Source organism: Ylistrum balloti, unplaced genomic scaffold, assembly GCF_031769215.1.
Source record: "Ylistrum balloti isolate Yb309-2 unplaced genomic scaffold, AGI_CSIRO_Ybal_v1 Utg369986, whole genome shotgun sequence".
NCBI classification, from domain to species: Eukaryota; Metazoa; Mollusca; class Bivalvia; order Pectinida; family Pectinidae; genus Ylistrum; species Ylistrum balloti.
This window is the reverse complement of record NW_026782071.1, coordinates 543,590-687,768: the sequence shown is the minus strand read 5'-3', so window position 1 is coordinate 687,768 and position 144,179 is coordinate 543,590. Positions and strand designations below refer to the sequence as shown.

Here is a 144,179-nt window from a genome sequence, read left to right as displayed (position 1 = left end):
TCAAAAACAAATCCAAATAACACATTAGTGGAAGACGGACGTATCCCTGAAGATCTCCTCTACGTTGAGGTTGCCACTGGTGCGAGACAGACGGGCCGTCCCCAGCTACGCATAAGAGACCTGAAGGTTTGCAACATTCAACCTAGGTCATAGAAAGACTCAGCCAGATCAAGAACCGTCTGGAATAAGCAAATAACCAAAGGCCTGAAGGAAGATGAACTAGCCCTTCGGCAACTGAACAGCCAGAAAAGTGCCAGGAGAAAAGCCAGGCAGTGCACTACTAGCAGTGACCAGGAGGCACAAATATTCCATTGCCAGGACTGCAGCGGAGCATGTAGATCGAGAATCTAACTCTACAGCTCCCGACGTAGATGTTCCTCATCAACCAATCAGAGCACTAATCCATAGTCGAGACGACTGAAGGATGTCAATCAACCAACTATACAGCTCAGTCCATGATCGTTATAATTATACCCTACTTTACAGTTTAGTCTAAGACAGTTATAATTATACCTTACTTTACAGTTCAGTCTATAACAGTTATAATTATACCTTACTTTACAGTTCAGTCTATAACAGTTATAATTATACCTTACTTCACAGTTCAGTCTATGATAGTTATAATTATACCTTACTTTACAACTCAGTCCACGATCGTTATGATTATGCCTTATTTTACAGTTCAGTCTAAGACAGTTATAATTATACCTTACTTCACAGTTCAGTCTAAGATAGGTATAATTATACCTTGCTGAACGGCTCAGTCTAAGATCGTTATAATTATACCTTACTTTACAGTTCAGTTGATGTCATTTACTTTATAGATGCTTATCATACATTAATAAGTTAGGACAATATCTCTAAATATCAAACACGCGTGTAAGTTCCAGGTGCATAATGGGTTGAGCTCGCTAGGTTTATCAAACATGGTATCTTTCTGGTATTACAGGCATAGGATGAGGGTGATACTAATTATCACAATCCTTGTTTTGGTCGTAGCATTCTCAGAGAGTATAAAAAGAAACACGTTGAATTCTCAGCTTGAATTTTCACAAGACTTCCTCAACAAGAACATCGATATTGGCCGTGAAAGGTTTGTAGAATTGGATTTCTTGCCACCAGGAACTCCTCGTCCAGGATCGTTCACGTGATAAGAAGAAACACATGGATGAAAAAATTAGATTGTTTTTAACAGATGAATAAACATAATTAATATCTATTTTGTTATTATATATACACATTATTAAGATCACAAAAACAAACGCTAAAAACATCAAATAATGAACAAACAGAACATACAACTTACATGATAGCATTTATTGTCATGCCAAGCTGGGATCAGATCTGAACACATATGTGCTTGAGCTATCACAACCCCATGTGAGAAATACTATTGATATAAACTGGTCTTAAGTTTTAACACATTAATAATTTTTCAGATTGATATATTTGATTTTACCTGAACAATTGTTTGTCATTTGAATAGTACGACTGTTAGATACAAGGACTACAGTTTTATTAATTGGTAAATGTGTTTATCAGATGACCCTCGCTATATGGCCCATATTAAATGTCCCATACCATAGTTCTTTCATGATCTATCATGCCGTGAGACGACAGACAAAGTCCAACAATCCACAATTTCTGTGTATTTATAAGCTAACTATTGTAACTTGGGTGAATATCTCTGTAGCACGATCGGTTGATCGTAAGACTAGTAATTAAAAGGTTCCAGGTTCGAATCCTACTGCAGCCTTTGAAATACCATCTGAACACAATCATCATACATAACAATGTAGATTTCAGAATACCACCAGATGTTTATATCTAAAACAATAATAATAATTGATAATATATATACATATTGATTTTATCAAAACTGGGTACAATTACGACAAGTAATTAATTCAAAACTGACACTTTTTTCACATAAAAAAGTTCGTTGTTACCGGTTGAGTTAGGATGGTTTAGGATACTAAATCACCGTATGCGAAATTCCGACATCGAAAAAAAATTCATCAGTTGTAAGTTCGTTGTCATCGGTTGAGTTGGGATGGTTTAGAATACTAAATCACCGTATGCGAAATTCCGACATCGTAATAAAAAGTGTTCGTTGGTCTCATCTTCTCGATTAAAAAAGCATAGTGAATTATTAACAATATTTCTATGAATCAGATAGAGTATAAGTGAACCGTACTCCATCCTACCGCTATAGAGGTAAGGTGGACTTTTCTATTGATGGTTACTTGTACTTTGTATTGCATCCGACAAAGAATTCCAGACACTAATTATTGACGGCTGAATAGATTTCATGTAAATGACGGATTTTCAATTCAACACGAGAACTGTGATAATGCAGAAACCAATAACAAATCATTCATAAAAATCCAATGTTTACATCTTTTCTTTAGGTGTTTCATCCTTCCACTCCGCTGATGTGTTGCCTCCAATTAGAGATATTTTGATATGTCAGAGTTTCGATAGGTTATCCTAGATAATGTCACCATATTCAACAACATGTCAAATAAGAGTAAAATACAAAGTTTGCTGTGACGTTCGACCTAGCGGGATTTAAATTTGGTGAAATAATATATTTGATCCGTTCATATGCGTGATCCAACCACCTTTTACGATAACAAATTCAAGAAAACACCAACATTGCAATATAATTATAACTCAAGCTCAAATTAAAAAAAAGAGGACAAAGTATGAATAAAAAGATTTACTCGGAGACTCATGACAAAATACAACGATAATAAAACCAGGTTCTCCGAAAGAGTAAGCGTCGTTTGCTTCATCGACGACACTCGTCATGCAAAGTTTTCTTTATGAACTCATGAAAGGGACCTCACAATTTTTCTCATAGAAAGCTTAATATTTTTAGTATACCCGATGTTGTCGTGATGCTATCTCAGTACTCGGGGACAATCTCGAAAGAATATTTTGACGACTCAAAATGTTTTCATCCAGAAATTATAATTGTCAATGTAGATTATCTCTTATTATTTTCATTCTCACAACACCACGTAATTACAGTTGGTATGTAGCTATCAGGAATATCGCATACAGGACATTTTTGCTCTGTGTATTTTTTATCAAAAATGTTTTTAATGTACCTTTTGCATTTTTTGCTTATTTCAAATATTTTTACAATTTTGTCTCCTCACAATTTTAAGGGCCTCTTTTGAAGACTTTGAATATTTCAGAATGAACATAACTTACATCAGTATACCAGTGTAGGTTCTGACATCAACTGAGCAGTCATACTGCATAAGACTTTTACATACCGATTAGTATTTATTAATAAAAGAACTATATAGAACTAGAAAGTATCCAGGTGCATGTAATTATATCAACTCAATAAATGTGTAAATCATGCTTTTACAATAAACAGAAGAAAACCTGCAAATTATGCCATTATGTTCAAATTTAATAACTTATTTAAAAGAGTTTCAAAATTCGTACAAACAATCATCTCAATGTACAGTAATAGATGTTACAATCACGGATCTTAAAGGGTATTTAAGTATATTAAATTATGCTCTATCTCCTGTCAATTGAGTCAGATCGACCAGCATACATCACAAGAGGAACACATGTTTATACTTAATCGTTTGTTGCTAGACAGATTGAAAGCCTCTAGTTGACTTAGCAAGGTGAAAACAAAATTGTTTGATAAACGATAACAATACAACTTGTGGAAAGGCGAATATTTACTAGTTAAGACACAAATTCAACTCTACTTCTTATGACTCAGATGTATTCTTACCCGTGAGACACGAATGTAACGGTGTTTGCACTCTATGATACATGAATCTATTCCACAACATCTTTTTGATAATGAGACTTATGTATATTTTGCTCTCTGAAGATGTTTTTCAGCTAGGCAGATGTCAGTGAATCTGTTAATCATTTTCTTATCTATATAATGCATATCTATAAGTATAGGATGAACATCACGTGACAGTGTGCCGTTTAATCATGATAAACTAGGTGAGAGTAGTATAAATACAAGGACAGCAAGTTAGTTCAGTACCAAGCTGCGATATAGTCAACAGCGCCAGTTTTCGTTTTCCGAAATCAGTAATCTAGCTCAACAACTCCAGTATCGAGGTATGTATTGTAATTTATCTGTAGATGAAAGTCTCTCCATGATCTAGTAGCTTTCATACAATTTAAGAACGTTATTTCTTATTCTTAATTTATACTGCAATATGCTATATACTTGTGTCTTTTTTACGGTCTTCGCGATTGCAGATTTTAGACAATGTTTGTGATATTTCTAGTCCCCAGGGTTTGCGTGTCACGATTTACTGCATTCGAACAGTGATACGGTTCAGAATATACATATTAACTTGACTACATCTGAAATTATCACATCACCAGTTAATGTTGGTTTCCTTGGTTTATTGTCCAATGAACAGCCAAGATCATTTTGAAATGGACGGTCTTTATTGTAGCGAGTGACAACATCAATTGACAAAACTCGTTTTGTAAAAAGTGATTGTGTAAATAGTCCTGTCAAAGAACTAAACTTTGCCAGTACATAACAGTTTCCAGAGAAACACAATCTCAAGTCATATGATCTACTGCTCGGGCAATCGCGACACAACGTGATTTTAGTCTCTATACGTGATACATAACGATGATAGTTCTTATTATCGAGAAAAATCTGCTATTAATGAAAACTTCTCCTGACCAGCTGAAGAATTTAGCGATACGATTAAAAAATGTGATTATACAATTCTCATTAAGCTATTACCATGACATAGAAACTAAATGTGACCAGTCATTTCGAAAACATCTTCCATAGCAAACAATTCAAAGGATGCTGAAAAGTGTATTTTATTTTCAAAATGAAACAATCATATTTCAGACACAAAATGAGAACAACGCTTGTTATCATCGTTCTTTGGCTCCTCGTCTCAACGCAAGCAAATTCAAGCATGCTTCGAGGAGAACGGAGAAAAGGTCAACATGAAGATAACTTGAACGCATTAGGCGGCAAAAGCAAAGGCTTTGGTAATAGAAATGTCAATCCCCAAATGGCTGGAAGAGTTAAACGAAGCGGTCTTAACTTACCGCCACCGGGATAAGATGAACATTGAAATATTTTATCCATTCTGATGGACCAGGATCAATAAGACATTGACAGATATCTAGAACACTGAATATTTACAACCAGCATTAAGAATAAAGTTGAATTTAGAATCACTTTCTATATCTTAAAAATAAAATTGAGATCCTCTGAAATTTTCCATGTTTATGTGATATGTTTCATTGTTGTTCCTTATATAACCATATCGTTATTAACTGTTGTCTCCCAGAAATTCTAATGCGATTATACAAGGAATTCAACATCTGGAAGTACATTTGTCACTAGAAAGGATTTTTATACTATACTTAAACCATAACGTTAGGCCGATTAATGTATGTAAAAACTGATCCAAATAACACATTAGTGGAAGACGGACGTATCCCTGAAGGTCTCCTCTACGATTAGCTTGCCACAGGTGCGAGACAGACGGGCCGTCCCCAGATCCGCTTCAAGCATGCTTGCATGAGAGACATGAAGTCTTGCAACATTCAGCCTAGGTCATGGGAAGACTCAGCTAGCTCAAGAACCGTCTGGAAACAGCAAGTAACCAAAAGGCCTGAAGGAAGGTGAACTAGCTCTTCGGCAACTGAACAGCCAGAAAAGTGCCAGGAGAAAAGCCAGTCATTGCACTACTAGCAGTGTCCAGGAGCCACATATGCCAGAACTGCAAGCAGAGCATGTAAATCGAGAATCGGTCTCTACAGCTACCGACGTAGATGCTCCTCATCAACCAATCAGAGCGCTAATCAATAGTCGAGACGACTGAAGGATGCCAACCAACCAACTTTACAGTTCGGTCTCTATCAGTTATGATTATACCTTACTTTACAGTTCAGTCCATGATCGTTATAATTATACCTTACTTTACAGTTCAATCTAAGACAGTTATAATCATACCTTACTTTACAGTTCAATCTAAGACAGTTATAATTATACCTTACTTTACAGTTCAATCTAAGACAGTTATAATCATACCTTACTTTACAGTTCAATCTAAGACAGTTATAATTATACCTTACTTTACAGTTCAATCTAAGACAGTTATAATTATACCTTACTTTACAGTTCAGTCTATGGTCGTTACCATTATACCTTACTTTACAGTTCAGTTTAGGACAGTTATAATTATACCGTGCTTAAAAGCTCAGTCTAAGCTCGTTACAATTATACCTTACTTTATAGTTCAGTCTATGTCATTTACTTTATGGATGCATCATGCATTAATAAGTTAGGACAATAAATCTAGATATCAAAAACACGTGTAGGTTCCAGGTTCCTAATGGGTTGAGCTCGCTACCTTTATCGTTCACTCGATAAGAAGAACAACATGGGTAATAAAATTAGATTTTGTTTAACACATGAATAAACAATTAAAATCTATTTTGTTATTAGATATACACATTATAAAAATCACAAAAACAAATGCTAAAAAGATCAAATAATGAACAGAACAGAAACCTTACATGATAACATTCTTAGTCATGTCGGGCTGGGATCAGATCTTCACACTAGTTCATATGTGCTTGAGCTCTCACAGCCCTATGTTAGAAATTCTATTGATATAAACTGGTTTGATGTTTTAACACATTAATAATTTTTCAGATTGATATATTTGATTTTATCTGAACAATTGTTTGTCATTTGAATAGAACGATTGTTCGATACAATGACGTACAGAAATATATAAACTCTGAATTTCCTTGTTTTTGATAATTTCATTATAACGTAGAAAAGACAATCCAAGTTGATAAGACTTTGATCTGGAGTTACAGTATAATACTCTAGCAGATTATTTCTCTTATTTCACAAATTTCCTCACGATATATAAACATTTGAAGTCAGTTTTATTAATTGGTAAATGTCTTTATCAGATGACCCTCGCTATATGGCCCATACTAAACGTCCCATACCATAGTTCTTTCATGATCTATCATGCTGAAAGACGACAGAAAAAGTCCAACAATCCACAATTTCTGTGTATTTATAAGCTTACTATTGTAACTTGGGTGAATATCTGTGTAGCACGATCGGTTGATCGTAAGACTAGTAATTAAAAGGTTCCAGGTTCGAATCCTGCTGCAACCTTTGGAATACCATCTGAACACAATCATGATAATCACAATGTAGATTTCCCAATACCATCAGATGTTTATATCCAAAACAATAATAATAACGATAATATATATATACATATTGATTTTATCAAGCCTGGGTACAATTACGACAAGTAATTAATTCAAAACTGACACTTTTTTCACATAAAAAAGTTCGTTGTCACCGGCTGAGTAAGGATGGTTTAGGATACTAAAACACCGTATGCGAAAATCCGACATCGATAAAAAATTCATCAGTTGTAAGTTCGTTGTCATCGGTTGAGTTGGGATGGTTTAGAATACTAAATCACTGTATGCGAAATTCCGACATCGTAATAAAAAGTGTTCGTTGGTCTCATATTCTAGACTACAAAAGCATAGTGAACTATTAACAATATTTCTATGAATCAGATAGAGTATAAGTGAACCGTACTCCATCCTACCGCTATAGAGGTAAGGTGGACTTTTCTATTGATGGTTACTTGTACTTTGTATTGCATCCGACAAAGAATTCCAGACACTAATTATTGACGGCTAAATAGATTTCATGTAAATGACGGATGTTCAATTCAACACGAGAACTGTGATAATGCAGAAACCAATAACAAATCATTCAAAAAATTCCAATGTTTACATCTTTTCTTTAGGTGTTTCATCCTTCCACTCCGCTTATGTGTTGCCTCCAATTAGAGATATTTTGATATGTCAGAGTTTCGATAGGTTATCCTAGATAATGTCACCATATTCAACAATGTGTCAAATAAGAGTATAATACAAACATTGCTGTGACGTTCGACCTAGCAAGAATTAAATTTGGTGAAATAATATATTTGATCCGTTCATATGCGTGATCCAACCACCTTTTACGATAACAAATTCAAGAAAACACAAATATTGCAATATAATTATAATTGAAACTCAAATTCAATTTAAGAGGACAAAGTATGGAAAAGATTGATACGGAGACTCCAGATAAAAGACAACGATAATAAGACAAGGTGTTCCGAGAGAGTAAGCGTCTTTTGCTTCATTGACGACACTCGTCATGCAAAGTTTTCTTTATAAACTCATGAAAGGGACATCACAATTTTTCTCATAGAAAACTTAATATCTTTAGTATCCCCGGTGTTGTCGTACAGGACATTTTTGCTCTATGTATTTTTTTTACCAAAAAGGCTTTGAATGTACCTTTTTTATTTTTTGCTTATTTCAATTGTTTTTTACAATTTTGTCGCCTCAAAATGTGAAGGGCCTCTTTTGAAGACTTTCAATATTTCAGAATGAACATAACTTACATCAGTATACCAGTGTAGGTTCTGACCTCAACTGAGCAGTCATACTGCATAAGACTTTTACATACCGACAAGTATTTTATTCATAAAAGAACTATATAGAACTAGACAGTATCCAGGTGCATGTAAGTATGTCAACTCTATAAATGTGTAAATCATGCTTTTACAATAAACAGATGAAAACCTGCAAATTATGCCATTTTGTTCAATTCTTTTTACTATTTTAAAAGGGGTTCAAAATTCGTACAAACAATCATCTCAATGTACAGTTATTGATGTTACAATCACGGATCTTAAAGGGTATTTAAGTATATTACATTACGCTGCATCTCCTGTCAACTGATTCAGATCGACCAGAAAACATCACAAGAGGAACACAAGTTTATACTTAATCGTTTGTTGCTAGACAGATTGAAAGCCTCTAGTTGACTTAGCAAGGTGAAAACAAAATTATTTGATAAACGATAACAATACAACTTGTGGAAAGACGAATATTTACTAGTTAAGACACAAATTCAACTCTACTTCTTGTGACTCAGATGTATTCTAACCCGTGAGAAACGAATGTAACGGTGTTTGCACTCTATGATACATGAATCTATTCCACAACATATTTTTGATAATGAGACTTATGTATATTTTGCTGTCTGAAGATGTTTTTCAGATAGTCAGCTGTCAGTAAATCTGGTAATCATTTTCGTATCTATATATTGCATATCTATAAGTATAGGATGAACATCACGTGACAGTGTTTATCATGATAAATTAGGGGAGAGTGGTATAAATACAAGGACAGCAAGTTAGTTCAGTACCAAGCTGCGATATAGTCAACAGCGCCAGTTTTCGTTTTCCGAAATCCGTAATTTAGCTCAACAACTCCAGTATCGAGGTAAGTATTGTAATTTCTCTCTAGATGAAAGTCTCTCAATGATCTGGTAGCTTTCATACAATTTAAGAAAGTCATTTCTGATTATTAACTTATATTGAAAGGTGCTATTTACTTGTGTCTTTTGTACAGTCTTTGCGATTGCAGATTTTAGACAATGTTTGTGATTTTTTAATCCCCAGTGCTTGCTTTGGTCCGTGTGACACGTTTGACTTCATTTGGACAGTGATACGGTTAAGAATATTCACATTAACTTGACTTCTTCTGAAATTATCAGATAACCAGCTGATGTTCGTTTCCTTGGTTTATGGTCCAATGAACAGCCATGATCATTTTGAAATGGACGTTCTTTGTCGTAGCACTAGTTTTGTAACAAGCAATTGTGTAAATAGTCCTGTCAAAGAACTAAACATTGACAGTACGGTATAGTTTCCAGAGAAACACACTTCCAAGTCATATGATATACTTATCGGGCTTTCGCGACACCACGTGGTTTTAGTCTCTATACGTGATACACAACGATGATGTTTCTTATGATCGAGGAAAACCTGCAATTAATACAAACTTCCTTCTACTTACAAGCTGAAGAATTTAGCAATACGATTCAAAAATGTGATTATACAAGTCTTATTAAACGATTACTATGACGTAAACACTAAATGTCGCCACTCATTTCGAAAAAATCTTCCATAGCAAACAATTCAAATGATGCTGAAAATCATAGTGTGTTTATTTTCAAAATGAAACAATTATATTTCAGACAAAATGAGAACAACGCTTGTTATCATTGTTCTTTGCCTCTTCATCTCAACGCAAGCAGATTCAAGCATGCTAAAAGGAAAAGGGAGAAAAGGTAAACTTGAAGATAACCTGAACACATTAGCCGGCAAATTCAAAGGCAGAAATATCAATCCCCAAATGGCTGGAAAAGTTAAACGAAGCGGTCTTAACAGCCCGCCACCGGGATAAGATGAACATTGAAATATTTTATCCATTCTGATGGACCAGGATCAATAAAAAAAATGACAGATATCTAGAACACTGAATATTTATAACCAGTATTTAGAATAAAGTTGAATTTTGAATCATTCTTAATATCTTGAAAATAAAATTGAGATTCTCTGAAATGTTTAATGTTTCTGTGATATGTTTCATTGTTGTTCCTTATATAACCATATCGTTATTAACTGTTGTCTCCCAGAAATTCTAATGCGATTATGCAAGGAATTCAACATCTGGTAGTACATTTGTCACTAGAAAGGATTTTTATACTATACTTAAACCATAACGTTAGGCCGATTAATGTATGTAAAAACTGATCCAAATAACACATTAGTGGAAGACGGACGTATCCCTGAAGATCTCCTCTACGGTGAGCTTGCCACTGGTGCGAGACAGACGGGCCGTCCCCAGCTCCGCTTCAAGCATGCTTGCATGAGAGACATGAAGTCTTGCAACATTCAGCCTAGGTCATGTGAAGACTCAGCCAGCTCAAGAACCGTCTGGAAGCAGCAAGTAGCCAAAGTCCTGATGGAAGGTGGACTAGCCCTTAGGCAACTGAACAGCCAGAAAAGTGCCAGGAGAAAAGCCAGTCATTGCACTATTAGCAGTGACCGGGAGCCACAAATGTTCACCTGCCAGGACTGCAAGCAGAGCATGTAAATCGAGAATCGGTCGCCACAGCTACCGACGTACTGCTCCTCATCAACCAATCAGAGCACTAATCCATAGTCGAGACGACTCCAACCAACCAACTATACAGTTCAGTTCATGATCGTTATAATTATACCTTACTTTACGGCTTAGTCTAAGCTCGTTATAATTATACCTTACTTTACAGCTTAGTCTATGGTCGTTATAATCATACCTTACTTAACAGATCAGTCTAAAACAGTTATAATTATACCTTACTTCACAGTTCAGTCTAAGACATTTATAATTATACCGTGCTTAACAGCTCAGTCTAAGCTCGTTATAATTATACCTTACTTTACAGTTCAGTATATGTCATTTACTTTATAGATGATCATCATGCATTAATAAGTTAGGACAATAAATCTAGATATCAAAACCACGTGTAGGTTCCAGGTTCATAATGGGTTTAGCTCGCTACCTTTATCAAACATGGTATCTTTCTGGTATTACAGGCATAGTATGAGGGTGATACTAATTATCACAATCCTTTTCTTGGTCGTCTCGACAGTAGCAAGCTCAGAGAGTATAAAAAGAAACACGCTGAATTCTCAGCTTGAGTTTTCACAAGAATTCCTTAACAAGAACATCAATATTGGTCCGAAAAGGTTTGCAGAATTGGATTTCTTGCTACCAGTAACTCCTCGTCCAGGATCGTTCACTCGATAAGAAGAAAAACATGGATAATAAAATTCGATTTTGTTTAACAGATAAATAAACATAATTAAAATCTATTTTGTTATTATATATACACATTATAAAAATCACAAAAACAAATGCTAAAAAGATCAAATAATGTACAGAACATAAAACTTACATAATAATTTTCATAGTCATGTCGGGCTGGAATCAGATCTTCACACTAGTTCGTATGTGCTGGAGCTATCACAGCCCCATGTGAGAAATACTATTGATATCAAATGGTCTGATGTTTTAACACCTTAATAATTTTTTCAGATTGATATATTTGATTTTATCTGAACAATTGTTTGTCATTTGAATAGTACGATTGTTCGATACAATGACGTACAGAAATATATAAACTGTGAATTTCCTTGTTTTTGATAATTTCATTATTAGGTAGAAAAGACAACTTGATAAGACTTTGATCTGGAGTTACAGTATAATACTCTAGCAGATTATTTCTCTTATTTCACAAATTTCCTCACGATATATAAACATTTGAAGTCAGTTTTATTAATTGGTAAATGTCTTTATCAGATGACCCTCGCTATATGGCCCATATTAAATGTCCCATACCATAGTTCTTTCATGATCTATCATGCAGAGAGACGACAGACAAAGTCCAACAATCCACAATTTCTGTGTATTTATAAGTTTACTATTGTAACTTGGGTGAATATCTCTGTAGCACGATCAGTTGATCGTAAGACTAGTAATTAAAAGGGTCCAGGTTCGAATCCTACTACAGCCTTTGCAATACCCTCTGAACACAATCATCATACATCACAATGTAGATTTCACAAAACCAACAGATGTTGATATCCATAACAATAATAATAATAATAATAATAACTGATAATATATATACAAATTGATTTTATCAAACTTGGGTACATTTACGACAAGAAATTAATTCCAAACTGACACTTTTGTTCACATAAAAAAAATTTTATCAGTTGTAAGTTCGTTGTCATCGGTTGAGTTGGGATGGTTTAGAACACTAAATCACCGTATGCGAAATTCCGACATCGCAATAAAAAGTGTTCCTTGGTCTCATCTTCTCGATTACATGAGCATAGTGGACTATTAACAATATTTCTATGAATCAGATAGAGTATAAGTGAACCGTACTCCATCCTACCGCTATAGAGGTAAGGTGGACTTTTCTATTGATGGTTACTTGTACTTTGTATTGCATCCGACAAAGGATTCTAGACACTAATTATTGACGGCGAAAATAATTTTTTGAAAAAAAAAATCCAATGTTTACGTCTTTGCTCTAGATGTTTCATCCTTTCACTCAGCTTATGTATTGCCTCCAATTAGAGATATTTTGATATGTCAGAGTTTCGGTAGGTTATCCCAGATAATGTCACCATATTTAACAATATGAACAATATGTCAAATAAGAGTAAAATACAAAGTTTGCTGTGACTTTCCACCTAGCTTGAATAAAATTTGATGAAATAACATATTTGATCCATTCATATGCGTGTTCCAACCACCTTTTACGATAACAAATTCAAGAAAATACCAACATTGCAATATGATTATAATTCAAACTCAAATTCCATAAAAAGAGGAGAAAGTATGAAAAAAAAAATTTAAAACGGAAACTCAAGACAAAAGACAACGATAATAAGACCAGAAGTTCCGATAGAATAAGCGTCTTTTGCTTCAACGACGACACCCGTCATGCAAAATTTTCTTTATGAACTCATAAAGGGATATCGCAATTTTTCTCTTCGACAACTTTATATTTTTAGTATCCCCGATGTTGCCGTGATGCTATCTCAGTACTCAGGGATAGTCTCGAAAGAATAATTTGACCATTCAAAATGTTTTCATATACTTGTGGAAAGACGAATGTTTACTAGTTAAGACAAATTCAACTCTACTTCTTGTAACTCACATGTATTCTAACACGTGAGACACGAATGTAACGGTTTATATTTTTGATAAGATCTATTTATATTTTGCTCTCTGTAGATGTTTTTCAGATAGTCAGCTGTCTGTGAATCTGCTAATCATTTTCTTATCTATATAATGCATATCTATAAGTATAGGATGAAACCACGTGACAGTGTGCCGTTTAATCGTGATAAACTAGGGAGAGTGGTATAAATACAAGGACGGCCAGTTAGTTCAGTACCCAGCTGCGATATAGTCAACAGCGCCAGTTTTCGTTTTCCGAAATCCGTAATTTAGCTCAACAACTCCAGTATTGAGGTAAGTATTGTAATTTCTCTCTAGATGAAAGTCTCTAAATGATCTAGTAGCTTTCATACAATTTCAAAAAGTTATTTTTTATTCTTAATTTATATTGCAATATGCTATTAACTTTTGTCTTTTGTACAGTCTTCCCGATTGCAGATTTTAGACAATGTTTGTGATTCTTTTAGTCCCAGAGTTTGATTTGGTTTGCGTGTAACGCTTTAATTCATTCGAACAGTGATATAGTTCGGAATATACACATTAACTTGACGTCTTCTGAAATTATCACATAACCAGTTGATGTTCGTTTCTTTGGTTTATGGTCCAATGAACAGCCAAGATCATTTTGTCGTAGCGAGTGACTACATCAATTGACAACACTCGTGTTGTAAAAAGCAATTGCGTAAATAGTCCTGTCAACGATCTAAGCTTTGACAATACAGTATAGTTTCCAGAGAAACACAATCCCAAGTCATATGATCTACTGATCGGGCTATCGCGACACCACGTGATTTTAGTCTCTATACGCGATATGTAACGATTATGGTTCTTATTATCGAGAAAACCTGCGATAAATACAAACTTCGTTCTATTTACAAGCTGAAGTATTACACTTTAAGATGAATTTAGCAATACGATTAAAAATGTGATTATTCAAGTCTCATTAAGCGATTACCATCACGTAGAAACTAAATGTGACCATTCATTTCGAAAAAATCTTCCATAGCAAACAATTCAAATGATGTTGAAAAGTGTATTTTATTTTCAAAATGAAACAGTTATATTTCAGACACAAAATGAGAATAACGCTTGTTACGATCGTTCTTTGCCTTCTCGTCTCAACGCAAGCAAATTCAAGCATGCTAGGAGGAAAAGGGAGAATAGCTCAACTTGAAGATCACCTACGCGCATTAGCCGGCAAAAGCAAAGGCTTTGGTAATAGAAATGTCAATCCCCAAATGGCTGGAAGAGTTAAACGAAGCGGTCTTAACAAACCGCCAACGGGTTAAGATGAACATTGAAATATTTTATCCATTCTGATGGACCAGGATCAATAAAAAACTGACAGATATCTAGGACACTGAATATCTATAACCAGCATTAAGAATAATGTTGAATTTTGAATCACTCTTAATATCTTGAAAATAAAAATGTTTAAAAATGTTCATGTGATATATTTCATTGTTGGTCCTTTTTATAACCATATCGTTGTTGACAGTGGACTGTTGGATTTTGTTACACTAGAATACTAAAACCATAAAGTTAGGCCGATTAATGTATGTAAAAACAAATCCAAATAACACATTAGTGGAAGACGGACGTATCCCTGAAGATCTCCTCTACGTTGAGGTTGCCACATGTGCTAGAAAGACGGGCCGTCCCCAGCTACGCATAAGAGACCTGAAGGTTTGCAACATTCAACCTAGGTCATAGGAAGACTCAGCCAGATCAAGAACCGTCTGGAATCAGCAAATACCCAAAGGCCTGAAGGAAGATGAACTAGCCCTTCGGCAACTGAACAGCCAGAAAAGTGCCAGGAGAAAAGCCAGTCATTGCACTACTAGCAGTGACCAGGAGGCACAAATATTCCATTGCCAGGACTGCAACGGAGCATGTAGATCGAGAATCTAACTCTACAGCTCCCGTCGTAGATGTTCCTCATCAACCAATCAGAGCGCTAATCCATAGTCGGGACGACTGAAGGATGTCAATCAACCAACTATACAGTTCAGTCCATGATCGTTATAATTATACCATACTTTACAGTTTAGTCTATGACAGTTATAATTATACCTTACTTTACAGTTCAGTCTTAGACAGTAATAATTATACCTTACTTTACAGTTCAGTCTAAAACAGTTATACCTTACTTTACAGTTCAGTCTATGTCATAATCATACCTTACTTTACAGTTCAGATGCTTATAAAACAGTTATAATTGAGTCTATACCATACTTTACAGTTCAGTCTATGGTCGTTATAATCATAAAACAGTTATAATCATACCATACTTTACAGTTGAGTCTAAGACAGTTATAATCATACCATACTTTACAGTTCAGTCTATGGTCGTTATAATCATACCTTACTTAACAGTTCAGTCTAAAACAGTTATAATCATACCATACTTTACAGTTGAGTCTAAGTTACAGTTTACTTTACAGCTGCATTAATATACCTTACTTTACAGTTCAGTATATGTCATTTACTTTATAGATGATCATCATGCATTAATAAGTTAGGACAATAAATCTAGATATCAAAACCACGTGTAGGTTCCAGGGTGATACTAATTATCACAATCCTTTTCTTGGTCGTCTCTAAAGTAGCAAGCTCAAAGAGTATAAAAAGAAACACGCTGAATTCTCAGCTTGAGTTTTCACAAGAATTCCTTAACAAGAACATCAATATTGGTCGGAAAAGGTTTGTAGAATTGGATTTCTTGCTACCAGTAACTCCTTTTCCAGGATCGTTCACTCGATAAGAAGAAAAACATGGATAATAAAATTAGATTTTGTTTAACAGATAAATAAACATAATTAAAATCTATTTTGTTATTATATATACACATTATTAAGATCACAAAAACAAATGCTAAAAACATCAAATAATGTACAGAACATAAAACTTACATAATAAATTTCATAGTCATGTCGGGCTGGAATCAGATCTTCACACTAGTTCATATGTGCTGGAGCTATCACAGCCCTATGTGAGAAATACTATTGATATCAAATGGTCTGATGTTTTAACACCTTAACAATTTTTCAGATTGATATATTTGATTTTATCTGAACAATTGTTTGTCATTTGAATAGTACGATTGTTCGATACAATGACGTACAGAAATATATAAACTCTGAATTTCCTTGTTTTTGATAATTTCATTATAACGTAGAAAAGACAACTTGATAAGACTTTGATCTGGAGTTACAGTATAATACTCTAGCAGATTATTTCTCTTATTTCACAAATTTCCTCACGATATATAAACATTTGAAGTCAGTTTTATTAATTGGTAAATGTGTTTATCAGATGACCCTCGCTATATGGCCCATATTAAATGTCCCATACCATAGTTCTTTCATGATCTATCATGCAGAGAGACGACAGACAAAGTCCAACAATCCACAATTTCTGTGTATGTATAAGCTTACTATTGTAACTTGGGTGAATATCTCTGTAGCACGATCGGTTGATCGTAAGACTAGTAATTAAAAGGGTCCAGGTTCGAATCCTACTACAGCCTTTGCAATACCCTCTGAACACAATCATCATACATCACAATATAGATTTCACAAAACCAACAGATGTTGATATCCAAAACAATAATAATAATAATTGATAATATATATACATATTGATTTATCAAAACTGGGTACAATTACGACAAGTAATTAATTCAAAACTGACACTTTTTTCACATAAAAAAGTTCGTTGTCACCGGTTGAGTTAGGATGGTTTAGGATACTAAATCACCGTATGCGAAATTCCGACATCGAAAAAAAATTTCATCAGTTGTAAGTTCGTTGTCATCGGTTAAGTTTGGATGGTTTAGAATACTAAATCACCGTATGCGAAATTCCGACATCGCAATAAAAATTGTTCGTTAGTCTCATCTTCTCAATTACAAGAGCTATTAACAATATTTCTATGAATCAGATAGAGTATAAGTGAACTGTACTCCATCCTACCGCTATAGAGGTAAGGTGGATTTTTCTATTGATGGTTACCTGTACTTTGTATTGCATCCAACAAAAAATACAAACACTAATTACTGACGGCTGAATTGATTTCATGTAAAAGACGGATGTTCTATTCAACACGAGAATTGTGAAAATGCAGAAACTGGTTAACATCTTTAGTCTAGATGTTTCATCCTTCCACTCCGCTTATGTGTTTTCTCCAATTAGAGATATTTTGATATGTCAGAGTTTCGGTAGGTTATCCTAGATAATGTCACCATATTCAACAACATGTCAAATAAAAGTAAAATACAGTTTGCTGTGACGTTCGACCTACCGGGAATTAAATTTGGTGAAATAAGATATGTGATCCTTTCATATGCGTGATCCAACCACCTTTTACGATAACAAATTCAAGAAAATACCAACATTCCAATATAATTATAGTTCAAACTGTAATTCCATAAAAAGAGGACAAAGTATGAAAAAAAAAGTTTATACGGAGACTCCAGACAAAAGACAACGATAATAAGACCAGGTGTTCCGAAAGAGTAAGCGTCTTTTGCTTCATCGACGACACTCGTCATGCAGGACATTTTGCTATGTTTATTTTTTTTATCAAAAATGCTTTAAATTTACCTTTTGGATTTTTTCCAACTGAGCAGTCATACTGCATAAGACTTTTACATACCGACTAATATACATGTATTCATAAAAGGACTATAGAACTATAAAGTATCCAGGTGCATGTCAATATGTCAACTCAATAAATGTGTAACTCATGCTTTTAAACAGAAGAAAATCTGCAAATTATGCCATTTTGTTCAAATTTAATGACTTTTGAAAGAGGTTCAAAATTCGTACAAACAATCATCTCAATGTACAGTAATAGATGTTACAATCACGGATCTTAAAGGGTATTAAAGTATATTACATTATGCTGTATCTCCTGTCAATTGAGTCAGATCGACCAGCAAACATCACAAGAGGAACACATGTTTATACTTAATCGTTTGTTGCTAGACAGATTGAAAGCCTCTAGTTGACTTAGCAAGGTGAAAACAAAATTATTTATACGATAGGAATACAAATTGTTGAAAGACGAATTTTTACTAGTTAAGACACAAATTCAACTCTACTTCTTGTGACTCAGATGTATTCTAACCCGTGAGACACGAATATAACGGTGTTTCCACTCTATGATACATGAATCTATTCCACAACATATTTTTGATAATGAGACTTATTTATATTTTGCAGTCTGAAGATGTTTTTCAGCTAGGAAGATGTCAGTGAATCTGTTAATCATTTACTTATCTATAAAATGCATATCTATAAGTATAGGATGAACTTCACGTGACAGTGTGCCGTTTAATCATGATAAACTAGGTGAGAGTGGTATAAATACAAGGACAGCAAGTTAGTTCAGTACCCAGCTGCGATATAGTCAACAGCGCCAGTTTTCGTTTTCCGAAATCTGTAATTTAGCTCAACAACTCCAATATTGAGGTAAGTGTTGTAATTTCTCTCTAGATGAAAGTCTCTCAATGATCTTGTAGCTTTCATACAATTTAAGAACGTTATTTGGTCCGCGTGTCACTATTTACTGCATTCGAACAGTGATACGGTTCAGAATATACACATTAACTTGACTTCATCTGAAATTATCACATAACCAGTTGATGTTCGTTTCCTTGGTTTATTGTCCAATGAACAGCCAAGATCATTTTGAAATGGACGCTCTTTATTGTAGCTAGTGACTACATCAATTGACAAAACTCGTTTTGTAAAAAGTGATTGTGTAAATAGTTCTGTCAAAGAACTAAACCTTGCCAGCACAGTATAGTTTCCAGAGAAACACAATCCCAAGTCATATGATCTACTGATCGGGCAATCGCGACACCACGTGATTTTAGTCTCTATACGCGATACATAACGATGATGGTTCTTATTATCGAGAAAAACCTGCTATTAATACAAACTTCGTTCTACTTATAAGCTGAAGAATTTAGCGATACGATTCAAAAATGTGATTATACAAGTCTCATTAAGCTATTACCATGACGTAGAAACTAAATGTGACCAGTCATTTCGAAAACATCTTTCATAGCAAACAATTCAGATGGTGCTGAAAAGTGTATTTTATTTTCAAAATGAAATAATTATATTTCAGACACAAAATGAGAATTACGCTTGTTATCATCGTTCTTTGCCTCCTCGTCTCAACGCAAGCAAATTCAAGCATGCTTCGAGGAAAATGGAGAAAAGGTCAACTTGAAGATAACCTGAGCGCATTAGGCGGCAAAAGCAAAGGCTTTGGTAATAGAAATATCAACCCCCAAATGGCTGGAAGAGTTAAACGAAGCGGTCTTAACAAACCGCCACGGGGATAAGATGAACATTGAAATATTTCATCCATTCTGATGGACCAGGATCAATAAGAAATTGACAGATATCTAGGACTCTGACTATTTATAACCAGCATTAAGAATAAAGTTGAATTTTGAATCATTCTTAATATCTTGAAAATAAAATTGAGATCCTCTGAAATTTCAATGTTTATGTTATATGTTTTCATTGTTTTTCCTTATATAACCATATCGTTGTTAACTGTTGTCTCCCAGAAAATCTAATGCGATTATACAAGGAATTCAACATTTGGTAGTACATTTGTCACTAGAAAGGATTTTTATACTCGAATAATTAAACTATAACGTTAGGCCGATTAATGTATGCAAAAACTAATTTAAATAACATATTAGTGAAACCAAGGAAGCATACGTTGTGAAAGTAATACGCTTTTTTAGTTGAAATTAAATGAAATTAAACAAAAGACATACAAGTAATGACTATATTCCGTTGTTACGTTGTACATGTAGTCAGAAACAAGAATTCTAAATACTGAAGATAGAAATTTGAACAAATATGATTTTTTCCTTTCCTTATTTATTTGAAAAAAGATTTTTTAATGAATCAAAACACTCAAAACTAAAGATATGTAATGCATGATGGGTTTTTAACATGGATAGTAATCTCACACAAACCAAGTTGATAAGAAATAACAAAATTAATACATAATATGCCATTGCATTAAGAAGTAGGAACGACGAATAAAGATCTTAGGAGCAATTTAACCAAAATTATTTATCGTAGATAAGAAGAATGATTAATTGTGTCATGTGGTGAAGAAATGATTATATTTCAATATCACATCGTCTGACTACTAATTTACTGGATGATACATAAACAATTTGATGCAAATATTGATTCATTGCTACAGGAACAGATAACTCCATCGTCATTCTTATAAATTTTTAATAATTGCTTGAACAGGAGTTTCCTCAGTGATCAGACAAACAGCAATAGACGGTCCATTAACCATTGTGGCACATATTTCGAGATTTTTATAGAATATGTTGGTATCGCATGTGCATAAAATCTCGATAGAGGTTTGATAAAATCATTAATAACTTATTTATCTTTTTAAAGATGGAATTCTTTTTATGAGCATTTATGTGTAATAAAAAGTCTTATATACACATTTTATTAGCAACTTGTGCCTCACGAATCCTGAAAGGAAGAAATAGCTGTATGATCCAACATCAATCACGAGTCCTATAAGAGCGAAACAGCAGTATGATGCAGTTATCTTCATCATTTTGATCTACTCTGAATATCAAACAGTTCATAAGGGTGACATTTGTACAATTTGGTTTTTCTGAAGTGTTTTGGCACACGACTGAGGCGATTATTATTTTAACTCCCTATTTCATTCTGACTTCATATAAAGCGTGTTGTACGATAACGACGGACATTGTACTACCACACATGGTATAAAAGGCTGTGATTATTCAATTCGATTATGAAAGGATGATATAGCCACCAGATGATACACAACTGCTTATATTGTTGTAATATAACGTACGTGTTGGAGAAAAATACTATATGATACATGAATGTATTTCACCACGTTTTTCAGCCAGTCAGCTGTCAGTGAATCTGTTAATCATTTTCTTCTTTATTTATTGCATACCTATAGGTAAAGCATGAACATCACGTGACAATGTATGTGCCGTTTAAGCATAATAAAATAGGGGATACTGGTATAAATACAAGGACAACGAGTTATTTCTGTACCAAGCTGCGATATAGTCAACAGCTCCAGACTCTTGTTCGTTTTCCAGAATACGAAGTTAGTTAAACAACTCCAGTATCGAGGTAAGTATTGTATTTTTTGTCCAAATGAAGATAATATTTGTAAAATGAAACATTGATAAGTAATGCGAAATTGTATTTTAATGTTTGTATTGGCATAGGAAACACCATTCACTTAATTATCTCAATGATCTAATAGTTTTCATACAATTTAAGAACATTATGTCTGATACTTAATTTATATTGAAAGGTGCTATTAACTTGTGTCTTTTGTACGGTCTTCGCGATTGCAGATTTTAGACAACGTTTGTGATTTTGTAGTCTTCAGGGTTTACATGGGTCCGCGTGTCACGATTTACTTCATTTGAACAGTGATACGGTTCAGAATTTACACATTAACTTGCCTTCTTCTGAAATTATCAGATGAGTCATTGATGTTCGTTTCTGGGTATTTGCTTCAATAAACAGCAACGGTCATTTTGAAATGGAAGTTCTTTGTTGTAGCGAGTGACTACATTAATTGACAACATTCGTGTTGTGAAAATCGATTGGGTAAATAGTCCTGTCAAGGAACTAAGCTTTGACAGTACAGTATAGTTTCCAGAGAAACACAATCCCAAGTCATATGGTCTACTGATCGGGCTATCGCGACACCACGTGATTTTAGTCTCTATACGCGATACACAACGATAATGGTTCTTATTATCGAGAAAACCTGCAATAAATACAAACTTCGTTCTATTTACAAGCCGAAGTATTATACTTTGAGAAGAATTTAGCAATACGATTAAAAAATGTGATTATACAAGTCTCATTAAGCGATACCATGACGTAGAAACTAAATGTGACCAGTCATTTCGAAATAATCTTCCATAGCAAACAATTAAAATGTTGTTGAAAATGATAGTATATTTTATTTTCAAAATGAAACAATTTTATTTCAGACAAAATGAGAATAACGCTTCTTATCATAGTTCTTTGCCTTCTCGTCTCAAAACAAGCAGATTCAAGGATGCTTCGAAGAAGAGGGAGAAAAGCTCAAGTTGAAGACATGAGCGCATTAACCGGCAAATTGAAATATTTTGGTAACATAAACGTCAGGCCCAAAAAGCCTGGAATACTTCAACAAAGCTCCATTAACCTGGTGGCAAGAGCACCAAGATGAACATTATATTTTATCCATTCTGGTGGACCAGGATCAATTAGAAATTGACAGATATCTAGATCACTGAATTTTTATAACCAGTATTTAAAATAAAGTTGAATTTTGAATCACTCTTAATATCTTGAAAATAAAATTGAGATGCTCTGAAATTTTCAATGTTTATGTGATATGTTTCATTGTTGTTCCTTATATAACCATATCGTTATTGACTGTTGTCTCCCAGAAAATCTAATGCGATTATGCAAGGAATTCAACATCGGGTAGTACATTTGTCACTAGAAAGGATTTTTCTACTATAATTAAACCATAACGTTAGGCCGATTAATGTATGTAAAATCTAATCCAAATAACAGATTAGTGGAAGACGGACGTATCCCTGAAGATCTCCTCTACGTTGTGGTTGCCACAAGTGCGAGACAGTCGGGCGGTCCCCAGCTCCGCTTCAAGCATGCCTGCATAAGAGACATGAATGCTTGAAACATTCAGCCTAGGTCATGGGAAGACTCAGCCAGCTGAAGAACAGTCTGGAAGCAGCAAGTAGCCAAAGGCTTGAAGGAAGGTGAACTAGCCCTTCGGCAACTGAACAGCCAGAAAAGTGCAAGGAGAAAAGCCAGGCAGTGCACTACTAGCAGTGACCAGGAGCCACAAATGTTCACCTGCCAGGACTGCAGCGGAGCATGTAAATCGAGAATCGGTCTCTACAGCTACCAACGTAGATGCTCCTCATCAACCAATCAGAGCGCTAATCCATAGTCGAGACGACTGAAGGATGCCAACCAACCTACTTTACAGCTCAGTCCATGACCGTTTTAATTATACCTTTCTTTACAGTTCAGGCTAAGACAGTTATAATTATACCGTGTTTAACAGTTCAGTCTATGACAGTTATAATTATACCTTACGTAACAGTTCAATCTATGACAGTTATAATTATACCTTACTTAACAGTGCAGTCTATAACAGTTATAATTATACTTTACTTTACAGCTCAGTCTATGAAATTTATAATTATACCTTACTTTACAGCTCAGTCTATGGCCTCTACTTTATAGACCATTATCATGCAATAATAAGTTAGGACAATAAATCTAGATATCAAAAAGGCGTTCAATTCTCAGCTTGAATTTCGAGATTTCCTCAACAAGAACATCAATATTGGCCGTGAAAGGTTTGCAGAATTGGATTTCTTGCCACCAGGAACTCCTTGTCAAGGATCGTTCACTCGATAAGAAGAACAACATGGATAATAAAATTAGATTTTGTTTAACACATGAATAAACATAATTAAAATCTATTTTGTTATTATATATACACATTATAAAAATCACAAAAACAAATGCTAAAAAGATCAAATAATGAACAGAACAGAAACCTTACATGATAACATTCATAGTCATGCCGAGCTGGCATCAGATCTTCACACTAGTTCATATGTCCTGGAGCTATCACAACCCCTTGTGAGAAACACTATTGATATAAAATGGTCTGATGTTTTAACACCTTAATAATTTTTGAGATTGATATATTTGATTTTATCTGAACAATTGTTTGTCATTGGAATAGTACGATTGTTCGATACAATGACGTACAAAAATATATAAACTCTGAATTCCTTGTTTTTGATAATTTCATTATAACGTAGAAAAGACAATCCAAGTTGATAAGACTTTCATCTGGAGTTACCGTATAATACTCTAGCAGATTATTTCTCTTATTTCACAAATTTCCTCACGATATATAAACATTTGAAGTCAGTTTTATTAATTGGTAAATGTCTTTATCAGATGACCCTCGCTATATGGCCCATACTAAACGTCCCATACCATAGTTCTTTCATGATCTATCATGCTGAAAGACGACAGAAAAAGTCCAACAATCCACAATTTCTGTGTATTTATAAGTTTACTATTGTAACTTGGGTGAATATCTCTGTAGCACGATCGGTTGATCGTAAGACTAGTAATTAAAAGGTTCCAGGTTCGAATCCTGCTGCAACCTTTGGAATACCATCTGAACACAATCATGATAATCACAATGTAGATTTCCCAATACCACCAGATGTTTATATCCAAAACAATAATAATAACGATAATATATATATACATATTGATTTTATCAAACCTGGGTACAATTACGACAAGTAATTAATTCAAAACTGACACTTTTTTCACATAAAAAAGTTCGTTGTCACCGGCTGAGTAAGGATGGTTTAGGATACTAAAACACCGTATGCGAAAATCCGACATCGATAAAAATTTCATCAGTTGTAAGTTCGTTGTCATCGGTTGAGTTGGGATGGTTTAGAATACTAAATCACCGTATGCGAAATTCCGACATCGCAATAAAAAGTGTTCGTTGGTCTCATCTTCTCGATTACATGAGCATAGTGAACTATTAACAATATTTCTATGAATCAGATAGAGTATAAGTGAACCGTACTCCATCCTACCGCTATAGAGGTAAGGTGGACTTTTCTATTGATGGTTACTTGTACTTTGTATTGCATCCGACAAAGAATTCTAGACACTAATTATTGACGGCGAAAATAATTTTTTGAAAAAAAAAATCCAATGTTTACGTCTTTGCTCTAGATGTTTCATCCTTTCACTCAGCTGATGTTTGCCTCCAATTAGAGATATTTTGATATGTCAGAGTTTTCGGTTGATGAAATAACATATTTGATCCATTCATATGCGTGTTCCAACCACCTTTTACGATAACAAATTCAAGAAAATACCAACATTGCAATATGATTATGATTCAAACTCAAATTCCATAAAAAGAGAAGAAAGTATGAAAAAAAATTTAAAACGGAGACTCAAGATAAAAGACAACGATAATAAGACCAGAAGTTCCGAAAGAATAAGCGTCTTTTGCTTCAACGACGACACCCGTCATGCAAAATTTTCTTTATGAACTCATAAAGGGACATCGCAATTTTTCTCTTAGAAAACTTTATATTTTTAGTATCCCCGATGTTGCCGTGATACTATCTCAGTACTCAGGGACAGTCTCGAAAGAATAATTTGACCATTCAAAATGTTTTCATATACTTGTGGAAAGACAAATATTTACTAGTTAAGACACAAATTCAACTCTACTTCTTGTGACTCAGATGTATTCTAACACGTGACACACGAATGTAACGGTTTATATTTTTGATAAGATCTATTTATATTTTGCTCTCTGAAGATGTTTTTCAGATAGTCAGCTGTCTGTGAATCTGCTAATCATTTTCTTATCTATATAATGCATATCTATAAGTATAGGATGAAAACCACGTGACAGTGTGCCGTTTAATCATAACAAATTAGGGGAGAGAGGTACAAATACAAGGACAGCATGTAAGTTCAGTACCAAGCTGCGATATAGTCAACAGCGCCAGTTTTCGTTTTCCGAAATCCGTAATTTAGCACAACAACTCCAGTATCGAGGTAAGTATTGTAAGATGAAAGTCTCTCAATGATCTAGTAGCTTTCATACAATTTAAGAAAGTCATTACTGATTAGTAACTTATATTGAAAGGTGCTATTTACTTGTGTCTTTTGTACAGTCTTTGCGATTGCAGATTTTAGACAATGTTTGTGATTTTTTAATCCCCAGTGCTTGCTTTGGTCCGTGTGTCACGATTTACTTCATTTGGACAGTGATACGGTTAAGAATATTCACATTACATTGACTTCTTCTGAAATTATCAGATAACCAGCTGATGTTCGTTTCCTTGGTTTATGGTCCAATGAACAGCCAAAATCATTTTGAAATGGACGTTCTTTGTCGTAGCGAGTGACAACACTAGTTTTGTAACAAGCAATTGTGTAAATAGTCCTGTCAAAGAACTAAACATTGACAGTACGGTATAGTTTCCAGAGAAACACACTCCCAAGTCATATGATCTACTTTCGCGACACCACGTGATTTTAGTCTCTATACGCGATACACAACGATGATGGTTCTTATTATCGAGGAAAACCTGCAATTAATACAAACTTCCTTCTACTTACAAGCTGAAGAATTTAGCAATACGATTCAAAAATATGATTATACAAGTCTTATTAAACGATTACTATGACGTAAACACTAAATGTCGCCACTCATTTCGAAAAAATCTTCCATAGCAAACAATTCAAATGATGCTGAAAATCATAGTGTATTTTATTTTCAAAATGAAACAATTATATTTCAGACAAAATGAGAACAACGCTTGTTATCATAGTTCTTTGCATGTTCATCTCAACGCAAGCAGATTCAAGCATGCTAGAAGGAAAAGGGAGAAAAGGTCAACTTGAAGATAACCTAAGCACATTAGCCGGCAAATTCAAAGGCAGAAATATCAATCCCCAAATGGCTGGAAGAGTTGAACGAAGCGGTCTTAACAGGCCGCCAACGGGATAAGATGAACATTGAAATATTTTATCCTTTTTGATGGACCAGGATCAATAAAAAATGACAGATATCTAGAACACTGAATATTTATAACCAGTATTTAGAATTAAGTTGAATTTTGAATCATTCTTAATATCTTGAAAATAAAATTGAGATGCTCTGAAATGTTTAATGTTTCTGTGATATGTTTCATTGTTGTTCCTTATATAACCATATCGTTATTAACTGTTGTCTCCCAGAAATTCTAATGCGATTATACAAGGAATTCAACATCTGGTAGTACATTTGTCACTAGAAAGGATTTTTATACTATACTTAAACCATAACGTTAGGCCGATTAATGTATGTAAAAACTGATCCAAATAACAGATTAGTGGAAGACGGACGTATCCCTGAAGATCTCCTCTTCGGTGAGCTTGCCACTGGTCCGAGACAGACGGGCCGTCCCCAGCTCCGCTTCAAGCATGCCTGCATGAGAGACATGAAGTCTTGCAACATTCAGCCTAGGTCATGGGAAGACACAGCCATAAATGTGTAACTCATGCTTTTACAATAAACAGAAGAAAACTTTTGTGACTATTTTGAAAGAGGTTCAAAATGCGCACAAAGAATCATTCCAATAAACCGTAATTAATGTTACAATCACGGATCTTAAAGGGTATTTAAGTATATTACATTATGCTGCATCTCCTGTCAAATGATTCAGATCGACCAGCAAACATCACAAGAGGAACACATGTTTATACTTAATCGTTTGTTGCTAGACAGATTGAAAGCCTCTAGTTGACTTAGCAAGGTGAAAACAAAATTATTTGATAAACGATAACAATACAACTTGTGGAAAGGCGAATATTTACTAGTTAAGACACAAATTCAACTCTACTTCTTGTGACTCAGATGTATTCTAACCCGTGAGACACGAATGTAACGGTGTTTGCACTCTATGATACATGAATCTATTCCACAACATATTTTTGATAATGAGACTTATTTATATTTTGCTGTCTGAAGATGTTTTTCAGATAGTCAGCTGTCAGTAAATCTGGTAATCATTTTCGTATCTATATATTGCATATCTATAAGTATAGGATGAACATCACGTGACAGTGTGCCGTTTAATCATAACAAATTAGGGGAGAGAGGTATAAATACAAGGACAGCAAGTAAGTTCAGTACCAAGCTGCGATATAGTCAACAGCGCCAGTTTTCGTTTTCCGAAATCCGTAATTTAGCTCAACAACTCCAATAACGAGGTAAATATTGTAATTTCTAACTAGATGAAAGTCTCTCAATGATCGAGTAGCTTTCATACAATTTAAGAAAGTCATTACTGATTAGTAACTTATATTGAAAGGTGCTATTTACTTGTGTCTTTTGTACAGTCTTTGCGATTGCAGTTTTTAGACAATGTTTGTGATTTTTTAATCCCCAGTGCTTGCTTTGGTCCGTGTGACACGTTTGACTTCATTTGGACAGTGATACGGTTAAGAATATTCACATTAACTTGACTTCTTCTGAAATTATCAGATAACCAGCTGATGTTCGTTTCCTTGGTTTATGGTCCAATGAACAGCCAAGATCATTTTGAAATGGACGTTCTTTGTCGTAGCGAGTGACAACACTAGTTTTGTAACAAGCAATTGTGTAAATAGTCCTGTCAAAGAACTAAACATTGAAAGTACGGTATAGTTTCCAGAGAAACACACTCCCAAGTCATATGATCTACTTATCGGGCTTTCGCGACACCACGTGATTTTAGTCTCTATACGCGATACACAACGATGATGGTTCTTATTATCGAGGAAAACCTGCAATTAATACAAACTTCCTTCTCCTTACAAGCTGAAGAATTTAGCAATACGATTCAAAAATATGATTATACAATTCTCATGAAACGATTACTATGACGTAAACACTAAATGTCGCCACTCATTTCGAAAAAATCTTCCATAGCAAACAATTCAAATGATGCTGAAAATCATAGTGTGTTTATTTTCAAAATGAAACAATTATATTTCAGACAAAATGAGAACAACGCTTGTTATCATCGTTCTTTGCCTGTTCATCTCAACGCAAGCAGATTCAAGCATGCTAGAAGGAAAAGGGAGAAAAGGTAAACTTGAAGATAACCTGAGCACATTAGCCGGCAAATTCAAAGGCAGAAATATCAATCCCCAAATGGCTGGAAGAGTTAAACGAAGCGGTCTTAACAAACCGCCACCGAGCGGATGAACATTGAAATATTTTATCCATTCTGATGGACCAGGATCAATAAAAAATGACAGATATCTAGAACACTGAATATTTATAACCAGTATTTAGAATAAAGTTGAATTTTGAATCATTCTTAATATCTTGAAAATAAAATTGAGATGCTCTGAAATGTTTAATGTTTCTGTGATATGTTTCATTGTTGTTCCTTATATAACCATATCGTTATTAACTGTTGTCTCCCAGAAATTCTAATGCGATTATACAAGGAATTCAACATCTGGTAGTACATTTGTCACTAGAAAGGATTTTTATACTATACTTAAACCATAACGTTAGGCCGATTAATGTATGTAAAAACTGATCCAAATAACAGATTAGTGGAAGACGGACGTATCCCTGAAGATCTCCTCTTCGGTGAGCTTGCCACTGGTGCGAGACAGACGGGCCGTCCCCAGCTCCGCTTCAAGCATGCCTGCATGAGAGACATGAAGTCTTGCAACATTCAGCCTAGGTCATGGGAAGACACAGCCATAAATGTGTAACTCATGCTTTTACAATAAACAGAAGAAAACTTTTGTGACTATTTTGAAAGAGGTTCAAAATGCGCACAAAGAATCATTCCAATAAACCGTAATTAATGTTACAATCACGGATCTTAAAGGGTATTTAAGTATATTACATTATGCTGCATCTCCTGTCAAATGATTCAGATCGACCAGCAAACATCACAAGAGGAACACATGTTTATACTTAATCGTTTGTTGGTAGACAGATTGAAAGCCTCTAGTTGAATTAGCAAGGTGAAAACAAAATTATTTGATAAACGATAACAATACAACTTGTGGAAAGGCGAATATTTACTAGTTAAGACACAAATTCAACTCTACTTCTTGTAACTCAGATGTATTCTAACCCGTGAGACACGAATGTAACGGTGTTTGCACTCTATGATACATGAATCTATTCCACAACATATTTTTGATAATGAGACTTATTTATATTTTGCTGTCTGAAGATGTTTTTCAGATAGTCAGCTGTCAGTAAATCTGGTAATCATTTTCGTATCTATATATTGCATATCTATAAGTATAGGATGAACATCACGTGACAGTGTGCCGTTTAATCATAACAAATTAGGGGAGAGAGGTATAAATACAAGGACAGCAAGTAAGTTCAGTACCAAGCTGCGATATAGTCAACAGCGCCAGTTTTCGTTTTCCGAAATCCGTAATTTAGCACAACAACTCCAGTATCGAGGTAAGTATTGTAATTTCTCTCTAGATGAAAGTCTCTCAATGATCTAGTAGCTTTCATACAATTTAAGAAAGTCATTACTGATTAGTAACTTATATTGAAAGGTGCTATTTACTTGTGTCTTTTGTACAGTCTTTGCGATTGCAGATTTTAGACAATGTTTGTGATTTTTAATCCCCAGTGCTTGCTTTGGTCCGTGTGACACGTTTGACTTCATTTGAACAGTGATACGGTTCAGAATATTCACATTAACTTGACTTCTGAAATTATCAGATAACCAGCTGATGTTCGTTTCCTTGGTTTATGGTCCAATGAACAGCCAAGATCATTTTGAAATGGACGTTCTTTGTCGTAGCGAGTGACAACACTAGTTTTGTAACAAGCAATTGTGTAAATAGTCCTGTCAAAGAACTAAACATTGAAAGTACGGTATAGTTTCCAGAGAAACACACTCCCAAGTCATATGATCTACTTATCGGGCTTTCGCGACACCACGTGATTTTAGTCTCTATACGCGATACACAACGATGATGGTTCTTATTATCGAGGAAAACCTGCAATTAATACAAACTTCCTTCTCCTTACAAGCTTAAGAATTTAGCAATACGATTCAAAAATATGATTATACAAGTCTCATGAAACGATTACTATGACATAAACACTAAATGTCGCCACTCATTTCGAAAAAATCTTCCATAGCAAACAATTCAAATGATGCTGAAAATCATAGTGTGTTTATTTTCAAAATGAAACAATTATATTTCAGACAAAATGAGAACAACGCTTGTTATCATCGTTCTTTGCCTGTTCATCTCAACGCAAGCAGATTCAAGCATGCTAGAAGGAAAAGGGAGAAAAGGTAAACTTGAAGATAACCTGAGCACATTAGCCGGCAAATTCAAAGGCAGAAATATCAATCCCCAAATGGCTGGAAGAGTTAAACGAAGCGGTCTTAACAAACCGCCACCGAGCGGATGAACATTGAAATATTTTATCCATTCTGATGGACCAGGATCAATAAAAAATGACAGATATCTAGAACACTGAATATTTATAACCAGTATTTAGAATTAAGTTGAATTTTGAATCATTCTTAATATCTTGAAAATAAAATTGAGATGCTCTGAAATGTTTAATGTTTCTGTGATATGTTTCATTGTTGTTCCTTATATAACCATATCGTTATTAACTGTTGTCTCCCAGAAATTCTAATGCGATTATACAAGGAATTCAACATCTGGTAGTACATTTGTCACTAGAAAGGATTTTTATACTATACTTAAACCATAACGTTAGGCCGATTAATGTATGTAAAAACTGATCCAAATAACAGATTAGTGGAAGACGGACGTATCCCTGAAGATCTCCTCTTCGGTGAGCTTGCCACTGGTGCGAGACAGACGGGCCGTCCCCAGCTCCGCTTCAAGCATGCCTGCATGAGAGACATGAAGTCTTGCAACATTCAGCCTAGGTCATGGGAAGACACAGCCATAAATGTGTAACTCATGCTTTTACAATAAACAGAAGAAAACTTTTGTGACTATTTTGAAAGAGGTTCAAAATGCGCACAAAGAATCATTCCAATAAACCGTAATTAATGTTACAATCACGGATCTTAAAGGGTATTTAAGTATATTACATTATGCTGCATCTCCTGTCAAATGATTCAGATCGACCAGCAAACATCACAAGAGGAACACATGTTTATACTTAATCGTTTGTTGCTAGACAGATTGAAAGCCTCTAGTTGAATTAGCAAGGTGAAAACAAAATTATTTGATAAACGATAACAATACAACTTGTGGAAAGGCGAATATTTACTAGTTAAGACACAAATTCAACTCTACTTCTTGTAACTCAGATGTATTCTAACCCGTGAGACACGAATGTAACGGTGTTTGCACTCTATGATACATGAATCTATTCCACAACATATTTTTGATAATGAGACTTATTTATATTTTGCTGTCTGAAGATGTTTTTCAGATAGTCAGCTGTCAGTAAATCTGGTAATCATTTTCGTATCTATATATTGCATATCTATAAGTATAGGATGAACATCACGTGACAGTGTGCCGTTTAATCATAACAAATTAGGGGAGAGAGGTATAAATACAAGGACAGCAAGTAAGTTCAGTACCAAGCTGCGATATAGTCAACAGCGCCAGTTTTCGTTTTCCGAAATCCGTAATTTAGCACAACAACTCCAGTATCGAGGTAAGTATTGTAATTTCTCTCTAGATGAAAGTCTCTCAATGATCTAGTAGCTTTCATACAATTTAAGAAAGTCATTACTGATTAGTAACTTATATTGAAAGGTGCTATTTACTTGTGTCTTTTGTACAGTCTTTGCGATTGCAGATTTTAGACAATGTTTGTGATTTTTAATCCCCAGTGCTTGCTTTGGTCCGTGTGACACGTTTGACTTCATTTGAACAGTGATACGGTTAAGAATATTCACATTACATTGACTTCTTCTGAAATTATCAGATAACCAGCTGATGTTCGTTTCCTTGGTTTATGGTCCAATGAACAGCCAAGATCATTTTGAAATGGACGTTCTTTGTCGTAGCGAGTGACAACACTAGTTTTGTAACAAGCAATTGTGTAAATAGTCCTGTCAAAGAACTAAACATTGAAAGTACGGTATAGTTTCCAGAGAAACACACTCCCAAGTCATATGATCTACTTATCGGGCTTTCGCGACACCACGTGATTTTAGTCTCTATACGCGATACACAACGATGATGGTTCTTATTATCGAGGAAAACCTGCAATTAATACAAACTTCCTTCTCCTTACAAGCTTAAGAATTTAGCAATACGATTCAAAAATATGATTATACAAGTCTCATGAAACGATTACTATGACATAAACACTAAATGTCGCCACTCATTTCGAAAAAATCTTCCATAGCAAACAATTCAAATGATGCTGAAAATCATAGTGTGTTTATTTTCAAAATGAAACAATTATATTTCAGACAAAATGAGAACAACGCTTGTTATCATCGTTCTTTGCCTGTTCATCTCAACGCAAGCAGATTCAAGCATGCTAGAAGGAAAAGGGAGAAAAGGTAAACTTGAAGATAACCTGAGCACATTAGCCGGCAAATTCAAAGGCAGAAATATCAATCCCCAAATGGCTGGAAGAGTTAAACGAAGCGGTCTTAACAAACCGCCACCGAGCGGATGAACATTGAAATATTTTATCCATTCTGATGGACCAGGATCAATAAAAAATGACAGATATCTAGAACACTGAATATTTATAACCAGTATTTAGAATTAAGTTGAATTTTGAATCATTCTTAATATCTTGAAAATAAAATTGAGATGCTCTGAAATGTTTAATGTTTCTGTGATATGTTTCATTGTTGTTCCTTATATAACCATATCGTTATTAACTGTTGTCTCCCAGAAATTCTAATGCGATTATACAAGGAATTCAACATCTGGTAGTACATTTGTCACTAGAAAGGATTTTTATACTATACTTAAACCATAACGTTAGGCCGATTAATGTATGTAAAAACTGATCCAAATAACAGATTAGTGGAAGACGGACGTATCCCTGAAGATCTCCTCTACGGTGAGCTTGCCACTGGTGCGAGACAGACGGGCCGTCCCCAGCTCCGCTTCAAGCATGCCTGCATGAGAGACATGAAGTCTTGCAACATTCAGCCTAGGTCATGGGAAGACTCAGCCAGCTCAAGAACCGTCTGGAAGTAGCAAGTAGCCAAAGGCCTGATGGAAGGTGAACTAGCCCTTAGACAACTGAACAGCCAGGAAAGTGCCAGGAGAAAAGCCAGTCATTGCACTACTAGCAGTGACCGGGAGCCACAAATGTTCACCTGCCAGGACTGCAAGCAGAGCATGTAAATCGAGAATCGGTCGCCACAGCTACCGACGTACATGCTCCTCATCAACCAATCAGAGCACTAATCCATAGTCGAGACGACTGAAGGATGCCAACCAACCAACTATACAGTTCAGTTCATGATCGTTATAATTATACCTTACTTTACGGCTTAGTCTATGGTCGTTATAATCATACCTTACTTTACAGTTCAGTCTAAGACAGTTATAATTATACCGTGCTTAACAGCTCAGTCTAAGCTCGTTATAATTATACCTTACTTTACAGCTAAATCTATGATCATTATCATTATACCTTACTTTACAGTTCAGTATATGTCATTTACTTTATAGATGATTATCATGCATTAATAAGTTAGGACAATAAATCTAGATATCAAAACCACGTGTAGGTTCCAGGTTCATAATGGGTTTAGCTCGCTACCTTTATCAAACATGGTATCTTTCTGGTATTACAGGCATAGTATGAGGGTGATACTAATTATCACAATCCTTTTCTTGGTCGTCTCGACAGTAGCAAGCTCAGAGAGTATAAAAAGAAACACGCTGAATTCTCAGCTTGAGTTTTCACAAGAATTCCTTAACAAGAACATCAATATTGGTCGGAAAAGGTTTGCAGAATTGGATTTCTTGCTACCAGTAACTCCTCGTCCAGGATCGTTCACTCGATAAGAAGAAAAACATGGATAATAAAATTCGATTTTGTTTAACAGATAAATAAACATAATTAAAATCTATTTTGTTATTATATATACACATTATAAAAATCACAAAAACAAATGCTAAAAAGATCAAATAATGTACAGAACATAAAACTTACATAATAATTTTCATAGTCATGTCGGGCTGGAATCAGATCTTCACACTAGTTCGTATGTGCTGGAGCTATCACAGCCCCATGTGAGAAATACTATTGATATCAAATGGTCTGATGTTTTAACACCTTAATAATTTTTCAGATTGATATATTTGATTTTATGTGAACAATTGTTTGTCATTTGAATAGTACGATTGTTCGATACAATGACGTACAGAAATATATAAACTGTGAATTTCCTTGTTTTTGATAATTTCATTATTAGGTAGAAAAGACAACTTGATAAGACTTTGATCTGGAGTTACAGTATAATACTCTAGCAGATTATTTCTCTTATTTCACAAATTTCCTCACGATATATAAACATTTGAAGTCAGTTTTATTAATTGGTAAATGTCTTTATCAGATGACCCTCGCTATATGGCCCATATTAAATGTCCCATACCATAGTTCTTTCATGATCTATCATGCAGAGAGACGACAGACAAAGTCCAACAATCCACAATTTCTGTGTATTTATAAGTTTACTATTGTAACTTGGGTGAATATCTCTGTAGCACGATCGGTTGATCGTAAGACTAGTAATTAAAAGGTTCCAGGTTCGAATCCTACTACAGCCTTTGCAATACCCTCTGAACACAATCATCATACATCACAATGTAGATTTCACAAAACCAACAGATGTTGATATCCAAAACAATAATAATAATAACAGATAATATATATACAAATTGATTTTATCAAACTTGGGTACATTTACGACAAGAAATTAATTCCAAACTGACACTTTTGTTCACATAAAAAAAAATTTCATCAGTTGTAAGTTCGTTGTCATCGGTTGAGTTGGGATGGTTTAGAACACTAAATCACCGTATGCGAAATTCCGACATCGCAATAAAAAGTGTTCCTTGGTCTCATCTTCTCGATTACATGAGCATAGTGGACTATTAACAATATTTCTATGAATCAGATAGAGTATAAGTGAACTGTACTCCATCCTACCGCTATAGAGGTAAGGTGGACTTTTCTATTGATGGTTACTTGTACTTTGTATTGCATCCGACAAAGAATTCTAGACACTAATTATTGACGGCGAAAATAATTTTTTGAAAAAAAAAATCCAATGTTTACGTCTTTGCTCTAGATGTTTCATCCTTTCACTCAGCTGATGTTTGCCTCCAATTAGAGATATTTTGATATGTCAGAGTTGCGGTAGGTTATCCCAGATAATGTCACCATATTTAACAATATGAACAATATGTCAAATAAGAGTAAAATACAAAGTTTGCTGTGACTTTCCACCTAGCTTGAATAAAATTTGATGAAATAACATATTTGAGCCATTCATATGCGTGTTCCAACCACCTTTTACGATAACAAATTCAAGAAAATACCAACATTGCAATATGATTATAATTCAAACTCAAATTCCATAAAAAGAGGAGAAAGTATGAACAAAAAAATTTAAAATGGATTATCTCTTACTTCTCACAACACCAAAGACAACGATAATAAGACCAGAAGTTCTTTTGGATTTTTTTGCTTATTTCAATTGTTTTTACAATTTTGTCTCCTCAAAGAATTTTAAGACGTCTTTTGCTTTACATCAGTATACGACGACACCCGTCATGCAAAATTTTCTTATATGAACTCATAAAGTGGACATCGCAATTTTTCTTTAATAACTTATTTAAAAGACAACTTTATATTTTTACAGTATAGATGTTACAATCACGATGTTGTATATTAAATTATGTGATGCTATCTCAGCATACATCACAAGAGGAACACATGTTTATACTTAATCGTTTGTTGCTAACAGAATAATTTGACCATTCAAAATGTTTTCATATACTTGTGGAAAGACGAATATTTACTAGTTAAGACAAATTCAACTCTACTTCTTGTGACTCAGATGTATTCTAACACGTGAGACACGAATGTAACGGTTTATATTTTTGATAAGATCTATTTATATTTTGCTCTCTGTAGATGTTTTTCAGATAGTCAGCTGTCTGTGAATCTGCTAATCATTTTCTTATCTATATAATGCATATCTATAAGTATAGGATGAACATCACGTGACAGTGTGCCGTTTAATCATGATAAACTAGGGGAGAGTAGTATAAATACAAGGACAGCAAGTTAGTTCAGTACCAAGCTGCGATATAGTCAACAGCGCCAGTTTTCGTTTTCCGAAATCAGTAATCTAGCTCAACAACTCCAGTATCGAGGTATGTATTGTAATTTCTCTGTAGATGAAAGTCTCTCAATGATCTAGTAGCTTTCATACAATTTAAGAACGTTATTTCTTATTCTTAATTTATACTGCAATATGCTATATACTTGTGTCTTTTTACGGTCTTCGCGATTGCAGATTTTAGACAATGTTTGTGATATTTCTAGTCCCCAGGGTTTGCGTGTCACGATTTACTGCATTCGAACAGTGATACGGTTCAGAATATACATATTAACTTGACTTCATCTGAAATTATCACATCACCAGTTAATGTTGGTTTCCTTGGTTTATGGTCCAATGAACAGCCAAGATCATTTTGAAATGGACGCTCTTTATTGTAGCGAGTGACTACATCAATTGACAAAACTCGTTTTGTAAAAAGTGATTGTGTAAATAGTCCTGTCAAAGAACTAAACTTTGCCAGTACATAACAGTTTCCAGAGAAACACAATCTCAAGTCATATGATCTACTGATCGGGCAATCGCGACACAACGTGATTTTAGTCTCTATACGCGATACATAACGATGATGGTTCTTATTATCGAGAAAAACCTGCTATTAATAAAAACTTCGTTCTCCTGACCAGCTGAAGAATTTAGCGATACGATTAAAAAATGTGATTATACAATTCTCATTAAGCTATTACCATGACGTAGAAACTAAATGTGACCAGTCATTTCGAAAACATCTTCCATAGCAAACAATTCAAAGGATGTTGAAAAGTGTATTTTATTTTCAAAATGAAACAATTATATTTCAGACACAAAATGAGAACAACGCTTGTTATCATCGTTCTTTGGCTCCTCGTCTCAACGCAAGCAAATTCAAGCATGCTTCGAGGAAAACGGAGAAAAGGTCGACATGAAGATAACCTGAACGCATTAGGCGGCAAAAGCAAAGGCTTTGATAATAGAAATGTCAATCCCCAAATGGCTGGAAGAGTTAAACGAAGCGGTCTTAACATACCGCCAGAGGGATAAGATGAACATTGAAATATTTTATCCATTCTGATGGACCAGGATCAATAAGACATTGACAGATATCTAGAACACTGAATATTTATAACCAGCATTAAGAATAATGTTGAATTTAGAATCACTTTCTATATCTTGAAAACAAAATTGAGATCCTCTGAAATTTTCCATGTTTATGTGATATGTTTCATTGTTTTTCCTTATATAACCATATCGTTGTTGACTGTGGACTGTTGGATTTTTTATACTAGAATAATTAATCTTTAACGTTAGGCCGATTAATGTATGCAAAAACTAATTCAAATAACATATTAGTGAAACCAAGAAAGCATACATTGTGAAAATAATACGATTTTTAAGTTGAAATTAAATGAAATTAAACAATAGGCATACAATTGATGACTATATTCCGTTGTTACGTTGTACGTGTAGTCAGAAACAAGAATTCTAAATACTGAAGATAGAAATTTGAATAAACATGATTTTTTCCTTTTTTTAATTATTTGAAAAAAAAGATTTTTTAATGAATCAAAACACTCAAAACTAAAGATATATAATGCATGATGGGTTTTTAACATGGATAGTAATCTCACTCAAACCAAGTTGATAAGAAATAACAAAATTAATACATAAAATGCCATTGCATTAGGAAGTAGGAACGACGAATAAATATCTTAGGAGCAATTTAACCAAAATTATATAAGAAGAATGATTAAATGTGTCATGTGGTCAAGAAATGATTATATTTCAAGATCACATCATTTGACTACTAATTTACTGGATGATACATAAACAATTTGATGCAAATATTGAGTCATGGCTACAGGAACAGATAACTCCATCGTCATTCTGATAAATTTTTAATAATTGCTTGAATAGGAGTTTCCTCAGTCATCAGACAAACAGCAATAGACGGTCCATTAACCATTGTGGCACATATTTCGAGTTTTTATAGAATATGTTGGTATCGCACGTGCGTAAAATCTCGATAGAGGTTTGGTAAAATCATTAAAAACTTATTTATCTTTTTAAAGATGGAATTCTTTTTATGATCATTTGTGTGTAATAAAAAGTCTTGTATACACATTTCATTAGCAAGTTGTGCCTGACGAGTCCGGAAAGGAAGAAATAGCTGTATGATGCAACATCAATGACGAGTCCTATAAGAACGAAGTAGCAGTATGATCCACTTTACTTCATCATTATGATCTACTCTGAATATCAAACTGTTCATAAGCGTGATCTTTGTAGAATTTGGTTTTCTGAAGTGTTTTGACAGACGACCGAGGCGATTATTAGTTTAACTCCCTATTTCATTCTGACTTCATATAAAGCGTGTTGTACAATAACGACGGACATTGTACTACCACATATTATATACAAGGCTGTGATTATTCAATTCGATTATGAAAAGATGACTTAGTCACCAGATGATACACAATTGCTTATATTGTTGTAAAATAACGTACGTGTTGGAAAACAAAATAAAATAAATACAAAAGAAAAACAGATTAAAATAATAAAAAAATTAACACAAAACTTTCTAAGTATCGATAAAATAAGGAACACGGGACAAAAGGGTAGATAAACAAGATCATGCATAATGTGCTTAGAACAAGAAAAACAAGAAAAACAAGAAAGTAGTGATAAAACAAAAAAGAGGAAAAATTAGAACACATTTGACCTGCTCTCTAACGAAGGAGCCGTAGCTACAACTTGCCTTATAAACTCGAAAACTTCAAAACTAGATCATTCCTGAAAAAGATAATTTGCTATTTTTCTAAAATTATAAGAGATACGAAATTTCTTGAATTATGTGACTAGCGCACCTTCCAATTAGAATTTTCACCTTTCTTTCGATCATTTCGGATTTTCCTCCATCGCCTCCTAGATTTAAATTTGAAGCCCATGGCATCACTGACGAGTCCTATCAGAACAAAACAGCTGTATTGTGGAGTTTGATTAATTGTTTGGCGCTACGGTAATAAATTCTATTTGTATCAAAACGTGCTGTTCACTTGTGTGTCTTTTGTATAATTCTGTAGCATTTAAGTGTAATAAATCTACATTGGCATAGCATTACATATTGAATGGATCCTAATACATGTCAATTAAACGAGTGCTGAAGAAAAGGTAAATAAATAGCAGTCATGCAGTCACACATTTATCATTCATTTGCTATATTCTGTCCATGTTTTAAAGGATTTAAATTCCTTATAATGTTGTTTTGATAAGTGGATATTCGTTCATAGTAAGGTCACTTACTAGAGGATGATAAATTTCCGTCTCTCAGCTTACCTTTGTTTATACATGATGTTCGGCATCTGTTACCTTTTATCGTATCTCTAAATAAAATACGATAAATTAGGTTGTACTTGATCATCGATACGTACACAAGCCTCTTCTTTATTTCATTTTCTGCCAATTACATGTACAGATCACTACCACAGGGGATCGTAACAAGGCCATTGTCTCCCCTATAGTGTGTCACAGAGGATTATACCAAGTTTTATTAAGCCCAAAACTTGTTAGGTTACTGTTTAAACATTTATTTGCATTTTTGTATACATTTACATGATATTGAGAATTAATTATGATTTTAGTTCGGTTCCGATATTTCTGAGACTGTGAGAGTACAAATTAAAAATTTCCATCGATGTGAAGATATTTTTTCCTAATGTTTAAGCACCCAATGGTCAAATGAGTCTCACGATCTAGATTAAGGGAAATGGAACGACGCGATTTAACTTGAGGTTGTACCTTCCATTTGTATATAAACGGCGAGGGACCATCATTCGGGGTTCGGGCTGAAAAACCGAAAGGTCGTAATAGTAAAACCCGTTAAAAAACATTTGGGGTACTTCGTTTACGGTTCTCAAGAGAGGAAGCATCAGCAGAGAAGAAGAACAACAAAGGTAATTATAATACTAAACATTGAATAAGGGTAGAAACAAACAAAAATAGTGAGAGCCTGGACAAGGCTCTGATAATCTATTTGTTTCAGTTTAATAAAGCACTGAACAAGTGCAATTGTTTGGCGCTGTATAATTGTGGGTGCTCGCCACGAACCAGTACTCGGTTAGGAGCAACTGCTCTGCGCACTGTACAAGTGCCTTTGCGCTGCGTTGACAACTGCGCGGGTGGGCGCCGTTGGTTGTTCTGTGAGACCAAGGGATAAAGCCAGGTGCTTGTGTGCTGACAGGAAGTGGGCATGTGGTCTTAGGTATTGTTCTGTATTTAGGAACCATAGAATTTGCCCACGAACCAATTTTAAACCAAACTGGGTGCCATTTGTAGCACCTTGAGAGACCAGGAAATGAAAAATCCAAAAGACCCAAGGGGCCTGTGCTATAACCCATTAAATGAAGTCAGCCACAGGTGTACACCAAGGTTCAGTTCTTGGTCCAAAGATCTATTAAACAGATAAAATATTGCATCAATCGATACTTTATTGTAATTAGTATGTGTATCTTTACATTGTGATATCAAATATGTAACAAAATAATATTTTTTTAAAGATATGACAATCGTTTGCGGAAGTAAACACGTTCTTCCAGTTCTAGCACTCCAACAATTTTTACAGAATATTTGGGTCATTATACTGTCTTCCTACGGTGAAAATTTCATAAAAATCGAAGACCGGTAAAATTGTCATTTTAAGGTCAAAATGCATCGTGGTCTATTTTCCAAAAATGCCAAAAACTACAGGTCTGTGTTTCTATTGGATTTTTAATCAATCATTCTTTTTTGACATATTATCTATTACTTCTATTATGTCATCAGAAACATTTTCAGTGAATTTTGTTGAGTTAATTACATGATTCGATATTGTAAAACCTTCTAATTGCTTGTGATGTTTTGAAATAAACCAAATTCTGTCTCTTGTTCACAATAGAGCTTTTAATGGATACAGAGACTTGAAATTGATAATCTGTGAACTAAGTTAACTGTAGTGATAACTAATGGCCATGATGTTTGAATATGAACCTAAGCATAAGGAATGTACATTGTATGAAAGCTTTCAACTCTTGATTTCTTTGATTTGAACCAATCCAATTTCAGTGTGTTGTTAAATACGATTGTACCAAAGTGCAGTTAGACAGTTGCTGGAATATATTTATTTGTATCAGAGTATCATTTACTAAAGTTTCTCTAAAAATTGACTTTTTAGTCTCTGTAAAAAAACTGAAAGTCACAAATCAAAAAGTGCGTTTCATTGTCTTTTTCAACTATGCTCACAAGAAGCATTTTTTTAAATTTTCTGGCAGAAGGTTGTAGCACTTTGACATTTGCCAAATGTACGTAGTATCCAGGATAATAAAGAACGGATGCTACATGAACACACATTCTCTTTCCTGCAGGGCATACACAATAATATGCCTGGACTGGATCCTCTGATCCATGTGGAATAAACTAAATCCAAGAATTATACTTGACATGTAGCGAGATCGTATTTGACCTCTGCGGATATCATTGGCATGCTGGTACACCCAGATCTCGTAATCACCACCATCTGTCTGGTGTTCAGAGATATATCCGGGTGCAAGCTTCAGCTGGTATGTTCCGCAAGCCAAATTCTCCAGATATTCCAAATCTAACTTAGGAAAAAGGATCTGGGAGGCTTCTAGCCTTGCGTTTCATTCATTGTCCTTGCCCGAGATTCTTACCATACGCTGTGCCATCTGGATGTCACGTTGTTCTCGAAAAGGATCTTGGCTGTAGTTTGGACCTCTAAATGCATTCAGACTCGCCGTTACAATCCGCACAAGTTTGCCAATAACTGGAATCATAACATTGGATGATATTTTTTTTCTGAAGAAAATCCATTTCTTCATGCGTCCGTGGTATGAATCCACGACCCAGCGAGTTTTTTGTACATCGGCGATCTTCATTTGCCTGTAATCTACTTGTGATTTCCCTGCAGGAAGGAACGATGGCATTTTTAATCCTATCCCAAAATGACAATTTTATCGATTCTCGATCTTTCTGAAATTTTCACCGTATGAAGACAGTATAATGACCCAAAAAAAACTTGTTGGCGTGCTAGAACCGGAAGTACATGTTTCACTTCCGCAAAAAGTTGTCATATCTTTAAAAAAATGATTAAAAAATGTTTTTCAAGTTCGAGATCGCATAACTTCTTTATCTTTCAGTATTTTGTTACATATTTGACATCACAATGTAAAGATAAGCATGCTAGTTACAATACATGCATGATTTTAACTACTTAATAGGACATGTTATAAGTAGGAAACATGACCCTGTGTTGGAGACTTTGATTTAATGATACACTAACTGTTTCCATTTAACGACACATACTTCTTTATATAAAATATTGTCACCGCATTACAATGAATGAACTAAGGAAAAGTTAGAGTAACAAAAAAAGACAAAACACATGTTTGAAGGTCTAAGTAAAAAGTTAATCAATCTGACTTACCAGATTTTAGAATCTATTCAATCTCTTGGAATGACTGCTGTTTATGGGCAACGACCCATAATGTTAAACGACATTTGCTCTAAGCATAATGCTTTTTTCTCGCACAGAAGGTGAAGCTGCAAAATTTGATAGAGAATAACCAGAAATGGCGAAGTTTTATACTTTCCTTGGTTTAACAAAAACGTAGAAATGAACATATATCATTTAATATCAACTTCATTTCAGAGATGTTAGTATGCTAATAAACTGTTAGAACATCTTACCACAAACTCGACCAGAAACTCGATCATTTTTATTATTTCGTCCTCTATATATGACCTCGTTGATTTGGATATGTTTCTTTCACGAAATACATCTCAGTAAAGTTCACAATCAAATATTTGTACCAAACGTCATCTTTTTTGTAATTTTTCATGGCAAAAAAGCGTAACAACTGAACGATGGCGTTCTTTAGTTTAGAATGGGTTATTTGGTGACCAGAGAGGAAATGGTAAATTGATTATAGTATTCATGTATGATACATGTTTAATCGGATTAAACAACACTTCAAGACGTTGAAGTACAAGCTGAAAATTGAAATTCACTAAATTTCATATGTTTTTTTCTTATTTCTCGTTTCCTGAATCCCGCGGTTTTTTTCCATTGGTTTGATGTCGATGAACGTTCAAACCTGCCCCGTATGAGCAATACATAACTAAACTCGATAATTGTACAAACAAATCCTGATCATATCCGCACACAGAAAGAATGCCGACACCCAGCCGCGGGTCGCTTGTAAACGTTTATACATTTACTATCTCGCCCAGAATAATCCGAATAATTCAACGGCTTTATTAACAGGTAAGAGGCACAGTTTCATCCATTATGTATATGCAGGCTTTTATTACCATCAATGCAAACTCTCTTCGACCAAATTAATGACATTTTGAAATTAACTTACTTGTATATGACTGCATGATTACATTATCTTCCGTCTGTCATTGAAGGAAACCTTTAAATGAAAACCCTGACAACACGGAAGTCAATTTTGCTAATTCCCTTTTCTCAAATACAAGTAGCAATGGCGCTTTAGTTCGATGTTCGCAGCAGTGAGTTGTTCGAGGGAAACTTAAATAAGATCAAGAATACTAGAAAATCAAAAAGCATATTAGAATATATACAATGATGTCATATCATATGATCTATGATGTATTCAAATAAATTTGCATTTTTCGTTATCTTATGTAATGTAACTTTGTCACGACACCCAAAAATGGCATGTTTTTAAAAGGAATACTAACATACACTCTTTTCTTCGTGTTTCTTGTCCTGACCACTACTACGTATTCATCCATCAAACACTCGCGGCCTCCGGGTCCGCCAGTGATAGACAATGGCTATCACCCTGTTTACTTGTTATATCTTGTATTTTTAAAATACATTTTGTTTTCTATAGCAAAACAAACATGCACATTGCCAGTAATTTTATGACGATTTTAACACTAGCAAAGCAGCGTAAACAACAATTACGGTTTGGTTAGGTACTGGAAAAGTGACCGACAATGACAATTACGGTTTGGTTAGGTACTGGAAAAGTGACCGACAATGACAATTACGGTTTGGTTAGGTACTGGAAAAGTGACCGACAATGACAATTACGGTTTGGTTAGGTACTGGAAAAGTGACCGACAATGACAATTACGGTTTGGTTAGATTATTATTATTACATTCTGAACGGCCCGTCAACACATTAAAGGTCATTAGGGCCATCAAACGGTAAAACACACCGTGATCCAAACGGAAATAACATTAAACAAACCAAAAGGTAAAAGACCAACGTTAAAAATCTTAAATGGGTATGTTAACACGAAAGATTGAAATGGTACGTCATGGTCTATTAAATAGACCAACATCTTTCAGGTAATGTAGAATTTTACAAATCTCAACAGTTTCAAAAAGGGATTTTAGACATGTAATATTACGATAAAAACGTTCTCGTTCTCTAAATAATTACACAAACTAACTCATTATTTGAAGGAAGGGGGCAAAAGCGCCACCTGGCAAATAGAGTAGGGACAAAGATGTTGAAATAATAAAACTGTATGACTCTTTCGCCAAACTCAATGCAGTTTATTTTCCATGAAGTACCACATTTAAAAGTTAAACTGAGAGAAAGTGTTACAGTTAACACTAAAAAGCGTTAACGATGGGTGTGTTAATGGTGTTTATCAATTTTTCTCCATTATTATTATTATTATGTTTGTGAGAAAACATATTCATTTCTCACTGGCCGACAGAATGGCTCGAGATCTGATCGGTCAGACGTAGAGGAATACGTATGTACCCGGTATACACGTTAATCATTCTGATTTCACGGAGTTACTGCCCTTCGTTTTCACTTTGTCAGAGTGTATAGTGATAAGTCTTAAGATCTGTGAGGAAAGCTGAGACACTGTGAGGAAAGAGGCACGACAGAGAACAGGGGCGTAGCTTCTATAGAAAGAAAAAACCCGGGCTTACACATAAAATTCCGTGCATAGAGTATGTCGGACAAAATTATAAAACTAAGGTTGAAAATAAATATCAGGGGTTGAAGTTTGTTGTTAAATAAACAAACGAAAACTGTCTCAGTAAACGATTCAAAACATCTTTGAAATTATGAAATTCATGACCACTCGCCTGGGCTTACACATTTCTGCTGGGTTAGCTACGCCCCTGGAGAAGACTCATTGGCATTGTTTCATATCCCCATATTTACCGTTTTTTTTTTTTTTTGATAAAAAAAAACAAAATATTAAAGTTTCTGTTAATGGAACCGGTATGTCTCTTACTGTCTAAAAGTGAATGATCAGTCTTTTTTCCGAATGCTAGACAACAAATTTAATGACATTTAAATGAAAAGAAATATATCCTTTTGGGAAATTCCCATTCGGAGTAGGCGTCTATAAATAGATATGATAATGTGACCTTCGCCTTGCTGAAAAGGGAACTCCCAAACAAAGATGGCCGTTTCGCGTTTGAAGTGTTTCACAGGCACCTTGTATATAATATGGGCTTTATTAAAGATGTATGTCGTTGGCGGACTGGCCCTTGCAAGACAAATTTTGCAGAGACACAAAACTGCAACAGGTTGGTTTTATTTCCAAATGACACTCGAAAACAAAGCGGAGTGAACCATTAAGATGTAATATTTACTTACGTTTGGACGTTGTTGTGGCTACAGTTACCGTTCTCTGAATGATCAGCTGATGGTAGAACACGTGATGTAACAGCCTGGTCATGTAAATCTCCACATGTAAATATATGACGATACCTTAACATCAACATACACTTTTCAACACTGAGACTTGTAATGTTCTGTGATTGTTTTTTTTCTAAGATTTTGAAACAAATCAGTTAAATGTTGTTAAAAGTCCTGTATTTGAGGGACAGTCACTGCTTTAAGTAATCAGTAAGTTACTTAAATGCATAATCATTTGAAAAAGAAAACATTAAGTTCTTTCAAACATTTTCATAAAGACGTCATATTTTTATATAACAGTACATGACCCAATTACTAATATTAATATGTACAGGGAAATACCAGAAAATAACTTGATAATGGAAATGTAACTCACCATTGATGTAAGGTGGGGCTTTAATTTCACTCATTTAAAGTGTCAATCTTTTGAATGCATGACTAAAATCATCATTTGTGATGGATGTCATTATCCTCTAAGCGGAAGGAGAAGAACTCCTCAACCTTTTGAATATTGTAACCTTTATAGTCTCCAACTGCAAACTCTCCACAGCTCTTGTCAGAGTTTGTTCAGATTACAACACCAAGCATTAGGGGTTTGGAAAGACTACAGCAAATTGTTAGAATCTCTTATCTGTATGCCTGAAATTATTTGAAGACAAAATCTTGTTGGAGGCAAGGACAAGAGTAAGATGTTACTGGATGTTAACCCGATACTGAGATAAATAAACCACAAATAGATTCCCATTGCTTGTACATACTTTTGTCAAAATTGCAAAACAAAATTCAGTTATTTTCATTTCCAAATTCTGTGATCCAATTTGCTAACCTCCATTTACAGTTATAGTCATCAGAAAGAGCATGGCATCACTTGGTGTCTAATATCAGTACAAGACAAATTACACACTGAGACAGAAGCTAATGATGTAACAAATGTACCATGTCTCTTGTATTAGAAATGCCTCCCAGCTGGTCAGAGGAAGACAACTAATTAATCGTAAAGTGAATAACCATCTTGTATCACAGACAAAACTGAAGTTCTGTACTATCTTTGTCATTATTCACTGTTTTTTTTCTTTCTTTTCTTTCTCTCTTTCTGCTAATTTGTAATATGAGCAAACTCATAAATGATACTTATACAGTGTTCAATCTATAATTTATTTTCATGAGTCCTTTTCAACTTTACTGCTAAACCCAATGGGTCCCATAATGTAAAATTAAAGTATTTACAGGGTCCAATAATGTAAAGCTTTGTGTCATTAACATTGTCATCAATATTGTCATCAACATGTCATATTGTTTGGTTGTGATAACATATCAAATCTTTACATATTTGACATATTTGTTCAATTAATAGTAACCATTTCAGAGTTGATATTGTGTTTGAGCAAGTACTTCTTGACCTATAACAAAACTCCAGAAGAGCAATACATTTAATTATCAATATGAAATGAAGATGATAAAAGTTTCTGAAACACAGGTTAGAACTGTATATCTATATTTCTGTGCATGTGACCCAGTCTACCTGGTATAAACAACCTTAATACTAAGTGATAGGGTATTATTACATTGTGATGGTATGAAGAAGAGGGAAGTTATGGAAGGTTTATGTGCTAGATTTTTTCTCTTGTCACTCAAATGATGGAACATGCTTCTTTGGCTGTGTTAGTATGGACTTGGATTATCACGTCAGAGACTCGGGTTGGACTCCTAGATAAATTTACAGATATAAATCTTTCGAAACCTATTTCCTTTAATTTGGATACAACAAGTATAACCAAACAAACCCAGGTGAGTGATACAAGCCCTGTAGGCCTCTTGTTATTGCTGTTTTTTGAGAAATAAATGATGGATCATTCTCAGATTTCATATTGCATTGGCATTGTCGGACAAATTAAAAAATGGCCAGCAGGTGTCATCGTGGATTCTGATAATGAATAATCATTATCTCTATTTATTGGAAAGTACTAGTAAAAATTCTAAAAATGGTATTTTAAGTGACTGAACTACCTGGGATCATTATCACTATTTCTTGAGAGGTATACTCAATTTTCATATGACTATGAATGAAAAAATAGAAAAGAAGGAAAATCCAACTTCTAAAGAACAAATAAAGATCATACAATGATGGGTGCCAAGATCCCAGTGGGATCTCCTGTTCATGGGTTTATGACTTAACCACTTTGTTGTATTTACTACGTCGATGGAAATGAAAGATAGAAAGATACACTTTTACCAGATTTATTACTGTTGTTTTTTCCTTTTTTCTTATTAGATCTACATCTTCACACAGGAAAAGTAGCCATAGTGACGGGAGGCTCCAGTGGGATAGGGTTTGAAGTTTCCAAAGGATTAGTAGCCAAGAATGTCCATGTATTTATAGGTGAGCTTTGTCTGGTAGGGCTCTGAATTTTTTGTCCATAAAGTATTTGTATTTGTAAATGGATTTATTTTAGAATTCCAGTCATTTTTCGCAGAGACATATATGTAATGTACAATGTATATATTAATTTCTACTCTCTGTAAATATTCCAGCTTAACCAGAGCCAAACACATTATCTGAAAACGAGAGAAGATTAAATTTATCCATTGTCCATGTGACTTGTTTTTATAAATGTATGTATAGAAACTGAGACCTTGTAAGTCAGTGCAGTGTTTTTGCATTTTCCAGCCAGTAAATGTGTCACAGAAGGGAAGATGGCAATTAACAAAATCAGAGAAGAATTTCCTAATGCCAAAGGTACAACAAGAGTTAAATGATATATTATATAATCATCATTGTAATTTATTGTAAACAGAGGAATGTTGAAGAACAATAATAGAAGTACCAGACTTCTGAAAATATTGAAAAATGGATTTGCTTCACCCTAGGATGCTTCGGACCACATTTGGACAGAATCCTGATATTCCTTAAGAATTTACTGTATATTTGATCTGTAATTAATGATTTTGTGATACTCTAGCGAAGAAATCTGCTAAATCAAGAAAATTTCCTGATACCATTATTAGATGAATTTTCTATTTTTTCATCCCTAAATCTTAAGTATGCACTGAAATATGATGAGGTCAACTCCAAGATCATCTTTAACTAATGAACCTTTTGAAAATGATATATAATTATATACATCTGCCAAAGACTTTATAGTTATCACATTACTGATTTCTTACATCCATAAGTACCCTGTTTAAACTATAGCTGATATTAGTCAATCGCTACAAGGATAGAGCCGTATGTATATTCTTATAAAATGTGCTTGTGTGTAGGAGTATTCTAAGTTTACTTTAAAATAATGTTTTTTTTCTTTTAAATTTGGAAAACAATTTAAAAACAATTTTTGTTTTCAGTTGATTTCCTGCTGCTGGATCTAGCCTCTCTAGAATCTGTTAACAAGTTTGTGGACAATTTCCTTGCTAGAGGGCTCCCTTTACACATTCTGATTAACAATGGTAGGTAGAGGGAAAATGGTAGGTACAGTAGGATACACACTGATAGATACAGGGAACACAATGGTTGGTACTAGAGGATACACACTGATGGATACAGGGAACACAATGGTTGGTACAGAAGGATACACACTGATGGATACAGAAAACATAATGGATGGTACAGGAGGATACACACTGATAGATACAGGGAACACAATGGTTGGTACAGAAGGATACACACTGATAGATACAGGGAACACAATGGTTGGTACAGAAGGATACACACTGATGGATACAGAAAACATAATGGATGGTACAGAAGGATACACACTGATAGATACAGGGAACACAATGGTTGGTACAGGAGGATTCACACTGATAGATACAGGGAACACAATGGTTGGTACAGAAGGATACACACTGATACATACAGGGTACACAATGGTTGGTACAGGAGGATACACACTGATAGATACAGGGAACACAATGGTTGGTACTGGAGGATACACACTGATAGATACAGGGAACACAATGGTTGGTACAGGAGGATACACACTGATAGATACAGGGAACACAGTGGTTGGTACTGGAGGATACACACTGATAGATACAGGGAACACAATGGTTGGTACTGGAGGATACACACTGATAGATACAGGGAACACAGTGGTTGGTATAGAAGGATACACACTGATAGATACAGGGAACACAATGGTTGGTACAGGAGGATACACACTGATAGATACAGGGAACACAGTGGTTGGTACTGGAGGATACACACTGATAGATACAGGGAACACAATGGTTGGTACTGGAGGATACACACTGATAGATACAGGGAACACAGTGGTTGGTATAGAAGGATACACACTGATAGATACAGGGAACACAATGGTTGGTTCGGGAGAATACACACTGATAGATACAGGGAACACAATTTTTAAATTGAAAAAGTATGGCATTAGTAATAACATGTTAAAGTGGTTTTCATCTTATTTAACTAACAGGAGACAGAGAGTGGTCTTGGATGGATACAAGTCCAACTGGAAAACATTACAGGCTGGGGTCCCTCAAGGTTCAGTTCTTGGTCCTTATCTGTTTTTGTTATATATTAATGATATTGGTGATGATTTACTATCTAATGTGAAATTATTTGCTGATGACACATCTTTATATGGCTTAATTGAGGGCGATAGACAAGATGCAGCTAATATACTCACTAATGATCTTCAAAAAATTTCTAGGTGGGCCAATAGATGGGGTATTATTTTTAATCCTGACAAGACAGAATCCCTTCTTTTTTCAAGGAGAGTTGATTCGGAGATGTTGCATCCAAATCTGTACTTTGATGATTCAGTTATTAAAAATGTTACCTTCCATAAGCACCTTGGTCTAACTTTTAATAGTCATGCTAATTGGTCAAACCACATAAACTCTATCTATGAGAAAGCTTATAAACAAATAAATGTACTTAGAATGTTAAAGTATAAAATTGACAGAAAGTCACTTGAATTAATATATATTACATTTATTCGTCCTATTTTAGAATATGCTGATATTGTTTGGGCTAATTGCACAGAAAGGGAATGCAACATCTTAGAATCAATTCAACTAGAGGCAATTCACATTATTACTGGCCTAAGACGGGGCACCAGTCATGCAATTCTATATAATGAGTCTGGATTAATACCCTTAGCTAAAAGAAGACACTTACATCAAAATATCCATTTTTTAAGATTTTAAATAACAGATGCCCTCCTCATGTATTTGACTCTATCCAACCTTTTATAAACAATAATAATGCTCCTTATCCACTTCGACACAATAGATTGTTTGATGTGCCCCATACAAGAACTTGTCAATATAGCACTAGCTTCTTTCCAAAACTTATGAATGAATGGAATGGCCCATCTTGTCTGTATCCCTCATTAACTTCTATTTATGCGATAAAAAAATCTTTTTTATCACAGCAAACTACCATTCCTCCTTTCCACTGTAATGATAGTTTCAAATATAAAGGACAAAGAAAAGCTAACATAATTTTATGTCAACTAAGAAACTCTGCAAGTAATCTGAATTTTGATTTATTCAATTCCCACCTTAAAGATAACCCTGCCTGTAACTGTGGCCACCCAGTTGAAGATTGTACCCACTTCTTTTTCCACTGTCCCTTCTTTACTAACCAGAGACAACTCCTCTTTAATTCCCTTTCTGACCTTAGTGATTCTATACCTCCTTCAATTGATACATTTCTCAAAGGTTCTCCTATACTTGATGCAAACATGAATAAATTTATTCTTGATATAGTTCAGAGATTCATAACTGACACTGGTCGCCTATTTTAGCAAATGTACATCCCATTCTATACTTCTATCTTTTCTATCTCTCATTTGTATTTGATGTCTCAAGTGTGGGTCCGCCTGTCCATTTTAGGGACTCAGCTCAGGATTATGTGCAAATGGACTGTTTGAACCTGCAGCCTGTCCCACCACAAATGGACACATTTTGACCCAGTCTTGTAATATCTTGTGATACCTAATTTGTATTTTTTAGTTTATGTTACTGTTCTGGTACTCAATAATACAAACGATGGTGATGCCTATTTTGCATTTCTGTTATATAATCATCCATTTGAATCTATCTTCTACATTTTTATTCCTAATATTATTATTTTCTGTTATCTCTAATTTTGATTGATGTGTCTGTATACTTGTTTATGCACTGTAAGGAGAGGGCTTTCATAGGCTCTGCCTGTTGCCCAATTCCTACTGTCAATACCACCATGACAATAAAATATTCTGAAAGTATACAGGGAACACAATGGTTGGTACAGGAGGATACACACTGATAGATACAGGGAACACAATGGTTGGTACTGGAGGATACACACTGATAGATACAGGGAACACAATGGTTGATATAGAAGGATACACACTGATAGATACAGGGAACACAATGGTTGGTACAGGAGGATACACACTGATAGATACAGGGAACACAATGGTTGGTATAGAAGGATACACACTGATAGATACAGGGAACACAATGGTTGGTACAGAAGGATACACACTTATAGATACAGGGAACACAATGGTTGGTACAGAAGGATACACACTGATAGATACAGGGAACACAATGGGAGGTACAGGAGGATACACTCTGATAGATACAGGGAACACAATGGGAGGTACAGGAGGATACACACTGATTGGGAGGGAAGGATACACAATGCTAGGTAGGTACAGGAGCATAACATCAGATATCTTTTTATTTAAACTTTTATTTAACCAGTTTAGATGAAAATGCAAATTTATGAAAAATTGACCACGAAATTATTTACATACAATGTCATGGTGACAGAATAAGATAACAGGAGAATAAAGCAAAATAGATTATCACAATATTAGCCTACTGGTATAACAATTGACAAACTTAGCAGACTATGCCTCATTCACCAGTCATATAGAAAAGGACATAGGAAAAATTATTGATATAATGACACTCAGGTTTGTTTAGAATTTAATTTTTGTGAATTAGATTGAGTAGACTAAATTTCATATTTTTCCATATTGGAGCCATTTAAAAGAATGAATTAAAAGTGGTTATTTTTTCCTGTTAATTTCATTCATTACAATTATATTTTTTGTATTTCTATGTTTTATCATACTGACGGTACAAATTATTCCAGAACAGTATCTCCTCATTTGTTTGGATTTTTTTCTCTCTAAAAGCTGGTGTAATGTTGATGCCCTACAAAGAGACTGAGGATGAGATGGAATATCACTTTCAAGTGAATTACTTGGGACATTTATATCTCTCAAAACTGTTGCTATGGAAGCTATGTGAGTCAGGGGCAGATAACTCACACTCCAGGATAATTAATGTGTCTTCTGTAGTACAGAGTGTTGGATGCATTGATGTTGAAATGCTTGGAGAAAAGTAAGTCAGACCACAAAATACATGTATAGTGATTGGACAATGATCAGACATAATTGATAATCTTATTGTTTGAGATAATCGATTGTAATTTTCCAAAACCGATCATTGGTATTTTCTTGTGTTTTAGCAAAAACAAAATTAAAACTTAGCATAATAAAGGTGCTAATTACCAAAAAACATTGCCTCTTATGCTAATTCTTGGTAAGTGAGATATTTCAGATTAAAGTTATATATAAAAAAAAGTGTTATTGCAATTGAGAAAATACAGTCACTTTCCGTGAGTATTGAATAAACAGTTGGCAGAATATGAAATTGATTGACTATATTGTAAAGCATATCAAATTTTAACCAATGATTAATTTTGAATTGAAACAATTTCCAATCCCTGCTTACACTTATGTATTGATTGATAGACTACTCTAGTGTCTGTTAATGACCAGGGAAACAAAGCATTTCAAATTCTATATCAGATAGGTTAATTGAACCGTCTTATTTTGTTTGTAGAATCAACTTTTTAAAATGATTATTCATTTTGAGATTCAAATGTTAAAAGTGATAAGGTGTGTTAGTCAGTAAGACTTCTTGGACTGAGGCATCCTGTGGTTATAAGTAAGATTAATCAAAAGCTACCCTGATTAGTTTTTGAGAATTTGATATTCAAAACAAAGTCACATAATCATCATGACCATTTTATTTTGTTGCCTCAATAATTTATATTCTTGGTATCCATTTCATTGGACACTACTCCATATTCTGATTAATTTCTCTGAACATTAACTAATTAATTGCTGTTTTTTACACACAGATGTAAACATTGGTCGCAGTATTCACCACATGCAGCCTATGCAGACTCAAAGCTGGCCATTGTATTAGCTACATACTACCTTGATGCAAATCTAAGGGCAGAGAACTCTAAAGTATCTATAAATGCTGTCCATCCTGGTATTGTTAACACGCCTCTGTACCGACATGTACACTGGGGAATTAAATGGTTACTCGACGTGGTAGCTAGGCTGACCTACAAGGTAAATTAAAAAGTCTGAGGGAAACTGATTTTTTTTCGTGACAATGTTTCTATACATGTAGTTTCAAAATGAAATTGTACAACTGTTTAACAAAATGGTTATGTTTAGATAGACTATTATTGTATTTAACTGTACTGTATATATTTATCAGTAATGATACTTTTCTAAAGATACTTTTCTATGCAAGGAATCCATCTCTTATAATTGAATTCTAGAAAGAGATCAGGAGTGTATGAATACAACCCTGCTGGCATAAATAGGATTATATCTCGAGTGTATGAATAACAGCATACAGGTATATTTTAGGATAAGATAAGGACTATCAACATCACCATACAGGTATATTTTAGGATAAGATAAGGACTATAAACATCAGTATACAGGTATATTTTAGGATAAGATAAGGACTATAAACATCAGTATACAGGTATATTTTAGGATAAGATAAGGACTATAAACATCAGTATACAGGTATATTTTAGGATAAGATAAGGACTATAAACATCAGTACACAGGTATATTTTAGGATAAGATAAGGACTATAAACATCAGTACACAGGTATATTTTAGGATAAGATAAGGACTATAAACATCAGTACACAGGTATATTTTAGGATAAGATAAGGACTATAAACATCAGTACACAGGTATATTTTAGGATAAGATAAGGACTATAAACATCAGTACACAGGTATATTTTAGGATAAGATAAGGACTATAAACATCAGTACACAGGTATATTTTAGGATAAGATAAGGACTATAAACATCAGTATACAGGTATATTTTAAGATAAGATAAGGACTGTATAAACATCAGTATACAGGTATATCTTGGATGTGTAATTACGTAGTATTTAGAAACTTTGCTGTACAATTTCCGGCTCACATCACATTTGGTTTGTAATTATATAATTTCACATTTCTATGATGTGACATTTGATTTGCATATTGTCTAGAGATGGAGATTACTATGGTGATACCTTATCTTCTGTTGATTGTTGTCTTACGGTTCACCATTAACTGGATATTAGTGTACGGATGCTGACAGCTAAGTTTCAGATTGTGAAAATTTATTGATTTGTTCCAAACTTTGGGCAATAAATTTGTAGGGGCTAAAAGGGGAGGCTGTAAGGACAGGCTGTTAGGGAACATGTTTTGTGGAGGCTGTTAGGGGACATGTTTTGTGGAGTCTGTTAGGGGACATGTTTTGTTGAGTCTGTTAGGGGACATGTTTTGTGGAGGCTGTTAGGGGACATGTTTTGTGGAGGCTGTTAGGGGACATGTTTTGTGGAGTCTGTTAGGGGACATGTTTTGTGGAGACTGTTAGGGAATGTTTTATTGAGTCTGTTAGGGAACATGTTTTGTGGAGGCTGTTAGGGGACATGTTTTGTGGAGGCTGTTAGGGGACATGTTTTGTGGAGGCTGTTAGGGGACATATTTTGTGGAGTCTGTTAGGGGACATGTTTTGTGGAGGCTGTTAGGGGACATGTTTTTTGGAAGCTGTTAGGGGACATGTTTTGTTGAGTCTGTTAGGGGACATGTTTTGTGGAGGCTGTTAGGGGACATGTTTTGTGGAGGCTGTTAGGGGAAATGTTTTGTGGAGTCTGTTAGGACACATGTTTTGTTGAGTCTGTTAGGACGCATGTTTTGTTGAGTGTGTTAGGAAACATGTTTTGTTGGGTCTGTTAGGAAACATGTTTTGTGGAGTCTGTTAGGGGACATGTTTTGTGGAGGCTGTTAGGGGACATGTTTTGTGGAGTCTGTTAGGGGACATGTTTTTTGAAGTCTGTTAGGGGACATGTTTTGTGGAGTCTGTTAGGGGACATGTTTTGTGGAGTCTGCTAGGGGACATGTTTTGTGGAGTCTGTTAGGGGAGATGTTTTGTGGAGACTGTTAGGAAACATGTTTTGTTGAGTCTGTTAGGAAACATGTTTTGTAGAGTCTGTTAGGGGACATGTTTTGTGGAGTCTGTTAGGGGACATGTTTTGTGGAGTCTGTTAGGGGACATGTTTTGTGGATGCTGTTAGGGGACATGTTTTGTGGAGTCTGTTAGGACGCATGTTTTGTTGAGTCTGTTAGGGGACATGTTTTGTGGAGGCTGTTAGGGGACATGTTTTGTGGAGTCTGTTAGGGGACATGTTTTGTGGAGGCTGTTAGGGGACATGTTTTGTGGAGTCTGTTAGGGGACATGTTTTGTGGAGTCTGTTAGGGGACATATTTTATGGAGGCTGTTAGGGGACATGTTTTGTGGAGTCTGTTAGGGGACATATTTTATGGAGGCTGTTAGGGGACATGTTTTGTGGAGTCTATAAGGGAACATATTTTATGGAGGCTGTTAGGGGACATGGTTTGTGGAGGCTGTGGAGTTTTACTTTTTAGTTTGTTTTTGTTAATAATATTTGAAATGCCTGTAAATATACAATTTCTTTCTTAGATGTCAAGAAGTATGTTTGATTCTGTTGTTCCTTATATATTTCCAGACACCAGTACAGGGTGCAGACGGGATCCTGTTTCTCGCTCTATCAGACAGTTTAGAGGGAAGAAGTGGTGAATACTTTGACAATTGTTCTCAAGTTTCCTCAAAAGGAATATCGTACAATAAAGATTTACAAGAGGAATTGTTTAAGAAATCTACAGAAATTGTGCAAAACATTGTAAACCAAAAATTTTACGGAAACCAAGACTAAAACAGAGAAAAATAAATGTCTTCTTTATTTCCATTTTTATGCTTATTTATATAGATTCAAACAGTAGAGATTTAAACATTACAGTATGCAATCATTCATTGCGTTTTAACAAATCTGACCCCTGTGACCAGGAATATGGGTCAAAGTCATTTCTTTCCACAAACATTGTTGAGCGTTATCCTAGGAACTGTGCAGTCAAATGTTTCAATTCTAGGACATTTTGTACAGAAAATTTGGCCCTGTAATCTTGAATATGTGCCAAGGTGAATTCCTTTTGCAAACTTTGTCAGGCTTCATCCAAAAATGGGATTTATTCTAATCTTTCTGCCAAATATCAAGATTCTAGGCCATTTTGGTTATAACTTAATAGCTATTATTTTTGTATAAATTTAACCCCTGTGACCTTGAATATAAATCAGGCTCATTTCAGATTGCAAATTTTATCGGCCAAATATGAAGTGGTTCCTTCATAAACAGCCTTTTTTCAATTGTAAAACAGGACAGAAAAATAGCTAAGTTCTTCTGAAGGGCCAAGTTACCTAATAATGAACACCACATAATGATTTGTTGTAAACTACGATAATTAACACAGCTGTAATCTTTACATAGAATACAGAATAATGAACACCACATAATGATTTGTTGTAAACTACGATAATTAACACAGCTGTAATCTTTACATAGAATACAGAATAATGAACACCACATAATGATTTGTTGTAAACTACGATAATTAACACAGCTGTAATCTTTACATAGAATACAGAATGATGAATACTTCATAAACACAATCACTAGAAACTCATAGTTATTGGTGAAAATGTTGTGATTAACCATAAATTTTAAAATTACATTGTGAAGGAGTTAAAAATTTCATTTGAAGCGAATCTGCCCTTAGTGTAGCCCTATGGTGGTGTTGTCTGACCTTGGTCCCCCTCCCTACCCTTACTGTATCCCTATGGTGGTGTTGTCTGACCAGACTGGTCCCTCTCCCTACCCTTAGTGTAGCCCTATGGTGGTGTTGTCTGACCAAATTGGTCCCCCTCCCTACCCTTACTGTATCCCTATGGTGGTGTTGTCTGACCAGATTGGTCCCTCTCCCTACCCTTAGTGTAGCCCTATGGTGGTGTTGTCTGACCAGATTGGTCCCTCTCCCTACTCTTAGTGTAGCTCTATGGTGGTGTTGTCTGACCAAATTGGTCCCCCTTCCCTACCCTTAGTGTAGCCCTATGGTGGTGTTGTCTGACCAGATTGGTCCCTCTCCCTACCCTTAGTGTACCCCTATGGTGGTGTTGTCTGACCAGATTGGTCCCTCTCCCTACCCTTAGTGTAGCTCTAGGTTGGTGTTGTCTGACCAGATTGGTGCCCCTCCCTACCCTTACTGTGTCCCTATGGTGGTGTTGTCCGACCAGATTGGTCCCTCTCCCTACCGTTAGTGTAGCTCTATGGTGGTGTTGTCTGACCAAATTGGTTCCCCTTCCCTACCCTTAGTGTAGCTCTATGGTGGTGTTGTCTGACCAAATTGGTTCCCCTTCCCTACCCTTAGTGTAGTTGTATGGTGGTGTTGTCTGACCAGATTGGTCCCCCTTCCCTACCCTTAGTGTAGCTCTAGGTTGGTGTTGTCTGACCAGATTGGTGCCCCTCCCAACCCTTACTGTATCCCTATGGTGGTGTTGTCCGACCAGATTGGTCCCTCTCCCTACCGTTAGTGTAGCTCTATGGTGGTGTTGTCTGACCAGATTGGTCCCTCTCCCTACCCTTAGTGTAGCTCTAGGTTGGTGTTGTCTGACCAGATTGGTCCCCCTTCCCTACCCTTAGTGTAGCTCTATGGTGGTGTTGTCTGACCAGATTGGTCCCTCTCCCTACCCTTAGTGTAGCTCTAGGTTGGTGTTGTCTGACCAGATTGGTGCCCCTCCCTACCCTTACTGTATCCCTATGGTGGTGTTGTCCGACCAGATTGGTCCCTCTCCCTACCGTTAGTGTAGCTCTATGGTGGTGTTGTCTGACCAGATTGGTCCCTCTCCCTACCCTTAGTGTAGCTCTAGGTTGGTGTTGTCTGACCAGATTGGTCCCCCTTCCCTACCCTTAGTGTAGCTCTATGGTGGTGTTGTCTGACCAGATTGGTCCCTCTCCCTACCCTTAGTGTAGCTCTAGGTTGGTGTTGTCTGACCAGATTGGTGCCCCTCCCTACCCTTACTGTATCCCTATGGTGGTGTTGTCCGACCAGATTGGTCCCTCTCCCTACCGTTAGTGTAGCTCTATGGTGGTGTTGTCTGACCAAATTGGTTCCCCTTCCCTACCCTTAGTGTAGCTCTATGGTGGTGTTGTCTGACCAAATTGGTTCCCCTTCCCTACCCTTAGTGTAGTCGTATGGTGGTGTTGTCTGACCAGATTGGTCCCCCTTCCCTACCCTTAGTGTAGTCGTATGGTGATGTTGTCCGAGTGTTGTCTAATTGGATGCTGATACTACTACATTTGATAGCAACAGTGTAATAATTGATAAAAATTGGTTTTTTGAAAAGAATTTACAAAATATCAATGTAACAAATACTGAAAATTTTTCCCCTTTTGTCAGTTTTGTCAAATTAATTTGGACCAACCTTCACTACTGAAGTTTGTACTTGTACCAATACCAAAAGATTACAAAGACTAAGATTTAGATTTCAATATTTAATTTCAATCAAGCAAAACCTTACATAGACAGATTCATCATTAAACTTACCAGATACACTCAACATTCACACAATGAAAGGAGGGAAAGACCTCTGTATCTTAAAGTATGATATAGAATATTTTGAATAAATTTAGGAGTTCCAGACTTGGAATTGGTTCTGATTTTGGCTCTTCATCGACATCCACATCATTAATAGCTGTCAGAAGATAATGTAATGATATGTTTCTTGACAAAATATGTTGTATCTGGATCAAGTAACCATTATAAATTCTCACCAGTCACCAGTGAATCCAAGATCGCCATTCTTTCTATATTTTACTAAAGAGTGAAAACATTACCACAGATTTGCAGTTTATTGAAAACCTACTTGAGTGACCTGTAACAGGCAAGATGTTGCCCATTACATTTAGGCTGTGCTGGAATGTGTCAGCTGATGAAGGGATAACTAGTCATTCATATTGTCAGTTAATTCAGGGCAAGCAGAGGACACACTGAGGTTACTTGTCAACTTATACTTATTGCCGATTGTCTGATGTTTGATCAAAACCCTCCAGGAATGAGCTCAATAGACCTGACAATCCTGAAACTCTTATCTTGTCTGAGACATAATGTTGCTTTATAGATGTGAAATGAATGCAGCCGCTGCGAGTGGTGACAAGGACCAGTTTACATGTACATACATTATGTATGGGAACATCCTGATATTTATCACGAGTGAACAAAAAAAATATATAGATATATATATATATATAAGCATGTTTTATTTATGAAGAATATACAGCACACATGTTGTACGTCATCCACAATTTTACAAAATATTTTCAAAGCTATGTTACGTACAATATATAAGCAGTTAGTAAAAAGACAGTTTGTACTTCATAACTGCTGCAACCAAATGTTCAAGTAGAAAATTCTAAACATCTACTAATGGAAGATATAGTACCCTGTTGACATGTTCAAATGAGGTAACAGTTAGTCCATGATGTACAGCTTAACTAATCATGTGATAACTCAAGTGTATCACAAGTCTTTGTCTGTCCTTGTCTGGACATTTTGTCTGCCCTTGTCTTGACATTTCTATCCACTGGTATCTTTATCCTAGAAATAGTCTGACTTTTCCTCTCCATGGTAACAATTATAGCACAGATCATCCTGTAATAGAAAACGTACAAAAGATTGATAAATTCTCAGACACTACAGATCAATGCAGAAGATGGAGTACAGTTGGAAAATGGAGTTCAGTCAGAGGGTGAAGTAAGGTCAGAGGGTGGAGTAAGGTCAGTAGGTGGAGCATAATCAGTAAGTGTAGAATTTTCAGAAGACTAAATACTCAGATTGAATACAGTCAGAAGATGAAATAAGGTCAGAGGGTGGAGTGACATCAGTAGGTGAAGCAGAATCAGTAAGTGTAGAATTTTCAGAAGACTGAATACTCAGATGGAGTACAGTCAGAGGGTGGAGTAATGTCAGTAGGTGGAGCAGAATCAGTAAGTGTAGAATTTTCAGAAGACTGAATACTCAGGTTGAGTACAGTCAGAGGGTGGAGTAACATCAGTAGGTGAAGCAGAATCAGTAAGTGTAGAATTTTCAGAAGACTGAATACTCAGATGGAGTACAGTCAGAGGGTGGAGTAATGTCAGTAGGTGAAGCAGAATCAGGAAGTGTAGAATTTTCAGAAGACTGAATACTCAGATGGAGTACAGTCAGAGGGTGGAGTAATGTCAGTAGGTGGAGCAGAATCAGTAAGTGTAGAATTTTCAGAAGACTGAATACTCAGATGGAGTACAGTCAGAGGGTGGAGTAATGTCAGTAGGTGAAGCAGAATCAGGAAGTGTAGAATTTTCAGAAGACTGAATACTCAGATGGAGTACAGTCAGAGGGTGGAGTAATGTCAGTAGGTGAAGCAGAATCAGGAAGAGTAGAATTTTCAGAAGACTGAATACTCAGATGGAGTACAGTCAGAGGGTGGAGTAATGTTAGTAGGTGGAGCAGAATCAGGAAGTGTAGAATTTTCAGAAGACTGAGTATTCAGATGGAGTATAATCAGGAGGTGAATCAATAGATGGAGTACAGCTGAAACATGGATTACTGTTGGAAGGTGAAGTATGGTTGGAAGGTGAAGTATGATTGGAAGATGGAGTTTGGATGGAAGGTGAAGTATGGTTGGAAGGTGGAGTGTGGTTGGAAGGTGACGTATGATTGGAAGGTGAAGTCGTGGTTGGAAGGTGGAGTATGGTTGGAACATGAAGTATGTTTGGAAGGTGAAGTATGGTTGGAAGGTGGAGTATGGTTGGAAGATGGAGTATGGTTGGAAGGTGAAGTATGGTTGGAAGATGGAGTATGGTTGGAAGGTGAAGTATGGTTGGAAGGTGGAGTATGTTTGGAAGGTGAAGTATGTTTGGAAGGTGAAGTATGGTTGGAAGATGGAGTATGGTTGGAAGATGGAGTATGATTGGAAGGTGAAGTATGTTTGGAAGGTGGAGTATGTTTGGAAGGTGAAGTATGATTGGAAGGTGAAGTATGATTGGAAGGTGGAGTATGGTTGGAAGGTGAAATATGGTTGGAAGGTGGAGTATGTTTGGAAGGTGAAGTATGGTTGGAAGGTGGAGTATGGTTGGAAGGTGGAAAATATAGATTATGTTTCATTTTATTGGGCCAGTTAACTAAGATCAAATTTCCTGAAACATTATCTTTTCATTTTATTGGGCCAGTTAACTAAGATCAAATTTCCTGAAACATTATTTTTAACAGAAAAAGGAAAAAAGTCTTATACATTTTTATCCCTGCCTTCAGGCTTGCAATCTTTTCTGGTATTTTTCATTCCCTTCAAAAATATTTGCAGAGAAATTTTTTCATGCTATCTTTGATCACAGTGATTATTGAGAAATCAAATCATCTGTGAATATCGCCAACTATCAAATCTAACAATTTACCTGCGTCATCTCCTGAATCCCTTTCATCAAGCATATCTATGTCAAGATCATCATCATTTGTGTCACTTTCATCATCATCATCACCTTCATCATCTTCTTCATCCTCTTCTTCATCCTCAAGATTCTATGAAATATTATAAAATGATAAAGAAACAGGCCCATTAGTATAAATCACACCATGCAGATGAGTCATTTGAGACTTTCTAATTTTGTACAAGTGCAAAATTGACCTGCATTGTTCACCTGGCAGGGATTAATCTTGACAAATTTTATTACCAGAAAAGGGTAGCATTCCCCAAGTGATATGTTACCCCTCTAAACATAAACATATTTCCCATCAGGGAGAAATACTGAAACATGGGGATATTTCCCCAAGTAGGGAAAATTAGTCTATCAATACTTCACATATTTCAAATTATGCAATATCAATCTAACCACACCATTGTCATAACTTATTCATGTACCGGGATTATCATGTATGTATTACTTTTAACCCATTCCATTTTTTGAATTCTGATTAAAAGAGTTGTCCAAAATTTCCCTGTTTCTTAAAACAAGCCTAGAATTCCCTTTTCCACAATGGGTAGTACTGTACATGCCTTCTCTAAATTCTAAATTAACCAATTTCTGATATTCAATGCTCTCACAAAACAGGCTTAACATATTTTTCATCAACAACTGAATCCTTCTCCAAAAAATTTCAATTAACATTTTCAGGTTTTAAAACTTGAAACTGAATTATATGCAAGGCTACAATTAACAATGCTAACTTCTTTCTGATACAAACTCTCCATATCTTTCGTTTAGTTAGAAGGTGCTCTTTGTTATAACAACTTGGACTCTTCGGTAAGCTTGAATATGTAAAAGCCATTTTTCCAGACAAACATTGTTAGTCTTCACCCCAGAAATCTATCAGAGAAATGTGATGATTCTACATATTTAGATAGCCAGAAGAAGTTGTTTGAGTCTTTGAAATATATGACACCTAGGTAGCTGTGACCTTGAATATAGGTCAAGGTAATTTCTTTCTGCAAAGTTTGTCATGCTTCTTCCAAGGAACCTACCTACCAAATAAGAATCCTGTCATTTTGTTAATCAGAAGATGGTTAATTTTTTTTTGGTTGTTAAATAAATTTACCCCTGTGACCTTGAATAAATGAGTCAAGGATATTTCTATGTGCAAACTTCAAGTTTCATCCACGAAGCTTCTAGTTGTTCTTTCTTATATACAGCAGTACAAAGTTGTATGAGTTGACAGCATACAAATTAATAAAACTCCAATCTAACCATCCCAGCTTGTTGTGACCCACCACCTCCTTTTGGTACCATATGGAAGATGAGGACACATCAAATCGGAAGTAACAGGCTTTTTCTCTCTCTTTTAAGTATAGGTACAAAAGATAGTAAGATAATTCCCTTACTGTATGAAAGGGTGAATTACTTAGCCAAACATAAGGAAAAGCGAATTTTGTCTCATTCAAAGTATTTTATGAAAATCATATACAACTTACTTTATAACTGTATCTACTTATTGCTTTTGGCAAATAAAATGTAATAGTTATATTCCACTTTGCATTTGATCTATGTGTATATGTGATGAAGGATATTAATTGTTACAGCTACTGAGACTTGAATTTCATGAGTTCCAAAAATAAACATTTTTGTTGGCACTTGATTTTGTGGATAAATGTTGCTAACAAAATCTACAAGTGCATGTATTGTCGTCTATGTAAACTTTTATTTGTTTTTCATTTTGTTGACATATAACTTCATGGAATTACATGAAAACAAATCACATGCAAAATTTATTGAGTTAACAGGATGGATTTACCTCAACAGCAGTTTTCCCAATTGGTATGATGTTACTGTCTTTCTTTGCTATGCTCTCCAGCTAGAAATGAAAATTGAATACATATTACATTTATATATCAATTAAGTTATATATAAGACATGTATGCAATATAAAGTATGTCATAAAAAAAATAAATAGAGTATGTCGATATATGTCCATGCTTTACCAAAGAAAAATGTTATATAAAAAGGTTTTTTTTCTTGTGCTTGTAATTTTCACTAAATATGCAACATGTTCTGAACTCCAATATTGAAATATCTAAATGATATCATCATATGTCTGGAGGTTTCATATAAAAAACAGCAAATTATTTTCTGAAAATAGTTACAGTGACCATGACTTTGATTTTTCAATGTCCATCTCAAACATGTTTTGGATGTTATAGCCTATGTGTAAAGTTTGGTCAAAATTTCTCAAGAAATGAAACCACCGTGCGGACAACGACTTTCTACAAATAAGTAACTAAGTAATGACCTTGACCCTTGAGCCATGAAATTCACACTAGTTCCAAATACTGTGTTCTTGTATAAGTATGTGAACTTTGATAGCTATCCATCAAGAAATGAACAACTAACCTGCTGACAGAAAAGTATATGTACTAATGACAAAAAATGAAAACAAACATGGAACTGAAATAATAATTGTGGAACTGAAATTCCACCGAAAATGCTTATTTTAAAAGTCTGTAAATCTGTAAAAGAGGTTGAAACTTATGACAAGATCAGAAAGGTGAAAAAAACACAATTCAAAGAAATTCCAAAACCCACTGAATCAGAAGAATGACGCTGAGGAAAACATGCAGTGCTATTAGATCAATATGTCATTTATAAGTTATTGAATTACTGCAGGAAAATTCCGATAACAAAATATAAAATAGATGGGAAATATTAAAAGATAAGGTTGAGATTATAACAAACAGACACCGATTTTTGTTTAAATCCAAATTCAAATAAAATTGCCTTTCAATGTCATGTCAAGGAGTATTGCATGTTTGAATGCCAACCAAGTTTGAAAAAGAATGCAAATGTTGGATTCAAAGTGTGTATAAATACTGGAATTATTGTGTTTTGGTTATGATGTCCAGACGATATAAAGTTAAACCATACGCGTGCCCCTCTGATCTTCATGCATAAGACACTTGATCGAAATTGTATATTTTTTACCCATAGATTGTGTTCCTCTTCTAGTTCAGACAATTCATTTTCATCGTCACATGGTCTATCAACTGTAAACCACAATGGATCGACTGCACCAGGCAGCAAGGTCGGGAATTTCATCGTCATTTCGGGAGAAAACTATCAAATGCCAATGTCAATTTCAAGCTTGACATAATGCTTTATAATTTCCTCAATACAAAACGTTATAATGATTCAGATGATTTAAAAATTAAAAAGGGTAAAATATGTTATGCGTTTGTTATTATATCAAATACAACCATTTTCACCTTACATACGTGTGTTAAATTTACGACTAAATGTAAGTAATTACATTCTCTAGCTTTATAAATTAAAATACGAAAATAAATTCGCGTTAAAGCTAGCTTCACCCTACATCAAAACTTCCGGTTTAAAATTCAACACGTGCAAAACAAAATGTCAGATAAAAATCGTAATAAGCTACCAAGTAATCTACCACAGCTGCAGAATCTCATAAAACGTGATCCTGGATCGTACAAAGATGAGGTGTGTATAATAAACATAGTTTTCATCGGTACGAGATAATATTTTTCATTTATATGATTAATTTTTCTGACTATAGTATTGGTACAAGGTAAGTTCAACATATCTTCCACTGACCAGTCTGTTATTTACATCAAATCAGGGACGTATGATAGTTCTGTTAAAAGATAGGATATTTTCTTTATTCTTTTGTAAAGTTATGCAATACCATTGAAATGAACTAACCTTGCTGTTTTTGTATACTCTCTACATTGAACGATAGTGGAATTTGCCCTGATGTTTTATATTAGTTATAAAGGGAATAACTTGTGAGGTACAAATTGTTTGAAAATATAGCACCAAAGGTTCATTCTTTATAATTTTCAGAATAGAACGTGACAACATATATATATATATATATATATGGCTAATATATCTGTACTTGTCTTAATTTACATCCAATATGCTGTATGCTCAGTCTAAGACTTTTTGAAGGAGGATCAGTCCGAGAAGTGTAGAAATTGAGAGTATGTGATGGCATATATATATAAAGGCACAATGATTTACTACCCAAAACACCCAAAAGAACTCCAGTACACCAATATGCCATATATGATTACCAGCTAGTGGGAATTTCCCTTTAGTCGAGTGGTAGTGTTTTAAAATATGAAAATACCTCCCATGGATCCGGTGCAGGTCACCGTATGGGGACATGATAAGGTCTCAACCCCAGGACCACCAGTTGCTTGAAGGTAAATATGACTGATCTATATATCAGTCTTGTGATTTCAAGCTACATTGTGTAGATATCACTGATTTTATTGTGAAAGTTTTGTAGGTTTATTGATTTTGTTTCTTCATTACAGTTTATGCAACAGTATAGACATTATGAGTCAAATCTGCAGATATTTCATCTTCAACCTTCAACTTACACAAAGACATTGGACGAGCTTGTATTATTTATTGCCCAAGTTTCCCAGTGTTACCAAGAGGAAGTGTCTGATTTCCCACAACATCTGCAGGATATGCTTCGGCAACATGCCACTGTACTAGATAAGACTATGAGAATGGTTTGTTGGCAATCATATGTTGAACTTGAAACACTTAGTCAATTGATGGATACTAATTACCATTTTACTTATTTTATAGTTAATGTGTAAATAAATGCATACATGCCAACTTTTTTAAGAAAGTGACAAATGGTTTCAGGTTTATTTATAACCAGATGACAAAGCCAACCAAATTTAAGTCTTTTATTTGTCTTGGTTTATCAATTCCAAATGAATTTATCTGTGATGTAAAGTATTTTTTGAAATTATGAATATTTAAGAAATTGAATAACTATGAATACACAACATTTTTGATTCAAATATATGTCGCTAGAGTTCATGTCTCAATGGACTTCTGAAATTTCTTCATCTGTAGTCACCAGAAATTAGATATTTATATTGGTACTAATGCTATTTTCTTTGCCCTCATCTTTGCACAGACTTTCTGTAAGGCACTAATCCTGCTAAGAAACAAAAGCCTTATCCCAGCGACTGGTGTTCTGGAGTTATTTTTTGAACTGTTCCGTTGCCAGGATAAACTACTGAGGAAAACTCTCTATTCTTACATTGTTAGTGACATAAAGAATGTCAACTTCAAACACAAAAATGCCAAGCTCAACACAGTGAGTATGTTTTATTTTTCTGCCCATTGATATATGATAGAACATGTGTGGTGTCACATAATTACTTTTTATATTTTTGGAAGTGATGGCTGAATGGTTAAGGTGTCTGACCATCTTTATCACTAGCCCTCCAGCTTTGGGTTGCTGGTTTATAAATGTGTGGCAGTCATCAGGTACTGGTGATAGATCAGTGACTTTTCTCCAGGTACTCTGGCTTTCATTCACTACCCAAACCTGGCATGTCCGTAAATGATGCCAGTAGGATATAAGATAATGATAATCTCAAAGCTCATCATTAATCATAATATTAAATAACACCAGCAAAGTATCACAAATATAAACTTGGTCTTCAGTTGTGCCCATTTTAATTTTAGAGCTGATGATCATAAAAACAAAATGACAGACAGGCAGCATTTAAAGATTATTACCACTATTTGTTAAGAACAATGTTCAAATTTCATTTAATTAAAAGCAAAAACAGAGAAAAGAAGTGAAAAGAAGGAAAAACTTTTGAAGAATGCATAAAGACCAAACAATGGTTAGTTGTGAAGATCACTATGTGATCTCCTATTTATTTTCAAACCGAAAAATTCTGAGAAAGAAATACTTATTATTTGATTATGTGTCTTTCTTTTAAAATAGCGGGGTGCTGGGATAATGTCACATTTTGTATTACATTGTTTTGTTTTGTTTTTCTTTAGTTTGGAAATTTGAGCCACTCTAAAATATGGTTTTTCAGTGTTTAACTGTTTGGAGTCTTTTTACTCTGATTTATTGTGTTTTTATCTTTTCTTAAAACAGACATTACAGAACTTTATGTACACAATGCTGAAAGACAATAATGCAATAGCTGCCAAAATGTCGCTGGTAAGTACATATTTGATGACACAAATGAAATAGATTTCAAAATTTCAGTATTCATTCTGGTCTTGAATAGAGCTAAGTTAAGTTGTTTGTTGTATCAAAGTATAGTACTTGAGGATTGAGTTTCATATGTGTAGACTAACATTCCTGTTTCAAGTAAACTAAAAAATGTGTTACACACTTTGTTGTAAAATCTTTGGCACAGATATATTGTATACAGGAAATAGAAAGCACAGTGAAGATTTCAATATTTACTCTTTATTTTAGGGTGTCATGATAGAGTTGTACAGAAGAAACATATGGAATGACACAAAGACAGTCAATGTTATAGCTACAGCCTGTTTCTCCAAAGTGACCAAGGTTTGTGATTCATTAACTATAAACAGTTTCTCCAAAGTGACCAAGGTTTATGATTCATTAACTATAAACAGTTTCTCCAAAGTGACCAAGGTTTGTGATTCATTAACTATAAACAGTTTCTCCAAAGTAACCAAGGTTAGTGATTCATTAACTATAAACAGTTTCTCCAAAGTGACCAAGGTTTATGATTCATTAACTATAACCTGTTTCTCCAAAGTGACCAAGGTTTGTGATTCATTAACTATAACCAGTTTCTCCAAAGTGACCAAGGTTTGTGATTCATTAACTATAACCTGTTTCTCCAAAGTGACCAAGGTTTGTGATTCATTAACTATAACCTGTTTCTCCAAAGTGACCAAGGTTTATGATTCATTAACTATAACCTGTTTCTCCAAAGTGACCAAGGTTTGTGATTCATTAACTATAACCTGTTTCTCCAAAGTGACCAAGGTTTGTGATTCATTAACTATAACCTGTTTCTCCAAAGTGACCAAGGTTTGTGATTCATTAACTATAACCTGTTTCTCCAAAGTGACCAAGGTTTGTGATTCATTAACTATAACCTGTTTCTCCAAAGTGACCAAGGTTTGTGATTCATTAACTATAACCTGTTTCTCCAAAGTGACCAAGGTTTGTGATTCATTAACTATAACCTGTTTCTCCAAAGTGACCAAGGTTAGTGATTCATTAAGTATGGCCTGTTTCTCTAAAGTAACTAAGGTTAGTAATTCATTGACTACAGTATTTTTCTCCAAATTGATCAACATTTTAGGATTTCCACCTCTAGAGATGTCAATGTTGGTGATCTCCAATGGGTTTTTTCAATATAGGAGATTTCGCCTGACAACATTTCAACATTGTAGAATTGCTTTGAACCATTGATTTTCATCACGAATAGATAAATAGAATTTGAGACCTGGAAGCAATCTAATTACGGCTAATACTGATTTGGAGAGCTCCATTTATGTGAGACTCCCTTCAAATACATGAGTGATGGCAACCCGGAGATTTGTAATTCAGTAAATACAGCCTGTTTCTCGAAAGTTACAAAGATTTATAATTAAGTACCTATAGCATGTTTCCCCAAAGTTATCACAGTTTGTAATTCAGTCACCTGTTTTTCCAAAGTTGTCGAATTTTGTATCAAAAGTATCAGAACAGTTTATAATTCATTAAATATAGCCTGTTTCTCTAAAGTTTCAAAGATTTGTAATTCAGTAATTATAGCCAGTTTCTTCTATGAAGTGACCTAGTTACAGCATACATAAGATACAGTAATTCATTAAGGACAGGTTGTCGCTTCACAGTTAGAGTTTGTAATCCTGACCTGTACTCACTATAGTCTGTTCTATATTTTTTCTTTATAGATAATGGTGACTGCTCTTAAATTCTTCCTCGGCCATGAGGAAGGAGAAAAAGCTGCAGACAGTGACAGTGAAGATGAGGATGATAAGGTAAGGGTGAACTGGACGAAGAAAGAATGATCTGGTACTATAGCAATTCATGTCAATGGTTCATTTGATTAATAGAGAAATTGGTTTCATCAGTTTTACAGCAAGTGGGTGGTAGAGTTAAGTGGTGGTAACATGCCTACTTTTTCACCTAGACATCCTGTGTTTGATTTCCCAAGGTATGGCAGTCACATGTCTGACCTTGTGGGTTTTCTTCAGGTGCTCTGGTTTCCTTCCACAATAAGACTTTCACACTTCCCTCTGGGCCAACAAGGGTGATTGATATAAGTTTGTTTTGTAATTGTTGTAAAAAATATGTTCAGTTACATTTTAAAAAATACAAATGTTAGCAAATATAGACTAAGGAGTGTCATATTTATATATATCCAGAGATACTTCTCAAATGAATTGGTGAAATGAATTTTAAAATAAGGACAAAATCATGGACCAGTATTTTCACTTGTCCCTATAGCCATTTGACTTCAAAACATTTTTCTTCCCTTTATTTGTAAGTAAATTAGCTGTTGTTTACTCAGAGTATACTGATAGTGCAAAAGTGTGTCATTTCATTGATAAATCATTTTTCATCAAATCCTTTCAATTTGAAAATAATTTAAAATGAAATGAACCAGGAGGACAAAAGATTTGTGCTGTTCAGCAAATTATATTGTCCAGTCCCTCTCTCTTAAACTACACCAGTCACTGGAGCTTCTTACCTGGGGAATGGACCCACCTTGGTGAGGTAGTTTATCATACATTGAAAATAAGTCACTGTGAACTACATTTGACTTTTGACCTTCATCAAAGAAAAAGTTTGTCCAGGCTCTTCTACCCAACTTGTCATAGGAACTTCATATTTTGGGAAGAGTTGACTCACATATGGTGGTGTGTCATATATCAGAAGTAGGTCTCTTTGATCTCTTTGATGACCTCTTATGTAAACTAGAAATGCATCTAACTGGTATTTAGATTTGCTTCAGTGATATCACTTACTAAAAGTAGCAGCACTAATCATGTTAGTTCATATCTATACTTCCACACGCTATTGTATGGTGAAATACATGATGTTGCCGGATGTGATTTATAGTAAAATAGAAAAAAATTCTTTGATGTTAGTATTGCCTACATGCCTACAATATTCCTTATTAGGTCTGTAAACATTCAGTGTCAAGTTCCTGCACAATGTCAGGAGCTGTGCATTCTTGGCATATAACCTTACATTTGATGGGGGACTGTGATTATGTTTGATGCAGGTAATCTGTGAGAATTTTTTTTTTCAGTGATTTTTGTATAAAATATTGTAAAACTATTTAGACATGCATACAACATGCAAATCATTTGTTCTGAGAAGGAAAATATTACTGACTGCTGAGTGGACTAGCTTTCTGTTTGAAGGGTTTCAAAATATATTGTAAGAGCATAAGAAATGTCAAACAAGACTGGTGCTTTAGTTATATAATTGGTTTCAACCTACTTTGTGTGTTGTGTAAAAACATTGACTTTTGTTGGAGATTCAATGTCATTGATGTCTTTGCTACTCTTATAAGTAGACTTATTTAGTTATAATTGTCCACAAAACCAAGGGTCCATGAAATTGTCTATTTTCAACAAAACACCAAAATACAAAAAGAGATGGTTTTACTGCTGGTTGGATTTAAGATTTTTATTTTGCTGTTTTCAGAAAAAAGACAAATCAAGAAAAACATCAAAGGAACTGATACTAGGGAACAGAGTAGCAAAAAAGACCAAGAAACGACAGAAAAAACTGGAAAGAGCTCTTCAAGCAATGAAGGTAAATGAAGTACCAAATTATTTACAGCTTTAAGGAATTATTTCTGGGAGGAATCACAAAACTAATAAACTGCTTTAACTATTTGTTTTACATTAATGACAATTATTGTTAAATATGACAATGGGTTTGAGTTTGTCGTAAGTACATATCTTTTACAGGTCCAGTATCCTCTTCTGAAACATCAGAGCTAGGACTTGTAGTCCAAAGGCACTGTATACTATAATTATATGATGGTTCTTAAAGTTAGTTATCAAGGTATGCTAAGAAAGCATTTTGCTTAACCTCTGATAGAGCAAATTGATATTTTTGTGTTATAAGTTGTTTTCGGTTTTTTCCATCAATTTATTTATGCTCTGATCTGTTTAAATTACAATAAAATTTATTCAAAAGCATCCTTTGGGGAAGCATAATTGAGTTTATATGAGTGGATCTAGAGTCTAGACACCCTTTGGTTTGAGGGTCAAGGTCTGATATTGGGTACCAGGTAAACTCTTAAAATCCTTCTTCTGTAGAAATGATAGAATTTTTTCTAAATTAAATCTGGAGCATCCTTAGAGATAAAGAGGTCTGGCTGCTTTGGAGCAAAGTAATGGGGTCAAATTAGAGGGAAACTTTAGAATTTTATCTCAAATGGGATTACTATATCTGGGTATTGGGATCAAATTTGTTTAGAATTACCCCAGGAGAAAGGGGCTTAAACTAAGTATACATTTATATTAAGTAGGTTTAGGCCCTTAAGGCCTGAAAGATTGAGGCCATTAGTGGAAATTTGTAGGAATGGTAGGATTTTTACCATCTGGTAGCAGAGAGCAGGGTCAAATAGGGGATATTTAGCAAATTTTCAAAATCTTCCTTCTGTAGGAATAATGAGATTTTGATCAAATTGGATCTGAAAAATAATTGGATAGGAGGTATTCAGTTTTGTATAAAAAAATTAGTTTAACCCTACAGGGGCAGAATAGTGGAAATAGATAAAAAAAAGCAATGAAGCAATTTTTTGCTAAGCCAAATTAAGTTAACAATATTGGCCTCTTGTTTTCAGATCTACTTCTTTACTTTAAACATGTTTTTTTCTATTTCCATATTTTTGATAATAATAATCAGCCTTGATACAGAAGTATGTTGGGATTTCAGATTATCACATGACAGGCAAGACGATAAAGGTTTTACCATAAAACTTATTGTTTGAAGTTTGTTTTGTTGTGATGTTATCTTCATTCTTACATTTTATTTTTTATTTACAGAAATTCAAAAAGAAGCATAAAAGTGAATCCTTTAATTTCTCTGCACTTCATCTACTACATGATCCTCAAGGTAAAAAAATACAAAATTGGTGACGTGATAATGTAAATATTTCTGAGAGTAAACATTTAGAAAATCTTGAAGGCAAAATCTGACACTGATTTTAACATAAAAATTCTCTACAGGTAAAGTCATTCCAATGCTCAATGGCAGAAAACTCTGTAATGATGTGATAATAAAAAATTCAAAAATATGAGTTTCACACACTGCATGACAGTCTCCGCTGAAGTTCAAAAATTAAAAATCATGATGCTTGTCTAAATAGCACTTACAATGTATATTGTTTTTCTGAAGTCATAAGTAATTTCTTTTTTCTTGTTTTTTCAAAGATTAGTAATTTCAAAAAAAGATCTATTTAGAAAATTATGCATCAATTATATAAAGGGATATTATCTCAATGTCAAGATATACAGTAAAACTCCATTATTTGAAACACTGACAAAATGTAAAGCCTTGAAAGTTTATCTGCTCTTGACCAGACCTTAATTATGCACCGTTGTAATTAACTCAAATTTTCAGGTATTATTCAACAGATTTTCACAATCCTGTTGACATCAAGATAACTGAGTAAGACTTTTGAAATTTTATATTTTTTTTTCATCCAATTTCAGATTTTAGTGAGAAGTTATTAAAGCAATTAGAAGCTACTAACGAGAGATTTGAGGTGAAACTCATGATGATAGACTTAATATCACGACTTGTTGGTATCCATGGGGTAAGTTATGTTTTTAGAGAGTTTGTGAAGCTATTCCTCTCAGTGTTGACTTATTGGTATCCATAGGTTAAGTTACACTTTAAGAGAGTTTGTGAAGCTATTCCTCTCAGTGTTGACTTATTGGTATCCATAGGTTAAGTTACACTTTAAGAGAGTTTGTGAAGCTATTCCTCTCAGTGTTGACTTATTGGTATCCATAGGTTAAGTTACACTTTAAGAGAGTTTGTGAAGCTATTCCTCTCAGTGTTGACTTATTGGTATCCATAGGTTAAGTTACACTTTAAGAGAGTTTGTGAAGCTATTCCTCTCAGTGTTGACTTATTGGTATCCATAGGTTAAGTTACACTTTAAGAGAGTTTGTGAAGCTATTCTTCTCAGTGTTGACTTATTGGTATCCATAGGTTAAGTTACACTTTAAGAGAGTTTGTGAAGCTATTCCTGTCAGTGTTGACAGTGTTGACTTTAAGAGAGTTTGTGAAGCTATTCCTCTCAGTGTTGACTTATTGGTATCCATAGGTTAAGTTACACTTTAAGAGAGTTTGTGAAGCTATTCCTCACACACTTAATGTGTATCAAGCTTTTCTGGTACTGTAACTCCAAAGCGTATTTGTATTAATTTAAAAAAGTACATTTTATTTGGTTATTTAATTGTCATAAACATTTTATAAGAGCTGTACTTGTGGTTTAGTATTTTCTCACCAAAAATTAAAAGTTAATGTTGCAGTTTACAAACATATTATATCTCATATCATTGACCTTCAAAGTAGATTTAAATCAACTAATTCAAGTTCATATTGATTGGATTTATACCATCTTTCTAAAACTAGTAAGCTTAAAACTCTCAAGGCTGAGCATTATCTACAGCAGATTGACCCTCATGACCTTGTGTATAGGTCAGGATCATTTGTTCTTTATTTTTTTTTCTCTTTTATTTCAGCTTTTCCTTCTCAATTTTTATCCATTTGTACAAAGATTCCTGCAGCCTCATCAGCGAGGTAAGTAGGATATTATTTATTCAAAGAAAATTTTACAAAATGGTTCAATGTTTTGTGTAATGGATAATGTCCCTTCTCTCTAGCCAACACTACTGTTGGTTTATAAGTCAGGTGCAAAATCTGTAATAGATAACACCTGCTTTAACATGTAGTTACAAAGTGCTGAGAAAACATCAAAATGTAGACATGAATTGATTATATAGAACAGTATTGGAGTACTGGATTTATAACAAAGCAAAATAAATCTTCAATGTTGATGGAATACATTGAATTCAATACACGTAACATAATATGATTATACTACTGTTCATATGTTGAGTTCTGTTTACACTTTTGATGAGACAATTATACTACTGTTATTACATTGTGTTTCAGTTACAGATGTAATAGATACACTACATATTAACTCAGTTTAACATTGTATCGTGTCTTATTTTACAGAAGTGACACGCCTACTGTTGTATGTAGCACAAGCTAGCCATGATTTAGTCCCGCCAGATGTAAGTATAATTCTTGTGTATTTATAAACCAAATAATTAACGTTCATCTGTCAAATCATAGGGTGGCAGTTACCTTCTAATCAAAGTCTTACTTAAAAGTACATGTTAACCCAAAGTTCTGAATTTTAGCCGTAAATAGGACAAGTAATTTCTGACGAAGCATTACTATAGAGAAGGTGTCTCAATACAGTGTTACCATAATACACCCTGATACCATTTAGTTTGTGAAGAAATAAACTTTCTGGCTATTGTTACTAACAAAATACACGTTTATAATTTCATTAAATTTGACTAAGAGTAAAACAGTATTTACAGATAGCCATTTATTAACATTTGAAGCTCACAACAATGTGACAAGAAAATGTGGGTTACAACATGAGGTCACATGAAAATTACCTGCACAACTGAAATCACAACCTTGGTCTGGTACTCTGACTAATGTTTACACACGAGCATAGCTTTCTTCTTCTTGTGCTTCTTATAAGAGGCGAATCTCCAAGATTGGATCAGTGACCGTCTCTTGACATTAGTCTTTGGTATCAGTTAAGTCATACAACAGTACATCAGTTACCATCAAGTAGGTGACATCATGGAAGAGTCCAGCGTCATTTTTTCAGGTGTCACATTTTAATAATGATGTTTATGGCTTTTGTATGTTCTCTGTAAATATCTTGAATGATATGGGCACTCCAAAGCATTGATCTTGTGTTGGGTGTGTATTCACACTTTTTTTTCCATTTTGAATCTTTTTACCGCGAGGTTTGATAGAACACTTACATGTAAGTGTTGTGATATTATCTATTTATTTCATGTAACATTACCATCTTACAGCTATATATAAATTGAATAATTTGCTGATATTGTGTATCTTTCTTCTGGTGTTTCGGGAAATGGAAAAAAAACTTATATGTCAGTAAATCAATGTCTGAAATAGTCCCATATTTGCTTCCATGAGATCACTGGAACTGAAACTAAGCAATTGTTGAATAAACTCTTTGCATATGTGATAACCTTAAAAATATTAGATTTTTAAGGCAACCAAGTGAGCTGATATTTTTAGCCCACCATCATCAGATGGTGGGCTATTCAAATCGCCCTGCATCCGTGATCCGTGGTCTGTCTGTCCATCCGTAAACAATTCTTGTTAACGCTATTTCTGGAAAAGTACTGGATAGATCTTTCTCAAATTTTATATGCAGGTTCCCCTTGGTCCCTTGTTGTGCATTGTACTTTTTTGGACTGATTTGAATTCAAGATGGCCGACAGGCGGCCATTTTGGAGTTTTAAAGTAAAAGTTTGTAACCGCTACTTCTGGGAAAGGACTGGATGGATCTTTCTCAAATTTCATATGCAGGTTCCTCTTGGTCCTTAGTTGTGCATTGTACCTTTTTTGGACTGATTCGAATTCAAGATTGCTGACAGGCAGCCATTTTGGAGTTTGAAAGTAAAAGTTTGTTACCGCTATTTCTGAGAAAATACTGGATGGATCTTTCTCAAATTTTATATGCAGTTTCCCCTTGGTCCCTAGTTGTGCATTATTCCTTTTTGGACTGATCTGAATTCAAGATGGCCCACAGACGGCCATTTTGTATTTTGGAAGTAAAAGTTTGTTATCGCTATTTCTGGGAAAATATTTGATGGATCTTTCTCAAATTTAATATGAAGGTTTCCCTTTGGCCGTAATTATGCATTTTACCTTTTTTGGACTGATCCGAAATCAAGATGGCTCTTGGATTTTTAGAGTAAAATCTTGTTACCGCTATTTCTTAGGAAGTACTGGATGGATCTTTCTGATATTTCATAGCTATTGGTTTCCCTTGGTCCCTAGTTGTGCATTGTACCTTTTTTGGACTGATTTGAAATCAAGGTGACCCACAGGCAGCCATCTTGGATGTCGACTGTAATTCAGCACAGCATATTTTCTTCCATATTCTATCATATTGATTCAAGACCATGTCCATTATCCACCTGTAACTGACTGCTATCTAATATTACTTTGGGATCTTTTTCAAATGATGTTTGCTAATAGGTGCTTAATAAAAATATCTTGTGCCATTATTGAGTACATTCGATGAAGACCAGTTCATGAACATTTACAACACCTGTAACAAAAAAAAAAAATAAACAAATCTTCAAGAACTGAAAACAGATCCTCAAATGGTGGGCACCAAGATCCCTCTGGGATCTCTTGTTTGCATTTTCTTAAGGAAATTTTCATAACTTAAGATTATTAAAACTATTGGATAATATTACAAGTTTTTTTGTGTTTGGTGATGAAAATGTTGGGTAGAAAGCAATTTTAGGTCAATGAAATGTTGTTATGTTACATTGAAAAGCCTAGTCATTGAGATTGGGAACGCTGAAACCTATAGGATACAAAACTGGTGTTGTAAATCATATATATTTTTTAAACATGATACTGATCTCACACAAATGTCACAACTGCTAAGATTGTATTTTCTAATATTCAGCATCCTCAATATCACAAGATATTACATTAATTTGAGGAAATTTTGAAAATAAAAATCACACATAATATGAAATGGAATTAGAATGTTCTTTTCAATCTCTCATGTCAGGTGCTGGAGACAACTGTGAAGACAATAGCCAATAACTTTATTACAGACAGAAATTCGGGTGAAGTGATGGCAGTTGGGTAAGTCTTGTCTTTTCTGAATTCTATTTAAAACTCAGGGTTTGTGTAATCCCTTAACAGTGGACAATTTTCCACAGGAAACTAAACTGTTAATTGTCTTTGATATGTAATAAAATAGGGCAAGGAGGAGAAGTAGCTGAAGATGTTTGGGCTAATATTGGACATTGTCATTAATTACTCTCGGTGAATTTAATTTGCATATTGCCACAAATTGTTGTGTTACATCCGTAATGAATTGTTTTCATTGACCAATCTGATCTTGTGTTACGTCTGTAATGATTGTTTTCATTGACCAATCAGATGTTGTGTTACATCATTCTGTAATTGTTTTCATTGACCAATCAAATGACGTTTTACGTCTGTAATGAATCAGAGTTTGCCTTTAAATCCACCTTAATACTGATTGATTTATATGATTTATTAATGGGTCTTAAATTAAAAACGCCTTCACTATGTATTTCTGTTTAGTAAATGGATGGTATCCACTATCACCAACTTGTAAAATGCCATCACTATACATTATACATGTATTTTTAAGTTCTAAATCTGAAGTTTTTAACCATTTGGACTTTTGATAAACAGATTAAGATCTTTTTCCAGGTTAAATGCTGTAAGGGAAATATGTGCACGTTGTCCTCTAGCACTTTCTGAAGACCTCCTTCGAGACTTAGTACAGTATAAGACACACAAAGATAAAGGTAATAGAGGAAAAAGAATTCATGTCGAGGCTGCATGTTACCATAGTCAGTGAAAAGAATTCAGGTTAAGGCTGTATGTCACATTTATCAGTGAAGGGAATTCATGGTAAGGCTGTATGTCACCTTTATCAGGAAAAGAATTCAGGTTAAGGCTGTATGTCACCTTTATCAGTGAAGAGAATTCACATTAAGGCTGTATGTCATCTTTATCAGTGAAGAGAATTCATGTTAAGGCTGTAAGTCACCTTTATCAGGAAGAGAATTCATGTTAAGAATGACTGTTACTGTCCAGCCACTTATATAGTTCTGATTTTACAAAGAAAATGAGATCCAATGTCCGTATGGGCAGTTTTGTTAATTTTCGGTAAGCTTCCTAGAATGGATTCCTAAGGAATACACAAGTGGGGTACTAGTAACGTATAAACAATAAGTATAGATGACCAGACAACATCTAAGGAAATCTTCACCAGACTTTAATGTTAACTTTAGCATACTGTGTATACCGTGCTCAGAACATGTTCTGATTATAGTTTATGAAGTTTCTCCTTTAAATGGGATCTCTAGATGATCTTTATATTGTTGTGAATAATTTAACATTTAAATTGCACAATTGCAGTTAACTTTCACTATTCATAAGTATGATACTAGTTATTGAAATGAAAGCAGGCAATTCTTACCGCCATGATAGTGTGTGTGTTTAGAGATGATTATTGATTAAAAAAGACATGAACAAATTTCAGAACATTTTCAAGCACCAGGTTCAATATCCATTCTTTTGCGTTGTGTAATTTCTGTAGCTGTGATGATGGCGTCACGGGCTCTGATAGGCCTTTACCGAAGAGTCAACCCCGAACTTCTCCACAAGAGGGATAGGGTAGGTAACACTTAAATATAGCTTCCTTATAAATGTATTTAGAACAGGAGGCATCTCATATGAAAAAAAGACTTTAAATCCCTGTGTATTCTCTGGAATGAGTCTGTCCTATATCATTAATTTAACTTCTTTTCTAGGTATTAGTGGCAATTGAAAACTCATTTTATTTTATCACAGATTTTCTTGTCGGTAAATTGTCAGAAAAAGCTGACTGAGTAATTTTATCTGGATGAAAAATATTAATTTTGCATTTTTATCAAACACAAATATCAAGAATTGTTTGTTTAACAGGGAAAGCCAACAGAAGCTACAGAAGAACAGAAGAACATACAGTATGGTGATCTCAACGCACATCAGGCTGTCCCTGGAGCAGAGGTGTTATCTAGCAAGATTGAACTTGATAATGAGCAGACAGGAGAGGCAGATGACACTAAAGGTCTGTGTTCTCTGTATCACCAAACTCCTGCTGTGTTCTCTGTGTCATCAAACTCATGTGTTCTCTGTTTCATCAAACTCATGTTGTGTTCTCTGTTTCATCAAACTCATGTTGTGTTCTCTGTGTCATCAAACTCATGTTGTGTTCTCTATTTCATCAAACTCATGTTGTGTTCTCTGTGTCATCAAACTCATGTGTTCTCTGTTTCATCAAACTCCTGTTGTGTTATCTGTTTGTAACACCAAACTCCTGTTGTGTTCTCTGTGTCATCAAACTAATGCACTTAACACATGCTGTTTTCTCTGTTTTTATCACCAAACCCCTGCTGTGTTACCTGTTTGTAGCACTTAACACATGTTGTGTTTTCTGTTTGTAACACTTAACACATGTTGTGTTATCTGTTTGTAGCACTAAATACATGTTGTGTTATCTGTAACACTTAACACATGTTGTGTTATCTGTTTGTAGCACTTAACACATGTTGTGTAATCTGTTTGTAGCACTAAACACATGTTGTGTTATCTGTTTGTAGCATTCAACACATGTTGTGTTATCTGTTTGTAGCACTTAACACATGTTGTGTTATCTGTAACACTTAACACATGTTGTGTTGTCTGTTTGTAACACTTAACACATGTTGTGTAATCTGTTTGTAGCACTAAACACATGTTGTGTTATCTGTAACACTTAACACATGTTGTGTTGTCTGTTTGTAACACTTAACACATGTTGTGTTATCTGTTTGTAGCATTCAACACATGTTGTGTTATCTGTTTGTAGCACTAAACACATGTTGTGTTATATGTTTGAAGCACTTAACACATGTTATGTTATCTGTAACACTTAACACATGTTGTGTTATCTGTAACACTTAACACATGTTGTGGTATCTGTTTGTAGCACTTAACACATGTTGTGTAATCTGTTTGTAGCACTAAACACATGTTGTGTTATCTGTTTGTAGCATTCAACACATGTTGTGTTATCTGTTTGTAGCACTTAACACATGTTGTGTTATCTGTAACACTTAACACATGTTGTGTTATCTGTAACACTTAACACATGTTGTGTTGTCTGTTTGTAACACTTAACACATGTTGTGTTATCTGTTTATAACTACTCTGAATCCTTGATGTAATGTCTGTCTGACCACTCCTCTTGTTGTCACCAGATTTCTCTGCATATCTTGTCTTTTCTTGTCAAATCTGTTTTGAATGTCTTTGCTACTAATATAAGAGAAGAATGATAACAATGTTGGAAGGTTTCTTTAAACATGTAATTGTTTAAATTGTTCAAAGATATAAAACTGTTTTAGATAAATTATGAAATAGTGAATAGATAATGAAGGCTTTGAAAATCCCAACTTTGAAATCAAATTAATTCTTTATTATGTTTGTGTGTGTAATATAATTTTAGAAGGTTGGGAGTCTTGTAGTGAAGATGAAGATGATGATGAAGATGGTTGGATAGATGTTCATCATTCATCTGATGAAGAAGAGGTTGGTTCTGTTTACATAATATACATCTATTTAATCAAACGTTTTGTTCTGTTAAATCTGAGTTACTGAAGCTCTTGTTTTTAAATAAGAAGGTATTGACTTTGTCAATCATATATACACATACTCCCTACAAATGAAAATCTAGGACACAACAGACTCCTCTTCATCAGCCACCTTGATCTTTTGCTAGAACAGAGACAGCCTGAAACAGATCACAAAGTCAATTAATTACGCTTCAGATATATCAATGACATCTTCAGTGTTTTTACACCAAGATTTATTGACAAAGTCCATTGCGTAAACCCATCAAAAGTGAAAATTAAGAACAAATATCTCTACATCACCTGGTTACCTTGATCTTTTTTCTCCACTGACACCAACAGGGCCAGTTTACACCTAGATGTAAGTTAAACATGATGACTTAGATTTCTCTGTTGTTAATTTTCCATTTCCTGATAGGAGCATCATGCATTCTTAAGACACAATTTGAACAGGTCAAAGTTAATTCAATATCTTTTAGCTGTTTCCCACTAACCCTTGACCACTTCCATAAAAGATGTCCACAGCAGATAAACAAACATCACAGGGAGAAGAATATTGGGAAATTTCAATGTCACCATCTGGATCACTTTGTTCTTTTCCTGGTGTTGTAGTGAAAATATGTTCTATGCTCATTTGTAAGTCTGACAGTTTCCTTCTTATAAATCTTTCATTTGACAACCTGACATTACTTACTTGGATTGATAAAGTGGCAGTTGTTGTCTTCAAAGAAAAAGATGCTTATGACATCCCTCATCCCTCTGATCTTGCACAGAAGTTTCTTTGAAGAGCAATGCTCCCAATCGTCACACACTGCTCTTGGTATACAGATTAATCTATGTTAAGTTACCTGCCCAAAGGACTAGTGTGCTTTTGCCATGGTGCAGCATCTGTTATTCTTTCAGTGTTAACAAACCACTCCTACATAATAACCCAAAAGGTCTATGGATTGATGTTTGTGTGTAGCATTTACGGATAGAAGGCTACCAAATTTATTCCAATAAATCACCTCTACCCATTCAGGGGTCAATCATGTTAAAATATATTATGAAATAACTTCTCAATATATGAAAGACTTGGGGTGCTGATATTTAGCCTGTTGAATCTTAGATGAAAGGCTACAAAATTTATTAAAATGAATAACCTTGGCCAACGTTCAAGGTTAAACGGATCAGAAATATTAGGATCTTTAAACAATTTCTCAATAAACAAAAGATCGAAGCTGCTGATGTTGGACCTGTGGCATGCTGGGATGCTCACAAGTTCTTTCAAAAGTTCTTTCAAATGAATTACATTGACACAGACCAAAAGACCAAAGGTACTGATATTGGTTCATAAAGTACAGGGATAAAGTAATACAAAGTGTGATCGAAGGAATGACCTACCTTGATCCACTTGAAGGTCACAGCTCTCAGATGTTTTTTGATCTTCACATATTTGCCTGGTAGGTTCCTGAAATGATGAAAACCTTTAAATGACCTTTTGCGAAAAGGCTGAGAATCCCGATATATCCCTGGAAAGTTCCCTGGATAAAGGCTAAAAGATAATAACTTGACCTATGTTTAAGGCCACAGGTAGAATTAGTTAAAAAAAACTTCAGAAGATTTCTTCTATTGAACCAAACGAGCCAAGAATCATATTTACTCATAGGTTCCCGAGATAAAATCCATCCATATTTGGGAAGAAAAATTCATGCATATTCAAGGTCATAGTGGCCAAATTTGTGAAGACATTCCTGTGACTTCTTTCCATTAATCAAAACTTTGAATGTCAATAATGTGAATCACTAATTCAAGGTAAGTGATGCAGGCCCATTGGGCCTCTTGATATTGAAATAAATTTGGTTCATTGAGAGCCTCTTTCATGTACTGGCTGTTCAAACGCATTATACACAAATAAGTGAGAGGGAAAGGAAGTTTGGTCAACAATGATGGGAAGGTTAGAATGGTATTAGCCAGCCATCCAATATAACAGCTGGCGACTATTTTAGGTGTTTTAGCTAAATATCAATTCCAGTATCAACTAGAAATAATCAAAACTCCTCATTTTGGTACAGTTGTCATGGAGATCCATTTTGATTGGAGGAGTTATGTTATCTTAAACTTATTCTAATTAGAATGTAGAAAAGAAGTAGAAGCAAGGTTTAGCCAAATGATAGATCAAGTTTAGGGGGGTTGTGAAATCAATACTTTTTATTTCTTTAATTCTATTGAAGCTTGGATATTGATTATACATTATATTTAAGTGTCTGTTTATGTTAATTGTCTGTCTGTTTACGTTAATTGACTTTTTATGTTAATTGTCATGATATTTGTCGTGTTTAAACGTGAATGCAAGACATTACAACTATGAAACCAGAAAAATATACAAATTTATCGCCCTTTCATTTCTTTAATGAAATGATTAGAATATGAAGTATAACTGTAACGTGGGACGGGCCTCTGAGCAGTATATCAGGAAATCAACACAAGAATACAACAAATGAACTTATACACAAATTTATTAACATAGAGAACATGAAAACTACAGACACCCAGTCACACTCACAATCACTCTCCATTCATACACTTTAACAGTAAAGATGGCTACGGTCTCTTCACAGACAAGGTACAAGGTGGTCTCACAATCAACATCTCCAATGTGTCGAATAGTGCACACGGAGGGTGCACGCAAAACAGCTTCCGTGGACTGACAAAGTCGGAGTTGTAAAGGAACGACTCCCTCAGTTCCCAACACAAAGACGAATTGCTGACAAAGCAACCGTATCATGAAAACTCCCTCACTGATAGGGCGGTGACTAGCTTACATATTACAGCCGAGTCGCTACATGACAGCCTGTACCTGGAGACAATCCTTCTTTGCAGTTGACCTAGACCCTGAGTAACTGAGATGTAACGTTGGTTGGTCCCGTTACTGCACGGCGAAGACCTGGCGCTCCAGCGGTGCTGACCTTCTGTAGGCTCTTTGGTGATTTACCCATCATGTGAAGCTTTAAACAAAAACAAAAGACCACTAAATGTTCATCCTTCCACCCATGACTACAATTACATATAACTCACAAAGTTTCTTACAACTAACCAGTAAATTAACATTATTTATAATCAATAATCTATTACTTGTTTGTGTAATACAAGGGGAATACACGACTACATTTTACAATTCTACGGTGCGTGATAAAATACACAATATCACAATTCAACAAAACAACCCTATCGTTACGCGAAACATACACGACGCTAACGGCCTTCCATAGAATTTATACCGTGACGCTCTCACACCGGTTCATGCACACACGACTTCCACTCACGGCTTCCATACTTTTTTTTTAACACAAACGTAACCACTTTTCTACGTGTACTTTACGGTTTTACAACGACTAAATAACTGACAAAATAGCCACTCTAGATGTACAATAACAATTTTCAAATGTATCCAGCCTAATTCAACGTTAAATCCTAGAAAATAAACATGCATCGTAAACACTGAAAGCTACGCATGAACGAACACGCACCGACAATAGATAGCTTGACCTATAAGAAGGACATCGTAAATATGGCAATAAACAACCACATAAAACAGCATATTACGAAAGAAAGAAAGCATACTTACCCCAGTCAGATGTCTGGGCTTCATTTCCAGGACTAAACAAAGTCACTCACGCCATAAAGTCGGCAAACAGGTAACGAAAACAGAACAAAGGCGTGCTGGTCACCTGGACAGTCAATGTCCACTGTCCCGCTCACACTCGCATACCCGCTCACGTGACCAACTCAATAACAATGCACAGGTAAACATACAGGTGTGCGTGACAATAACATTGTTGTACAGTTATTCTGAATATGATTTAATGGAGTTTGAATTAGAATTCTACTCTGGGTTAAATGTGATGTATGTTTTTATCAAACAGACAGAAGACCCAGTAGCTGGCCTCACTTTGGAAGAGAAACGTAAAAAGGCAGAGGATATCTCCACCAATCGTATTCTCACGCAAGAAGATTTCCGTCAAATTCAGCACCATCAGGCTCGTAAAACTACTGAAAGTGCCAGTAAAGGGAAAGGCAAGCGAAAGCACATAGAAGTGGACGATGATGAAAACAGGTGTCTACATGATTTGTAATGATAATGTTGCTTTATTTAATAAGTGGTACATGGTAATAATTTTTAGACAAATTTTGCAAAAAATCACTTACTTTTACGTACGATTAAAGTAACAGGGGTCAATTTTAGTGCAATTCAGGTACACTTGTACTTTGAATGTGAAATACTGAAATAAGATGATCACTATTAATATGTGATCAATATGTTACAGTGATCGACTGATGCTATCCACGATAGAAAATGTTCACAAGAAGAGAGCCCACGATAAGGAATCTCGTCTCTCAACTGTTATGGTAAGAGTTTCCACATTTTCTTTTTTATAGTAAACTGGTCATTTTCTGCTTACCATAGTTATAGTAAACTGGTCATTTTCTACTGACCATAGTTACAGTAAACTGGTCATTTTCTACTTACCATAGTTACAGTAAACTGGTCATTTTCTACTTACCATAGTTACAGTAAACTGGTCATTTTTTACTTTCTACTTACCATAGTTACAGTAAACTGGTCATTTTCTACTTACCATAGTTACAGTAAACTGGTCATTTCTGCTTACCATAGTTACAGTAAACTGGTCATTTTCTACTGACCATAGTTACAGTAAACTGGTCATTTTCTACTTACCATAGTTACAGTAAACTGGTCATTTTCTACTTACCATAGTTACAGTAAACTGGTCATTTTCTACTTACCATAGTTACAGTAAACTGGTCATTTTCTACTTACCATAGTTACAGTAAACTGGTCATTTTCTACTTACCATAGTTACAGTAAACTGGTCATTTTCTACTTACCATAGTTACAGTAAACTGGTCATTTTCTGCTTACCATAGTTACAGTAAACTGGTCATTTTCTACTTACCATAGTTATAGTAAACTGGTCATTGTCTACTTACCATAGTAGTGGTAACCTGGTGATAGTAAACTGGTCATTTTCTACTTACCATAGTTACAGTAAACTGGTCATTTTCTACTTACCATAGTTACAGTAAACTGGTCATTTTCTACTTACCATAGTTACAGTAAACTGGCCATTTTCTACTTACCATAGGTACAGTAAACTGGTCATTTTCTACTTACCATAGGTACAGTAAACTGGCCTTTTTCTTCATACAATAGTTATAGTAAACTGGTCATTTTCTACTTACCATAGCAGTGGTAACCTGGTGATAGTGAGCTGGTCATTTTGTTTTTGTAATTTTGTGATTGGTTTTTGATTGATTTTACTTCTTCATTACAAAAATGATAGTAGTTCCCCTTCCAGATTATAAATGAATGTAAGGAATACCTTAGTTTGTATATTGTAGAGACAAGCTTCCCTTTTTTCATGCTTATTTTTCACTAGATCACCTTAGATGAAGGACCCTTTACAATTGCATTTCTCCATTATTGTGTGTCATCTGTCATAAACAATTGACATTATGGACTTCCTCTCAAAAACCAAAAGATCCGAGATACTGCTGTAGGCCTGTTGCATGTTTGGATGAAGGGCTACAAATTTTATCAAATGAATGATCACAACCCATTTTCAAAGTCAAAGGTCAAATGTTTTAAAATCTTCTCAATAACCAAAAGGCCCAGGTTTCTGATATTGGGCTCGTAGCATGCTTGAATGAACAGGGTTCAGATGTGTTAAAATGTTTAAATGAAATCATTCCTCTGAGTTTTAACCATAGGATGGCAGTTTGCTGATAAAGGAATGTTGGATGAGATGGACACCAGGGGTTAATGGTTGGGATCAAAAAGGGTCAGATTGACTGAAATTTTAAAAATCTTCTTCTCCATAACCAGCAATGATAAAATCAAATACTCATATAGATGGAAGGATGTTAAGGTGCTTCATTCGTATTGCGAACTTAATAAACCTGGGGTCTCACATTTCCCCCAATGGGAGGGGACAAAATCAACCTTAGTTTATATAGGAAAGGTATATTTTGGAGTATCAATTGTAATAAAGCCATTGCAAATTATTCAATCTCGGTTAGAATTATAAGTATGGCGTGGCAGATTGCTAATAATAACATATTTAAAATTAACTTGAATATTTCATATCTCAGATGGCCATCAAGGCCCATTGGTCTCTTCTTTATTCATTCATTTACTTTTATTTATTTATATGTTTATTATTAGTTTTTCCTCATTTGAAGCTTTTTAATTCATCCTAATATTTTTAGCCCACCATCTATTCAAATCGCCCTGCGTCCGTCATCCGTCCGTAAACAATTCTTGTTACCGCTATTTCTGGAAAAGGACTGGATGGATCTTTCTCAAATTTCATATGCTGGTTCCCCTTGGTCCCTAGTTGTGCATTGTACCTTTTTTGAACTGATTCGCATTCAAGATGGCCGACAGGTGGCCATCTTGGATTTTGGAAGAAAAAGTTTGTTACCGCTATTTCTGGAAAAGTACTGGATGGATCTTTCTCAAATTTCATATGCAGTTTCCCCTTGGTCCCTAGTTGTGCATTGTACCTTTTTTGGACTGATTCGAATTCAAGATGGCAGACAGGTGGCCATCTTGGATTTTGAATGTAAAAGTTTGTTACTGCTATTTCTTGGAAAGTACTGGATGGATCTTTCTCAAATTTTTATATGCAGGTTCCCTTTGGTTCCAAGTTGTGCATTATACCTTTTTGGACTGATCCGAAATCAAGATGGCTGACAGGCAGCCATCTTGGATTTTGAGAGTAAAATCTTGTTACTGCTATATCTGAGGAAGTACTGGATGGATCCTTCTGATATTTCATAGATATTGGTTTCCCTTGGTCCCTAGTTGTGCATTGTACCTTTTTTGGACTGATATGAAATCAAGGTGGCCCACAGGCAGCCATCTTGGATGTCGACAGTAATACAGCACAAGCATATTGTCCATTATCCACCTGTAACTGACTGCTATCTAATAATACTTTGGGATCTTTTTCAAATGATATTTGCTATCATTGAGTACATTCAATGAAGACCAGTTCATGAACATTTACAACACCTGTAACAAACAAACAAAAATAAACAAATCTTCAAGAACTGAAAACAGATCCTCAAATGGTGGGCGCCAAGATCGCTCTGGGATCTCTTGTTTCTATTATCCACTTCACTCATTGAATATAAAAGTTCAGAAATCAAGACATTTCATACCTTTTTAAGAGTCCTTTAATCATGTTTCAATTGACAAGAGGCAGTACAGGAAAATCATCAGATGGAATTAAAAGTTTCTAATAATCCTTGCTATGTGAGATTTTGTCCAGAAAACTCAGGTATGCTCTGTTTTCAGGCTGGACGAGTGGGTAGAGAGAAATTTTCACATGGTCCACAGAAAATGAACCCTAATGCCAGTACTACCAACAAGGAGAAAGCAAGAGGCAAGAACTTCATGATGGTCAAGCATAAGTTGGGAAAAAAGAAGGGCAAGCGTTCATTTAGAGATAAACAGGTCAGTCTTTCAAAGCCATCCTTTTTAGTTTACTTATTTTGAATAATGTTGAGCTAATGCTGTACCGAGCATCCATGTTGGGATCCCATCTCCAATTTATTAAGTTTTTAGGGTGAGGTTTTACACAGCAAAACGTCTTTTAGTATTCTATGGGAGATTTAATTCTTATGAATTATAAATTTTACAAAAAATGACATGTATCCATGAAAAAAAACAACTGACTAGACATATTGTGGTAAAGCTAAAGATATAGGAAATTAAATCACATGGATAGAAAAGGAGTTATTGCCCTTTGTTTGCATTGACTACAAGTCCCTTTCTTCCTCAGATGGCTTTGACGAAGGCATTGCTACGGAGACAGAAGAAGAATTGAGAGTGATATCATTCCTTTGGAATCTTGATGTCATTAGTGACATTACCAAAAGATCATTATAAAATAAAAAGTTAAACCTACATGTGTTGTTCTTATTCCTCATATCATTTTTCTTTTTTAAATTTGTAAATAGATGTACCTATTGGGGTGTACAATGTACAAGACTACAAACACCATATGGTCAAATCTGTTATAGAGATGCCAGTCAAAATTGACTCAGAAAAATCACTCATAAGTTTATATTTAAGCAGAGTATGAGCTTTCATTATCAAATACAGCAAACAATTTATCAACAGGAGACAATGGGGTTGTTTTGTCTTGTAAATGGCGGGTGGGGACAGATTAGTATATTTATGGGGTTGTTTTGTCTTGTGAATGGCGGGTGGGGACAGATTACTATGTTTATGGGGTTGTTTTGTCTTGTGAATGGCGGGTGGGGACAGATTAGTATATTTATGGGGTTGTTTTGTCTTGTGAATGGCGGGTGGGGACAGATTAGTATGTTTATGGGGTTGTTTTGTCTTGTGAATGGCGGGTGGGGACAGATTACTATGTTTATGGGGTTGTTTTGTCTTGTGAATGGCGGATGGGGACAGATTAGTATGTTTATGGGGTTGTTTTGTCTTGTGAATGGCAGGTGGGGACAGATTAGTATGTTTATGGGGTTGTTTTGTCTTGTGAATGGCGGGTGGGGGACAGATTAGTATGTTTATGGGGTTGTTTTGTCTTGTGAATGGCGGGTGGGGGACAGATTAGTATGTTTATGGGGTTGTTTTGTCTTGTGAATGGCGGGTGGGGGACAGATTAGTATGTTTATGGGGTTGTTTTGTCTTGTGAATGGCGGGTGGGGGACAGATTAGTATGTTTATGGGGTTGTTTTGTCTTGTGAATGGCGGATGGGGGACAGATTAGTATGTTTATGGGGTTGTTTTGTCTTGTGAATGGCGGGTGGGGGACAGATTAGTATGTTTATGGGGTTGTTTTGTCTTGTGAATGGCGGGTGGGGGACAGATTAGTATGTTTATGGGGTTGTTTTGTCTGTTGCATGGCGGGTGGGGGACAGATTAGTATGTTTATGGGGTTGTTTTGTCTTGTGAATGGCGGGTGGGGGACAGATTAGTATGTTTATGGGGTTGTTTTGTCTTGTGAATGGCGGGTGGGGGACAGATTTTATGTTTATGGGGTTGTTTTGTCTTGTGAATGGCGGGTGGGGGACAGATTAGTATGTTTATGGGGTTGTTTTGTCTTGTGAATGGCGGGTGGGGGACAGATTAGTATGTTTATGGGGTTGTTTTGTCTTGTGAATGGCGGGTGGGGGACAGATTAGTATGTTTATGGGGTTGTTTTGTCTTGTGAATGGCGGGTGGGGACAGATTAGTATGTTTATGGGGTTGTTTTGTCTTGTGAATGGCGGGTGGGGGTTTTGTCTTGTGACAGATTAGTATGTTTATGGGGTTGTTTTGTCTTGTGAATGGCGGGTGGGGGACAGATTAGTATGTTTATGGGGTTGTTTTGTCTTGTGAATGGCGGGTGGGGGACAGATTAGTATGTTTATGGGGTTGTTTTGTAACAGTGTGGGATACAGTTTAGTATGTTTATGGGGTTGTTTTGTCTTGTGAATGGCGGGTGGGGGACAGATTAGTATGTTTATGGGGTTGTTTTGTCTTGTGAATGGCGGGTGGGGGACAGATTAGTATGTTTATGGGGTTGTTTTGTCTTGTGAATGGCGGTAGGGGTACAGATTAGTATGTTTATGGGGTTGTTTTGTCTTGTGAATGGCGGGTGGGGACAGATTAGTATGTTTATGGGGTTGTTTTGTCTTGTGAATGGCGGGTGGGGACAGATTAGTATGTTTATGGGGTTGTTTTGTCTTGTGAATGGCGGGTGGGGGACAGATTAGTATGTTTATGGGGTTGTTTTGTTGTCTGGCGGGTGTGATGTTTATGGGGTTGTTTTGTCTTGTGGGCGGGTGGGACAGATTAGTATGTATGGGGTTGTTTTGTCTTGTGAATGGGGTTGTTTTGTCTTGTGAATGGCGGGTTTATGGGGTTGTTTTGTCTTGTGAATGGGGGGGGACAGATTAGTATGTTTATGGGGTTGTTTTGTCTTGTGAATGGCGGGTGGGGGACAGATTAGTATGTTTATGGGGTTGTTTTGTCTTGTGAATGGCGGGTGGGGGACAGATTAGTATGTTTATGGGGTTGTTTTGTCTTGTGAATGGCGGGTGGGGGACAGATTAGTATGTTTATGGGGTTGTTTTGTCTTGTGAATGGCGGGTGGGGGACAGATTAGTATGTTTATGGGGTTGTTTTGTTTTGTGAATGGCGGGTGGGGGACAGATTAGTATGTTTATGGGGTTGTTTTGTCTTGTGAATGGCGGGTGGGGGACAGATTAGTATGTTTATGGGGTTGTTTTGTCTTGTGAATGGCGGGTGGGGGACAGATTAGTATGTTTATGGGGTTGTTTTGTCTTGTGAATGGCGGGTGGGGGACAGATTAGTATGTTTATGGGGTTGTTTTGTCTTGTGAATGTCTTGTGAATGGCGGGTGGGGGACAGATTAGTATGTTTATGGGGTTGTTTTGTCTTGTGAATGGCGGTAGGGGGACAGATTAGTATGTTTATGGGGTTGTTTTGTCTTGTGAATGGCGGGTGGGGGACAGATTAGTATGTTTATGGGGTTGTTTTGTCTTGTGAATGGCGGGTGGGGACAGATTAGTATGTTTATGGGGTTGTTTTGTCTTGTGAATGGCAGATGGGGACAGATTAGTATGTTTATGGGGTTGTTTTGTCTTGTGTGGCGTGAATGGCGGGTGGGGACAGATTAGTATGTTTATGGGGTTGTTTTGTCTTGTGAATGGCGGGTGGGGGACAGATGTATGTTTATGGGGTTGTTTTGTCTTGTGAATGGCAGATGGGGACAGATTAGTATGTTTATGGGGTTGTTTTGTCTTGTGAATGGCGGGTGGGGGACAGATTAGTATGTTTATGGGGTTGTTTTGTCTTGTGAATGGCGGGTGGGGGACAGATTAGTATGTTTATGGGGTTGTTTTGTCTTGTGAATGGCGGGTGGGGGACAGATTAGTATGTTTATGGGGTTGTTTTGTCTTGTGAATGGCGGGTGGGGACAGATTAGTATGTTTATGGGGTTGTTTTGTCTTGTGAATGGCGGGTGGGGGACAGATTAGTATGTTTATGGGGTTGTTTTGTCTTGTGAATGGCGGGTGGGGACAGATTAGTATGTTTATGGGGTTGTTTTGTCTTGTGAATGGCGGGTGGGGGACAGATTAGTATGTTTATGGGGTTGTTTTGTCTTGTGAATGGCGGGTGGGGGACAGATTAGTATGTTTATGGGGTTGTTTTGTCTTGTGAATGGCGGGTGGGGGACAGATTAGTATGTTTATGGGGTTGTTTTGTCTTGTGAATGGCGGGTGGGGGACAGATTAGTATGTTTATGGGGTTGTTTTGTCTTGTGAATGGCGGGTGGGGGACAGATTAGTATGTTTATGGGGTTGTTTTGTCTTGTGAATGGCGGGTGGGGGACAGATTAGTATGTTTATGGGGTTGTTTTGTCTTGTGAATGGCGGGTGGGGGACAGATTAGTATGTTTATGGGGTTGTTTTGTCTTGTGAATGGCGGTAGGGGGACAGATTACTATGTTTATGGGGTTGTTTGGTATAGTTTACTTGTATATTTAGTTTTTTGGTTTGTTTATGTATTTAGTGGGATTGTGTTTAGTCATACTGCCCATCGTCCAGAGCTGAATAAATTGCTCTGTAGAAAGTCTTACCGAGAGCTATCTATCCCATTGCCCTACTTAACCGGGTTCCAGAAGCTAACAGCCAGTGTACAAAGCCTGAATCCGACTGATCACCAGTCCATGATCGTTGTATCCTGAGGTTCCAGTTTATGTGTAACTTATACTGGACAATGGACATTGCAGTTTTGTAGGTGTATAGTTTGTATGTGCCGTGTATTTGATTGCAAGAGTTACCTCTCTTGTGATGTATGTTTTTAAATGTGGTCTCCGTAGTTGGTTTGTGTAAGGTATTTTAGTATCTGTTTGTGGATTATGTTCTACTGGGATAGGTTGTAGTATTGTATGTATGTTATTTAGTGGTACATTTAGTTTCCCCAACTCTTGTAAAAATGTTTGATGTGTATGTTTGTTACACCAGAGAAAGATATGGTCTATGATTGCTAAATTGTGGCAGTGACGACATTTTGGTGTGGGTTGTAGTTGATTTCCGCTATTTTGATATCTGCTAGTTCGTGTTCTGTTAATAGTGTGTGTATAATGTGGTTGTAAGGGGGTTTGTCATGTTGGTTTTTTTTCGAAATGTGTTTTTAGCTTGTTGAATTTGTGTATTTGGGGGGAGGTGTTTGCCTAATCGTTGTGTCCTAGCCCAGTATTTGAGTATGAATGAGTTAGGTCGAAGTTGTAATGGCTGTTCGCCAGCCTCTGCTAGGAAACTGACTGTTGGTGTGTTTTTGATCGCACCTAGAGCTATCCTAAGTGCTTTGTGTTGTGTGGTGTGAAGTGGGTTGAGGGCGCTGCCTGGGATCCAGAATCAATTATTGATCAGATCAATATTCTATAGAGTGTATATAAAGTATAAGGTTTGCCTTAACTTACATTCCACGATGTAATTCTGGTGAAATGCGCGGCGCAGAAAGTTAACTTTACCAGGTAGGTATCACGCACTTTGTATGAAAGTTTATAAAAATTAACACAATTCTGATACCCAGAAATTCCAGCACGGTCAGACAGGTAACCCTATACCTTTTCACGTCCGCTCCCGCTCCTTACGGACCAACAATCAGATTTAATTTAAGTTGAAAATAAAAGAATGTTCGCAGTTGTAAAATAAAATGTATTTTAATTTAATAAAATCAGCAGAAAGTGGTTTGGAAATAATAAGTCAATCAATGTGACTAACATCATCGCCAACTAGAAGTTTTGACAACAGCTGTCTTGGTTTTTACGTAGACTAGGGTTGTTGATCATTTTAATTCTTGTACATATGTACGTGTACGGATATCACCTTAAATTCTGAACACACATGTACATAACAACAAACAGCATCGTTATCAATGGTCGTCATACTTCTGTTGATATCATGTTCAGTATTTACACATCTAAATATTCATTTACATCTAGGTCAAAGGTTAAACGTTATCTTATGATATTAAAGCTTTTCTTTTTAGAAGAGTTTTATATATCCAATATAAATATCCTACAGTAACTGAGTCTGGTGCTCTTCCAGCTTTCTGTTACTAATAAGGAGGACATTTCAAGGTGAGTTTCTTGTATCTTATATAAACAAAATATGTCCTTGATTTTTAAAAATATTTTACAAATGGGATGCTTTAATGCGTTTTATGTAGTAATTGATGATACCAACATTGAATTATTGCCGGAAACATGAATATTTAGTGATATGTTTAAAAGATATTAAAGATACTGATAAAGAGAAATATCTTCTTTACGGTCAGGTATTTCCTCACTAACTGCGCGTTATCAAGTCGTTTTAACAAAGCCGCTTGGATATCAACATACAACAGGCCCAACTATATGGTATAATGCTCTGTCGTGTAACTATTAATATCTTGCTCTGTGTTTAGTTTCTATTCCTGATTTAGTAAGTATCTTACATTCAGTCAGTATCCTTTATTTACCTCAGTCGGTAAGAGTGCTGGCCTGAGTATCTTACATTCAGTCAGTATCCTTTATTTACCTCAGTCGGTAAGAGTGCTGGCCTGAGTATCCAATATTCAGTCAGTATCCTTTATTTACCTCGGTCGGTCAGAGTGCTGACCTAAATATCCTACATTCAGTCAGTATTCTTTATTTACCTCAGTCGGTAAGAGTGCTGGCCTGAGTATCTTACATTCAGTCAGTATCCTTTATTTACCTCAGTCGGTAAGAGTGCTGACCTAAGTATCCTACATTCAGTCAGTATCCTTTATTTACCTCAGTCGGTAAGAGTGCTGACCTGAGTATCTTACATTCAGTCAGTATCCTTTATTTACCTCAGTCGGTAAGAGTGCTGACCTGAGTATCTTACATTCAGTCAGTATCCTTTATTCACCTCAGTCGGTAAGAGTGCTGACCTAAGTATCTTACATTCAGTCAGTATCCTTTATTTACCTCAGTCGGTAAGAGTGCTGACCTAAGTATCCTACATTCAGTCAGTATCCTTTATTTACCTCAGTCGGTAAGAGTGCTGACCTGAGTATCTTACATTCAGTCAGTATCCTTTATTTACCTCGGTCGGTAAGAGTGCTGACCTAAGTATCCTACATTCAGTCAGTAACTCGTCGATAATAACAATTCTACAATAACTCCCCGATAATAACAATTCTACAGTAACTCCTCGAAAATAACAATTATATCATAACTCTACGATAATACCAATTCTACAGTAACTCCTCGATAATAACAATTCTACAGTAACTCCTCGATAATAACAATTCTACAGTAACTCCTCGATAAGAACAATTCTACAGTAGTTCCACGATGATAACAATTCTACAGTAACTCCTCGATAATAACAATTCTACAGTAACTCCTCGATAATAACAATTCTACAGTAACTCCTCGATAATAACAATTCTACAGTAACTCCTCGATAATAACAATTCTACAGTAGTTCCACGATGATAACAATTCTACAGTAACTCCTCGATAATAACAATTCTACAGTAACTCCTCGACAATAACAATTCTACAGTAACTCGTCGATAATAGCAATTCTACAGTAACTCCTCGAAAATAACAATTCTACAGTAACTCCACGATAATACCAATTCTACAGTAACTCGTCGATGAAAACAATTCAACAGTAACTCCTCGATAAGAACAATTCTACAGTAGTTCCACGATGATAACAATTCTACAGTAACTCCTCGATAATAACAATTCTACAGTAACTCCTCGGTAATAACAATTCTACAGTAACTCCTCGGTAATAACAATTCTACAGTAACTCCTCGGTAATAACAATTCTACAGTAACTCCTCGATAATAACAATTCTACAGTAACTCCTCGATAATAACAATTCTACAGTAGTTCCACGATGATAACAATTCTACAGTAACTCCTCGATAATAACAATTCTACAGTAACTCGTCGATAATAACAATTCTATCATAACTCCACGATAATACCAATTCTACAGTAACTCGTCGATGATAACAATTCAACAGTAACTCCTCGATCAGAACAATTCTACAGTAACTCCTCGATAATAACAATTCTACAGTAACTCCTCGGTAATAACAATTCTACAGTAACTCCTCGGTAATAACAATTCTACAGTAACTCCACGATAATAACAATTCTACAGTAACTCCTCGAAAATAACAATTCTATCATAACTCCACGATAATAATAATTCTACAGTAACTCCTCGAAAATAACAATTCTATCATAACTCTACGATAATACCAATTCTACAGTAACTCCTCGGTAATAACAATTCTACAATAATTCCTCGATAATAACAATTCTACAGTAACTCCTCGATAATAACAATTCTACAGTAACTCCTCGATAATAACAATTCTACAGTAACTCCTCGATAATAACAATTCTACAGTAACTCCTCGATAATAACAATTCTACAGTAGTTCCACGATGATAACAATTCTACAGTAACTCCTCGATAATAACAATTCTACAGTAACTCCTCGATAATAACAATTCTACAGTAACTCGTCGATAATAGCAATTCTACAGTAACTCCTCGAAAATAACAATTCTACAGTAACTCCACGATAATACCAATTCTACAGTAACTCGTCGATGATAACAATTCAACAGTAACTCCTCGATAAGAACAATTCTACAGTAGTTCCACGATGATAACAATTCTACAGTAACTCCTCGATAATAACAATTCTACAGTAACTCCTCGATAATAACAATTCTACAGTAACTCCTCGATAATAACAATTCTACAGTAGTTCCACGATGATAACAATTCTACAGTAACTCCTCGATAATAACAATTCTACAGTAACTCGTCGATAATAACAATTCTATCATAACTCCACGATAATACCAATTCTACAGTAACTCGTCGATGATAACAATTCAACAGTAACTCCTCGATAAGAACAATTCTACAGTAGTTCCACGATGATAACAATTCTACAGTAACTCCTCGATAATAACAATTCTACAGTAACTCCTCGGTAATAACAATTCTACAGTAACTCCTCGGTAATAACAATTCTACAGTAACTCCATGATAATAACAATTCTACAGTAACTCCTCGAAAATAACAATTCTATCATAACTCCACGATAATAATAATTCTACAGTAACTCCTCGAAAATAACAATTCTATCATAACTCTACGATAATACCAATTCTACAGTAACTCCTCGGTAATAACAATTCTACAGTAACTCCTCGGTAATAACAATTCTACAGTAACTCCATGATAATAACAATTCTACAGTAACTCCTCGAAAATAACAATTCTATCATAACTCCACGATAATAATAATTCTACAGTAACTCCTCGAAAATAACAATTCTATCATAACTCTACGATAATACCAATTCTACAGTAACTCCTCGGTAATAACAATTCTACAATAATTCCTCGATAATAACAATTCTACAGTAATTCCTCGATAAGAACAATTCTACAGTAACTCCTCGAAAATAACAATTCTACAGTAACTCCACGATGATAACAATTCTACAGTAACTCCACGATGATAACAATTCTACAGTAACTCCACGATAATACCAATTCTACAGTAACTCCTCGGTAATAACAATTCTACAGTAACTCCACGATAATAAGAATTCTACAGTAACTCTTCGACAATAAGAATTTTTCAGAAATAGGACGCTTTTATTTGTATCGATTACATGTGGATATGACGAGAAGAGTTTATAGTGTTATATGAAGGTACAATTTGTAAAACATTGTATTTTTTGTATTATTAACAAGTAGGCATGGTGAAAAGAAATTATATTATTGTTGAAATGTATAATGTATAAGACACTATTATCTTATATCAGTTACATGTTACCATGGTGAAAGGACTGTACAAAGTAGCTCCTTATTCTAAATCGACTGATCAACCCAAAGAGTTTCAGAGTGACTACATACAAAATGCTTATAATTCTAAGCCTTCTTCCCAACTTGGAGACACGGTAGTGTCATTTGAATTAAAAGCACTGAAAAACGGCCACACTCGCACTCACCAAGACGATACCATTGATCTGAAAGGTGGCAAACCAAACGATCGGACAGATGGAGAGATTGTAGATCAGAAAGAAGACGGACAATACATTGAAGTGTACGGACGGCGATGGTATATCTTGGTTGTCTTCTCTCTCCTCACCTTTACCCAGGCCGCTGTATGGAACACATGGGGACCGATAGCCGTGTCTTGTGAAAAGGCTTTTGGCTGGGACAATACCATTATAGCACTGCTCCCTAACTGGGGGCCTATTGGGTCATTACTGGCGGGATGGCTGTCGTCATGGAGTATGGACGTCAAAGGTATGACAGATTTACTAACAATCAAAGGCAAAAGATATTATTGTCTTCAAATTTCAGTCAGTTTATATCGGTGACGTAAAGAACAATCAATAATGTACCAGCAATAATGACAGGTATACAATATTATTTGGTGATGTTTTGAAACCACTATGATATCTAGTGTGACGTCATACATTTATTTCGTTCAAATACTTGTGTAGGATTAAGAATTCTTTAACCCGTTGCGAAAAAGATCATTTGGATGAAAATATTTAATTATTGTTTAATGTAATTCCAAGAACATGTTTTTGTCTCAATTGAAGATTGCTATTCCTGCGTGTTGAACAGAAAGCTTAGCAAAAAGAAACAACTATTTGTTTGTTCTCACAGATGCTGAGATTTTTACTTCAATAATTCTTGGGTTATTATTGAAACTTTTGTTGATAACATGTGTCTTCAAAATTAATGTATGAATTTTTCACTGTAGGTATACGGATGTGTTGTCTTCTGACAGCAGCGCTAGTAACAGTTGCTTCGACCATACGATGTTTTACGTCAGAGCCTCCGTACATCACGTGGTACATTTACTTAAAATTATTGACGTACTAACGCAGCGTCCGGCGGCGGATATTAGTTACCAGTATTTTATTGTCGAGTTTTTAATTTTTCGAAGATAAAACTTATAATCAGTATTATGTGAATTAATTTTACAGTTTTGAAATTCATTTAAGATATTTGATAATGGAGACATGCTGTTTTATCCAATTTGAATCTTCGGTGTTTACTTGTTTTGTTCTGAAAAATAATTCAACCTTAATTACTTTATTTCTTAAGAAACACACAACCTCAGCATTGGAATAAGTTTGGATAATGCTGATGTTTTTGGTGGTTTTTAACTGACCTCAATAGTAATTTATTTACAGGACGTCAAACATAGCCGCCTTTCTAAATGGATTAGCAGGTCCGATATCGATGGGGATGCCACCTGTTTTGTCCGCTACATGGTTCCCGCCAAACCAACGAACCACATCGACTGCCATAGCAACACTGTGTAACTACGGAGGTGTCGCAGCTGCATTCCTCATAGGTACAACGATATATTTGTCTGTTGTGAACATATTTTTCGCTGAATTTAAACCGTTCATATTTCCTTTAAAGACATAAGTTAAAAATTAACACGCTATGAAACAATTCAAGCACACCAATGGATCGATAATAGGAAAGATGCTGATTAATATTGTACAATTAGAGTCTTCGCTATCTATTTAAAGAATGTGTGTCTTCCTACGACTACAGAACAGCCCGCAAAAATAGATGATTGGATAATTTGGTCTATTGTAATGTGATAGAACATAAAATTTTAACTAATTTTGAAACAGAAAAGTACAAACAAAAAACAAAAATCTAATTTAATTTAGTTTAAAATTCTAAACAGACAGTCCATAGATTTTGGCGTAGGGATTTTGATTCTTTCAGTCGTAGATTGAAGGGAAAGTTTTATGTGTTTTTATCATTTTCATTTTTGCCTTCAGCTGTTATATATCGAGTGAGATTATCAACTTTTTCTTGTGTCGGGGTGTAGGATAGGGATATTACACCGGAGAGGACACAAAATGGCGTCAAACTCTTTGCCAAAAGTTTTACAACATTTTGTGACATCGAGGATGAAATATCCTATCCTTCACCCCGGCATATGGAATAATATTTTTCTCTCATTTCTCATGGTAAAATATTGGAAAAAATAACTTCAGACGTCGACATTGTATTAAAAAGGATGCAATTTCATTAAAAATCATTTTTTTGTAAATTATGCACTGACACGATAACTTTTCATTGGCGTACCTTGATGTGGCAAATAAAGTTAGTCATGTAAAACAAAATATTAAAAGTCACTGCAAATAATTATCTGTACACAATGATACATCGTATCAGCTGATCAATTAGGACCCACCACATTTGTCTGTATCGCATAGGCAGGTGTGTAATACAACAACCGTGATTCTGGGTGTGTTTCCCACGACAGACCAGTATTCCACAAGTAGAAATAAGAGTAAAAGAATTACATCTGGTGTAAATTCAGAGGAGGCACTCAAACAAGATCTTACAATAACTTCATAGAAAAACCTATGATCCTTATTTATAGCGTGAATTCTATATCATATGTCTAGTAATCCACGGTTAACGTACACTTTTCAGAAACAACTAACACGCTGAACTGTCCCTGGAATATAACATTTGAGCGATCACAGTCTTTATGGGGAAAACTCACTGGTTAATTGTTAGATTATAGAGTAGAGTAGATAGCGACATGTAATGATATGACAAAGGTAAAGCTGACAGGTCAACTTAATGCGCTTTACGAATTACATACATTGATGTTCTAGGTCCTTTGTTTGCAAGTTACAGTGACACGAACACAACGGACATGTGAGTAGTTCTATTGTGTTAATGTTTCTATTGTTTTAAATTCTAGGTTAAGATTTTGAATTATCGAAAGAAAAAATCAAAACAAAAAAACCCTAGAAAATAAATAGATTAATAAGTAAGTCCAAAGTTGCACCTTTCAGTACATTTCTATTAGATACAATAGAAACAAATAATGTATTAAACTCCATCAATCAGCTGTTTCGTCCTGCTGGGACTTTTCAGTGATATCAGGGGTCTAATATGTTGAAACCTAGGTCGCGAATAAGAAACATTAGTCGAATAGAATGTTAAAGAATCGGTTGGGGAGGTACAATAGCACCACAATTAAATAAAGTTCATGAATTTTAGTACTGTATTATTTCAAAATATTCCATTGATATTTTGTTAATATTTTAATTGGATCGGTCAAATGGAGACAGTTTGACCGTTTAAAGGGAATAGATGGTCAGATTTTCATTTTATAACTGATAAAAAACATTGTAACATTTTAATGTATATTAGAAGTGGTGCACTTTCTGTTAATTACAATATTTAAAAATATGTATAAGCATTTTATTAAAAACGTCAATAAGATAAAACAGGAGCGAGCAAACACTAATTCATACGGATCATCGTTTACAAAGTGTAGACTATGTCTTTACGCATGCAAATTAAGAAACAAATTAAAACGAGGCTCCGAAAGACCACGTGGCTCTGCTATCTCCGATCAAACTAGCGAATGACTGTAGACACACCAGTGAGTGTTGACCAGTGTTAGTTTGAAGCTGATAATGTTTGTCTTTTTTTCTCTCAAAATGGTTATGATTATGTGATTAGTCTAATTTAAGTATTTCAAGATTTGCCCGAAATCGAATGCATGAACAAAAATAACGAAATTTATCTATTTAGTCCCTTTAACTGGAATTGGTGATAAATTGTCTGGTAGCGTGAAGAAAATACAAAAACCAAAGACAAAAATCTGATGTGTTTGTGATCATACTATAACATCGTGTATTTTCATGGACTCAAATTTCATTCTTGAAATATACTGAGAGGAAAAAGATACGCAATTAGCTTAAAGTTCATTTTGTAAATTAAATCATTGACGTACACCCTTGAAACTTGACAAATGTGTGCATTTGAGTTAGGTCCATATGGTACCGTATCAAAATCACTGATGCATTACTAAACTGCGCACGCCGCTTGTACAAAAGAAAAAGAGACAAACGCAGGATATCTCGAACCCAGTATAAAGGATTGGTTCAAAATCTGTGTGTGCGAATCTTCAGACATATTCGTCTTGATTTCCCACATTTTAAGCATAAACAGTTCACCGTTAAAAATGCCACGACTGTCCGAAGTTGACAGCGGTCGTGCCATTGCACTTCTTATGCAAGGTACCCCGCACAATCAGGTCGCTAATCAATTTGGAGTCCCTCCATCGAACATTTGCCGTCTCATCCAAAGACTGCATGCCAACGGAAGGGTTGCAGACCGTACCCGAAGCGGTCGCCCTTGTGTGACGACGCGTCGGCAGGATAGGGCAATGCGACTTTCGCACCTACGCAATCGCTTTCTGACGGCCACGGAACAGCAAGGAACACAATTGGGCGTCATCATGTTCCAATTCATCCAAATACAGTGCGTACTCATTTTGAGTGGGGTACTCTTGAATCAACGTCAAATTTGAAAGGTTTACTTAACGTATACGAATGAAATTCTCGAAGATGACAGTGGTCAACTATCTTCCAGTTACCCCATAATTACATTCTAAAACCCTTTTCTATTTCCCACAGTAGACCTGGAAATTCCTAATTGCGTTTCTTATTCCTTTCAGTATAGTATTTCGTTAGCAATTCCGAAAGCAACTCAAACTTCAATTCATGACAAGATTTCATAGTTCGGACATATGATTTCGTGGATAAGATTGCATTATTTTACAGTATAAAGTGAATGAGGTATAAAAAAGTAATGGTCGTAAATGTCTGGTATCAACGATGTTCGTATCACGTTACGTACCTACTTCAGTATTTGTTTTATATGTCGTTTTAGCGGTCTCGTATCTCAACAAGAAAATATAACCATGGCAACCAATTCCAATTTCATACCTGGTCAAGGTAAGTTATTTTGATGATTTTCTTACATGTACTAAAAATCACAAAATTTAATTCTACAGACCATTTATCTTCAATGTATCATTTATAGTTCTATGTAAAAGAAGTTCTTATAATATTTTTTATGAGGATGATACCTTTCTATAGTTATGGACTATGTACAAATTCAATGATGAGTGGTATGACTAATTAATGAAAAGTATACCAGACTTATATAATGTCGGTGGAATCAGCAATTACACCTAGTAGCCTTTTAATTGGACAAAGTTGGTTACATAATAGATACTTATTCTGCAGAACGGATTGAATTTTTTTTCAATGTCGCTAAATGAAATGCATAGAAAATCTATCAATAAGGGAACAAGCGTCTGTTTCATGGCTTCGGCGAATAAAAACATTTTGTCTTAACAGTTTTGGAAAAGTTTGAATCGTCAAAAATATTGATTTAAACATATTTTAATTACAAATGTATAAATAGGATCTAAGCATTTTTTTTTAAATCTTTATTTATGTACTGATGCTTTTTACATTTGTCATAATGGATATTCAAATTTTTACCTTCAAATAAATGTCCGTTTATATGAACTTTCTTTCAAATAAATTAAAAACAAATTTTTAATTTAAAACGAAATTTTAAATATGCTACAGAATTATACTTTATTTTCCATGTGGCCGTATCATTTTGTATTACTGTGAAATCAATAATTTTCTTGGTGAAATTATTTTCTATGACTTAATGGGTATTCGTGATCCACGAATTCAAATTCGTATGTACACGAGTCAAACTGTTTAAAAGTTCAGAGTCGTTGTAAGTATTATATGTGTCTACTTCATCAAGTGCCCATGAACAAATATGAAAAAACCACGAAATTCGAGTCACACAAAAACATATGACTTGACAGTATTCTAGTAACGAATGCAAGCCGAGTCTGATCTTCAGACTGCAACTGTCAAATTTGGACGTCAGTTATTATTATGTTTATTACAGATGATGCAGACGTGCCACGCATACGTCACCAGATAATGGTAATTATGTACGCCGGTACGTTTTTAATGACCTTCTCTGTCTCTCCTCTGACGTTATTGTTTTCGAAGGTTCTCATTTTTTGGGGGCCGGCATTTTATGCATAGTGTTAAGAGGTATCAGATCGAAATTGTTCACTCTTCTATGGATTGTTTTATGTGCACTTTCTTCATTAAAATGAGAAAACCCAATGCATCGATGAGACTCATAAGATCATTCAGCTTTGATGTTTAACACACTTGCCAAATCCTAATCGTTTGACCACAAGCCTTCGACGTGTTTAATATAGTATATACAGTATCATACTTTTAATACAACATTATGTTATTAACTCAAAAATAGTTTTAAATGTGTTGACAGAATGTGGATGGTGTTTTCTATTAATGTTAATGGTAGCAGTATACTTCCCCTCCAAACCGCCGAAGCCACCAAGTACAACGGCGTCAAAAGAACGTTTGGACATAAAATCTGGGTTTAGAAAACTGATGAGGTAGGTTTGATAGTAGCGGTCGACAGTCATTTCACAACTCCATTATATCTTATAATAATTTTGTACGATATAAATGAAGTTGTAATGTTTTTGTTTAAAGTGTTCATTAAGTCTTTGATACTGACGTGATGACTAAAATGTTGACGTGTTCTTGTATACTGATATGTTACAGATCTGTTGTGCAATTTCTATATAGGTAACAGATCGAAACAAATTTGGAACCGTAAACCTTGTCTACAGATAACAGATCGAAACAAATTTAGAACCGTAAATCTTGCCTACAGATTACAAATTTAGAACAGTAAACCTTGTCTACAGATTACAGATCGAAACAAATTTAGAACAGTAAACCTTGTCTACAGATAATAGATCGAAACAAATTTAGAACCGTACACCTTGTCTACAGATAACAGATCGAAACAAATTTAGAACCGTAAATCTTGCCTACAGATTACAAATTTAGAACAGTAAACCTTGTCTACAGATTACAGATCGAAACAAATTTAGAACAGTAAACCTTGTCTACAGATAATAGATCGAAACAAATTTAGAACCGTACACCTTGACTTCAGATTACAGAAAAATCAAATTTAGGACAGGAAACCTTGTCTACAGATTACAGATCGAAAGATATTTAGAACCGTAAATCTTGTCTACAGATTACAGATCGAAACAAATTGAGAACCTTAAATCTTGTTACAGATTACAGATCGAAACACATTTAGAAATCTCCCCCCCCCCCCCCCCCCCCCCCCAAAAAAAAAAAAAAAAATAAAATAAAAGATGTAATAAAGACTTTTTTGTCCATCGGAAAATGCATACGGTCAGTACTGCCATATAATTTCTACCAGCATAATAAATGTTTACCATAGAAATAGCTGAATGTTGAACTGTTGTTGCAGGAACAAGATGTTTCTTCAGTTATGCCTTGCCTATGGATTGCCTGTAGGTATTGTAGCACTATGGGGCGGTGTGTTATCAGTCGATCTCAAGTCTTATGATGTATCGGAGGTAAGGCCATTACAATGACACAAACAACTTGTTTATGGTTTTCTCACTGAGTAAATAAGCGTCAGATAAATAGAATATATTGTCCGTGTCTTAAAAGCTATATTTTGACACAACACTTTTTGTCTAACTTCATCTTCGCCATAATAAAGCTTATGGACCATAAACACCGACCATATATTCTATTTATTATGCAATATTGATTGGAAACCAGACAATAAGAACATAAAGTTTTGTTGTTCAATCTTTGTTTACCTGACGATGATGTTACCCTGAATTTTGCCATGTGACGCCAATATAATTGCTCCGCAAGAAAACATAGCTCCAAACTTCAATGGATATGACATCTATTCTATGAAATTTTGTAAATAAACTTCTTGTTCATTCATCGCACCAATTCGCATATTTCAACATATAACAAATGCTATATTGTCGAAAGTAACATTTAAGGAAATTCAGGAAGTAATTATGACGAATTAAGAGCACGCGCTAAAATACAGATATTTTCCGTGACTGCCGAATACATCAAAACTATATGTGGCAGGTGTATTCCTACATTGGCAGTATAATCCACTAACCTCTTCTGGTGATATCCTAGTTATAGGTATTCCGGGAATTTTTCCACCTCGTTTAATTTTCGTCCTTGAGGGAAGGCGAATTTAAGATGGAGGCGAATGATCATTACACTTAAAAAACAGAATATCACTGACGGCTGTAAGGAGACATGAGTATATCTGCTGAGTAAGGTCTTTCCCGTTTTCCTGCTTGATGCCTTCTGCGGTAAACTTAATTGTGGTTGTACTAGTCCAAAAGTCGGTTTCAATTCCTCACTTTCGAAGGAGGCTTACATGGAAATATCGCAGCCTCCCTAAAATGCGCGCCCTAAACCATTGCACGTAATTCGCAAACATGGAGAATCCGTCCTAAAATGACCATATCTATTGGTATGATGTTAAATTATTGATCACTTTTGCACCAAGTTTTATTTAAAACTGCGTTAAAAAATGAACCGTAAAAGAACGATATTAAAGAGGAAACTTAGAAAATAAAGAAAAAATAGAAGGATTTTATGATGCGATTAAGATTATTTTAGGTCTTCTGACCTAGGACCGTCATGTTTGTCCATTAACTTTTTTAACGTCTTTTCAAACTCCACCACTTAGATTTAGCTGAAATGAACCTAAGATGGTCTTAACCATGCCTTGGTATTTTTCGGATCAGTTTGAAATCGAATATGGCTGTCATGGCCGCCATATTTAAACTTCTTTTCCGGTCTCATGGGTGCCATTGGGCTGAACAATGGTGGTGTTGTTACGGAATGGACGCTAGCGAAGTCCATAGTTTAATATGGCACCTATAGTGACAGTTTTGTAATATGAGTGCACAATCATATTATCCTTGAAAATCATCTATTTCAAAATTCTTTTCGCGTTCTTCCGGTGGGGTTCAGTTGTAACTTGCCTGAAATCATGATGATGTATTCTGACTACTTTTCAGTTCCATGGGTCTCTCATTAGTTTTATTTTTTTGTTGGTTTTATTTTTGTTCAGATAAAATTGTCTGATATAGTTAACTCGTTTTCACTCGGTTTAACTGTCTATAAAGGTCACTTTTCTCTGCTTCCTTGAGTGTCCTTTGTTTATAGGTTTGACTGTCTATAAAGGTCACTTTTCTCTGCTACCTTGAGTGTCCTTTGTATACAGGTTTGACTGTCTATAAATGTCACTTTTGTCTGCTCCCTAGAGTGTTCTTTGTATACAGGTTTAACTGTCTATAAATGTCACTTTTCTCTGCTTCCTTGAGTGTCCTTTGTTTATAGGTTTGACTGTCTATAAAGGTCACTTTTCTCTGCTACCTTGAGTGTCCTTTGTATACAGGTTTGACTGTCTATAAATGTCACTTTTGTCTGCTCCCTAGAGTGTTCTTTGTATACAGGTTTAACTGTCTATAAATGTCACTTTTGTCTGCTCCCTAGAGTGTTCTTTGTATACAGGTTTAACTGTCTATAAAGGTCACTCGAAGAAGAAGAGAAAAGTGACTGTACTCTGAATTTCTAAATGATGAAAATATCTCTCAGGCACAAGCTGGATGGATTGGTTTTTATTCCATTATTGCCGGATGTTTTGGATGTCTTGCTATGGCCCGGTAAGTGGAACTTCTTAATCAATGTCGTTATTTGTATTCATCATTGTGTGTAAACATTCAGCTATTTTAATGTGTACCAGTCTATTTAATGTAAATATCTTGTTTAATTAGAAGTAAAAAAAGGAGACATGTTATGAACCATGGGACGATGTCGACATTCTCTTATTTCCATATGAATCAGTTCGCCTACATATGCTCCTAGATGAAAGTTTGAATTATGCTATATTCTATTCAGATGGCAGTGATGGAGGCCCTCTTGATCACTCATTATTCAGACATCTGTTTACCATCTGTTAACTGTCGAGTGTTGAATTTAAGTTCAAGATGCTAAACATAGCGAAATCATGAATATATTCTTTTCAATACTTTTTTATTGTAATAAATTGAAGTTACGGTATAAAATGACCCTTGGTATATTTTATTCTCCTTAACGAAACGCGTTACAAAGATATTGTTCTATATTGTTGGATCATTTTTTTCGTGGAGATTTTATTTTGCGTTGAATCCATGAATTTCCATGTCCATGAAGAAATGAACGGATTAAAGTTGACATGGATTAATTATTTGTAGATTTTGTGAGCAAGATTTATCCGCCAATTTAACTGCCAACGAAAATGCACATTTTTGTTAAACTTTGAAATTTTAGCCTCACAAAAATGTAATTTTAAATGTGAATATGAATATATAAATACTTCCACACTGCAAACGTCGTCTTGAAATTTGACAAAAATGTTTCTATTTTCCAATCAGATCATAATATATTTTACTCAAATTTTATCATTTCTGACTGGTCAAACATGTGTTTACATTTTCTTGTTGACATTTATGTATGAGGAATATCATCATATTTCAACCAAAACACGGATAAAGATCAAAATGTTTTGTCCTTCTATATCACAGGCGTGTTTGATAAATCTTCATTTTTCGAATTTTGCCTTTGGCTTTACGTTTTTACATCTCTGAGTATAAATACAAACTTTTTTTTAAATCACAATAATTGCGGAACAAGTTATTTCAGCAGCCCCCCCCCCACACACACACACACAAACACACACACACACACATCCCCCCACCCCCCATCCCCCACCCCCACCCTTCAATCAAGTATGAAAATCATGTGATGGGGAGAGCTATATCTGTAGTTTTATATCTTACGGTCTATGCTCCTCTGTATTTTATGTACGATAATCTTTGGTAATCTACTAAATTCTCTATCCAACCTTACTTATTGACGACATTGTTTAACATATATTATATAGACTCAGTGCTTAAAACGAGTATTTTATTTCATTTTCAGAGTCTCGGATATATTTTCTAAAAATATCAGGCAAATTTTGATATTGTTGTATTCCTTGGCATTCCTGGACTTTCTGTGGTTCAATCTGATTCTGGTAGACCTTATTCCTAGTTCATTAGGTAAATATGATAACTTCTCTCAACTGAAAATTATTAGTAGTCTTAACTTTACAAATAATCACACTATCTTTTCGCTATGAATTCTCCTAATTTTCCTATTATAACGTAGAAATGACGTCAGTGTTTTGTTACGCACGTGGCTTTATGTTGGCTAAAACAATCATCGCCAAAGTAAAATTACGACATGATATAGTAATAGGTATATTGATGGATTTTACTGGTTCATTTTCATTTTGCTTCTTTTTTATCTGTGGTTTCAAAATGTCTAAAAATCATTTAATCATTTTTTAAATTATAAATTAACTCCATTAAAGTATACCATTCATTTCACTTTGAACCTCCTTGCATGAAGATCTGACGGAGCAGTATACCTGTTAGGTATGGTCATCTGTTATTGACCAATCAAAATGTCCCTTTTTCTGTGGATTAGTGAATCACCAAATTTTTAATTCGTTAAACCCGGCAACTCAAAACGTTTTTGATATATCCATTCGTTAATTTCAAGCTGTCATTATATTGGTTCTAAACTGACATTAAGATTACTTTAATCATATTGTTTTAATATTTACTGTAATCTTGTCTTCAAAGAATTAGTTCCTAACCAGATGGTCTCATGTATACTATGTGGTGCATTTCAGCACAGATATATGTCTCCATCATAACGGGTACCCTACTGGTGAACGCCACTGTCCCGTTATGGTTTGAGATGGCTTGCGAGATTACCTACCCAATCGCAGAAGGTATCACCACTGTCGTTATGCTGATGTGGCTCAATACTGTTGGGCTTGTATTTCTGGGGTTGCAAATGATTCCAAACATTGGTGAGTTACTAATTAACAGAATCAATCATATATGAAAATCACATACTGTAAAATTATTTGTTTTCGTGGTGGAGGTGAATTGTATATTGTATATCTCCTGGAATTGCCATCATGTTCAGCATATTAACAGTAGATAAACTGATCAAATTGTCCAGCGACCATGATCATTGGTTCATTTGTCAGTCGCCCTTCCTTAAAATTCTTCTGATGGCTATCTTTAAACAGCACTAGATGGATATTTCTTAATTTGTCATATGTAGGTTCCCGTTGATCTCTTATATTACCCTTTTAAATGACTGGTCAAGAAAATAAAATGACCGACGGCGGCAATCTTGCATTTTGGCTGTGCAAATTTGCATATCTCGATATTTTCTAAAAACTAACAACACCAACATGGACAGATTTCCACCAAGCTGTATGATAAGCGCGATGATTTCTATATCCTTATTGTGAATTTTCCATTTTGGATAACAACCTCTTGCATCCCAACCTATGTTAGCATGTCGCAGTTGATTTGATATCAAACTGACGAACAAACTCGTAACACGGGGTCCTAAAAGATGCAGGTCGATGAAAATTATGGGGAAGTTTTACGATCATCATAATGATCCAACAGAGAAACAGTCTATTTCTTTGTGCGACGTAAAGCTGTACGCATTTTGATGCTCGTTGGCTTGCCTGTTGGTTCTCTTGTTGTATACCTTATTCTCATTTGAGAACGTGACATTACTTACTTGGAATTAACCAAGATTTACATGGTGGCTGTCGTCGATGAAGCAGAAGACGTTTACTTTTCCAGAACACCTGGTCGATAATTTTCCTTGAACTTTTTCAGGGGTCTCCGTGAAAATCTGTCTTTTGTTCATACTTTGCCCTACTTTTCTTGAATTTTGGTTTGAATTATGATTTTATTGACATGCTGGTATTTTTTAAAAATTTGTTGTTGATTTACTTTCGTAGAGTTTTTAAAATAAATTCGTACCTTTTCAACCTTTTTGTTTTCTTCTTATACAACTTATCATTTAATATTTTACAAGCAAATTCTAAATATTGTAGAAACTTTTTACGTCATTGAAAGGGAGAATCTGCAGGTTGTTATATCTTAATAAATCTTCAGCAGTCATTCACTGTACTTGACAGGCACCCAGAACAATAATCTACAAACAAATTGATCAAGAAAGGAATCATTAATTTAACATCATTAATGTTTTGATTATTCTAAATCTGCGTATCATTGGTCAGTAAGTTGCATATCTATTAAATTTTCTAAATTGTTTTTTGTTCAGTATTCTTTTTATCTTTTCTGATCATTTACTCTCAATTCTGTCTTTATTTATAATTTCCTAGCACCTGCAATTTTATGTTCAGTAGTGTCTTAAATGGTTTGTCAAATTTACCCATGATTTATCTTTAAGTAACACAAAACTGAATTTCTATTACCCTTTACCTGTTTTTTTTTTTCTTTGTTGATACAAGTCCAATCTATACCAATGAATGGTCAGTTCTATAACCAAGCATTATACTAGAGTTAATAATTATGGCAAGAACTTCTTGTGAGATTGATATTCTTATTGACTTTGGTTAATTGGATACTTCTCTGCTATGTGTATAGACTTTTCTCAGTATTCTCCAAATATCAAGTAAACTGTAAATATTCCATATATTCCTACTTAGTGTATGACTGTCCTGTATAATATTATGTCCATATTGATATCCTGTACTACATTCCAGTCCCCTACCATTGTAAGGTTTGTGTTTACATACTGCCTTCTTCTGCCTTATTGATGTTGGTATTTTCTTGATGTTTTCTGTAAATATAATTGACGACAGTATGCATATCTTTATTAGGTCTATATTAATTTATTAAGCGTATTCCATTTATTGATGGAGATATTTACTGATTTGTATGGGTTGCTCTGAAATATGATATGTTATTGACTGAGGTGCCACCTTTACACCAAATAAGTAAAGTTATATAAAAAAAAAATCCAAGATTTTTTATAATGCTATATTTTAGTCAAAATGATGTGATGTTTATATAGTCCCAGGTATCCAATCACAGACGTCCGCTAAAAGTGGTTCCGCCCCTTAAGCTTGGTATAATTTACGTAATGATGTATGACAACGAAAAGTAGAGTATAATTCATTTAATTAGAAATAGAAGAAAAAAAAACGGGACACGACTATATCTGGTTTAGGTGCCTCGTCCAAGATGATCCAATCCTTTACACCCTATATACTTAGATTCCATTGACTTTTAACTTACACTTTCCATTGTTTGAAACTTTGTGATATCACTGGCCTAATACCACGGTTGTTTGATGCATTAATGTAAATCATTGTGTTGCGACCGTAAATTACAGGGACATATAAAGAAGAGGGAACTAGGCCTTGGTAAGTTTCTCTGGTATCATTTTCAGTGTTTGTTTCTCCAAGGAACCACTTCAAACAGACCACATTGAATTAAGAATATAGATTGCAGTAGGCCGACTGTATAGTTTTCAGTTTTTGTAATTAACGACAATTGTTAAATGTTTTATGTATCGTGTATGAACTTGTTATTATTATTATTTCTTTTATTTCCTCCAAATGTGAAGAGTTATACAAAAAGAACATATATACATTGACATTGCAGAAAATAATTGTGCGTTTGTACACACATATACACATAAGAAGCATTGAAATTAATACATTGTAAACAATAGAGTATGTATATATATATATATACAACAACTCCTCAAGTTAAGAAATCACTTAAGGTTATCCTTACAGTTAAGTCAAATACATATCATAATTAAATGATTTAATACGTGAATATTTTATTTTGAAGTCAAAATGACCAAACATTACAGCTAAATAGCATGATAATGTTGCAGGATTTTGACGATGAAAACTATTGAATTTAATCTAAAATCCTCTAGTTCAAATGGGGACATATCGTAGTTGATAATAACCCCCCCAACCCCCCCCCCCCACCCCCCCACCCCCACCCCCCCCAACCCCCCCCCCCCCCCCCCCTTCAAAAAACATCTTTGTTGAAAGTCCTGTCGGTGTCGAGAAGGATTCTTCACATGATTGTGTTATGTTTACGATGTTAACCTGTCGTATTTTAAAACCTATATTACCTCTCTCACATACAAAACGGATATACTTGTCACTCTTATTTGGTTACAGTAAGAATTGGTTTTAAAACTTTCATCTTGCCCCTTCATAGCGTTCATTGTTGAAGGGAAAATAGTTGATAAAAATAAAACATGAAAACACCAAGAGAATACTAACATGTCAACATAATCACACTCCAAATTCAAATTCAATCAAACTAGTGTAGAAAATAAACAAAAGAAAAATTTGCACGGAAATTCTTGTAAAATGTATAAGGAAAATAAGACGTGATGTTCCGGATTAGTGAAATATATATATAATTGTCTGTAATTAGTCTTGGAAGGACGAAACAGCCGTATGAAGCAGTTTGATTCACTGTTTGGCACCATTGTATCTAACTCTAAATTATTAAAAGGTGTAATTTCCTTTTGTATCGTTTATACAATCTTTGAGATAGTAGGTGGTAAATACTGTTGGCGGACTTAAAGTCATCGGATATATGCGAATGTATTTAATTATTGGGCTGCTGTACCTCCCCGCCTAGATTTTGACTTTTCTTTCTATCACTTTGGATTTTACTTAGTCGTCTCCTTTACTCAAAAGTTTTGACCAGGACAAAATAGCTGTATGATGCGATTTAATTCACTGTTTGTCTATACTCCATCTGACTCTGAATGACTTACAGGTGCCCTTCACTTATGTGTCTGATATACGATCTTTCTATCCTGCTATATATTCTTTCCACGTCATTCCTTTTCGTTTTTTTAAGTGCTTACAGCAGGTTCTCATTTATATGAGATTGATGTAAAAATTAATGATTTTTTTAAAACTAGTTTTTAACGACGCTAAAGAGAACACCTTATATTGAGTTTCATCAATCTCACCTGGAATGGAAACGAATTTATAATTTTGTTTCACACAAAACTGAGCAAACAGAATTTATTAGATTGATTCAAAATTAATATGATGCTATCCACTCTTATTGGCAACGTCACAGTTTATATGTGGCCTTGAATCAACATTTAAATTTTAACAATAGAGTCATTTTAAATATTTGAATGATTTTATGTAATAAATTAAACATGTTTACATTAATAAATTCTATGTACGTTACAGGTACAGCTTGGCAAAATTGGAGTATTCTTGGTTCTATCGCTGTCGGTATCCCGGTTCTGTTGTTGATGAATGACAGCTACAACAGATTGAATATTGATCAAATGGTGACAGGGAAAATATAAATTAATTGGAAAGAATTGATTAACAGATGAATGTATTTTTATGAATACGCAATTTTTAAGTGTGTTGCATTCAATCGTATTCCTAGCGAGGTTGTTCATTTTGAGAATGGCTTACATTCAACAAAGGGAGATAATTATGTTTCAGATACATCGACCCATTTAGTGTCATTTCAAAAATTAATAGATATTTCACCTTTGCATGACTTTTTGTACATTATATAATAAGTCATAAACTGAAAGCAAAATATTGAAAAAGAAATAAGGGAAGAAGGAAAGGCTTGAAAAATTGAAAATTAAACAAAAAAATTGATTTTATTATATTAAATTAAACAGTCATTATATTGTATAACACATCCTTTATATGAGATATGTTGTATTATGGATACCTATGTTACCCTGGTGAAATACTAGCTGCAATAGTAACAATAGCATTCATTTGGAGATGGCTTAATATAAGATTTATAATCTTGTTGCCAGATCCATTTTCAATTTTATAATTTGTGTATGTGTATGTTGTAAATGAAAATCTGAAAATAAAATATTGTTTAAACCAATAGCATTCATTGCTTTAGTGGGTATAAAAGATTCTTCTATTGATAATCAAAATGTATATATACATGTATAAACACGTGTACGTTTTCCTTAAAGACAGCACGTCATTCCGAGGCTGAGATGACAAGTGCCGTCGTTAGTCCGATGAGATAAGAAATCTATATATTCGAGTTAGCTCGAGTACATGTATGTTTCTTTAAAAGCTGAAGCATTATCTAACGGAATGACCGCGGTTCTGTGTTAATAATGACGTCAGAGGTTTACGTCATCACTACCACTGAGCGTTTTAAAATATTGACGTCGTAAGTCTACGTCGTCATTGACAACGACCTGTTTTTGTGTTGACGTCATAAGTCTGTGTCATGGCTGCCATTCACCAGTTTTTTTTCATATTGACGTCGTGAGTCTACGTCATCACTACCAACGATCACGGTTTTCTTTTTCATATTGACGTCATAAGTCTACGTCGTCATTGACAACGACCTGTTTTTGTGTTGACGTCATAAGTCTGTGTCATCGCTGCCATTCACCAGTTTTTCAATATGCTCTTTACCATTCAAGATAACATAATCATTGTTTCTAAATCTGCGGGATAAGTTTCTACAAGTTAATAGAAGCAGTACAATGCAAAGAATGACTAAAGTAGAAAATGGAACTACAATTAAAAATATGTGCAGGAATGGTTTCTTAGATTGTTTACGTGGCCAGCACCCAAAACCATCAAATGTTCTAATTTCTGATATTGTTGTGGGCTTTTCCATCCATTCTAACATCTGTTTGACATTAACGATATATACGTCTTCATACTGTGTCATGTTTCGTATCGCTCTCCTCATAACTTCTCGCTTATAACTGGTCTCAAAATAGGCAGCGTGCATATTTAATCCTAAAGGAGCTCTGTTGCCGTTATAATGACTGTAGAAGTTGTCCATAATTAATTTATAAGTCTCCTCTTCATTACTCGGAACATTCCGACACCCGTCAACAAAAGAACACCCATACTGATGTTTAAAGTCCATTAAGGCATTGAGAGGTACCTGCCAGAATCCTTTGTGGTGTTGTTTTGGACATCTGTTATTGTTACATTTGAAGGGCCAGCCAAAATCCATCGTAAAAGGCCAAACATCATCGTCGTCAATTTTGTTTTTAACGTACTTCAGTGAAATATCGTACTTGAAACCGAGCTGTTTTATAATTTATAATTTTGTTTCACACAAAACTGAGCAAACAGAATTTATAAGATTGATTCAAAATTAATATGATGCTATCCACTCTTATTGGCAACGTCACAGTTTATATGTGGCCTTGAATCAACATTTAAATTTTAACAATAGAGTCATTTTAAATATTTGAATGATTTTATGTAATAAATTAAACATGTTTACATTAATAAATTCTATGTACGTTACAGGTACAGCTTGGCAAAATTGGAGTATTCTTGGTTCTATCGCTGTCGGTATCCCGGTTCTGTTGTTGATGAATGACAGCTACAACAGATTGAATATTGATCAAATGGTGACAGGGAAAATATAAATTAATTGGAAAGAATTGATTAACAGATGAATGTATTTTTATGAATACGCAATTTTTAAGTGTGTTGCATTCAATCGTATTCCTAGCGAGGTTGTTCATTTTGAGAATGGCTTACATTCAACAAAGGGAGATAATTATGTTTCAGATACATCGACCAATTTAGTGTCATTTCAAAAATTAATAGATATTTCACCTTTGCATGACCTTTTGTACATTATATAATAAGTCATAAACTGAAAGCAAAATATTGAAAAAGAAATAAGGGAAGAAGGAAAGGCTTGAAAAATTGAAAATTAAACAAAAAAATTGATTTTATTATATTAAATTAAACAGTCATTATATTGTATAACACATCCTTTATATGAGATATGTTGTATTATGGATACCTATGTTACCCTGGTGAAATACTAGCTGCAATAGTAACAATAGCATTCATTTGGAGATGGCTTAATATAAGATTTATAATCTTGTTGCCAGATCCATTTTCAATTTTATAATTTGTGTATGTGTATGTTGTAAATGAAAATCTGAAAATAAAATATTGTTTAAACCAATAGCATTCATTGCTTTAGTGGGTATAAAAGATTCTTCTATTGATAATCAAAATGTATATATACATGTATAAACACGTGTACGTTTTCCTTAAAGACAGCACGTCATTCCGAGGCTGAGATGACAAGTGCCGTCGTTAGTCCGATGAGATAAGAAATCTATATATTCGAGTTAGCTCGAGTACATGTATGTTTCTTTAAAAGCTGAAGCATTATCTAACGGAATGACGGCGGTTCTGTGTTAATAATGACGTCAGAGGTTTACGTCATCACTACCACTGAGCGTTTTAAAATATTGACGTCGTAAGTCTACGTCGTCATTGACAACGACCTGTTTTTGTGTTGACGTCATAAGTCTGTGTCATGGCTGCCATTCACCAGTTTTTTTCATATTGACGTCGTGAGTCTACGTCATCACTACCAACGATCACGGTTTTCTTTTTCATATTGACGTCATAAGTCTACGTCGTCATTGACAACGACCTGTTTTTGTGTTGACGTCATAAGTCTGTGTCATCGCTGCCATTCACCAGTTTTTCAATATGCTCTTTACCATTCAAGATAACATAATCATTGTTTCTAAATCTGCGGGATAAGTTTCTACAAGTTAATAGAAGCAGTACAATGCAAAGAATGACTAAAGTAGAAAATGGAACTACAATTAAAAATATGTGCAGGAATGGTTTCTTAGATTGTTTACGTGGCCAGCACCCAAAACCATCAAATGTTCTAATTTCTGATATTGTTGTGGGCTTTTCCATCCATTCTAACATCTGTTTGACATTAACGATATATACGTCTTCATACTGTGTCATGTTTCGTATCGCTCTCCTCATACCTTCTCGCTTATAACTGGTCTCAAAATAGGCAGCGTGCATATTTAATCCTAAAGGAGCTCTGTTGCCGTTATAATGACTGTAGAAGTTGTCCATAATGAATTTATAAGTCTCCTCTTCATTACTCGGAACATTCCGACACCCGTCAACAAAAGAACACCCATACTGATGTTTAAAGTCCATTAAGGCATTGAGAGGTACCTGCCAGAATCCTTTGTGGTGTTGTTTTGGACATCTGTTATTGTTACATTTGAAGGGCCAGCCAAAATCCATCGTAAAAGGCCAAACATCATCGTCGTCAATTTTGTTTTTAACGTACTGCAGTGAAATATCGTACTTGAAACCGAGCTGTTTCAGGGCATCTATCTGTTGGTCGCCTGCCGTTGTGAGAAACGGACTCCTCCATCCTATGACTTCCTCCTTTGAAACTCCAGCTTTGGTGATCAAATTATCTCTCTGTTCTTCAGCTTCGTTTCGGACTTTTTGTCCCGAATTTAGATGTGAATGTGTAACACTATGAACACCTAGTTCAAACCCAACGTCATGATACCTTTTCACTATGGAATAATCCGTGTATTTGTCGGAAACGAACAGTGTGATACTGACTGGACAGCCGTTCGGATTGGTAATGTTATCCTTCAAGAAAAGATAATCATAATGACCGGCCATGCCTATGTTTACCGCATCGTCAAATCCAAAATACACTATCTGTGGAATATCACTTGGATTCATTTGGTGATTAAATGTACTACAAAAACAGTTTGGTAAGAAGCAATTCTTGTCCTGCTGACAGGGGTCCTGTGGCATTACACAGTGCATACAAATGATGACCAGGATGGCTTCAGATAATTTTCTGAACATCCTGTCTCGATCTTTACTGAAGTTCAAATGTCGGACATTGCTAGCCAGCAGTATTGATTAGACCGGTACGTGTCAAAGGGGGAATTTAGCTCGAACCGACCATTATAATATATCCCATTGCTAATGAAATTATCTACTAGCTGATCAATATCATATGTGTTTAAATAGACAGCGGCATATACTTCTAGCAATTACCTCCACCAGCGAGAGAGAGCCACACCCTCAGGAACTGGCCGTAATGTGTGTTAACAGCGAATCTAGGTAAGAAAGTTGGATCTCAATCCGACGGGAAAGATAATACATAAGCAAAAACGTGACTTGCCGAGCTCGTGTTGTCGCGACAGCAGGAAGAAAAATTACGAACATCTTAATAAGTATAAGTGGCGTTTTATTACACCGTTATGATTAAAACACAATTTGAAATTTAGATACAGCTAAAGATTTTAACCAGCCCATGTGTTTTATTTCACCAATAAGTTACAGAGATTTATTGAGCCATGACAACGTCTTGAGATGTATTTCTATTTATTTAGGCCCTGAATAGCCTTAAGGGTATATCCTAGACTAGGCTGTGTTCTACGCAATCATTCATAACGTTAATAGAATTCACAAAGATGTCATACAGATAATAATGGTTGGGCGTTTTTATGTTTCGATGTTAATAGTTCCAGGATAATTATTGATAGATCACCGGAGGGTTTGAACAAATTTATTATTAAAATATCATGTGTTTCTTAATAAAACATCCCAAATCCATACACAAATATAATTTCAATTCCCGCGTATTCCTGTTCTCTTAATCTACCAGATCTCTACATCAAACAAACTTTCACTGCAAAATTCTTGTTTACGACTGTCAATTAATTTATTTTCTTGTCAGCTAAATTGCATTCTTTTCCTTTCCTACACTTTTTCATGGTGATACTGTCCACATCACTCATCACAAGCACTGTCTTCCCTCGTTACACAAACCACTCATCATCAATTACTGTCAGAGGAGCTGGAAGAACACACCAGGAATTCTGAACAGTCCAACGCCTCTTTGGACTACAAGTTAAACAACCTAGAGCAACAAGGAAGAAAGAATTCCAATAGGATTGTTGGTGTGGAAGATAAAAACGATCGGGAATTGGTGGAGGAGTGTGTCGAGAAAGTCGTGACTTTGGTCAAGAACTCATTGAAAGTGGACATAAACGAGAATGATATTGACATTGCCCACCGGCTGGATAGATTTAACAGTGAAAGGCCAAGGACCATAATTTGTAAGTTCACACACCGAAGGAAAAAGACACAGATTCTCAGCAAGCGCCGGAACCTGACCAAACGAAACCAGGACATCCTAAAGCAGGCGTATAGACTAAAGAGTGTGAAGCATTCATATAGTGTGGATGGAAAACTGTTTGTGGTTTTAGAGAACGGAAAAAAAGAAGACTGGGATATGATACCGAATTATCGGACAGCTACTTAGCAGATGACAGAAACTTCCGGTCCGGTAGTGATTATTATCAGTGAATTTATTCATATTTGGATTTTGTATATATGTGTATTTTTTCTACTGAGTGATCGATAGTGGACATGGGTACGTTATAGTACCGCCAGGGAAGGACACGCCCTGGTTTTATCAATCCAGTTATATAGTGTGAAGTACAGTGTGATTGTGTTTAATGTGTTTTTCTTTAAGATGTGAGTTTTGTTGTCAATGTATTCGATTGGGATGTTTACTGGAAAACTTGTAGACCGGTGCATATTTATTCTGTTTGTTTCTCGTCAATGAACTTTAAAGAACTAAATCAGGTGAATATTGATTTAGTATCTTCTATCGTTAAGCTTTTGGGCAGCTTTTTTTTTAATTTCCATTTATCTATTTAAATTCCGGGAAATGGCAGTCCACTGTAAATGATTAGTATATTACTTCCGGTTTGCACTTACTTCCGGTTGTTCACATGAGGTTTGAAACAGGAGAAACATGCGTGCGTAGGTAAACAGTTGTTTTTGACTTTGACAGTTTAGACATGATTTTTAACTTACTTTCTTTCTTATTCCTTCCTTTTCTAACTCTTTCCTCAAACGCTGGGCTAGTTAACATGTATTTGTCAATCGGGAATATAACTTGAACTGATGGATGGGGTATCTATTCTGTCCGCTAACTGCCAGGGTCTCGGGAATAGCTTAAAAAGAAAAGATGTTTTTTCGTACCTTAAAGCTAAGAGATGTTCCATTTACTGTTTTCAAAGGATTTTGACGCTAAATTGAAACAATTAGAGGACAGGGTTGTCTCTCAAATTGACTCTAAGTTTGACAAGATACTTGAGAAGTTGAAGAGTCAAAAGTCGTATAACAAGGGTCAAGGTCAAAATAAAAATAAGGGTCAAGGTCAAGGTCAAAGCAAAAGTCAAGGTAAAGGTCAGGGCCAAAACAACGCTAATAAGCATGGTAATTGGTCCAAGAATGATAAAAAAGCCCAAAAGAGTAACCGTCTCTGCTGTTGGCCAACCAGGGACTGGTGAACAATCACATGGCCAGACAGATGTATTGGATAGATTATTAGGCATCGCTAATGAAGGGACAGTCTATATTCAAGGTCGGAAAGTCAGAGGTCTTATCGATAGTGGATCACATATATCTACTGTAGCAAGGTCATTCTATGACAGCTTAGCAGATAAGCCGCCTTTAAATGATTTGAGTTCGTTGGGGCTTGATATTACTGTGGCGAATGGATCGGCTCTTGAATATTTAGGTCTTATAGAATGTGATGTCCAAATACCATTTATGCAGGAGACAAACCTTAGTATCTTGGCTTTATTCGTGCCTGATACCGAGTACAATCAAAAGTGCCCTGTTTTATTGGGTACAAATGTCATACGGCTAGTGAAAGACTCATCGGGCGATTTAGAACTGCCAGCCATGTGGAGAACTGCTGTAGACAGTATAACGTGTTCGTATGGGGTACGGTCCACTAACCGTAGACCTTTCAAGGTTGCTACGTACGAGTCTGCAGTGGTTAACGGCATTGTCAGAGGATTAGACCCCGATACCGACAACATTGTGACAGAAAACAACTGCGACTATTCCAACCTAAGGTATACTGTTTGCCCACGGGTTTTCAAACTCAAGAATCAGATTCCTAGTGTTAAAGTCCCAGTTAAGATCTGTAATGTAACGGCAAAGCCTATCATTATATCACCGAGGTCGTTAATATGCTCAGTGAATCAGGTACAGGTTGTTGACAACCTGGCATCACGCCTGCCAGCCACTGAAGTACCAAAGTCAGTTCCTGAGGAACTGGGTATTCAAATAGATACTGAGAACCTTAGTGAAGAGCAGTTACTTAGGGTGCGTCAGGTGCTAGGGAATTGGAAGCACGCATTTTCCACCAGTGCTTTTGATATAGGACACACGGACATTGTAAAACATACTATCCAACTTACGGATGAGCGGCCTTTTTAAGCAGCCGTACCGTATGATACCACCTGGTATGTATGAAGAGGTCCGTCAGCACATCAAGGAGATGTTAGAGGCTGGGGTGATACAAGAATCAAACAGCCCTTTTTCATCGAACGTTGTGCTGGTTCGGAAAAAGGACGGTTCATTACGATTCTGTATTGATTACCGCATACTTAATAAGCGTACTCGCAAGGATGCATACATGTTGCCACGTTTCGATGACACAGTAGATACCTTGATCGGGTCTAGGTACTTTTCTAAGTTGGACCTTCGATCGGGTTACTGGCAGATTGAGATGGATGAGGCAGACAAAGAAAAAACGGCCTTTTCTGTTGGTAACCTAGGTTTCTGGGAGACTAACAGAATGGGGTTTGGTCTTTGTAATGCCGGTGCTACTTTCCAGAGAATGATGGAAAAGTGTATGGGCGACATGCATCTGAGGGAGTGTCTTATTTTCCTTGACGACATCCTGATCTTCTCTCGTACATTTGACGAGCACCTGACTAGGTTGGAATCGGTTTTCCCAGACTTTCCCAACATGGCCTGAAATTAAAACCTTCCAAGTGCGAGCTGTTTAAGAACTCAGTGACGTACTTAGGACATATAGTGTCTGAGAAAGGCATAGCTACGGATCCTGAAAAGGTATCCGCAGTTAAAGATTGGCCACAGCCCCAGAATGTTAAGGAGCTTCGTCAGTTTCTAGGGTTCAGTGGGTACTACAGGCGTTTTATCAAGGACTACGCTGCAATAGCACAACCCCTGAATCAACTTCTACAAGGTCATGACCTTCATAAAAAAACCCAAGGTCATTCAAAAGGTCGTACCTAAGAAGAAACCTAAGGTAAAGGCTGAGTGGGTCTGGGGAGAGCCCCAGCAGACCGCCTTTGAGACCTTGAAAGAGAAACTGTTGAATCCCCCGGTTCTGGCGTATGCTGATTTCACTAAGCCATTCATCCTCCATACTGATGCCAGCGGCCTGTATCAGAAACATGAGGATGGCAAGAAAGTGACTGCGTATGCGAGCCGTGGTTTAAGACCAAGCGAGCGGAGATATCCGGCACATAAGCAGGAGTTTCTTTCACTCAAGTGGGCAGTCACGGACAAATTTCATGATTATCTCTATGGTAATTCGTTTGAAGTTGTGACCGACAACAACCCTCTCACTTATGTGCTTGAAAAGGCTAAGCTCGATGCCACCGGCCACAGATGGGTCGCCGCTCTAGCCAATTACAATTTCACCTTGTCGTACCGTGCTGGGAGTAATAACGCGGATGCGGACGGTCTCTCACGCATAACCCAAGCCAGTACTGATGTTGTAGATGCTATAAGCCAATCAACAGTCAATGTCGCCACACTAGTGGAAAGTGTGTCTGGGGATCCTGTGCCTTACCCGGCCAGTGAGAGTACAGACTCCACAGACAAACTTGCGACCATAGACTGGGCCAAGCAACAACATCAGGACTCTGATCTTGCGCGGGTTTCACACCAGAAGAGTACCGGTTTTCATCCCAGGGGGGAACGGCTCAAGGATGAAAGTCCATATGTCCAGAAAATGCTCAGAACTTGGAACAACTTGAGTTAACATGACGGTGTCCTGTTTAGAACCGCTTCTCTTGACGGTCAGAAAATAAAACAGCTTGTCCTGCCAAAGCATTACCATTCCCTCGCCCTAAAGGGTGTCCATGATGATGTGGGTCATCAGGGAAATGAAAAGACCCTTTGGTTGGCGAAGCAGCGTTTCTACTGGCCTGGCATGAAGAAAGATGTGAACGAGAAGGTGGAGACTTGCGGTCGTTGCATATGAAGGAAATCTCCAGTCAAGTCTACCGCAGCTTTAGTACCCATACAGACGACTAGACCAATGGAGTTGGTATGTATCGATTTCCTTAGTTTGGAACGGTCGTCAAATGGTTTGCGAAAATATTCTAGTGATAACCGATCACTTTACCAGGTATGCCCAAGCTGTGCCTTGTAAGAACCAAAATGCGTACACTACAGCAAAAGCTCTTTACGAGAAGATTATAGTGTACTACAGCTTTCCAGAAAGGCTACATAGTGATCAGGGCCGCAACTTTGAGAGTAAAGTCATTAAGCAACTCTGCATGTTGGCCGGGGTTAAAAATACTAGAACCACTCCATACCATCCAATGGGGAACGTTGGCCGGGGTTAAAAAAAACTAGAACCACTCCATACCATCCAATGGGGAACGGATCAGCGGAAAGGTTTTATCAAACCCTCATCAGTATGCTAGCAACGCTAGATGAGCCCAAGAAAAAGGACTGGAAATCTTATGTAGCACCAATGGTCCAGGCCTATAATGCAACCAGGAGTAATGCCACAGGGTTTTCGCCCCACTTCCTCATGTTTGGGTGGCAACCCCGGTTGTCGGTGGACGCATTCCTGGGGACTGACCCTGGTCAGCAGGGTACAGTGGATCCCTCCTCCTATGTTAGCAAACTTCAGACTAGGATGGAGGGGGCGTATAAGGCGGTTCAGGATGAGGGTGCAAGGGGACGAAGTCGTACCCTGCATAGGAACATGTTGCTCCCTTTCAACTCCATTCCAGTGGAGGTTCCCCCTGTTTCACCTAATCGCAATGGCGGGCGTAAAAGACAGACAGTTTGTGGAGTACAAACAGACTCTGAAACCGCATCTTCATCCTCAGATTCCGACACGGAAATCGAGCTACCTTCCCCTTATTTAAGGCGTTCCACACGACGCAGGCAGAAACAGGCAACCCAGGCACAAAAAACACCCTTAACCCGTTTTGAGCCCATGACCATCATCACGGAGAGTGAATTGGGTCAAAGCGCATACATAACGGAGTTACTGGGTGACTCAAGTACACCTGAGTCTGAGTCAGGGCTCCATCAGTCAACGCAGGAGCCTGAGTCAATGGCCAGCCTTGATTTGAGCTCACCAAGCTCTAATTGTACAGATACGGGTAGTCCGGAGGTCCAGGTACCCAGACGCACGGGTCGGTTACGTAAACCGCCCGACCTGTACGGGCAATGGGTGTTTCTTCTGCAAAGTCATTCAACAGTCTGATGTAAACCTGTCGAAAAGTTGTACTCACACCGGAAAAGTCATTTTATCAAACATCCATTTTTCATTGCTTTTAATTCCATATCGAGGTGATCCCTTGAGTGTTTTTATTCTAGTGGCTTGTATGTGATTGTAATCCGTGAGGGTCTACTCCCTGATGGAATTGGATCGGCCAAATCTCAGGGACGACCTAAACGGGTTGCTACAAATGTTGTAAATATTGTACGTATAACATATGCTTAGTTTTAATCATATTATAAGTCATTGTATTTTAAGTATATCATCCATGGGCTTAATCCAATGTACTGGGTTGGGGTGGATTGTCCAAACCATCGAGTCCATTGGAAGTACTTGTGGTGGCATTTTGGATAAGTTTATCCGGTTTAATAGGGTAAATATGGTTGAGGACCTCTATCTATATAAGGACCCCCAGTATGTTCAGTTGGGTAGGTGGCAACACGTAAGTAGTTAAGGCTCAGTTGGGTGTCGTAGATTTAGTGGAAAAGCTATCCACTGGTGTGGACAAGGGCACCTGCAAGGGTAGAACTATTTATTGCAAATATGTACCTTTTGTCTAGAGTCTATATATTGGTCATTAGGTTGCCATGTTAACGGGTGCTATTTGATCCGTAATGGTACGTATACCTTATTTGTATAGTCCATACTTTATGCTTCTGGTTGGATTATTTCTGTTCAGAACCCATGTAAGATATATGTATAGAGGATTTCTAGCAGCCATAACGTGTTACCGTTACTAGTGCGGTAAGCCTTGTAAAATCAGCACCCAAGGGGAATTTGTGTAGATTTTATGTAGCGCCAGGAGGCTTTCATCAAACCGGGGGAGTGTGTAACCCATGTACCTGGTACCCCCAATGTGTACTGGGTCCACTGCACTAATACCTTATATGTCACGTGTCATGTTGTTTACTTCATATATGTATACAAGTGCGTGCGTATGATGGTCGAATGGGGTGAGCGGTGTGAACGGAATGCACGGGCGGACCGGAGCCCTGTCACGTCCCCAACCCAGCACTCACCATTCATTCCTCTCCTGGACACCGAGGTGGTCAGGTCGTCACATCAGAGCCACATTATCCATTGTCTGTGCCCTGGTAAGTGTATTGTCCATTATACGTTGTCATATTACAATTATATTCGCGTGTATTTGTTACGTCGTGTGTAATTGTTCCGGTCAATGTACTTGTGCAATATATGTGTCGTTTACATCTCATTTCTGTTTATTGTAGGTTTTACTTTAATTAAACCATAAAACAAAACCCGAGACGTTTGGTTTTTAATTATACCCCAGACGGTCTACACTTGGAGAAAAAAGACCCCATTGAAGCAGTCGAGATTGGATTTTTTTCTTACTTCAGATAATTTATTATCAAGTGTAAACAGCTCAGAAATAGATCAAGGCTATAGATCAGACCACTCTTTTCCTATTTTGAATTTAAAATTTAATGAGTTGGTTAAAAAAGTAATTTCTGATACAAAAAGACAGTATTGTCTTCCAGTGTACAACAGAGATACTATTGATAATATTTCAGATACAGAATTTATTATTGATGATCAGATTTTTCTTGAAACATTATTAATGGAAATAAAGGGGAAAACAATATCCTATTCATCATATAAAAAGAAACTGCAAAAATTAAATGAAGATATCTTAAAGAAAACTATACAAGATTTGAAAGAGCAAGAGCATGTAGATTCTGAGGAGTTAGAAACTAAGAAAAAGGAATTGGAAAATATTAGAGTTAGTAAAGTTAAAGGTAGCGTTATTAGATCCAGAGTTAGATGGCAAGAAGAAGGAGAAAAACCAACTAAGTATTTTTTGAATTTAGAAAATAGGAATTTTGTCTCCAAGATCATACCAAAACTAGAAAAAGAGCATAGTATTATAACAAAACAAAATATTGGAAGAAATACGTAGTTATTATGAAAAATTATATGATGATAGTAGTTCAGAAATAGAGGATATAGACTTATCAGAATTTTTATACTCATCGGTTGTTCCAAAACTAGATAAAAAGGAGGCAGAAGACTTAGAAGGATTAGTTACTCTAGACGAGGCAGCAAGAACATTAAAACACATGAAGAACAATAAAAGTCCTGGTAGTGATGGATATACTGTTGAGTTTTTTAAATGTTTTTGGAAGCAGACTGGTGTTTTTATTGTTAGATCTATAAATTGTGGATACAAAAAAGGCTTACTTTCCGTTACTCAAAGACAAGGTGTCATCATATGCATTCCTAAGGGAGATAAACCTAGACAGATTTTAAAAAATTGGAGACCTATTACTCTATTAAATATTAGTTATAAAATTGTTTCAGCCTGTATAGCAAGTAGGATAAAGCAGTTCTAGATAAGTTAATATGTGAAGATCAAACAGGGTTTCTTTCAGGTCGGTACATAGGGGAGAATACTAGGCTTGTATATGATATAATGCAGTTTGCTGAAGATATGAATATTCCAGGAATGTTATTAATGTTAGACTTTGAAAAAGCCTTTGATTCTGTGTCTTGGAAATTTGTTGATAAAGTTTTTGATTATTTTAATTTTGGTCCAGAGGTTCGTAATTGGGTTAAGTTATTTCATACTAATGTTTCAGCTGCTGTTAACCAGGGTGGTAACCTGTTAAATTTTATAGATATTAAACGAGGTTGTCGTCAAGGCGATCCGATCGCCCCTTACATCTTTCTTCTTTGTGTTGAAGTTCTAGGAATCAGATTTAGAAACAATAAAAAGATCAAGGGTATAGAAGTGAGTAATTGTCCAATCCTAATAACACAATATGCAGATGACACCTCATTAATACTTGATGGCTCTGAATTATCATTGAAGGAATCTATTGTTGAGTTGAATAAATTTGCAAGAATATCGGGTTTAAAACTTAACACTGATAAGACACAAGTTGTGTGGATAGGAAGTAAAAGTTACAGTAGTGATACATTTTTACCTGAATTAAATTTACAGTGGGGAAGGGTTAGATTTACTTTACTTGGAATAGAATTTAGTGTAAATTTGCATGAAATTCCTAAGTTGAACTTTGATCAAAAAAAAATAATTAAACTTAAAACACTAATTAAAACCTGGGCTAGAAGGTGTCTCACACCTATTGGGAAAATAGCTGTTATCAAATCTCTTCTATTATCTCAGTTCAATCATTTATTTATTTCTATACCTAACCCAGATGAACAATTGCTGCAAAATCTTAACTCAATTCTTTACAATTTTTTGTGGAATGGAAAGGTTGACAAAATTAAAAGGGATGTCATGACGCAGAATTATTATGAAGGAGGTCTAAAAATGGTAAATGTACGTCTGTTTATTGACTCACTAAAACTTAGTTGGATACGAAGGCTCTATCAGAAATCATCTAAGTGGCAACTCATTTTCAAAACATTCTTTGATCTGCATAAATTATCTACATGTGGGACAGATTGTGAAAAAAATTGTAAAAACAAATTTTGGAAAGATGTATTTAGAGCATGGGTAAAGTTTAATAATTCTAATGAAGTAAAGAAAATAAGTGAAAAGTATGTTTTGAAAATGCCGCTTTGGTACAATAGAAACTTTACTATTGGAAAAAAAGTAATTTTCTATAAGGCCTGGTTTAATAGTGGGTTAAGTATTGTTAATGATTAAGTTAAAGACCCAGGCTCTCTCACATTTTACTCCTTTGAAGAGTTTACTGAGATTTATAGAGTTAATGCAAATTTTCTTGAATATCAGGTGTTATTTCAGCAATTAGATCATATTTAAGGAAATCAAATATTTGTTTTAATCAACAGTCACTTGTTCTTCCATTAATTCCAGCTAATATTACATTTTTTTATAAACAGGACTAAGGGATGTAGGGACTTGTATAATCTTCTTGTTCTATTCTATTGTTTCTTCAGGTAGAAGTAAATGGGAAAAGACATTTGAAGATGATGAATTGAAATGGAGTGAAATATTCAGTACACCTTTCAAAGTAACAAGACATACAAAACTGCAATGGTTTCAATATAGGGTATTACAACACATTCTAACAACAAGTACTTTTTTGTTTAAATTAGGTCTTGTTAATAGTCCATTTTGTAATCTCTGCAATTTACAACGAGAAACAATTATTCATGTTTTATGGGAGTGCCTTGAACCCAGAAATTTTTACAAAGTTTAGAAACACTTTTTGATACCCTTCTGATTCCATTCTCTTTTAATAAACGAAGTTTTATTTTTGGTATATTTGCAAACAATGGGAAAGAAACAGGGAATAAGACGGATAATGTCATTCTAATTTTGATTAAATTTTACATATACAAAACAAGGTGCGAACATAAGATATTAAACCTTGTTGCCTTCATTAATTTGATTAAGGATTATTTTATTTGCCAAAAATACATTGCTAATATTCAAGGGGAACAATATAAACAGAAATTTGAGATTGAATGGAGAAAATGGAAAAAAACTCCTTGATTGTGATTTTTCCTGAACTTTGTACATTATACAGCCTTATTACCTATACATGTAGGTTTTAATTAGATTATTTAATTAGTTGATCATACAGCAGTTGTTGGTCTTGTTTTTCCTTCCACTTGTTAATGCATGTACAATGTTTTCATTTGTTCCCATTAGGGTATATTTCCCTTTGAGACCCAAATTCTATTGCTTATATAAAGTGCTTGGAAGTCTCTAGCCCAGCATCTCTATCCTCCCCACCCCTCTCTCTCTCTCTCTCTCTCTCTCTCTCTCTCTCTCTCTCTCTCTCTCTCTCTCTCTCTCTCTCTCTCTCTCTCTCTCTCTCTCTCTGTCTCTGTCTCTCTCTGTCTCTCTCTCTCCCCCCCCTCTCTCTCTGTCTCTGTCTCTCCCCCCCTCTCTCTCTCTGTCTCTGTCTCTCTCTCTCTCTCTCTCTCTCTCTCTCTCCCTTCCTCTCTCCTCTCTCTCTCTCTCTCTCTCTCTCCCTCTCTCTCTCTCTCTCTCTCTCTCTCTCTCTCTCTCTCTCTCTCTCTCTCTCTCTCTCTCTCTCTCTCTCTCTCTCTCTCTCTCTCTCTCTCTCTCTCTCTCTCTCTCTCTCTCTCTCTCTCTCTCTCTCTCTCTCTCTCTCTCTCTCTCTCTCTCTCTCTCTCTCTCTCTCTCTCTCTCTCTCTCTCTCTCTCTCTCTCTCTCTCTCTCTCTCTCTCTCTCTCTCTCTCTCTCTCCTGTCTTTCTCATACCGTACATGTGGCCCTGTTACACTGTGCTTGCCTTTCTGTTGTCTTTTTTTATCTTTTTCTCTTTCCAATCTTTGTTTCTGTGTATTTTTTTTTTGATCGTGTGTATGTGTGTGGGTGTACATGTATGTGTGGTAAAATTATGCGAGTGTGTGTGAATGTATGTAAACAAAAATGCATTTATAATTGATGATGATGATGATGATGATGATGATGATGATGATGATGATGATGATGATGATGATGATGATAAGAATGATGATGATGATGATGATGATGATGATGATGATGATGATGATGATGATGATGATGAAGATGATGATGATGAATTGATGATGATTATTATTGTCATTATAATGATGGTAATCATGATAGTAAGAATGATGATGATGATGATGATGATGATGATGATGATGATGATGATGATGATGATTGTAATGATAATGGTAATGATGGTTATTGATGATGATGATGATGATGGTGATGAAGCTAGACAATGATGGTAATGTTGAATGATGATGATGATGATGATGATGATGATGATGATGATGATGATGATGATGATGATGATGATGATGATGATGATGATGATGAATTGATGATGATTATTATTGTCATTATAATGATGGTAATCATGATAGTAAGAATGATGATGATGATGATGATGATGATGATGATGATGATGATGATGATGATGATGATGATGATGATGATGATTGTAATGATAATGGTAATGATGGTTATTGATGATGATGATGATGATGATGATGATGATGATGATGATGATGATGATGATGATGATGATGATGAAGATGATGATGATTACTGTGGTGATGATGATGATGTGTGTAAAGATGTGTGTATGGTTCTGTTTATTTGTCAATACATGTTGAAAAATATTTTGAAAAATAAAAAAAATAACTGTCTTCCCTCGTGACAAACACAACTCATCATCAAGTACTACTGTCTCCCCTCATCACACACACCACTCATCATAAAGTACTGTCTTTCCTCATCACACACACCAATCATTATCAAGTACTTTCTTCCCTCGTCACACACACCACTCATCATCAAGTACTGTCTTCCCTCGTCACACACACCACTCATCATCAAGTACTGTCTTCCCTCGTCACACACACAACTCATCATCAAGTACTACTGTCTTCCCTCGTCACACACACCACTCATCATCAAATACTATCTTCCCTCGTCACACACACCACTCATCATCAAGTACTGTCTTCCCTCGTCACACACACAACTCATCATCAAGTATTGTCTTCCCTCGTCACACACACCACTCATCATCAAGTACTTTCTTCCCTCATCACACACACCACTCATCATCAAATACTTCCCTCGTCATACACACCACTCATCATCAAGTACTCTCTTTCCTCGTCACACACACCAATCATTATCAAGTACTTTCTTCCCTCGTCACACACACCACTCATCATCAAGTACTGTCTTCCCTCTCACGAACACTGATCACACACTATCTTCTCTCGTGACACACACCAATCATTATCAAGTACTTTCTTCCCTCATCACACACACCACTCATCAAGTATTGTCTTCCCTCGTCACACACACCACTCATCATCAAGTACTTTCTTCCCTCATCACACACACCACTCATCATCAAATACTATCTTCCCTCGTCACACACACCACTCATCATCAAGTACTGTCTTCCCTCGTCACACACACAACTCATCATCAAGTACTACTGTCTTCCCTCGTCACACACACCACTCATCATCAAGTACTGTCTTCCCTCGTCACAAACACTGATCATCATCAATTACTATCTTCTCTCGTGACACACACCACTCATCATCGAGTACTGTCTTCTCTCGTCACACAACACTACTCATCATCAAGAACTGTCCTCTCTCGTAACACACATCACTCATTATTAAGTACTGTCTTCTCTCGTCACACACACCACTCATCATCAAGTATTGTCTTCCCTTGTCACACAAACAACACATCATCAAGTAATACTGTCTTCCCTCCTCATACACACAACTCATCATCAAGTATTGTCTTCCCTCGTCACACACACCACTCATCATCAAGTACTTTCTTCCCTCATCACACACACCACTCATCATCAAATACTATCTTCCCTCGTCATACACACCACTCATCATCAAGTACTCTCTTTCCTCGTCACACACACCAATCATTATCAAGTACTTTCTTCCCTCGTCACACACACCACTCATCATCAAGTACTGTCTTCCCTCGTCACGAACACTGATCATCATCAAGTACTATCTTCTCTCGTGACACACACCAATCATTATCAAGTACTTTCTTCCCTCATCACACACACCACTCATCAAGTATTGTCTTCCCTCGTCACACACACCACTCATCATCAAGTACTTTCTTCCCTCATCACACACACCACTCATCATCAAATACTATCTTCCCTCGTCACACACACCACTCATCATCAAGTACTGTCTTCCCTCGTCACACACACAACTCATCATCAAGTACTACTGTCTTCCCTCGTCACACACACCACTCATCATCAAGTACTGTCTTCCCTCGTCACAAACACTGATCATCATCAATTACTATCTTCTCTCGTGACACACACCACTCATCATCGAGTACTGTCTTCTCTCGTCACACAACACTACTCATCATCAAGAACTGTCCTCTCTCGTAACACACATCACTCATTATTAAGTACTGTCTTCTCTCGTCACACACACCACTCATCATCAAGTATTGTCTTCCCTTGTCACACAAACAACACATCATCAAGTAATACTGTCTTCCCTCCTCATACACACCACTCATCATCAAATACTGTCTTCCCTCGTCACACACACCACTCATCATCAAATACTGTCTTCCCTCGTCACACACATCACTCATTATTAAGTACTGTCTACCCTCGTCACACACAACATTCATGATCAAGTTCTGTCTTTCTTCGTCACACCCCACTCATCATCTAGTATTCTTTTCCCTCATCACACACACAACTAATGATCAGGTACTGTCTTCCCTCCTCCCACAAACCAAGTATGATCAAGTACTGTCTTCCCTCGTCACACACACCACTCATCATCAAGTACTGTCTTCCCTCGTAACACAACACCACTCATCATCAATAACTGTCCTTCCTCGTCACACACACCACTCATCATCAAGTACTGTCTTACCTCGTCACACACATCACTCATTATCAAGTACTGTCTTCCCTCGTAACACAACACCACTCATCATCAATAACTGTCCTCCCTCGTCACACACTCCACTCATCATCAAGTACTGTCTTCCCTCGTCACACACAACACTCATCATCAAGTACTGTTCTCCCTCGTCACACACACCACTCATCAAGTAATTTCTTCCTTCGTCACACACACACTCATCATCAAGTACTGTCTTTCCTTGTCACAAACACCACTCATCATCAAGTACTGTCTTCCCTCGTCACACACACCACTCATCATCAAGTACTGTCTTCCCTCGTCACACACACCACTCATCATCAAATACTGTCTTCCTTCGTCACACACACCACTCATCATCAAGTACTGTCTTCCCTTGTCACACAACACCACTCATCATCAAGAACTATCCTCCCTCGTCACACACAACACTCATCATCAAGTACTGTCTTCCCTCGTCACACACACCACTCATCATCATGTAATGTCTTCCCTAGTCACACACACGACTCATCATCAAGTACTGTCTTTCCTCGTCACACACACTACTCATCAAGAACTATCCTCCCTCGTCACACACAACACTCATCATCAAGTACCGTCTTCCCTCGTCGAAAACACCACTCATCATCAGGTACTGTTTTCCCTCGTAACACACACCAATCATCATCAAGTACTGTCTTCCCTCGTCACACACACCACTCATGACCAAGTACATCTCGTACTGTCTTCCCTCGTCACACACACCACTCATGATCAAGTACTACTATCATCCCTCGTCATACACACCACTCATCATCAAATACTGTCTTCCCTCGTTCCACACACCACTCATCATCAGGTACTGTCTTCCCTCGTAACACACACCACTCATCATCAAATACTGTCTTCCATCGTCACATACAACACTCATCATCAAGTACTGTCTTTCCTCGTCACAAACACCACTCATCGTAAAAACACTGTCTTCGTTGTAACACACACCACTCATGATGTAGTAATGTCTTCCCTCGTCACACACACCACTCATGATCAAGTACTGTCTTCCCTCGTCACACACACCACTAATCATCAAGAACTATCCTCCCTCGTCACACACCATTCATCAGCAACAACTGTCACCTTCACCACACAACACTCAAGATCCAGTTCTGTCTTTCTTCGTCTCACCCCACTCATCATCTAGGATTCTTTTCCCTCATCACACACACCACTAATGATCAAGTGATGTCTTCCCTCGTCACACACCAACTACAATCAAAGAACTGTCTTCCCTCCTCACAAAAACCACTGATGATCAAGTACTGTCTTCCCTCGTCACACACACCACTCATCATCAAGTACTGTCTTCCCTTGTCACACAACACCACTCATCATCAAGAACTATCCTCCCTCGTCACACACAACACTCATCATCAAGTACTGTCTTCCCTCGTCACACACACCACTCATCATCATGTACTGTCTTCCCTAGTCACACACACGACTCATTATCAAGTACTGTCTTCCCTCGTCACACACACCAATCATGAAGAAGAACTGTCACCTTCACCACACAACACTCATAATCAAGTTCTGTCTTTCCTCGTCACAACCCACTCATAATCTAGTATTCTTTTCCCACATCATACACACCACTTATGATCAAGTGATGTCTTCCCTCGTGACACACACCACTCATCATCAAATACTGTCTTCCTTCGTCACACACGCCATTCATCATCAAGTACTGTCTTTCCTCGTCACAAACACCACTCATCATCAAATACTGTCTTCCCTTCTCACACACACCACTCATGACCAAGTACTACTGTCATCCCTCGTCATACACACCACTCATCATCAAATACTGTCTTCCCTCGTCCCTCACACCACTCATCATCAGGTACTGTCTTCCCTCGTAACACACACCAATTATCATCAAGTACTGTCTTCCCTCGTCAATCACACCACTCATCATCAAATACTGTCTTCCATCGTCACATACAACACTCATCATCAAGTACTGTCTTTCCTCGTCACAAACACCACTCATCGTCAAACACTGTCTTCGTTGTAACACACACCACTCATGATATAGTACTGTCTTCCCTCGTCACACACACCACTCATGATAAAGTACTGTCTTCCCTCGTCACACACACCACTCATCATCGAGTACTGTCTTCCCTCGTCGCACACACCAATCATCATCGAGTACTGTATTCCCTCGTTACACACACCACTCATCATCGAGTACTGTCTTCCCTCGTCGCACACACCAATCATCATCGAGTACTGTATTCCCTCGTTACACACACCACTCATCATCGAGTACTGTCTTCCATCGTCACACAACCACTCATCATCAGGTACTGTCCTCTCTCGTCACACACACCACTCATCATCAAGTACTGTCTTCCCTCGTCATACAAACCACTCATCATCAAATACCGTCTTCCCTCGTCACACATACCAGTCATCATCAAGTACTGTCTTTCCTCGTCGAACACACCACTCATCATTAAGTATTGTCTTCCCTTGTCACACAACACCACTCATCATCAAGAACTGTCCTCCCTCGTCACACACACCATTCATCAAACAGTGCCATCTTTCCTCGTCACACACACCAATCATCAGCAACAACTGTCACCTTCACCACACAAAACTTATGATCAAGTTCTGTCTTTCTTCGTCACACCCCACTCATCATCTAGGATTCTTTTCCCTCATCACACACACCACTCATGATCAAGTACTGTCTTCCCTCGTCACACACACCACTCATCATCAAGTACTGTCTTCCCTTGTCACACAACACCACTCATCATCAAGAACTATCCTCCCTCGTCACACACAACACTCATCATCAAGTACTGTCTTCCCTCGTCACACACACCACTCATCATCATGTACTGTCTTCCCTAGTCACACACACGACTCATTATCAAGTACTGTCTTTCCTCGTCACACACACCAATCATAGAGAAGAACTGTCACCTTCACCACACAACACTCATAATCATGTTGTCTTTCCTCGTCACAACCCACTCATAATCTAGTATTCTTTTCCCACATCATACACACCACTCATAATCAAGTGATGTCTTCCCTCGTCACACACCACTCATGACCAAGTACTGTCTTCCCTCCTCACACAAACCACTCATCATCAAGTTCTCTCTTCTCTCGTCATTCACGCCACTCATGATCAAGTACTGTCTGACCTCGTCACATAAACCACTCATGATCAAGCACTGTCTGACCTCGTCACACACCCCACTCATCATCAATTATTGTCGTCTCTCGTCACACACATCACTCATCATCAAGTTCTGTCTTCCCTCGTCAATCACACCACTCATCATCAAATACTGTCTTCCATCGTCACACACAACACTCATCATCAAGTACTACTGTCTTCCCTAGTCACACACACCACTCATCATCAAGTACTGTCTTCCCTCGTCATACACACCACTCATCATCAAGTACTGTCTTCTCTCGTCACACACACCACTCATCATCAAGTACTGTCTTCCGTTGTCACACACACCACTCATCATCAAGTACTACTGTCTTCCCTAGTCACACACACCACTCATCATCAAGTACTGTCTTCCCTAGTCACACACACCACTCATCATCAAGTACTGTCTTCCCTCGTCATACACACCACTCATCATCAAGTACTGTCTTCCCTTGTCACATACACCACTCATGATCAAGTACTGTCTTCCCTCGTCACACAAACAACTCATTATCAAGTACTGTCTTCCCTTGTCATACATATCACTCATCTTTAAGTACTGTCTTCCCTCGTGACACACACCACTCATGATCAAGTACTGTCTTCCCTCGTCTCACACACCACTCATCATCAAGTACTGTCTTCCCTCGTCACACACACCACTCATCATCAAGTACTGTCTTTCCTCGTCACAAACACCACTCATCATCAAGTACTGTCGTCTCTCGTCACACACACCACTCATCATCAATTACTACTGTCTTCCCTCGTATCTCACACCACTCATCATCAAGTACTGTCTTCCTTTGTCATACACATCACTCATCATCAAGTACTGTCTTTCCTCGTCACAAACACCACTCATCATCAAGTACTGTCGTCTCTCGTCACACACACCACTCATCATCAATTACTACTGTCTTCCCTCATCACACACACCACTCATCATCAAATACTGTCTTCCCTTGTCATACACATCACTCATCATCAAGTATTGTCTTACCTCGTCACACACACCACTCATGATCAAGTACTGTCTTCCCTCGTCACACACACCACTCATGATCAAGTACTGACTTTCCTCGTCACACACTCCACTAATCATCAAGTACTGTCGTCTCTCGTCACACACACACCACTCATCATCAATTACTACTGTCTTCCCTCATCACACACACCACTTATCCTCAAGTACTGTCTTACCTCGTCACACACACCACTCATCATCAAGTACTGTCTTCCCTCGTCACACACACCACTCATCATCAAGTACTGTCTTCCCTCGTCACAACCACCACTGATCATCAAGAACTGTCCTCTCTCGTCACAACCACCACTCATCATCAAGTTCTTCTGTCTTCCCTCGTCACACACACCACTCTGTAAGGTGGGATTGACCTGATTTTGAACTCTGTTCCCTCGTCACACACAGATTTACTTCACCTTTATTTAAATCAATTATCTTATTGTTTTAATTGCAACTTCCTTTCTTTTTTTGTATGAAATGTTTTTATACCTGAAGTTTGACACAGACCGTTCTTGTTTTAATATACGTCATAATTGAAATTCTCACAAAATATTGGTCTATATTGCAGCTTTGATGCTTAAGCCATATGTTATACAATGTAAAAATGTTTCCCAGGGTAGTGTCACTCGTTCTGTGTAAGGACGTGATCCTTCACATTATAGAGAACAGGATTAGACTGGTTGTAATATTGACAATGCTTTTTCAGCCGGCTTGGTGGAGAAAGATAGGTCGGTTTTCGGTGATAAGAATTTTTTTGATATTTTTAAATTTGATATCAAATTAACACGTAGAATTACAATTTCTAGGTTTTCTTTTGTTTCTCATAATTATTGAAATGTTGGAAAGGGGAATCATTGAACCGTCATCAAGCCCTTGGGATCAGGTATTATTCTTGTTCGTAAGAAGAATGGTAGCCTGCGCTTCTGTGTAGATTACCGACAGCTGAACAACGCTACGATCAAGGACGCTTATCCGCTCCCCCGTGTTGACGATTCCCTGGACAAGCTAGGTGGTGCGAAATGGTTTTCGACCCTAGACCTTTCGTCCGGATACTGGCAAATAGGCATGGATCCTGTAGACAAAGCGAAAACGGCCTTTGCGACACATAAAGGGCTGTTTCAATTTAAGGTGTTACCGTTCGGGTTGTGCCCTGCGACATCTGAACGTCTTATGGAGACCGTGTTGGCAGGATTGCAATGGGAAGTATGTTTGATCTACTTGGATGACATCATTGTTCATGGTCGTGAGTTCGAGGAGTGTCTCAACAATCTAGACAGCGTATTTGGGCGTCTAGCAGACGCGGGTTTGAAGTTGAAACCTCGCAAATGCACACTGTTTGCCAAGGAAGTTTCATTCTTGGGACATGTAATCTCAGAAGATGGAGTTGCCACGGACCCGGATAAGGCAAAAGCTGTGCGGAAGTGGCCAGTGCCGAGAAATGTCGCTGAGGTCCGGTCGTTTTTAGGATTGTATGGGTACTATCGCAAGTTTATATACAATTATTCCCAGATTGCAAAACCAATACACCTATACTCGACTGACATGTAATATGATACGACGATGTGGAACTCAATGATAGTAAAGTGCTATCCACGATTAATTGTATTGTTACATGATGGTACTGGCATACTAGAAATTACGTCACTGACACTTGCTACATGAGGATTTCTATCAACGTCTTTGTTTACTTTTTGGAATCCAGGACAATTTTTTTTTCACATAACCTGGATTTACATATTTCCGATAAAAGAACTCAAATAAATGACTTTTGTTAAAAACTAAGTAAATCTTATTACAGGCACATGGTAAACAGTACATGCAAATCAAGTGAATTGATTACAGACAGAGCAAACAGAATTAAGCCGCGTCAGCATATCATTGACAGGAACCGTACAGTAACAAGATATACTGCGTTAAATTCTGTGCAGATATAGCTACCAAGGGCAATAAAACATCTTCATTTCAATGTAAATCTCTTTATTGCTAATGAGAGGAGACATGACATGACTTTACACATGGTACATCTGATTTGTGGCCAAGGCTGAAAAAGTAGGGAAAAAAATAATAACGTTACTGACCATGAAATAGAACAATAAAGTAACACATGGAGTACACAATCAACTTTAAATTATTCAATTATATATACGACAATTCGTCCCCGAAACATGACATGGAGCGAAATGACTTCATGCAAAATATCTGTTCTACACTGACAGATGTGCACCAATGACACCTAGAAACAGATTATAGTTAATAACAAATGGAGCAGCTGAAGGATGATGTGTAATGGAATGAGCATGGAATGAACTGACACAACTCATGATAACAAACAAACATTCATCTCGAGAGAGAAAAGGGGCGGGGGGGGGGTCTACTGATTGACAGGTTTTCGGTCTCCATGACTCCTCCCGTGTCCTGGTATTGTCTCGTCGACGAATGTCAGTGGCCACATATGCTAACTTACTAGCTAGATAAAGAGAATACACAATACTGAGAAGACGAGATTAGACATGTAACACACGGTATGGCAAACACAGAACGGAAAAGACTGGGTCACACATGGAACACAGGGTATGGAGAAGGCGAGGTCAGATATAGAACACACGGTATGAAGAAGACGAGATTAGACATGTAACACACGGTATGGCAAAGACTGGATCACGCAATACAGAAGGGACTGGGTCAAACATAGACGCACGGTATGGAGAAGCATGGGTCATACATGGAAAACACGTTACGAAGAAGACGAGGTCAGACATAGAACACACGGTACGGAGAAGACTGAGTCAGACATGGAACACACGGTACGGAGAAGGCGAGGTTAGACATGGAACACACGGTACGGAGAAGGCGAGGTTAGACATGGAACACACGGTATGGAGAAGACTGGGTCAGACATGGAACACACGGTACGGAGAAGGCGAGGTTAGACATGGAACACACGATACGGAGAAGACTGGGTCAGACATGGAAAACACGGTATGGTGAAGACGAGGTTAGACATGGAACACACGGTACGGAGAAGGCGAGGTTAGACATGGAACACACGGTACGGAGAAGGCGAGGTTAGACATGGAACACACGGTATGAAGAAGGCGAGGTTAGACATGGAACACACGGTATGGGGGAGGGGGTCAGCTGTGGTGGCTAGTCAACAGCATCCTCCGGCTGGTGGGTCAGCAGTGGTGGCCAGTCGACAGCATCCTCCGGCTGGTGGGTCTGCCCTGGTTGCGAGACTTTAACATCATCCGGATGGTGGGTCATCAGTGTTGACCTGACCACTACTCGTCTATGTTGGTTTCCACATTGACTGGTCTCGTCGGGACCATAGCCAGCGAGACGTCCTCTCAGCAAGCGCTTATTTCTCTTCCCGTGATTTCTTGTCTTTAACATCCTCCACGAAGATTTCGTGGGGAACCCTCTGCAGCCCACCTCCAAGGGAAAGGGCCGAACTGCCTATCCTTTGTCTCTGCACTTTGTCATTAACTCGTCATATTCGGGGTTTTTCAATTCATGGTCTTCCTCACAACCTTCTTCCCGCGGCTCCGTAAGTCTTATACTCTAAATAAAATGTTGACACTTTTCAATCATCAAACTACATGTACAGTCTCTAAAATAATATTGTTACGATTCAATATTATTATTTTACAAACTAATTTCCGTTTTTCATATCAGTTTAGAGACTGAACATTCAGTCTACTTCACATCGCTTAATTTTTTATTCTTTTAACGTGGCCCTACCCCGCGGGAGGTGCATACGCCCGCTCATCCATTATTTTCATGTGGTCCTACCACGTACCCTCAGTCTTTACTTCTAGGGGCAATGTCACGCCTCCACAGTCATTCTCTTTATGTGGCCATATCATGCCCCCTTAATCAATAGTTTTAGCGGGAGCTCTGCCACGCCAAATCAACCATTATTTTTATGTGGATCTACCAAAACCCCCTAACCATTAATTCTAAAGGGCTATACCACGCCTCATCATTCATTTCCTTTATGTGGCCATGCCATGCCCCTCCGCAGTCAAATGCGTTTGGAGAGTCTTTCACGTCCTCTCAGCCATTCATTTCATGTGGCCCTACCGCGACCC

At 36.1% G+C, this 144,179-nt stretch overlaps 5 protein-coding genes across 5 annotated transcripts; 3 read left to right on the top strand and 2 right to left on the bottom strand.

Annotated features, from left to right (window-relative positions):
* Positions 1-47,146: 47,146 nt before the first annotated feature.
* LOC132547874 (dehydrogenase/reductase SDR family member on chromosome X-like) lies at positions 47,147-58,487 on the top strand. The gene is made up of 7 exons (XM_060211680.1): positions 47,147-47,273; positions 49,658-49,765; positions 50,054-50,122; positions 50,728-50,829; positions 54,540-54,747; positions 55,553-55,772; positions 58,254-58,487. The coding sequence occupies exons 1-7, from the start codon at positions 47,147-47,149 to the stop codon at positions 58,458-58,460; spliced, it is 1,041 nt and encodes a 346-aa protein (XP_060067663.1). The 3' UTR covers positions 58,461-58,487.
* A 2,628-nt stretch (positions 58,488-61,115) lies between these two features.
* LOC132547875 (anaphase-promoting complex subunit 15-like) lies at positions 61,116-67,202 on the bottom strand. Its single transcript, XM_060211681.1, has 4 exons — positions 67,083-67,202; positions 65,899-65,958; positions 64,068-64,191; positions 61,116-62,286 (listed from the first exon to the last, which is right to left on the bottom strand). The coding sequence occupies exons 1-4, from the start codon at positions 67,200-67,202 to the stop codon at positions 62,282-62,284; spliced, it is 309 nt and encodes a 102-aa protein (XP_060067664.1). The 3' UTR covers positions 61,116-62,281.
* A 309-nt stretch (positions 67,203-67,511) lies between these two features.
* Positions 67,512-91,407, top strand: LOC132547872 (protein SDA1 homolog). The gene is made up of 20 exons (XM_060211679.1): positions 67,512-67,601; positions 68,444-68,647; positions 69,067-69,249; positions 70,051-70,116; positions 70,381-70,473; positions 71,841-71,927; positions 73,606-73,716; positions 74,961-75,030; positions 75,630-75,733; positions 76,671-76,728; positions 77,170-77,228; positions 79,808-79,884; positions 80,485-80,582; positions 81,380-81,456; positions 81,748-81,892; positions 83,309-83,391; positions 87,338-87,528; positions 87,740-87,821; positions 90,796-90,954; positions 91,283-91,407. Exons 1-20 carry the CDS (start codon positions 67,512-67,514, stop codon positions 91,325-91,327), a joined length of 2,082 nt encoding a protein of 693 aa, XP_060067662.1. The 3' UTR covers positions 91,328-91,407.
* An 8,976-nt stretch (positions 91,408-100,383) lies between these two features.
* LOC132547858 (solute carrier family 49 member 4 homolog) lies at positions 100,384-116,601 on the top strand. The gene is made up of 10 exons (XM_060211663.1): positions 100,384-100,858; positions 101,325-101,415; positions 101,761-101,924; positions 106,346-106,399; positions 106,742-106,871; positions 107,774-107,882; positions 109,957-110,024; positions 111,322-111,440; positions 112,079-112,261; positions 116,480-116,601. Exons 1-10 carry the CDS (start codon positions 100,384-100,386, stop codon positions 116,599-116,601), a joined length of 1,515 nt encoding a protein of 504 aa, XP_060067646.1.
* Positions 116,602-117,653: 1,052 nt separating this feature from the next.
* Positions 117,654-120,880, bottom strand: LOC132547857 (uncharacterized). Its single transcript, XM_060211662.1, has 2 exons — positions 119,741-120,880; positions 117,654-118,337 (listed from the first exon to the last, which is right to left on the bottom strand). The coding sequence occupies exons 1-2, from the start codon at positions 120,878-120,880 to the stop codon at positions 117,654-117,656; spliced, it is 1,824 nt and encodes a 607-aa protein (XP_060067645.1).
* Between the last annotated feature and the right edge of the window lie 23,299 nt (positions 120,881-144,179).

Bases quoted from the DNA above. Each gene is read 5' to 3' on its own strand.
- LOC132547875 (XM_060211681.1), bottom strand. From the start codon at position 67,202: ATGACGATGAAATTCCCGACCTTGCTGCCTGGTGCAGTCGATCCATTG. The intron at 65,959-67,082 runs GTAAAAAATATA...TTTCATTTCTAG, and splicing joins AAGAGGAACACAATCTATGG to CTGGAGAGCATAGCAAAGAA. The intron at 64,192-65,898 runs GTAAATCCATCC...AATATTTCATAG, and splicing joins TTGGGAAAACTGCTGTTGAG to AATCTTGAGGATGAAGAAGA.
- LOC132547874 (XM_060211680.1), top strand. From the start codon at position 47,147: ATGGCCGTTTCGCGTTTGAAGTGTTTCACAGGCACCTTGTATATAATA. The intron at 47,274-49,657 runs GTTGGTTTTATT...TTTTCTTATTAG, and splicing joins GAGACACAAAACTGCAACAG to ATCTACATCTTCACACAGGA. The intron at 49,766-50,053 runs GTGAGCTTTGTC...TGCATTTTCCAG, and splicing joins GAATGTCCATGTATTTATAG to CCAGTAAATGTGTCACAGAA.
- LOC132547872 (XM_060211679.1), top strand. From the start codon at position 67,512: ATGTCAGATAAAAATCGTAATAAGCTACCAAGTAATCTACCACAGCTG. The intron at 70,474-71,840 runs GTTTGTGATTCA...TTTTCTTTATAG, and splicing joins GTTTCTCCAAAGTGACCAAG to ATAATGGTGACTGCTCTTAA. The intron at 83,392-87,337 runs GTTGGTTCTGTT...TTTATCAAACAG, and splicing joins ATTCATCTGATGAAGAAGAG to ACAGAAGACCCAGTAGCTGG.
- LOC132547857 (XM_060211662.1), bottom strand. From the start codon at position 120,880: ATGCCACAGGACCCCTGTCAGCAGGACAAGAATTGCTTCTTACCAAAC. The intron at 118,338-119,740 runs TGACGTCAACAC...ATTATAAAACAG, and splicing joins GCAGCGATGACACAGACTTA to CTCGGTTTCAAGTACGATAT.
- LOC132547858 (XM_060211663.1), top strand. From the start codon at position 100,384: ATGGTGAAAGGACTGTACAAAGTAGCTCCTTATTCTAAATCGACTGAT. The intron at 106,400-106,741 runs GTACGTTTTTAA...ATGTGTTGACAG, and splicing joins AATGGTAATTATGTACGCCG to AATGTGGATGGTGTTTTCTA. The intron at 110,025-111,321 runs GTAAGTGGAACT...TTTCATTTTCAG, and splicing joins GGATGTCTTGCTATGGCCCG to AGTCTCGGATATATTTTCTA.